Below are 144,179 nucleotides of genomic sequence, written 5' to 3' on the forward strand. Positions count from 1 at the left end.
TCTTTGAACTCGAAATAGACCATCTTTGAACTCGAAATAGACCATCTTTGAACGCGTAATCGAGCATTTTTGAACGCATAATCGACCATCTTTGAACGCGTAATCGACCATCTTTGAACGCGTAATAGACCATCTTTGAACGCGTAATCGACCATCTTTGAACGCGTAATCGACCATCTTTCAACGCGTAATAGACCATCTTTGAACGCGTAATCGACCATCTTTCAACGCGTAATCGACCATCTTTCAACGCGTAATAGACCATCTTTGAACTCGAAATAGACCATCTTTGAACGCGAAATAGACCATCTTTGAACGCGTAATCGAGCATTTTTGAACGCATAATCGACCATCTTTGAACTCGAAATAGACCATCTTTGAACTCGATATAGACCATCTTTGAACGCGTAATAGACCATCTTTGAACGCGTAATAGACCATCTTTGAACGCGTAGTCGAGCATTTTTGAACGCATAATCGACCATCTTTGAACGCGTAATAGACCATCTTTGAACTCGAAATAGACCATCTTTGAACGCGTAATAGACCATCTTTGAACGCGAAATAGACCATCTTTGAACGCGTAATCGACCATCTTTGAACGCGTAATCGAGCATTTTTGAACGCATAATCGACCATCTTTGAACTCGAAATAGACCATCTTTGAACTCGAAATAGACCATCTTTGAACGCGTAATAGACCATCTTTGAACGCGTAATCGAGCATTTTTGAACGCATAATCGACCATCTTTGAACGCGTAGTCGACCATCTTTCAACGCGTAATAGACCATCTTTGAACTCGAAATAGACCATCTTTGAACGCGTAATAGACCATCTTTGAACGCGTAATCGACCATCTTTGAACGCGTAATCGACCATCATTGAACGCGTAATCGACCATCTTTGAACGCGTAATCGACCATCTTTGAACGCGAAATAGACCATCTTTGAACACGAAATAGACCATCTTTGAACTCGATATAGACCATCTTTGAACGCGTAATCGAGCATTTTTGAACGCATAATCGACCATCTTTGAACGCGTAATCGACCATCTTTGAACGCGTAATCGACCATCTTTCAACGCGTAATAGACCATCATTGAACGCGTAATCGACCATCTTTGAACGCGTAATCGACCATCTTTGAACGCGAAATAGACCATCTTTGAACGCGTAATCGACCATCTTTGAACGCGTAATCGAGCATTTTTGAACGCATAATCGACCATCTTTGAACTCGAAATAGACCATCTTTGTACTCGAAATAGACCATCTTTGAACGCGTAATAGACCATCTTTGAACGCGTAATAGACCATCTTTGAACGCGTAGTCGAGCATTTTTGAACGCATAATCGACCATCTTTGAACGCGTAATCGACCATCTTTGAACGCGTAATCGACCATCTTTCAACGCGTAATAGACCATCTTTGAACTCGAAATAGACCATCTTTGAACGCGTAATAGACCATCTTTGAACACGTAATAGACCATCTTTGAACTCGAAATAGACCATCTTTGAACGCGTAATCGAGCATTTTTGAACGCGTAATCGACCATCTTTGAACGCGTAATCGACCATCTTTGAACGCGTAATAGACCATCTTTGAACGCGTAATCGACCATCTTTGAACGCGTAATCGACCATCTTTGAACGCGTAATCGACCATCTTTGAACGCGTAATCGACCATCTTTGAACGCGTAATCGACCATCTTTGAACGCGAAATAGACCATCTTTGAACTCGAAATAGACCTTTGAACTCGATATAGACCTTCTTTGAACTCGAAATAGACCTTCTTTGAACTCGAAATAGACCTTCTTTGAACTCGAAATAGACCTTCTTTGAACTCGAAATAGACCTTCTTTGAACTCGAAATAGACCTTCTTTGAACTCGAAATAGACCTTCTTTGAACTCGAAATAGACCATCTTTGAACTCGAAATAGACCTTCTTTGAACACGTAATAGACCATCTTTGAACTCGAAATCGACCATCTTTGAACGCGTAATCGAGCATTTTTGAACGCATAATCGACCATCTTTGAACGCGTAATCGACCATCTTTCAACGCGTAATAGACCATCTTTGAACGCGTAATCGACCATCTTTGAACGCGTAATCGACCATCTTTCAACGCGTAATAGACCATCTTTGAACGCGTAATCGACCATCTTTCAACGCGTAATCGACCATCTTTCAACGCGTAATAGACCATCTTTGAACTCGAAATAGACCATCTTTGAACTCGAAATAGACCATCTTTGAACGCGAAATAGACCATCTTTGAACGCGTAATCGAGCATTTTTGAACGCATAATCGACCATCTTTGAACTCGAAATAGACCATCTTTGAACTCGATATAGACCATCTTTGAACGCGTAATAGACCATCTTTGAACGCGTAATAGACCATCTTTGAACGCGTAGTCGAGCATTTTTGAACGCATAATCGACCATCTTTGAACGCGTAATAGACCATCTTTGAACTCGAAATAGACCATCTTTGAACGCGTAATAGACCATCTTTGAACGCGAAATAGACCATCTTTGAACGCGTAATCGAGCATTTTTGAACGCATAATCGACCATCTTTGAACTCGAAATAGACCATCTTTGAACTCGAAATAGACCATCTTTGAACGCGTAATAGACCATCTTTGAACGCGTAATCGAGCATTTTTGAACGCATAATCGACCATCTTTGAACGCGTAGTCGACCATCTTTCAACGCGTAGTCGACCATCTTTCAACGCGTAATAGACCATCTTTGAACTCGAAATAGACCATCTTTGAACCCGTAATAGACCATCTTTGAACGCGTAATCGAACATCTTTGAACGCGTAATCGACCATCATTGAACGCGTAATCGACCATCTTTGAACGCGTAATCGACCATCTTTGAACGCGAAATAGACCATCTTTGAACACGAAATAGACCATCTTTGAACTCGAAATAGACCTTCTTTGAACTCGAAATAGACCATCTTTGAACTCGAAATAGACCTTCTTTGAACACGTAATAGACCATCTTTGAACTCGAAATAGACCATCTTTGAACGCGTAATCGAGCATTTTTGAACGCATAATCGACCATCTTTGAACGCGTAATCGACCATCTTTGAACGCGTAATAGACCATCTTTGAACGCGTAATCGACCATCTTTGAACGCGTAATCGACCATCTTTCAACGCGTAATAGACCATCTTTGAACGCATAATCGACCATCTTTCAACGCGTAATCGACCATCTTTCAACGCGTAATAGACCATCTTTGAACTCGAAATAGACCATCTTTGAACGCGAAATAGACCATCTTTGAACGCGTAATCGAGCATTTTTGAACGCATAATCGACCATCTTTGAACTCGAAATAGACCATCTTTGAACTCGATATAGACCATCTTTCAACGCGTAATCGACCATCTTTCAACGCGTAATCGACCATCTTTCAACGCGTAATCGACCATCTTTGAACTCGAAATATACCATCTTTGAACAAGTAATAGACCATCTTTGAACGCGAAATAGACCATCTTTGAACGCGTAATCGAGCATTTTTGAACGCATAATCGACCATCTTTGAACTCGAAATAGACCATCTTTGAACTCGATATAGACCATCTTTGAACGCGTAATAGACCATCTTTGAACACGTAATAGACCATCTTTGAACTCGAAATAGACCATCTTTGAACGCGTAATGGACCATCTTTGAACGCGTAATAGACCATCTTTGAACTCGAAATAGACCATCTTTGAACGCGTAATCGAGCATTTTTGAACGCATAATCGACCATCTTTGAACTCGAAATAGACCATCTTTGAACTCGATATAGACCATCTTTGAACGCGTAATAGACCATCTTTGAACACGTAATAGACCATCTTTGAACTCGAAATAGACCATCTTTGAACGCGTAATGGACCATCTTTGAACGCGTAATAGACCATCTTTGAACTCGAAATAGACCATCTTTGAACGCGTAATAGACCATCTTTGAACGCGAAATAGACCATCTTTGAACGCGTAATCGACCATCTTTGAACGCGTAATCGAGCATTTTTGAACGCATAATCGACCATCTTTGAACGCGTAATCGACCATCTTTGAACGCGTAATCGACCATCTTTGAACGCGTAATCGACCATCTTTGAACGCGTAATCGACCATCTTTGAACGCGAAATAGACCATCTTTGAACTCGAAATAGACCTTTGAACTCGATATAGACCTTCTTTGAACTCGAAATAGACCTTCTTTGAACTCGAAATAGACCTTCTTTGAACTCGAAATAGACCTTCTCTGAACTCGAAATAGACCTTCTTTGAACTCGAAATAGACCTTCTTTGAACTCGAAATAGACCTTCTTTGAACTCGAAATAGACCATCTTTGAACTCGAAATAGACCTTCTTTGAACACGTAATAGACCATCTTTGAACTCGAAATCGACCATCTTTGAACGCGTAATCGAGCATTTTTGAACGCATAATCGACCATCTTTGAACGCGTAATCGACCATCTTTGAACGCGTAATAGACCATCTTTGAACGCGTAATCGACCATCTTTGAACGCGTAATCGACCATCTTTCAACGCGTAATAGACCATCTTTGAACGCGTAATCGACCATCTTTCAACGCGTAATCGACCATCTTTCAACGCGTAATAGACCATCTTTGAACTCGAAATAGACCATCTTTGAACTCGAAATAGACCATCTTTGAACGCGAAATAGACCATCTTTGAACGCGTAATCGAGCATTTTTGAACGCATAATCGACCATCTTTGAACTCGAAATAGACCATCTTTGAACTCGATATAGACCATCTTTGAACGCGTAATAGACCATCTTTGAACGCGTAATAGACCATCTTTGAACGCGTAGTCGAGCATTTTTGAACGCATAATCGACCATCTTTGAACGCGTAATAGACCATCTTTGAACTCGAAATAGACCATCTTTGAACGCGTAATAGACCATCTTTGAACGCGAAATAGACCATCTTTGAACGCGTAATCGAGCATTTTTGAACGCATAATCGACCATCTTTGAACTCGAAATAGACCATCTTTGAACTCGAAATAGACCATCTTTGAACGCGTAATAGACCATCTTTGAACGCGTAATCGAGCATTTTTGAACGCATAATCGACCATCTTTGAACGCGTAGTCGACCATCTTTCAACGCGTAGTCGACCATCTTTCAACGCGTAATAGACCATCTTTGAACTCGAAATAGACCATCTTTGAACCCGTAATAGACCATCTTTGAACGCGTAATCGAACATCTTTGAACGCGTAATCGACCATCATTGAACGCGTAATCGACCATCTTTGAACGCGTAATCGACCATCTTTGAACGCGAAATAGACCATCTTTGAACACGAAATAGACCATCTTTGAACTCGAAATAGACCTTCTTTGAACTCGAAATAGACCATCTTTGAACTCGAAATAGACCTTCTTTGAACACGTAATAGACCATCTTTGAACTCGAAATAGACCATCTTTGAACGCGTAATCGAGCATTTTTGAACGCATAATCGACCATCTTTGAACGCGTAATCGACCATCTTTGAACGCGTAATAGACCATCTTTGAACGCGTAATCGACCATCTTTGAACGCGTAATCGACCATCTTTCAACGCGTAATAGACCATCTTTGAACGCATAATCGACCATCTTTCAACGCGTAATCGACCATCTTTCAACGCGTAATAGACCATCTTTGAACTCGAAATAGACCATCTTTGAACGCGAAATAGACCATCTTTGAACGCGTAATCGAGCATTTTTGAACGCATAATCGACCATCTTTGAACTCGAAATAGACCATCTTTGAACTCGATATAGACCATCTTTCAACGCGTAATCGACCATCTTTCAACGCGTAATCGACCATCTTTCAACGCGTAATCGACCATCTTTGAACTCGAAATATACCATCTTTGAACAAGTAATAGACCATCTTTGAACGCGAAATAGACCATCTTTGAACGCGTAATCGAGCATTTTTGAACGCATAATCGACCATCTTTGAACTCGAAATAGACCATCTTTGAACTCGATATAGACCATCTTTGAACGCGTAATAGACCATCTTTGAACACGTAATAGACCATCTTTGAACTCGAAATAGACCATCTTTGAACGCGTAATGGACCATCTTTGAACGCGTAATAGACCATCTTTGAACTCGAAATAGACCATCTTTGAACGCGTAATCGAGCATTTTTGAACGCATAATCGACCATCTTTGAACTCGAAATAGACCATCTTTGAACTCGATATAGACCATCTTTGAACGCGTAATAGACCATCTTTGAACACGTAATAGACCATCTTTGAACTCGAAATAGACCATCTTTGAACGCGTAATGGACCATCTTTGAACGCGTAATAGACCATCTTTGAACTCGAAATAGACCATCTTTGAACGCGTAATAGACCATCTTTGAACGCGAAATAGACCATCTTTGAACGCGTAATCGACCATCTTTGAACGCGTAATCGAGCATTTTTGAACGCATAATCGACCATCTTTGAACTCGAAATAGACCATCTTTGAACTCGAAATAGACCATCTTTGAACGCGTAATAGACCATCTTTGAACGCGTAATCGAGCATTTTTGAACGCATAATCGACCATCTTTGAACGCGTAATCGACCATCTTTGAACGCGTAATCGACCATCTTTCAACGCGTAATAGACCATCATTGAACGCGTAATCGACCATCTTTGAACGCGTAATCGACCATCTTTGAACGCGAAATAGACCATCTTTGAACACGAAATAGACCATCTTTGAACTCGATATAGACCATCTTTCAACGCGTAATCGAGCATTTTTGAACGCATAATCGACCATCTTTGAACGCGTAATCGACCATCTTTGAACGCGTAATCGACCATCTTTCAACGCGTAATAGACCATCATTGAACGCGTAATCGACCATCTTTGAACGCGTAATCGACCATCTTTGAACGCGAAATAGACCATCTTTGAACGCGTAATAGACCATCTTTGAACGCGTAATCGAGCATTTTTGAACGCATAATCGACCATCTTTGAACGCGTAATCGACCATCTTTGAACGCGTAATCGACCATCTTTCAACGCGTAATAGACCATCATTGAACGCGTAATCGACCATCTTTGAACGCGTAATCGACCATCTTTGAACGCGAAATAGACCATCTTTGAACGCGTAATCGACCATCTTTGAACGCGTAATCGAGCATTTTTGAACGCATAATCGACCATCTTTGAACTCGAAATAGACCATCTTTGAACTCGAAATAGACCATCTTTGAACGCGTAATAGACCATCTTTCAACGCGCAATCGAGCATTTTTGAACGCATAATCGACCATCTTTGAACGCGTAATCGACCATCTTTGAACGCGTAATCGACCATCTTTCAACGCGTAATAGACCATCATTGAACGCGTAATCGACCATCTTTGAACGCGTAATCGACCATCTTTGAACGCGAAATAGACCATCTTTGAACGCGTAATCGACCATCTTTGAACGCGTAATCGAGCATTTTTGAACGCATAATCGACCATCTTTGAACTCGAAATAGACCATCTTTGAACTCGAAATAGACCATCTTTGAACGCGTAATAGACCATCTTTGAACGCGTAATAGACCATCTTTGAACGTGTAATCGAGCATTTTTGAACGCATAATCGACCATCTTTGAACGCGTAATCGACCATCTTTGAACGCGTAATCGACCATCTTTCAACGCGTAATAGACCATCATTGAACGCGTAATCGACCATCTTTGAACGCGTAATCGACCATCTTTGAACGCGAAATAGACCATCTTTGAACGCGTAATCGACCATCTTTGAACGCGTAATCGAGCATTTTTGAACGCATAATCGACCATCTTTGAACTCGAAATAGACCATCTTTGAACTCGAAATAGACCATCTTTGAACGCGTAATAGACCATCTTTGAACGCGTAATCGACCATCTTTGAACGCGTAATCGACCATCTTTGAACGCGTAATCGACCATCTTTCAACGCGTAATAGACCATCTTTGAACGCGTAATCGACCATCTTTCAACGCGTAATAGACCATCTTTCAACGCGTAATCGACCATCTTTCAACGCGTAATCGACCATCTTTCAACGCGTAATCGACCATCTTTGAACTCGAAATATACCATCTTTGAACAAGTAATAGACCATCTTTGAACGCGAAATAGACCATCTTTGAACGCGTAATCGAGCATTTTTGAACGCATAATCGACCATCTTTGAACTCGAAATAGACCATCTTTGAACTCGATATAGACCATCTTTGAACGCGTAATAGACCATCTTTGAACACGTAATAGACCATCTTTGAACTCGAAATAGACCATCTTTGAACGCGTAATGGACCATCTTTGAACGCGTAATAGACCATCTTTGAACTCGAAATAGACCATCTTTGAACGCGTAATAGACCATCTTTGAACGCGAAATAGACCATCTTTGAACGCGTAATCGACCATCTTTGAACGCGTAATCGAGCATTTTTGAACGCATAATCGACCATCTTTGAACTTGAAATAGACCATCTTTGAACTCGAAATAGACCATCTTTGAACGCGTAATAGACCATCTTTGAACGCGTAATCGAGCATTTTTGAACGCATAATCGACCATCTTTGAACGCGTAATCGACCATCTTTGAACGCGTAATCGACCATCTTTCAACGCGTAATAGACCATCATTGAACGCGTAATCGACCATCTTTGAACGCGTAATCGACCATCTTTGAACGCGAAATAGACCATCTTTGAACACGAAATAGACCATCTTTGAACTCGATATAGACCATCTTTCAACGCGTAATAGACCATCATTGAACGCGTAATCGACCATCTTTGAACGCGTAATCGACCATCTTTGAACGCGAAATAGACCATCTTTGAACGCGTAATCGACCATCTTTGAACGCGTAATCGAGCATTTTTGAACGCATAATCGACCATCTTTGAACTCGAAATAGACCATCTTTGAACTCGAAATAGACCATCTTTGAACGCGTAATAGACCATCTTTGAACGCGTAATCGAGCATTTTTGAACGCATAATCGACCATCTTTGAACGCGTAATCGACCATCTTTGAACGCGTAATCGACCATCTTTCAACGCGTAATAGACCATCATTGAACGCGTAATCGACCATCTTTGAACGCGTAATCGACCATCTTTGAACGCGAAATAGACCATCTTTGAACACGAAATAGACCATCTTTGAACTCGATATAGACCATCTTTCAACGCGTAATCGAGCATTTTTGAACGCATAATCGACCATCTTTGAACGCGTAATCGACCATCTTTGAACGCGTAATCGACCATCTTTCAACGCGTAATAGACCATCATTGAACGCGTAATCGACCATCTTTGAACGCGTAATCGACCATCTTTGAACGCGAAATAGACCATCTTTGAACGCGTAATCGACCATCTTTGAACGCGTAATCGAGCATTTTTGAACGCATAATCGACCATCTTTGAACTCGAAATAGACCATCTTTGAACTCGAAATAGACCATCTTTGAACGCGTAATAGACCATCTTTCAACGCGTAATCGAGCATTTTTGAACGCATAATCGACCATCTTTGAACGCGTAGTCGACCATCTTTGAACGCGTAATCGACCATCTTTCAACGCGTAATAGACCATCATTGAACGCGTAATCGACCATCTTTGAACGCGTAATCGACCATCTTTGAACGCGAAATAGACCATCTTTGAACGCGTAATCGACCATCTTTGAACGCGTAATCGAGCATTTTTGAACGCATAATCGACCATCTTTGAACTCGAAATAGACCATCTTTGAACTCGAAATAGACCATCTTTGAACGCGTAATAGACCATCTTTGAACGCGTAATAGACCATCTTTGAACGCGTAATCGAGCATTTTTGAACGCATAATCGACCATCTTTGAACGCGTAATCGACCATCTTTGAACGCGTAATCGACCATCTTTCAACGCGTAATAGACCATCTTTGAACGCGTAATCGACCATCTTTCAACGCGTAATAGACCATCTTTCAACGCGTAATCGACCATCTTTCAACGCGTAATCGACCATCTTTCAACGCGTAATCGACCATCTTTGAACTCGAAATAGACCATCTTTGAACAAGTAATAGACCATCTTTGAACGCGAAATAGACCATCTTTGAACGCGTAATCGAGCATTTATGAACGCATAATCGACCATCTTTGAACTCGAAATAGACCATCTTTGAACTCGATATAGACCATCTTTGAACGCGTAATAGACCATCTTTGAACACGTAATAGACCATCTTTGAACTCGAAATAGACCATCTTTGAACGCGTAATGGACCATCTTTGAACGCGTAATAGACCATCTTTGAACTCGAAATAGACCATCTTTGAACGCGTAATAGACCATCTTTGAACGCGAAATAGGCCATGTTTGAACGCGTAATCGACCATCTTTGAACGCGTAATCGAGCATTTTTGAACGCATAATCGACCATCTTTGAACTCGAAATAGACCATCTTTGAACTCGAAATAGACCATCTTTGAACGCGTAATAGACCATCTTTGAACGCATAATCGAGCATTTTTGAACGCATAATCGACCATCTTTGAACGCGTAATCGACCATCTTTGAACGCGTAATCGACCATCTTTCAACGCGTAATAGACCATCATTGAACGCGTAATCGACCATCTTTGAACGCGTAATCGACCATCTTTGAACGCGAAATAGACCATCTTTGAACACGAAATAGACCATCTTTGAACTCGATATAGACCATCTTTCAACGCGTAATCGACCATCTTTGAACGCGTAATCGACCATCTTTGAACGCGTAATCGACCATCTTTCAACGCGTAATAGACCATCATTGAACGCGTAATCGACCATCTTTGAACGCGTAATCGACCATCTTTGAACGCGAAATAGACCATCTTTGAACGCGTAATCGACCATCTTTGAACGCGTAATCGAGCATTTTTGAACGCATAATCGACCATCTTTGAACTCGAAATAGACCATCTTTGAACTCGAAATAGACCATCTTTGAACGCGTAATAGACCATCTTTGAACGCGTAATAGACCATCTTTGAACGCGTAATCGAGCATTTTTGAACGCATAATCGACCATCTTTGAACGCGTAATCGACCATCTTTGAACGCATAATCGGCCATCTTTGAACGCGTAATAGACCATCTTTGAACGCGTAATCGACCATCTTTGAACGCGTAATCGACCAACTTTCAACGCGTAATCGACAATCTTTGAACGCGTAATAGACCATCTTTGAACGCGTAATCGACCATCTTTGAACGCGTAATAGACCATCTTTGAACTCGAAATAGACCATCTTTGAACGCGTAATAGACCATCTTTGAACACGTAATAGACCATCTTTGAACACGTAATAGACCATCTTTGAACACGTAATAGACCATCTTTGAACTCGAAATAGACCATCTTTGAACACGTAATAGACCATCTTTGAACTCGAAATAGACCATCTTTGAACGCGTAATCGAGCATTTTTGAACGCATAATCGACCATCTTTGAACTCGAAATAGACCATCTTTGAACTCGAAATAGACCATCTTTGAACGCGTAATAGACCATCTTTGAACGCGTAATCGAGCATTTTTGAACGCATAATCGACCATCTTTGAACGCGTAATCGACCATCTTTGAACGCGTAATCGACCATCTTTCAACGCGTAATAGACCATCATTGAACGCGTAATCGACCATCTTTGAACGCGTAATCGACCATCTTTGAACGCGAAATAGACCATCTTTGAACACGAAATAGACCATCTTTGAACTCGATATAGACCATCTTTCAACGCGTAATCGAGCATTTTTGAACGCATAATCGACCATCTTTGAACGCGTAATCGACCATCTTTGAACGCGTAATCGACCATCTTTCAACGCGTAATAGACCATCATTGAACGCGTAATCGACCATCTTTGAACGCGTAATCGACCATCTTTGAACGCGAAATAGACCATCTTTGAACGCGTAATCGACCATCTTTGAACGCGTAATCGAGCATTTTTGAACGCATAATCGACCATCTTTGAACTCGAAATAGACCATCTTTGAACTCGAAATAGACCATCTTTGAACGCGTAATAGACCATCTTTCAACGCGTAATCGAGCATTTTTGAACGCATAATCGACCATCTTTGAACGCGTAGTCGACCATCTTTGAACGCGTAATCGACCATCTTTCAACGCGTAATAGACCATCATTGAACGCGTAATCGACCATCTTTGAACGCGTAATCGACCATCTTTGAACGCGAAATAGACCATCTTTGAACGCGTAATCGACCATCTTTGAACGCGTAATCGAGCATTTTTGAACGCATAATCGACCATCTTTGAACTCGAAATAGACCATCTTTGAACTCGAAATAGACCATCTTTGAACGCGTAATAGACCATCTTTGAACGCGTAATAGACCATCTTTGAACGCGTAATCGAGCATTTTTGAACGCATAATCGACCATCTTTGAACGCGTAATCGACCATCTTTGAACGCGTAATCGACCATCTTTCAACGCGTAATAGACCATCTTTGAACGCGTAATCGACCATCTTTCAACGCGTAATAGACCATCTTTCAACGCGTAATCGACCATCTTTCAACGCGTAATCGACCATCTTTCAACGCGTAATCGACCATCTTTGAACTCGAAATAGACCATCTTTGAACAAGTAATAGACCATCTTTGAACGCGAAATAGACCATCTTTGAACGCGTAATCGAGCATTTATGAACGCATAATCGACCATCTTTGAACTCGAAATAGACCATCTTTGAACTCGATATAGACCATCTTTGAACGCGTAATAGACCATCTTTGAACACGTAATAGACCATCTTTGAACTCGAAATAGACCATCTTTGAACGCGTAATGGACCATCTTTGAACGCGTAATAGACCATCTTTGAACTCGAAATAGACCATCTTTGAACGCGTAATAGACCATCTTTGAACGCGAAATAGACCATGTTTGAACGCGTAATCGACCATCTTTGAACGCGTAATCGAGCATTTTTGAACGCATAATCGACCATCTTTGAACTCGAAATAGACCATCTTTGAACTCGAAATAGACCATCTTTGAACGCGTAATAGACCATCTTTGAACGCATAATCGAGCATTTTTGAACGCATAATCGACCATCTTTGAACGCGTAATCGACCATCTTTGAACGCGTAATCGACCATCTTTCAACGCGTAATAGACCATCATTGAACGCGTAATCGACCATCTTTGAACGCGTAATCGACCATCTTTGAACGCGAAATAGACCATCTTTGAACACGAAATAGACCATCTTTGAACTCGATATAGACCATCTTTCAACGCGTAATCGAGCATTTTTGAACGCATAATCGACCATCTTTGAACGCGTAATCGACCATCTTTGAACGCGTAATCGACTATCTTTCAACGCGTAATAGACCATCATTGAACGCGTAATCGACCATCTTTGAACGCGTAATCGACCATCTTTGAACGCGAAATAGACCATCTTTGAACGCGTAATCGACCATCTTTGAACGCGTAATCGAGCATTTTTGAACGCATAATCGACCATCTTTGAACTCGAAATAGACCATCTTTGAACTCGAAATAGACCATCTTTGAACGCGTAATAGACCATCTTTGAACGCGTAATAGACCATCTTTGAACGCGTAATCGAGCATTTTTGAACGCATAATCGACCATCTTTGAACGCGTAATCGACCATCTTTGAACGCATAATCGGCCATCTTTGAACGCGTAATAGACCATCTTTGAACGCGTAATCGACCATCTTTGAACGCGTAATCGACCAACTTTGAACGCGTAATCGACAATCTTTGAACGCGTAATAGACCATCTTTGAACGCGTAATCGACCATCTTTGAACGCGTAATAGACCATCTTTGAACTCGAAATAGACCATCTTTGAACGCGTAATAGACCATCTTTGAACACGTAATAGACCATCTTTGAACACGTAATAGACCATCTTTGAACACGTAATAGACCATCTTTGAACTCGAAATAGACCATCTTTGAACACGTAATAGACCATCTTTGAACTCGAAATAGACCATCTTTGAACGCGTAATCGAGCATTTTTGAACGCATAATCGACCATCTTTGAACGCGTAATCGACCATCTTTGAACGCGTAATAGACCATCTTTGAACGCGTAATAGACCATCTTTGAACGCGTAATCGACCATCTTTGAACGCGTAATCGACCATCTTTCAACGCGTAATAGACCATCTTTGAACGCGTAATCGACCATCTTTCAACGCGTAATCAACCATCTTTCAACGCGTAATCAACCATCTTTCAACGCGTAATCGACCATCTTTGAACTCGAAATAGACCATCTTTGAACAAGTAATAGACCATCTTTGAACTCGAAATAGACCATCTTTGAACTCGATATAGACCATCTTTGAATGCGTAATAGACCATCTTTGAACACGTAATAGACCATCTTTGAACTCGAAATAGACCATCTTTGAACGCGTAATGGACCATCTTTGAACGCGTAATAGACCATCTTTGAACTCGAAATAGACCATCTTTGAACGCGTAATAGACCATCTTTGAACTCGAAATAGACCATCTTTGAACGCGTAATAGACCATCTTTGAACGCGAAATAGACCATCTTTGAACGCGTAATCGACCATCTTTGAACGCGTAATCGAGCATTTTTGAACGCATAATCGACCATCTTTGAACTCGAAATAGACCATCTTTGAACTCGAAATAGACCATCTTTGAACGCGTAATAGACCATCTTTGAACGCGTAATCGAGCATTTTTGAACGCATAATCGACCATCTTTGAACGCGTAATCGACCATCTTTGAACGCGTAATCGACCATCTTTCAACGCGTAATAGACCATCATTGAACGCGTTAGCGACCATCTTTGAACGCGTAATCGACCGTCTTTGAACGCGAAATAGACCATCTTTGAACGCGTAATCGACCATCTTTGAACGCGTAATCGAGCATTTTTGAACGCATAATCGACCATCTTTGAACTCGAAATAGACCATCTTTGAACTCGAAATAGACCATCTTTGAACGCGTAATAGACCATCTTTGAACGCGTAATAGACCATCTTTGAACGCGTAATCGAGCATTTTTGAACGCATAATCGACCATCTTTGAACGCGTAATCGACCATCTTTGAACGCGTAATCGACCATCTTTCAACGCGTAATAGACCATCTTTGAACGCGTAATAGACCATCTTTGAACACGTAATAGACCATCTTTGAACTCGAAATAGACCATCTTTGAACGCGTAATCGAGCATTTTTGAACCCGTAATCGACCATCTTTGAACGCGTAATCGACCATCTTTGAACGCGTAATAGACCATCTTTGAACGCGTAATCGACCATCTTTGAACGCGTAATCGACCATCTTTGAACGCGTAATCGACCATCTTTGAACGCGTAATCGACCATCTTTGAACGCGTAATCGACCATCATTGAACGCGTAATCGACCATCTTTGAACGCGAAATAGACCATCTTTGAACTCGAAATAGACCTTCTTTGAACTCGAAATAGACCTTCTTTGAACTCGAAATAGACCTTCTTTGAACTCGAAATAGACCTTCTTTGAACTCGAAATAGACCTTCTTTGAAATTGAAATAGACCTTCTTTGAACTCGAAATAGACCTTCTTTGAACTCGAAATAGACCTTCTTTGAACTCGAAATAGACCATCTTTGAACTCGAAATAGACCTTCTTTGAACTCGATATAGACCTTCTTTGAACTCGAAATAGACCTTCTTTGAACTCGAAATAGACCTTCTTTGAACTCGAAATAGACCTTCTTTGAACTCGAAATAGACCTTCTTTGAACTCGAAATAGACCTTCTTTGAACTCGAAATAGACCTTCTTTGAACTCGAATTAGACCTTCTTTGAACTCGAAATAGACCTTCTTTGAACTTGAAATAGACCTTCTTTGAACTCGAAATAGACCTTCTTTTTGAACTCGAAATAGACCTTCTTTGAACTCGAAATAGACCTTCTTTGAACTCGAAATAGACCTTCTTTGAAATCGAATTAGACCTTCTTTGAACGCGAAATAGACCTTCTTTGAACGCGAAATAGACCTTCTTTGAACGTGAAATAGACCTTCTTTGAACGCGAAATAGACCTTCTTTAAAAGCGAAATAGGCCATCTTTGAACGCGTAATAGACCATCTTTGAACGCGTTATAAACCATCTTTGAACGCTAAGACGATCTTTCGATCTCCTAAAGCTACATTCGCAATGGAGCGGAAATCTCTCAGTAAGCATAAAGACGAAACTGAATGCTGGTTTTCAATCTCTCGCGCGGGTTTTGGAAAACCAGTTTCCTCCTCAACACCAGTTTGAACTTTGCGCTAGACCTTTCCCAAAGGAGATGTTTTGATTTGTGATGTAGGGCAACGCCACTAGGGTTCCCTCGAAACTATATGATATGTAAAATGGCGATGACGGTGGCAAACAAATTGATGATCTTATTGTTATTAAAAAAGAAATTGTTGTTGATGAAGTTAATGCGAAGAAGAAACCAAATAATAATTAGAAAAAGAGCGCGTTGGTGGGTGCATCCGATATGGTTAAAAAGGAAGAAAGAAGGCGATTTTCACACTCTGGTAAGTTTTATAGTTAAGCCTTTGTATTTGGTTTTGATACATTTTATGGCCTTCATATTAAAATAACTATACTTATTTACAGATGAAGGCGATGAGACTTCACGATCATGCGTACTTTAAAAATTATTCACGTATGTCTCCCAAGCATTTTGATAAACTTCTCGGCTTACTGCATAGTTCATTAAAAAAGTACCCGGTGTCGAGAGAAGCAATATCTCCGGCCCATCGTTTGGCAGTCACGTTGCGGTAAGCATATTAAATAATTACTAATTCCATAAGATTACAAAAGGACAAAAGTTCTATTTAAAAATTATCTAGGTACCTGGCTACGGGAAACAGTTTTATATCCATTGCATACGCTTTCCGGATAGGACTTTCGACAACCCATTATATTGTTCGTGAAACATGCCAAGCCATGTGGGATATTTTAAGGCCTATCTACTTAGAAGTATGCTTACATAGTTGGATCTACATGGTGCGTTGATTCATGTAATGAAAATGTACTTATTCAGAGCCCTAGTGAAAAAACATGGAAGGATGCTGCCGCAAAGTATTATGCAACTTGGCAATACCCAAACTGCATTGGTGCTGTAGATGGCAAGCATGTACTAATTCAGCAGCCGAAAAACACTGGATCTATGTACTATAATTACAAGGCACGTTCAAATTTAAGGGTGTTATTTTTCATTTCTGCATTTAAATTAATGTTTTTATATATTTTAGGGCACAAATTCCATAAATCTGATGGCAGTTGTAGATGCGGACTACAGATTTATAGCCGTTGACATTGGTGCGTACGGTTCGAGTTCTGATGGTGGTGTTTTTAAAGCGTCAGCCATTGGGAGAGCTTTGGAAAATTCCCAATTGAAAATACCACTCCCTGCCATTCTGCCAGGGACTAGTATATTAGCGCCGCATGTCATGGTTGGTGATGATGCTTTCCAGTTGCGAACAGACTTTTTAAAACCGTACAATCGAGGGGACTTGGATGATGAAAAAAGGGTTTTTAATTATCGTCTCAGCCGAGCAAGGTGATAATTTTTATTTAATTAAATTTTAATATTGTAAATATTAATAACTATTATCTTGTTAAAACGTGAAGGCGATGCAGTGAAAATGCGTTTGGTATTCTAGGAGCTAGGTGGAGAATATAAGTTCAGCTAGCTAATTGGACCAAGTCATCTTGCGACTTATTGCCACTTATCTATATTTCGTAGACCAATAATCCTTTCGCCTGAAAATGTGGATTTGGTGACAAAAGCAACTGTAGTTTTACACAACTTTATCATGACAGAAGAAAAAGCGCTTGAAGGACCGCAAAAAGTGTATTGCCCCCCTGGTTATGCTGAAAATGAACAATGGAGAAACGAACCAGCTAACGCATGCACAAATGTTCCACCAACTCGTGCCAGAAATTTTTTAAGAGATGCAGGTGAAGTGCGAGCTAAATATGCAGAATATTTCTTTTCTGAAAATGGCCAAGTAGCTTGGCAATGGGATATTCCCGGAGTAAAAAGGCCAAATATATTAAAAAGGTTACCATAAATGTTAAAAACTAAAATGTGTTAAACAAATTGTGTTAAATAAATTGTTTCGAATACTGACATTTGCTTTATTTTATTAAAAAAGATTATTCAGAATCTGAATCAGAAAGAAAGGAGAATGCTGTTTGAATAAGTTTTAATTCAAATTTAGGCTGTTTTTTAGTTTTCACCCTTCGGAAAATATCCGCAATATACTTTCCGAATCTATCAGCTGCATCATCAGAAGAATGGTTGTTTGCAGATTCAGCCACTTTCATCATAACTCTGGAAACGATTGTTTAATCGCTTACTTCCTACTTATTTATACCATGATTAAACAAGGTTCATAAAGTTGCATACTTATCAATTTTGTCCATTTCTTCTAAAATGTCATCATTTGTTCCTACAGAGCGTTTAGTTGCTTTTCGTTTCCCTTGAGTATTGGTACTGTTCGCAGCTGATGATGGTCTGGACGATGATGCTGAACTTGTGCATCTTGATGTACTTTGAGTAGATAATTCAGAAGGTTCAGCAACTTCTTCCACGATCTCTTTGTCACCAACAGTTCCTTCAGACATACTTGAGAGAATCTGATAAGATAAAGTTAATTATACTCGAAAGTTAGATGTTTTAAACATCTTTAAAACTCACTTTGTATGCTTCTGCGTCATTACTGTTTTGATGAGACATTTCCTCTACCGTTTTACTCTCATTCATTTCATCTATATTACATGAAGTTCTGCATTATAGCAGTAAGAGAACTTAAGTTAACTACACAAATTGGCAAGCTAATGTATTATTAATACACATACTCTCTTTTGGATATAATATCTTTCAAAAAAAGCATCTGCTTAAAATAGGGCCATTTAATTTTGTCAAAATACTTTTCTGGATCATATCCTGATCCAGATTTTTTAACGTTCACAACATTGAAATTGGTACGAAATTGATCCCGCAAATACTTCCACTCTCTCTTGGCAAGAGCCTCTATTAATAATATAATTATAATGTTTATACTTCAGGGATAAACGGATAAATTAAAATAATCATCAAAACTTCAATACATACTTGACATTCCTGTTGTTAGCGAAATTATGTTCCATGCTGCGTCTACTGCTCCATTATCCTTATGTTCAGATAAACATTTGTCCCAGATAACTTTGTTCTCGAAAACCGCACTTATTAATTTTTCCCTCCTTTCACAAGTTATTTTTTTCTTTTCAGTAGAAACTTTCTTCAACAACTCCTTCGCGGTAGCCATGTTTAAAATAAACTTAAACACGGCTTCTTCGCGCGTTTTCGTTCCCCTTATCGCTCTTTTAATTGGTTCTTCAAATCACGTGGTACGCGGCTGAAGCTGAAAGATCAACTTGAGTTGATCTTGGCTGAAATGTGAAACCCACCCGCTTTCAGCGCCTGCTTTCAGAATCAGCCTGGAAAAACCAGTTTCAGCCGAAATGCGAAATGTTTAGCAGAAACTGGTTTTTTAAGCAAGCTTTAGGTTTCGGCTTTCAGCTTCAGCTTTCCGCTCCTTTGCGAATGTAGCTTAACAGACTATTTGAATGCAAAGCTGACTATATTTCAATCCCAAACAACTTTATTTTTAAGAAAAGCAGACCATCAATGAAGAACTAACCTATATTTCAACTCAACTGATTAAACACATTTTTGACACCGTTAGATATTTTTTCAGTGCCAATTTTAAAAATTATTTTTTGGAAATACTCCATTGTTTTTTGGAGTTGAGTCGGATACTGTAGTTGGAAAGCGTAAAATCCACTAATCAATGAAGTTACGGCGTCAGGTATCGTTTTCACATCGAATTGCACTCCTTCTATTTGAACATAGACGGGAGTAGTAAAATAGTCATGGTTGGAGAAGACCATTATGGGAGTGGACGATTTCGGAGTCTATAAATCAAGTTTAGTTAAAATTTAAACTGTTAAAAAGTTTATCGTGTTTTCCGCACAAATATTATCCTACCGTTGATGTTAAATAATAGTCCAGCGACTCCCCGAAAAGGCATGGAAATATCAACAGACTAGCATTCAAATTCAAACCTAAAACAAACAAGCAAGCTGTAGTTTCTAAATATAATTCGGTATAAATAATTACCATTCAACGATTCTTCGGAGCAAACTTCCCCCTTTTCCTTGAGTAATTTAAGAATGGGTTTAGCATTCTTTTTACTTCTGCCTAGCTCTAAAATACGCTTTGAAACTGGTTCTATGTAGTGAACTAAAACTTTTTCCGCCGATGGTCGGATGTTTTGCAACATGCTGAACTCTTTGATTAGCTGAAAAATATGAAACTAAATTGGTTCAATGTGCCTAAAAAAAGTCACTAGGGAAATTTTTGATTAAGAATTAAAATACTAGTATCAGACGTCCCTTAACTAGGAAGTAAACATTTGTAATAGCACGTATAAGTAAAAAATGTTATTTTGCTTTTACTCATCGAGTAGGGGATCGCTTTTTCCCCCTTCTAAGATGTATTTAATATCTCGAGTTTCTCTTTTCTATATATTGCATCACATGAGTGCAGCAGGACCTTACTGTACCTCAACCGTTGGGCCATCCCGAATATTACCTTAGCGAGCTAGAAAACATAATTTCCGAACTACATAAGCGGCTAACACACCCTCCAAACCACAACCACACCTAGCTAATATGTAAATTTTTTTACGTGACTTGTTTACATAAGAGAAGCCAAGACCGTAGGCCCGGACCAAACATTGGATACTTCCTTAATGTACTTTTGCTAGTATTAATCTAATCATGTCTTCTATCTTTTCGGGTACCTGGTTTGTTTTTGTCAAAACTGGAAATTTTGAAACAATTTCTTCCACACTAAGGTGATCAAATGCCATCTTTTGTCGATATGACGCCGTTCTTCGCATTTTTTCCTCTACAATGCTTTCATTGGGATGGGCTTTGTCTAGTTCTTTATTCATTACTTCCATATGAGCATCGATAGTGCCTTTATCTTTTGCCATACCAGCAACTAGCTGTATATTAATAAAGCGACAAGTAAAATTTCAAAACTTTCAGATGAATTGCCCAAACACAGTAAAATCACTACACACCCCAGGGCAAATCCTTTTTGACCTTTTAAGGGAAGGTTCTACATTCTTATCTTTCGCTTCAGGGTTCTCAGGGTCTTTTTCTTCTTCAGTAAGTTTCCTTTTCCTGCTATGGATCGCTTTCATATCCCTTACACACTGCAAATCGTCCCGTTTTCGTCTTTCATGGCGGAACTTGGTATGCAAGGCCTCAGCCCATGTATCCTACAATAAATGCATTCGTTTTTCTACACGTCTATCAAAACATGCGTTATCTCTAATCTTTGAGAATCACCGTTTCTAAAATACAAAAATGTGGTCAAATACTCCAGCCATACTTACATATTGAGTTCCATATGGATTATCAAGTTTATCCCTCAGAAAAGGGTATTTGAGAACGAGCGCGCGCGCTACTCGTTGCCGCTCCTCTTTCGATACATAACTATTAAAAATTAGTCAAGTTGTTACCTTGTGAGCTTAATTTATTATAAGTTAAGCTTAGCACTCTTTGAAGAAGAGGGAGTGATTTATTGGTATGAATTCCGTTTTTGATAAAACTGTTATTATAGGTGAAAAAGGGGCGTCCAAAAAACCCAACGGCATTTCACGCTTCGCAAGTAGCTTCTACTTAATTAAAATATTATTTTGAAATTACTTTAAAGGTAATATATAGCAATTCAAAAATTGGGGGAAAATTTTAGATTATAATGTTAATTAGATTCTCTATTTTCCAACTTGAACCACTTCTATTTTCCTTTATCAGAGGTTAAAAATGGCAATTTTCGAAAATTAGAGCCAAAAGCGAGTGAAAAAAAAAATTCCCCTATTTTCAAAGTTTCTTTGCTACCTAGAATGAGTACTAAATTTCACTTTCTTGCCTCTATGGCTCTGAACCTGGGGTTTCGATGAAGTAATTCAAACCTCGTAAAATTCTACTGGACGATTTTTATGATAAATATATAATGGCTTTAACTATATACTCACTACTTATTAAACTTGGTAATGTCTTCGTATAGTATTTTTATAATTTGGGGGCGATAAGTTTGTCCAAAAATTCTTGGATCTCTATCATCGATTAACTTCACCACATCAGGCGGAAGACGCGGCACAACGTAGGGGTCAGGTATTTTATTTGTAGCGAGAGTTTTACTGCATGATGGTGTCTCTAGTTGTTCTGTTGCCGGGATAGAGATTTCCCTTTATTTCAAAAGTATTTGTTTGTTAGCGTTTTGGTATTACTAATTAATCAATTTATAACAGCGTAGCTATCTTATACCGTATGTCGATTTCTACGTCATTTGACAAAGCCTCGTTCAATGGAATTATTTTTATTTTTGACTTGTCCTCAGGTAAACCTTCTTTGAACTCCCAATCGATCCAATCGTTCCAGTCCTTGGCAAAAACTTGAACCAATCTAACTTTTTTATTGAAATTCTTTTCCATTTCGACAAAAAACTCTGCCTCCCCAGCATCAGCAGAAATCCTTAAAATCTTCTTTTTCTCTTCACAAGTAACGTGATAGGTGTATGGTTCCTTATCCATCTTACCGACAATATTTTCTGCTCAAATTGTAAGAACTTTAAGCAAACCATTTTATGCTTAACAAAGACTCAAAATTTGGCAAGAGACAACTGAATTTATTAAAACTGTACAATGCCTAAATATGACCCTCGCGTTATTTCCGTACAATTACTTTACGTAATCTTTAGAAATACGCTCAACAGAAAGATCACCGCCAAAATTTAATAAAATATGGCTGTTTTGTACTTTAAAATAGGTCGTACTTCTACTTTACTACCCTTTAATATCACATATTCTGTGACTAAATATTATTACGTTTTCGGAGCCATGCTTATACATTTGCAAAGCGCAGCTATCGATTTCCTGACCCGGCTCTATAATCAGCCATTCATTATACTCCTGGGCAACATAACAGTTATAATGTTCTAAATAATTTGCGCAACCGACAATGCGGCCACAAACGTGCCATTTTTCTAATACTTCAATTAGGTAGTAAATTCTTATAAATAAGGGCAAATCATTTTCATTTACAGTAACAGGAAGAATGTAGTTAGTTTTGTACGTGACATTTTTTACACGAATAGCCGAAGCAATCTGAGTGACGTTTGGTTCTAGTATATCTATGCTCAAAAATGAACTTAGTTCTTGTCGAAGCATCAAAGGCAAACTGCTGAACTTAAGACTAAGTGGTTTAACAAAATCATCGTTTTCTAATCCAGCGTCTCCACTTCTCTCGTAACACTGGAGTAATTGATGCCTTTTGGCAAGTGTTACGCAAATATTTCGGAAGTTGCAAGTGTTTCCAGCATCTTTCTTGAAGTATTGATGTTTCCCTTCAAAGCGCATGCACCATAATCTAATCAATGGGCCATATTTCAAAATTAAACTTGCGTAATGCGTCATAAAATGCATTTTTGGTGTAAATATTCCATGAGGTATTTCTTTCATAATACAATGAAAGTCTTTTATCCGTTCAAACAAATATGGCATCCACTTAGGGTCAATTAGTGGGGACGTAATTATTTCACTTATTTCAATCAGAGTTAAGAGCAATTTCCAATGTTCGTCCTCATTAGGAATAACGGAGCCAAACATTAAGGGGAAGAAGTATAGTAGGCATTTCATTTGGGCAGCTGTTCCAACAAGACGTCTTGAACTTCTAAGAACATCTTGAGAGATAGTAACACATTTATCCTTAACCATAAGTTCTCCGTAAGGAAAGTTTTCAATAGCAGAATTAATGTTTTTCAGAGTCTCCATATTTTCATTAATTATGTGATTTATGACAAGTTTAAGTACTAATGGCACAACTCCTTCGTAAAAATCGTGCATTATATCCGCAGGAAGGGACTCCGTTACCTCGAAATGAGGGAGAACTGAAAAAGGACACGGTCCTTTGACCCCATAGATTTTCTGATTATCAGGGTTCTCTAGAATAGCTTCTAAGTGGTACTTTTGGACCTCAGGATATCTAATTAGCATTTCATTCTCATCAAATGTTTCAGATATTTGCGATTTTGTAATCATGCAAAATCTACAAATTCGACCACTAGAAAATGATCGCTGAAATCCACCTAACTCGTGACTTGAAAGATTATCAGCTGATATCGTAGCTAAAGCCCCTTTGTAAACGCAATTACGTACAACGATTCCATTTGTCTGAAGGACCTCAAGGTCATCCAGAAGAGGTTTCAGTACTCTTTGATAACCGTATCGCTTAACATCTGTATATCTTACAACAAGAGCCAAGTTTATATTGCTTAACTTACTCCTAAACGCTGGATTTATATTTCCTACTACGAAATATATTAATGTAACTTTATGTTTACCTCTCTTAGCCCCTAAAGGATTAATTAATTCAACCTCATCTGCGTATAAATGCAGACGTAATGCTAAGCTGTCCTGACTAAAAATTGGATGATTCTTACATATTAAACCATCATCATAATCTCTTAAGTATTTGCTGGATTCTTTGGTTTTCGTTATTTCAAGCCAAATGTCATCATGAGACAACATATTTTGTAAAATTTTCAAAATAGGGACGTAACTGTACTTTTTTTTCTTAATTTTGCCATTAACTCTTTCGACCCCAAGAATATAATCTATGGGCTCTACTAGATGCAAGTTGTCTCTACAGAATTTATGAAGATTGTACTCTGAATTTATGTGGTTAGTAATTGATTGAGACATAAACCTAGCTTCCGCCATCCGCTCAAGGTCTGATAGATTGTGAGGAAATTGACTATAGCAAGTATCGATGCAACTTTCAAGAATGTCTTTGAAACTGTTTGCAATGCTGTTTGCAACACTGATAGGTAAATTATGTTTCTCGCGAATTCCAAGTACAAAAAGCACCGCGTTTCTTTGAAGTTCACTGATACTTGTATCTTCACAAGTTTTGTCAGCTTCACTCGCATTGTCTATTTGTTCTACAACTTCCGATTCATTTTCTTGAAATATTTCATTTCCATCATGAACAACACTACCTTTCTTTAAGTGATGTCTATAAACATGAGTCCTAAGGGATTCGAACCTCAAAAACGACTTTTTGCAGTCGGGAAATGCACACCCAAACTTTCGATTAGGCTCGTGGGAATGTAGAGTTCTTATGTGTTTCATCCATGAAAGAGGTATGGGTCGTTTAACTCCACAAATGGAACAAGAATAAGGCATTTTCCAAAAATGATTGCCCACCACCTTACAAGTAAAAGTAAATAAGCCTGATTTTTAATACAATTTGCCATTTACTAACCATTATAGCTTCCTAACTTAATTTTTTAAAAGTAAAGTGCTTCGAAAAGTTGGAAATTGTTCCCTCTTTACCTACCAAAACCAAATGCAGATAATGGAAAGCATCCGATAATACTAAAACTTATTATTATTAGGCACATCGTTTGATGTACATCTACGATTGGCTAGTAGTTTGACTTGGTCTAAAGATTTTGATGTTTTATGTATTCGTTCGTCCTAGGAGGATATAGGGGTGAAGGAGTCTTCGACTGCCCGTTTTCCCATTGAAACGCGCTTACAGATTATCGTCCGTTCTGGGAGATTCTTAGCCGCGCACCTTGTTCCGCGCTCATCGTCATCGGGCGTCGTTTGTTTTAATTTTTGTTAAAGGCGCTGCATTTTTTAGTGCTTTAACGGAACATTTATCATTATTTTATTTTTTATTAATACTAAATTATGGTTCTTAGATAAAACTGAAGTAAAGGTAACGGTTTTTTTTTACTCTTTGCCAACACCAAAAACTCTACTAGATAAGCGTTTAAGGTGGATTAAAGCCTGTGGGAGGGTCGAATTAACTCCCGATAAAATTAAAAAATATCTCTACATGTGCAGTGAACACGTAATATAGGCGGCGTTGCCTCAAAGGCCTAAGCTAGCATGAAAAACCCGCTATTTTTTGAATTGGATTTGCGTGGTCACGTGATGCGCGTAACCAATGTAACTAGGTGCGCCTGCACGAATCTCCCATCGGAGAGGCCGAAACCTGAGCTCTACGAACGGGCAGTCGAAGACTCCTTCACACCTATATCCTCCTAGGTATAATCACTAAGACGTTCTGTTCTATTAGGGCGTGTGTGTAATCGGCTTAGTACCTTTAAAGGTGGAACGTCGAGGAGCTACTCACAAATCATTGGCGATTTTAAAGGGGATTGGGATGAAGTGTTAGTTAGTGATTCGGGTAATCGTCTTAGTACCTCTAAAGGTAGAACGTCGAGGGGCTACTCACTAATCATTGGCGATTTTAAAGGGGATTGGGATGAAGGGTTACTTAGAAATTCGGGTAATCGTCTTAGTAACTTTAAAGGTAGCACGTCGAGGGCTACTCACTATTCAATGGCAATTTTAAAAGGATTGGGATGAAGGGTTACTTAGGGGTTTTGGGTAACTTAGTGCCGTTAGCACTGCTAAAGGGGTTATTCACTCAATTTTTTGTACGCCTGTTAAGTACGGAACCCTTCTGGACCTAAGCCTATGTTAAAAGTTCATATGGGTAATTGCAGGTACAAGTCTATGTTGAAACCTAAATATTTCTGGACGTGTGATAATTATGAGTTCCGTGTGCGTAATAATGTTTGCACCATTAAAGGTAACGCATCGAGTAAATACAAAAAATGGAGAAAATAATAAGAAATGAATTTAACATTACACTTGATTGTAAAATAACAAGTGCAAATCGCATATTGTTCCGTTTTAAATGTTCTAATTTGTTCCTTTTTAAATGTTCTAATAAAGTAGATAACGATGTGGCTAGTATTATGGCCCTGCCCTTGGATCACCCTATTTCAATGATTTTATCGATGCTCCCTCATGTAAACATGTTTTTATATTCTCTAAATGCTAAAAAAATATAAAACTAAAATCAACTTACTTCTTTATCCCGATAAATTACACACCAAATATAATTTTATGGTTTTTCATTTATTTTAATTTCCTAGAAATACAAAATATTTGTTAGGTGATATGCGACGTCAAGAGGGGGATATGAGAAAATAACTAAGACAAATCATTTTATCATATCGGAGTAATAAATAACAAGACTGCACAAAATGAAATATTCTAAGAGAGCGGCATAGTATAAAAAATATATAAAATAATAATGCGGGTCTTTTTCTTAAAAATTAAAAATATATCTAATAAACTTACCAGTGATGGAAATAAACGTTGACCAAAGCCTGAGGAGTGCTTGGTGGTTTCTTCAGCAGAAAAATTGAAAATGGTGCTGCTGATGGTTTTGGACGGAGCCTCCGGGATATCTAGGCCCATGCATGTAGCGAAGCAAGAATATTTTTTTGACTAATTTAGTTCGCCGTGTTTTCCCGCTTGGGGCGCTTTCAGCACCGTAAAATAAACAAGTTCAGCCTCATGACCCCGTCGACTGCTACAATATTAGGGCAAGGTATAGACGTAGAGCGGTGAAGCCGAGGTCGCGGATAGTTAAAAAATGATTTTGAAAATTTCCGAAGACCTTTATTAAACAATCATTCCAAAGAAGTAAAGGATAAAAATGTTAAGGTTAAAAAAATGAAAGGTTTTGAAGGAGTAAAAAGTCCTCTAATGGTATGTGAAAACTTAGCAACTTCAAGAAGTTTTGCTTTACTAAAAAAACAACGATGTTAAAATCTCATAATTACTTTTTTGTCCATACAATCTAACCAATAGATTCAATTAAAAGTGAATAGCCCCTAAAAATTACGTTAATTTAAAGGTGAAACCTTTCTCTTTCATAAAAGTTTTATAATTGGCCCCTAAAATGTCATCGATAATTTATGGAAGACCCCGGTCGCAACGGCCATTAAAGCGCCACCTCGTACACACAAAGGGTAAAAATATTTCCTCTATGAAACTGGATATTTCCCCACGTAAAATTCGACATGCATGGGCCTAGATATCCCGGAGGCTCCGTTTTGGAGGACTCTCTTTGTAATGGCATTCGTATAACGCGAAAGAATTTATTCATACTATGACTCTGCCAGGGCAGGACCCGCGGGGAGATGCTATCTTGCCGTTGGGGGCCTAAAGAAGCGGTCACGTGTCACACCCGTTTTCTTCGGTCCAGGTTATTTTTAAAATAGTTTGACTATTTATTTAACCTCCCACACCGTCCACTGAAATTTTCCACCCGAATTTCCTGGAATTTGCTCAACCACCTTATAGACTATTTCGATGGTAAATAGGGTTTGACAACTGTTAGGGTCGCGACATACACACTCTTGTGCCCTTTCCTAAGTTATACCCAATAAGATCAGGTCGGATGTTGAAGCTAGGAGGATATAGGTGTGAAGGAGTCTTCGACTGCCCGTTCGTAGAGCTCAGGTTTCGGCCTCTCCGATGGGAGATTCGTGCAGGCGCACCTAGTTACATTGGTTACGCGCATCACGTGACCACGCAAATCCAATTCAAAAAATAGCGGGTTTTTCATGCTAGCTTAGGCCTTTGAGGCAACGCCGCCTATATTACGTGTTCACTGCACATGTAGAGATATTTTTTAATTTTATCGGGAGTTAATTCGACCCTCCCACAGGCTTTAATCCACCTTAAACGCTTATCTAGTAGAGTTTTTGGTGTTGGCAAAGAGTAAAAAAAAACCGTTACCTTTACTTCAGTTTTATCTAAGAACCATAATTTAGTATTAATAAAAAATAAAATAATGATAAATGTAAGCGCGTTTCAATGGGAAAACGGGCAGTCGAAGACTCCTTCACCCCTATATCCTCCTAGCATCAATTATTGAAGAGTGGAGGTCAAAGCTGTTTTCACGTTTTTGTCATGTTGTTAGAGTAAAAAAATATATCAACTCTTTAGATGAAATTTAAATGCTTTTAACGAATGTATTTCATTTTTTTTCTGAGACTCTAATCCAAATCCAATTTTCCTGATTGTAAATGGTTTTCCATTAACAATCAGGGAAATGGTTCCGACTCTTCCGAGTGAGCCAAAGAAACGAGGACAAAATTGCCTAACAATTTTCAAAGATGTTTCTATAATATTCCTTGGAAAATTACATAATATAGAAATATATATTATAGCTACACCAGTACACCTCAGGATCAATCAGAAATTTATACTTTTCGGCGTGAAAGTTTGACGTTCATGTTTCGCGATCGAGTGCCGCTAAGAGAATATGTTTTCTCTCTATCTGCTCATAATTCAAAAACAAATATAACAATAGTTTCATTCTCTTAGGTTGAACTTTTGATCTTAAGTTACGCAATAACGTTTTAAATGTAAAATGGCTTTAAACCTGCATAACAAGAAACAATTACAAGTTAACTAAGCTTTCAAAATTTAGATGTTGGGTTTTTACGTCAAGCACGTTAAAAGATATCTATTAATCCTTATTTTATCTATGAATTTGAATTTCTGGGGAATTAGCGAGTTGTATAATCTGTCCCTCATTGGTCAGGTGTGTCCAAATTCGGAATGTAATTACATGAGCTGTGCCACTTTGTTCAAAAACGTGCAGACTTTGCGAACCTAAAGATTTGGTCTTAAGTGTGCAAATATGACAAATATGTTCAAAATTGGTATATGATTCGTGATCAGAGCAACTTTGGGATAAAAAGTGCAGGGTTGGCTTGTTTTGTGATAAGAACAGAATTGGCCTTGAGTGTGTAAATATGGCAAGTAGTATAAACTGTGCCGTTTTGACCAAGTATGTGCAAATGTGGCATTTAACGGTAAAATCTGTGCTACTTTGATCGGAAACGTGCAAACTTGGCAGACATTATGATACGTACACAATTGGCCGATAGTGTTCAAATATGACAAATCATAATACCTGTGCAATTTTGAACAAGTATGTGCAAATGTGGCATTTAACGGTATAATCTGTGCTACTTTGATCGGAAACGTGCAAACTTGACAGACATTATGATACGTACATAATTGGCCGATAGTGTTCAAATATGACAAATCATAATATCTGTGCAATTTTGACCAAGTATGTGCAAATGTGGCATTTAACGGTATCATCTGTGCTACTTTGATCGGAAACGTGCAAACTTGGTAGACATTATGATACGTACACAATTGGCCGATAGTGTTCAAATATGACCAATCATACTATCTGTGCAATTTTGAACAAGTATGTGCAAATGTGGCATTTAACGGTATAATCTGTGCTACTTTGATCGGAAACGTGCAAACTTGGTAGACATTATGATACGTACACAATTGGCCGATAGTGTTCAAATATGACAAATCATAATATCTGTGCAATTTTGACCAAAGTTGTGCAAACTTGGAAGGTCATCATGTGATCTGTGCAGCTTTGGTCTGAAGCGTGCAATCTTGGCAAAGATTTTCACACTTTGAGCAACTTTGGTCAAAAGGGTGCAAATATGGCACGTTTTTTTTTAATTGTGCAGCTTTGGATGGTAATGTGCAAACTTGGTTGTCTCGAGGTCGATTTTTCCTAAGAGTGTACACTTTAATTAAAATTCAGCCTTGAAATTAGAAACAAGAAAGATCAACCAAGGCTCGGCTAAAATCGAGGAAGTAAACAACATATACAACAATGGATGGTTATTCTCCGCATCTCTGAGTGGGGCGCTGTTTGTAGGTCTTACCTCCCAGTGGTCTTACCGTTTTCCGTAGAGTACTAGCAATCTCTTACCATGGAGTGGTATTAAATGATTCTAATAGAGAATTGGGGTATTTTTAAAGGAACTTTCGTTTACACGAAAATAAATCTACCCCACGCAAAATAGTCCACGGAAAACAATATTCAAGCTCAGCCTCGTGTCTAAGCGGTCGTATTTAAAGGTTTACAAATTTCTTCGATAACATTCAAACTAAACTGAACTGAATCAATGCTAGCTGGAAATCTAATATCAGTGACGTTAACAGACTAACAGTACAGTGCACGTTGACTCGTGCTTGTGTTTGGTTCATTTTTGAATTTAATTGACGAATTCAGGCTTATTTGATAGGCCTACTTTTCTCAAAACTCTTAATTAGTTTTGCTTCAAGGGCTGCTTAGGGCTTACGCTTTTTACCTCTCCGAGTGACGTATGTCACGGAGAGGTTCTAATTTCGACGTGTCTGTGTGTGTGTGTGTCTGTCTGTTGTTATTGACTTACACCCCAGGGGACCGCGTTCGCAGTTTTCAAATCGGAGCAAACGTGTTCTCAATTTCCGGAAATTTCGAAAATTGTATTACACTTACAGGCTATTACTCCATTGCCTGTCTAACACCAACAGCCTCTGGTCTATGCCCATCCCACATGGACACCAGTCTGTACACACTGGCTTCTAATCACCACCGTCATCTGCTCTATGTCCATCCCACATGGACACCAGTCTGTACTTACTAGCTTCTAACACCACCATCTTCTGGTCTTTGTTTTTGTCCATCCCACATGGACACCAGTCTGTACACCTGGCTTCTAATCACCACCGTCATCTGCTCTATGTCCATCCCACATAGACACCAGTCTGTACTTACTGGCTTCTACTCCATCATCATTCTTATGGTTAAGACATACGCGGCGATCGGCCAGGGTTACGAGAAACGTCTGGCCTCCCAATGGTGGGGCTTCCACCAAAGGTTCACGCAATTGCGTTGTTCTTATCCATAGCTGCGATTCGAAACCCTTATATACTACCTATTGGAGTAAGGCAAAGCAACCGGCGTATGCTTCATTTCAAACACCAATATTAGTCAAATCTCTCAAGAATGTTTAATTGTTCTTTATCAAAACGATGTAACGCTCAATAAGGCGAACAACTAACGAAGAAAATAATTAATATTAATTATATTTATTTTAATATTTAAGATAATCTTGTTTCTCAACTCAAAATTAATACGGAAAGAGTTAAAAAGCAGTCTATGCTTTTGTCTGTGTGTGTCCGTCCATTGTTACACTAGTGCGTCGCGTTAGCAGTTAGCCTTGTGTTGATGTGTTAAGAAATCATACAGAACCTTAATATTCCCTTTTTTCAAAACAATGAACCCACTTTTGTTACTTCTAATAGAAGGGAGGTCATTGACCTCACGCTAGCCACGGAAAACCTCGCGTCTTCCGTGTCTAACTGGCATGTGTCTACTGAGCCGTCTCTGTCGGATCATAGACACATCTGCTTTACTGTCGCGACTACCTCTGTCCCGGCGGGGACGGAGGTACGCAATCCAAAACGGACCAATTGGACCGGCTATAAGGAAGACCTTATCCTACGCTACGGAGATGGTCACACCCCTAAACTCACTTCACCTTACGAACTTGATAGGGCTGCTGGTGACTTAGAGAGCTCTATCATTGAGTCGTTTCACCGGAACTGCCCACTCAAGACCGTTAACCGCTCAAGGCTTGTCCCTTGGTGGAATGCGGATCTCAGCCGGCTTCGGAAATACACGCGCAGGCTCTTCAACAAAGCCAAGCGCACGGGAGACTGGACTGGATACAGGCAGTCCCTTAATACCTACAACAGGGCCATTAGAGCTGCTAAGAAGGACTCTTGGCGGACCTTCTGTGAGCAAGTCTCCAATGTCCCTGCCACGGCTAGGGTCATGAAGATCCTAGCGCACGACAACACACATCGTCTTAACACTATTAAGTTGCAGGAGGGTGTGTACACTAAGTCTGGGGCTGAGACTCTCAAGCATATGCTGGAGGTCCACTTCCCTGACTCCACTCCAATCAATCCAACAAACCCTGACTCTCTATACCCTGTTCTGCACAGGGCGAAGAGAGAGGACTGGCTTGTAGCCAGGCAGGTTGTTACGATTCCCAAGCTTCGTTGGGCTGTCAACTGTTTTGAGCCCTACAAGTCTCCGGGACCCGATGGGGTCTTCCCTCGGCTTTTGCAGGAGGGCTTAGACCACATCGCCTCTCCGTTATGCAAAATCTATAGACTTTGCATTGCTCTCGGTCACATACCTTGTGATTGGAAGCGATCTAGGGTCATCTTTATTCCCAAGCCCGGGAAGGTTTCCTACCTCGAGGCGAAGGCATTTAGGTCCATATGCCTGACCTCCTTCTTCCTCAAAATCCTGGAGAAGCTGGTGGACAGGTACATTAGAGACGAGGTACTTTCGGTAACTCCTCTCTCTTCTTCACAATTTGCTTACCAAAAAGGTAAATCAACTGAGACGGCCCTTCACGGCCTCACGAATTGCCTGGACAGGGCATTCGAGTTTCAGGAAATTTCACTGGCCGTCTTCCTCGATATTGAGGGGGCCTTTGACAAGGTCTCTAGCTCGGTTATTACTGAAGCTGTCAAGATATTTGGCATCAGCGACACTCTTGGCCGCTGGATCAAGTCCATGCTCACCGACCGCGAGGTGTCGGCGTCCCTCCTTGGGGAATCTCTAGGGGTGACTACCAGCCGGGGCTGCCCTCAGGGTGGAGTGCTCTCCCCCCTGTTGTGGTGCCTGGTGGTGGACGAACTCTTGGAGAGACTCGGGGGTGCTGGGGGCTGTAGCTGCTTCGGGTATGCGGACGATGTAGCAATAGTCTTTACCGGGAAGTTCCCGGATACTGTCACCACACTTATGAGATCTGCTCTCTCTAGCGTGGAGCAATGGTGTCAGGCGGTTAACCTTTCCGTTAATCCTGATAAAACTGTCCTTGTTCCGTGTACGAGGAAGAATACTAAGGATCTGTTCAATGATATCTCCTTCTTTGGCCAGGTCCTGACAAAGTCCTCCGAGGTGAAATACCTGGGGGTGACCTTTGACTGCAGACTCACATGGAAGCCGCATCTTGATCGGTGTATCAAGAAGGCCAAGATGCTTTTCTGGAGGACCAGGAGCTCAGTCGGCCAGACTTGGGGCCTCAACCCCAAGGCTGTACACTGGCTCTATACTGGGATCATCAGACCCATACTATCTTACGGGGCACTTGTCTGGTGGACAAGGGTCCGGCTGAAGACGGTGCAGGCTGCCCTGCGCAAGCTTCAAAGGCTTGCCTGCATTGGTGTTACAGGGGCCATGAGATCGACCCCAACTGCTTCCCTGGAGGTGCTTCTTGACATGCTACCTCTTCATCTTTTCATTGAGGAGGAGGCTGTCATGGGGGCCTACAGGCTCCACATTAATGGCTGTTGGGTTCCAAGACTTTGGGATTACAGCCATACGAAGCTCTTTCGGGAGTACGCTGCACTTGAGCCGTCGTTAACGATGTGCTCTGACAAAACCGTTACCAGCTTTGATTTCACTAAGCCATTCAGCATCCACTTTCCCAGTCGGGCCGAGTGGACTAACCTGCTGCCTCTTGGCACTGGGGGTGAAACTATTTGGTTCACCGATGGTTCCAAGACTGATTCCGGCGCTGGCGCCGGCTATTACTGCCAAACTACAAGGGTCGGTTTTTCTGCTTGCCTGGGCACCTTTGCTAGTGTGTTCCAAGCGGAAATTGCCGCGATCTGTTATTGCGCAGACTACTGCATTAACAAAGGGTATAACGGACGGACTGTGAGGATCTATTCTGACAGTCAGGCCGCCCTGAATGCGCTGGACCAGTGTCAGATTACCTCTCAACTGGTGCGTAGCTGCCTTGATCTGCTAGCGCAACTGGCGTCCTGCAACAGGGTTCTGTTGTACTGGGTGCCAGGGCATAGCGGTTATTATGGCAATGAGCAAGCCGATAGATTTGCGAAAAGGGGCGCGGAGGCCAAGCTCTTGGGGCCGGAGCCGGCCGTCCCCATCCCCTACGGGCATGTCAAACGGAGCCTGCATGACAGGATGACTGTCATACAAAACCAGCTCTGGCATGACATGGATGGCCAGAGACAGACAAAACAGTTAGTCAATGGTCCCTGCAGGTCTCGTGCTAGAGACCTAATTTCGCTCAGCAGATGGGATATTAGGCTGGCCACCGGTCTTCTGACCGGACACTGTCGGCTAAATAGGCACCTCCATCTGATGGGTCTTGCTGACGACCCCCTCTGCAGGTCGTGCCAGGAGAAGGAAGAAACATCCGCTCACGTACTTTGCGAGTGCGACTTCTTCGCCTCGCTTAGACTAGAACATTTTGATTCACACACTGTGGAGCCCTCGCGGGTCTCCTCTTTTACGGTGGAGCGAATTCTTCGCTACGCTGCGGCTACGGGCCTATTCAAGGCCTGATTATGAGGTTGCACAATATGCCTTTGGCATCGGTGCTAGGGCGTGAGCCCCGCCTCATCAACAATAATATAATAATATTCCCTTTTTCCATAATATAAAGTGAATATGTGGAAGTATTTTTCGTAATTATGATGCATTTAGTACTTTTGTAGCTTCAAAGCTCTGTTTCATTTTGATATTCCAAAGATTTTTTTAATATTGTTATTTGAAATGGCTGTTTATATATTACTTAAGCTATACTACATCTGTATATAGAATAATCCTTGGTTTAGTGATTTCATGAAGAAAACTAAGACCTAGACTCCGGCGGGTATATTAAGTATCATACGCAATAGGCTTAGTGAACCAAAGAGTAAATAATTGAAGCCTGAGGTGAAGTAAACTTTTGGGCTTTGATTTTCATGTCTGAAATGAAGAGACATCAACGGTTCCGAGTGAGCCGAAAGTTAATTACACTATTAAATAATCAGGTTAAGATTTTATAATAGAAGAAAAGATCATGGTGGCAATTAGAATAGTAAAAGGGCTAATGGTAAACGGGTAGTAGCTACAGACATTTTATTCTCTGTATGGTGCGCATAGACTATTAGTGCGTCTAGCTACAATTTAACTCTGGTGTTATTTAACGTTAACATTCATGTTGGCAAAATAAGAATATTGTTGAGGTGAGACGAAACGGTAGTATTTACACTGCAAACCAGTTGTGAATGTTGCTATCAGAATATACGGTAAACAGCGTAGACTTCATTTCCTGATCTTTTCTCCATTGACTTATTTCCATGTGTCCAAGATTTATCCTTATTGGATGTAAAATGTCGTCTGCTTTACTGTATTATTCGCTATGCTTGGAATACTGCTTCAATATTTCGTAAATTTTTACTTCAAAAAAGAGAAATAATTCCATATCTAGGTAAATAAGTTTGTAGTAGTAGACCTCTTGACTCGGAGAGGTAGTATTTTGGTTTTCCCAACTTCTTTAAAAGCGTTCTAAGCTTAACTGTGCTGCTTTGAGGATTTATTAAGGTAAGATTTATTTTAATTTTTTTCTTTGTGCTGTATTCTTTTTTTCATTCCTTTGTTTGTGTTGTATCCTTTTTTCTTCTCTTTTTACTAACGGAAAACCTTGGGTATCCAGAACAGGCCTTTACGGCTCCTAGACTGGCTCATTATATGGAGTTTTTGTGCCTTCTAAAGAAACCACCTGTCACACTGAATAAAATAGACCTCTTGTGGCTCACTGAGAACACCTTCAGTGACTTGCAAATAGACCTATTGTGGCTCACTGAGAAAACCTTCCGTGACTTGCAAATAGACCTTTTGTGGCTCACTGAGAACACCTTCAGTGAATTGCAAATAGACCTTCTGTGGCTTCCAAATAGACCTCTGGCTTGCTAAAAGACCTGTGGCTTCCAAATAGACCTCTGGCTTGCTAAAAGACCTGTGGCTTTGCAAAAAATAACTATAGTGACTTGGAAAGCGACCTTTTTGTGGCAACGAAACACATCTTTGTGTGCTAAATTTAAGAACTCAAAATGGTTTCTCGAGAAAAAGCTAGAAAGGACAAGAAACGTTTGAAACAAGTAAGACAAAGAGCGTTGATAGCTAAAACTAAGACTTTAGCGAACAAAAACAAAACATATTGCAAAAGCTACTATATAAAAAACCCAGCTCTTTCAGAGTAAAAAATCGAGTGATGGACTTAATCGCAAGTCCTTATTGACAAGCTCAACAAAAATTCAAATGGTTTTGCAGGCCCCTAAAATAGGTGGCGCTTCTCGACAAATAAAAGTTGGCGCGAACCCGACTAAGAATTATGTTAAAAGAGTCTCCTTTAACAAAGGAATTTTTAAAACAAAAATTAAAAAAATGATTGCCGAAAGTTTCAAGCGGTTTTTGGTCACGCGACTTACGGAACGTTTAATGACGAAAAGAACATTCGCAAATTCACGTAAAAAGCAAAGTTCCAAATTTGCATCCCACAAACCTTTATGCCAATTGCTATCTGGAAAAACATCCTATTTAAAAAGACGAATATATTCGGCCTTCCATGCAAGGCGCTCGTTACTTATTGAAGATTTCAAAAGTTTCGCGAAGAAAGTACAAGAAATTGGATTGGTGGATAGTGACAATTTTATCAAAGTCATTGGAGGAAAAAGGCTTCACAGTAGTCTCGAAGAAGCTTTTTATCACCAGACAACATATTTTACTTTGGGGAATGATGGCAGAATTTTAAAAAACGCGTTTTGAAAAAATTTTGCAGTTCTACGAAAATGTTCTATTAATAAAAGTTATACGAGAAAGCTCTCGTATTGAAAAAAAAGTTAATTCTAGAAGAGCGGTCGCTCTCTTAGATAAGACTTGATACCGCCTCTAATGCTAAAGGAGGGTTCTTTGATTGGCCGTAACTTTTCTCGTATTGTGTTTGCCGCTTTGAAATTTTGCCAGTGAACTAAAATTTGGGCCTTAATTTAGTGGTTAAAATAACTAATAGTTAATTCTATAAAGAAAAAAGTTGTTAAGGGTGGTTTTAGAATCCATAAAATGAAACAGACAATCGGTGAAAATTACTATATTTTTCCATAGACATAACATGGGAATTTTATAGAAAGTGGGGGTCAACCCCGCAAGGATAGAAGGAAAACTATTCATTCGATACGTTTGGTCACCATCTTAAATGAAAGAGAACAGTTCATTGTAGCGCCTTTCTTTAGTTTCATTAAGATCAATTAAGTTAAAGTATTGTTTTTATCATTATTAACACATACTTTGACTTACGTTGCTTTAAGTATTGGAATTACGGCGTTTTACCACTGTTAGGGACACGCATTTTAGCCCTAATTTTTTATATTGTACTTACGGCGTTTTTGTCGTGATTCAAACCGTTAGAGGGATATTAAGCAAGAAAAACATGGCGTTTGAGCTCTTGTAGGTGCTTGGCCCGGGTGCTTGTGGGTGCTTGTAGGTACTTGTGGTTGCTTGTGGATACTTGTAGGTGCTTGTGGGTACTTGTAGGTGCTTGTGGGTACTTGTAGGTGCTTGTGGGTACTTGTAGGTGCTTGTGGGTACTTGTAGGTGCTTGTGGGTACTTGTAGGTGCTTGTGGATACTTGTAGGTGCTTCTGGGTACTTTTAGGTGCTTGTGGGTACTTGTAGGTGCTTGAGGGTGCTTGAGGGTGCTTGTGGATACTTGTAGGTGCTTGTGTGTACTTGTAGGTACTTGTGGGTGCTTGTGGGTACTTATGGGTACTTGCCCTGGGTACTTGTGGTGCTTGTAGGTACTTATGGGCACTTGTAGGTGCTTGTAGGTACTCGTGCGGGCTTGTAGATACTTATGGGTACTTGTAGGTACTTAAGGGTGCTTGAAGGTACTTGTGGGTGCTTGAAGGTACTTGTGGGTGCTTGTGGGTACTTGTGGGTGCTTGTAGGTACTTGTGAGTGCTTGTAAGTACTTATGGGTACTTGTGGGTGCTTGCCCCGGGTACTTGTAGGTACTTGTGGGTGCTTGTAAGTACTTGTGGGTGCTTGTAGGTACTTGTGGGTACTTGTCGGTACTTGTGGGTGCTTGTAGGTACTTGTGGGTGCTTGTAGGTACTTGTGGGTACTTGTAGGTACTTGTGGGTGCTTCTAGGTACTTGTGGGTACTTGTAGGTACTTGTGGGTGCTTCTAGGTACTTGTGTGTTCTTGTAGGTACTTGTGGGTACTTGAAGGTACCAGTGGGAGATTATGGGTACTTGTGGGTGCTTGTAGGTACTTGTGGGTGCATGTAGGTACTTGTGGGTGCATGTAGGTACTTGTGGGTGCTTGTAGGTACTTGTGGGTGCATGTGGGTATTTGTGGGTGCATGTAGGTACTTGTGGGTGCATTATTATTATTATTTGTTCTCCTATAGATTTGCAATTAATAAACTGGTCCCGAGGACCAGTAACCCCCACTTTTTGAATTAAAAAAATAGTCCAAGCAATTAATAAACTGGTTTTGGACCAGTGGACGTGTGCTATTTCAAAGTCTGGTGTGCTACCACGAAGCTATGGGGGGAAACTGTGACGTCAATATAAGCTGACGACGTCTCGCGCCTGTCAATATGGTCGCCTGAAAATAAGGTAAGAGATAAGAGCATGTGACGTCACTACAAAGTTCGTGGTAGCACACTATAGTCTTAATAATCATTTCGATTTAATAAACAGGTCTAATAGATCAGTGATCCTCTTTTTTTGAATAAAAAACTAGTTCGATCACGCGATCCACGACGCAAGCTGCACGCGCATCTTCTTTAGTAGTTTGTGCTGTTTTCAATGGGTATTTTATACGGTGTGATTTTATTTACGTCGTAGACTCGTAATTATTAACAAACTGAAGTCTTCCTAAAACGGTATCAGTAAGTCAGAAGTCTCCTCGTAAAATAGAAATTCAGAAACATGCCTTCACGACATGTGCGAAGGCACAGGGTTCTGAATTTAGATTCATTCCTTGCCCAGTGTCAAAATACTATTCGTGATGTAGTAAGACTTCTACAGTCAGACAGTGTCTCTTCAAATGTACTTGACTCTTGCGAAACAAGATTAACTCTTACTATCATGAACTTTGCAAGAACCCGTGAAGCCTTAGCTGATGAAATATTTTCATCTGTTTTGGATTCCTTGGTTGAATTAAGACGAGTTCTAGCTAATTTGGGAGCAACTAACCAAGAAGCTGAGCTCAATTTGGTGGTTCAAAGGGTCAGCTCTGGAGTAGGCGGACCACCGAGATATGATATTAAAAAAAACCAATTAATGTTTCTTCTTCAATATAAATTTTCGATTCCCAAAATTGCTACAATGCTACACGTATCTAAATCCACTATAAATCGAAGGATGGCGTAAGTTGATATTTATGAGATTTTACTTTTTAAAAGACCTTTCTTGAAAATTTGACGTCAAACCCAAAGAATTAAATTAGGCCTTGGTATAATAATAGAAAGCTTTATTTAATCCGAGATTAGACAATGAAAATAATTTTAAGACCTTTTTTTAAACGCGAGCAACTATATTTGAGTAAATGTATATACCTTTATATTTTTCAGTTATTTTGGTCTTTCAGTTCGAGGTTTTTATGTTTCGTTTGATGATAACGAATTAGATGAATTACTAAGACCAATCATCGAAGGAAACAGGCATTTGGGTGTTAAAATGATAATGTCTCAACTTGAATCACAAGGCTATTTTGTTCAGAGGGAGAGAGTTAGGTTGTCTTTACAACGGTAAATATAGATTCAAAGTTTAAAATTTGTTGCTTAACTCTTTTTATGCAAATCTTGATAAATAACGAATTATGTCAGACTCGATCCACTTGGACTAGCTCTTCGATGGAGTGATACAATTTAAAGACGTACCTATAGGGTAGCTGGACCAAACTCACTTTGGCATATTGATGGGAACCATCGACTAATAAGGTTAAATTTTAGATTTATTATATTGCTTTAGAATATATATATATATATATGAAGATTTTTCGTTAAAATACGGAGTAAAAATTCGAAAATTGAAAATCTGGTGTAGAAGATTTTTATGCATGACCAAGGGTTTTGATTAGGACTACTTTTTTAAATAGGTGGAAATTTGTAATTCATGGTGGGATTGATGGGTTTACCTTGGAGTAGAAACTAACAATAAAGCAAGAACAGTTCTTGAGCTTTTCGAAAAAGCTGTACAACGATTTGGTTTACCAAGTAGAGTTAGAGCAGATCAAGGCGGTGAAAACGTGCTTGTTGGAAACTTAATGGTTCAACAACGAGGTGAAAACAGAGGAAGCATAATTTACGGAAAGAGTGTCCACAACCAAAGAATTGAGAGGCTATGGGTCGATCTGTTCCATTCCTGTACAAATCACTATTATAACCTTTTCAAATTTTTGGAACAAGAAAATATTTTGGATGTCAACAATGAAAATCATCTTTACTGCTTACACGTGGCCTTCAAATCAAAAATTCAAACGAGTTTAAACGTGTTTCAAGAACAATGGAACAGACACGCAGTGAGGACGGAACATAATTATTCTCCTTATCAGTTATATATTTTGAGAATGTTAACTGGAAATAGTTACTCTTTACTTGAAGAACTGGACAATAATGCAGATATTGGTGACTATGGTGTTGATTGGAATGGCCCGCTAACAGAGCAAGATAGTGAGACAACAGTTGAGGTACCTGATGTTGAAAATCCCATACCGGAAAATCTTCTTAATGAATTTAATGAGCATATTTCAAGAAATGGAAATGTGGGGAATGATTATGGAATCAATAGTTTTCTAAGTGCTCTTGGTTTCATGAGAAATCATAATTTGTGAAATTTAAAAAAATTGATCATAATTTGTGAAATTTAAAAAAATTGATCATAATTTGTGAAATTTAAAAAAATTGATCATAATTTGTGAAATTTAAAAAAATTGATCATAATTTGTGAAATTTAAAAAAATTGATCATAATTTGTGAAATTTAAAAAAATTGATCATAATTTGTGAAATTTAAAAAAATTGATCATAATTTGTGAAATTTAAAAAAATTGAACAAATAAAATGCTATTAAAACTGCTTTCAACAGCGTGGTATGAATTCTTTCAAGGGATAGTGATGTAGGACAAAATTATTTTTAATCGACGAAGCTATTAAAATATGCATAAAAACACAATTACCCACTGAAACTCTAGCGTTAAATTACGATCAGACTGATTTGAACTCGCTAGGCTTTACTTCATTTTTAACAACAAAAAACGTTCCCGCGACCAATCAGCGGCCATTAATGGCAGCAAATTAAATCCCCTAAATCGATCATCCACGTAATTTGTCACGGCACAAAACTTCATTTCACAAATAACTTAATTCTAAATGGAGTTAGGCCTGGCGAGTTAAAATCTCATTTTGGTATTTATTCTTAAATTAACGCGAACGTTTTGGTGAGTAATCCTAATGGTTTTTATGCATACTTTAACCGCATATTCCTTAGAAATTATTTTTTTCCCTACTTCAGTATACCTTTAACGCGCATAAGCGCAATGACTTTTATTATTAAAATTACGTCTGAAATAGTTTTACAAGTTTAACAATAATAATTTGTTAGACCTTCAACCGCGTGGAGTACAATCTTAAAACAAGGTGAAATGGAAAGTATTTGATTCTACTCTTAAAAGTAATCCTAGTTTTCCTACTTCAATCTCAAGCCTGTTCCCAATGTTTTTCTTTTCTCGACGTACACCGTGATTTTTTAATTCAAATCGTGCAATCACTATGATGTCATTAGAAACTGTTGTAATAGGCCTAGGCTTGAAGTCTATTTTTAATCTATTGCTAGAAAACTAATCATTGGGTAATTGGAAAGAACAATCCAGACAATCAAAAATCTCATGGAGAAAGCCTTGAAATCTGGGACGGACCTCGATCACATTCTTCTGGAGTATAGAACCACGCCGAAAAATAACTTGCCATCCCCTGCGGAAATACTAATGGGTCGCCGCCTACGCACACAGCTGACCGCAAATGAAACACTATTGCGACCACATTACCCGATATGGGCAACAACCAACACACTGCAGAAGAGGCATCAAGACATGGCACGACAGGCTGGAGAACGTCCAAATAGACCATTGCCTCATCTACGACCAGGCGATTCTGTCAGGTATATGGCAGGTCCAAAACAATGGATACCAGCAAGGGTTCAACAGCGCAACCATAATGACGACTCCTACATAATACGTGCAGAAAATGGGCGCCTATATAGAAGGACAAGAACACATTTACGCCCTAATATTGGCGCGAAAACAGCCCATGAAAACCCAAGGCCAACAACAAGAACTCGACAACAACCTCTAGACGGAAAAGAAAATTCAGAACCATACATGATGATCAGACTACCGATCCGGAACCAAGTCGACCACGAAATCCCACCAGAACATGACGCAATGAGGGCAGAAGAAAGACCACAGAGAAACCAACTGTCAACACGAACCGGGGAACAAGGCCCACCATCATTCCCAAGTACCCGAGAGACCCAAAGCAACAAATATATTATTGCCAGACTGGAAGGATTCAGCCACCAAATCACTAGGAGCGGCAGGATATCAAAAAAGCCAGATCTCTTTTCTCCGTAAAAAACAAAAACAAAAAAAAAGTTGTTGTAATAGGCCTAGGCTTATTACAACAGAAACAAGGTCAAATATTGAAATTCAAAATTATTATTTTACTGGCCAAACAGAGATTACTTTTACAATCAAAATCAAATAAAAAAATGGCTTTTTTTCTCCCCTAACATTTTAAATTACAATCGAAATCAAATAAAAAATGGCTTTTATTCTCCCCTAACATTTTAAATTACAATCGAAATCAAATAAAAAATGGCTTTTATTCTCCCCTAACATTTTAAATTACAATCAAAATCAAATAAAAAATGGCTTTTTTTCTCCCCTAACATTTAAATGACTATCATTTTTAATAAAATTATTTTAAACTAAAGCTTAGTTTATAACATTTGAACAATTATGAACTGTTGGAACTTTAACAGCATAAATTGCATCTTTAAGAATATTAATTATGTTCGGATAAATGAAATTGAAGTTTTTAAGTTTTTTACCCTCTAACATTTAAATGCGTATCATTTTTAATAATATTATTTAAAACTAAAGCTTTGGTTATAACATTACTTGAACAATTATAAACTGTTGCATCTTTAAGAATATTGATTATGTTCAGATAAATGAAATTGAAGGTTTTAACTCCCCCCCCTAACATTTAAAGGCGTATCATTTTTAATCATATTATTTAAAACTAAAGCTTTGGTTATTATAACATTACTTGAACAATTATAAACTGTTGGAGCTTTAACAGCATAAATTGCATCTTTAAGAATATTAATTATGTTTGGATAAATGAAATTGAAGGTTATAACTTTTAAGACTTCCTTTACCACATAAAAATGAGACGTCGTTTCTAAATATAAGGAATTTGTTACTAAAAGTGTTTAGTACTTTCCTAAACACAATTCAAATACATACCATGCCAAAGACAAAATAAAATTTTTTTTCTCTTGGAGAACCGCATCAAATAAGTCGGCAAATTCTTGGAAAGTTGAAAAGTTCTCGGACACAATAATATTTTGAGTACATGTTTTGGCATGAGGAGCTCTTCCCAATCCTTCACCACGTTTAATAGTTCAGGCATTCTAGCTCTAAAAAGGGGTGAACCCGGAACAAATTAGAACGGTTACGAAAATTTCCATACTTATAGAATCGCATGCGCTCTTTAACGTGGTGAGGTCTCCGAATCTCGCAACCGTGGGGAAAATCCGCCATCTTGGAAAATGGCCGCCAAAATGACTAAAACTCTACTTAACTTTGTATGTAATTAACGGATTGAGTCTGAAAAAATATTATAGTGTAGCTTAGAACACTGCGCACGATTTATGTTCTATGCATTTTTAGCGGTTATCAAACCGGAAGCTGGCAACCTTGCATTAAAACAGGGTAAATCGAAAAGTTTCGTGAAATACAAAGTTTACGCGGAAAATATTTGAAGATTTTGTTAAATTTCGAGGTATAAACAGATGCGAGCGTTCTTCTACGAACTTTTGTCTATCATACCTTTAAAGAAGACAACATTGACCGCCATTTTGGAAAATGGCGGCCATAATTCTAAAAGCTACCTAGCATAACCGGACCAACTTTAAAATAATGTATATTATAGTGTAAAACGCCTTGTTATATGGGGAAGCCTTCATATGAGCAGTTCCTATATGAGCGGATTTCATAATAGCGGTCCTCATAACAACAGTTCTCTAAATAGCGGTTCCCGAAATGGCGGTTTACCCATTACAGCAATTACGGATACAGCGGTTCTCGTAAACGCAGCGTACCGTTACAGCAGTTCTCTAAAGAGCGAAAAAACTGATATGCGAAAAACTATAGTTGTTTATTATGGTGTAAGCTGGCCCAGCTGGGTTATATGAACTCAAAAAGAACTAGGTCAGATATTGATAATTTGGTTAGTTTAAAGTTGATTATTTCAACTAAATAGTATTAGGTCAGGTCAGGTTAGGTTAGTTTAGGTTAGGTTTGGTTAGGTTTGGTTTTGTTAGGTTTGGTTAGGTTAGATTTAGTTTAGGAATATTTTGGAATTGGTGTAACAATGTTACGCCTATTCCAAAAAATTACTGTTTACAATTATCTACTTCCGAAATAAAATAACCTTTCCCGAATGATTTTTCTATCCTAGTATGAGAATTGTAAACTGATACAGCCTAAAGAACAGTACAATATTTAAGTGTACTTCAAAAACACCATCCGTTAGTATGTCACATTCCTAATAAAATGATTTCGGAAAAAGTAGTATTTGAAACCATAGAATATAACTGTATTGTTAAGACATGCTCGAAACTCAAGACAAACACTGCTATTTCTCAAAATAGCAGCCGCTATTTTAAAACAGCGGCCGCTATTTCTAAAACAGCAGTTTTGAAAAACTCCGCTGTTTTTTTGGAACCGCGGTTGCTATTTCGAGAACTGCTCTACAGGGAACTGCTCATATGGGGTACACCCGTTTTCGGCACGCCTCGTGCAAACGAATGGATGTAAGGTGTTCAAGACGCTCATGGAGTCTATCTTTTCTCCTCAAACTTGCATTGATGACAGTTTGAAGACCCTTTGTAACTAACACGGTTTTTTATTTCCGAAATACGCACTACATATCAAACAAACGACTTCCATCTCGTATTAGGCGCAGTGACTTTTAAAAATCCACAACATTCAACTGAGTCTTATCCTCATTTTTTGAAAACTTTTATGACCTTTTTATGACATAGACCTTCGAGCTGGTCATTTTACACGAGGCGGAAAGTAAGCAAAACCGACCTTTGAACGATTCGTCATTATACGCTAAAATCCCCGCATACTACATGTATGAACGCTCTGCTTTAAACTAGTACGAGGGGCATGTCACTCTCGTGATTATGTTTGCATGCTCGCTTGATTAATCAGATTACAAAAGTTATCCCAGCCTTTCACTGTGTGAACAGCCCTCGGTTTAAAACTATTTACAACCAAACTAAATAAAATATATAATTTAAAATAGTATCAATCTATATAAGATTGTAATTATTTCTATAATTATAGACAAAATGGTGTACTTTAAGGTTAATCCATGACAATAACTAATATTGTATGTAACGTTTCTACATTTTAAAGCTTATCTGGTTATGCTAAGTAGCGTTTTATAATTTTGATCACCATTTTCCAAAATGGCGGTAATATTTTGTCTTCTTTAAAAGTATTATAGATAACAATTCGCCGCCTGCTATTAAATTAGCAAAATTTTAACCAAATCTCTAATTACTTTCCGCAGAAACTTTGTGTTTCCCGAAATATATCGATTTACCCTGCTTTAATGCATGGTTTCCTGCTTCCGGTTTCATTAACGCCAAAAATGCATAGAACATAAACCGTGCGCAGTGTTCTAAGCTACACTATAATATTTTTTCAGACTCAATCCGTTAATTACATACAAAGTTAAGTAGTCTTTTAGTAATTTTGGCGGCCATTTTCCAAGATGGCGGATTTTCCTCACGGTTGCGAGATTGGGAGACCTCACCACGTTAAAGAGCGCATCCGATTCTATAAGTATGGAAATTTTCGTAACCGTTCTAATTTGTTCCGGGTCAAACCTTATAATGCCTGTACTAATCGTGTTGGAACGTGCTTGATCAAAGACCTGACTTTTAAACCGATTTCTGCTTGGATTTTTTCGAAGTCCTCACACCTTGATGGAGTGTTTTTGAAAAAAATAGAATAGAGACAATACAAATTCGGACGGATTTTCATGAAGTTGTTCAAGGCCTTTAAGAAAAGCGTTGTGCATTGTATGGATACTACAAGTACCCACATCCATCAGCCCATGATTTCTGTCTACCTTCATTTTTTCATTAATTGCTCTCCAGTTTTGCTGACATTTGGACCATCACTTCCGATCATTAGCAAATGACTGATTGGTAACTGAGCATTCTTTATTGCCTGTCATATGTTCTTTGATAGTTGTTCTCCTTTGGCATGGCCCATAAAAATAGTTTCAAGATGACTGACCACGACTAGATTTTGGGACTTGGACCAATATTTGAGTGCAATTTGAAGTTCTTTCTTGCCTTCAGCATTAGTTGTTTCATCGAACTGAATTGCTAAATAAGCACCTTGTGCGTCATTTAACATCATTTCTCTAAAATACGGCGCTTCATCTACTAAGTAGCTTAATTTTGTTTCACCCATTGAGAAATGATTATGAACGGTTTCACCAAACAGGGCTCTGAAAGTTTCTTCGATTCCGTTGCATGATGCCGCAGACCAATTACAGCTGACATTTTTCAAAGCCCAGATAATTTTTGCCTTTCTAGCACGTTTAGAATCCCTTAATTTCAGTATCATATTAGTTGCTTTTCCATCACAATGGCTTGTTGTTGTAGTTAAACGTAGTTGACTATCAACAAGCTTAGCCTTAGAATTTTCCCTGTGTTTAATAGTGTCCGCGTGTTGTTGTAGACATTGGAATTCCTTAGCATAGCTGAATGATGCAATACATACAATACAGTAAACCCGTTTATCATCTTCTTTCTTACACCAAAGAGATACAACGTGTCCATTTCCATCAGTTTTTTAAAGCCAGTCATTAGAAAACTTGTACTTCCCCATAATAAATGCGAACTGTGCAGAAAAAATTTGAAGTATCACGAACAAAAAGCACAAGGAAACTGAAACCGCGGTCTTCCTGAAACGGGTACTATGCTGTGCTTCAGCCTTCAGCCATCGTCCCAAACTCCCAATTTTAGTTTTAGTCCGCTTTGTAACAGACTCCTTCCTAGTTTAGCGCCATCTGCCAACATTGACTAGGCGCGGAAATATAAATGTGTAAATTGGACTTTGAGTTGAAAATTATAAGCTGATGGCACATTAAACTAGGAATATGGTGATTTAGGGACCAAATCACAATTTTATGGTGGTTTAGGGACCTCAAAAAAAAGTAGGGGGTTTTAGGTATGGTGGGAGCCCTGCTACTATGGCATACCGCTCGAGAAGATCTCCTTCATTGTAAAGTAGGCCTACTTTCAATGCCATTTCTTCAAATCTCAGCGTTGCCAACCTTTTTTTCAGTCATACATTTAATTTATTTTTTTTCAAAAACTTAACAAACTCACTAATACCAGGCCTGCGCGGACTATTTTCTAGCAAGATATTAGAGAGCTTGAACTTGGCAGGCTAAACATCTTCTTCAAGAGAAAATATGATTTAAAACCATGGTAGTGTAATGTAAGGCATAGCTGCTTTTCCTTTGGAGACCATCGCCTTCCTTTAGATTTGCAGGCAACTGCTCTTTTTTGCATGGCAACGAAATTTGCTGCTTCCTTTCGCAGATATTTTCGCATTTACAATGTTAATGTTTCTTTGCTAGTCTTAGGTTTGGAAGCTTTCTTCGACAAGCTAAAGTTTCTTAAATATTGTTTTTGCAAAAGTTTTTTAGAATTTCTTTTGCGAGGAGAAATAATATTGATTGTTTGTGTTTTAATGCTTTTAGAAATTGGCTTGGCTTGAACTAATTTACAAGTGACTCTTGGCGTTTTCGTAGTGGTGGTAGAAACAATTTCAGGGGTCTGTGGAAATAAAGACCTCTTGTTCTTTCTATGGGGGTATTTAATTGCGTTCTTTTCTAAAATTTGATTTATCTCTTTAAACTCCTTTTGAGACTGTGAATTTTAAATTCCTGACTGGCATAACTGTTTGACGCCACAGGTTTTATACTTACAATTTAACCTAGATTAAATTTTGTAAGTTATACTTGTAACTTGATTGACGGCCCTGGAATATACCGGTATTAATAAAAACTGACCTTGTAGACAAAGACCGGAAAGTGTAAAAGATAAGTGTAGAAAATTAACTTCCTGAAGTGACAGATATTCAAATTTTCACTTTTGAAGACATGATTGTAAAACATCCAATTATTTAAAAAAATTCTTATCTTAATTTTTTCATCAAAGTTACTTACAAGAAATATGCGCATCATTTTAAAAATTCAGCTCTATAAAGAGACTAAAATGGACAGAAAATCGTTGAGATCTGATAATTAAAAATGTCTTCTAATGTAAAGTTTTCGAAGTATTAACAAATATGGATGAGAGGCCAACTACGACGAAACCTTGATGACTCGCGACTTTTGGCCATTTTCATGCTTTTCCTGTCATCCACTTTTGGTATTAAATATTAACGTGCTGTATAGCTCTCAAAAATACTTGGGTAAATATTGTTGAAGAATACTTTGGGAAAATGAAATTTTGGTGAAAAAAGTTAGATAAGAATTTTTTATAATAATAATCATATCTTCAAAAGAGAAAATTTCAATATATGTGACTTCAGGCATTCAATTTTCTACACTTATCTTTTATACTTTCCGGTTTTGTCAACAATGAAAGTTTTTATTAATATCTTCATATTAATTAAAATAGTTTAGAAATCATAAGTGAGAAAAAGTCTAAGGGCGTTGCGCGTCCATCGGTAATCTAGCTTGATTATAAACCGTAGATAATCTTACTTAATTTCTACTTGTCGGTAATCTAGCTTAATTTCGATTCATCGGCAATCCAGCTTAATTTCTACTTGTCGGTAATCTAGCTTAGTTACCAGTAGTCGGTAATCTAGGTTAGTTACCAGTAGTCGGTAATCTAGCTTAGTTACCAGTAGTATAGGGCTACATTTCGTACCACGGTAGAGGTATAAAGTAGGTGCGTGGGAACTGGGTCATGGGAACTGGGGCACGCCGCCGCCGCCGCGGTGAATCTTCGCGAGTTCCCCGCCAAGTTCCTTCCCCCCTCACCCCCGCGGGGTTCCCCGCGCGCGCCGCGAGTTCCTTCCCCCATTTTAACTCCGCGAGCGGCGCTAGTTTCGTACTATTCAATTCCAGGAAAAATTCTATTGTTAAATTCTTACTATTTACTGAGATTTTATACTGAGACTATCCCTGTAGTTTTTTATCCTGAGACTGTCCTTTTAAAGAATTAAGAGGTGTTTTCCCTCGGTAACATCAAACCTTAACCTTTCTGTTTTCATACCTTGCGTGTGACTAATCAGTAATAGGGATTATTTATTCAACAACACGAACTGGCTATAATACGTTTTATTCAATGCCTTCAAATATTTATCAGTTTAGTTTTTAAATCATTTACATCGTTTACAATGTAGTTGTAAAGAAATGGTTCATCAATAGGTAGGTACCAAAATCTTTGCGAAACTTTTCAATGACATTATCGTAGTTAATTACTTTTAAAGCTTTCACTAGGTTTTTTTCGACCCTTTCGTTCCAGTCAGTTTCTTCGGACTCGCACATAATATCGTGGGCTATTTTGTTTTGGCAAGAGGTATTGTCGCGGCATTGGGTCATCTCCAATAAGATTTCCGTTACGTTTTTCAAAATCGCTTCTCTCATAGTTTCGTAGTTTTTTCGTGTAGCTCTAAGTCTATGAGGGCTTTAATTTTCTTCAAATAATCCCAACTAGATTGGTTAAAGGAAATGCCCCCGCTTGTAGCGTACAAAATGTTGTATTTTTCTCGACATCCTCTCGTGTATTTTCTAATGTCAAATATATGACCTTTCCGGTTTACGAAGCATTCTATCTTTATATTGGTAGTAGTTCGATGTAGCCAGACGGAAAACCTCGGCGAATTTCCTTTGAAGAAAGCGTCGATTTCGTTGGAAAACTCCCAAATATTAGACCAAACGTGTTTCTTTAATGATATTTGTACACGAGTGTCGGTACGTCTAAAATATACCTTTGGGGTCGTGACATTACCAACCCAAACTTCTACTTTCTCCGAAATATTGTGAACTTGGTTCATTTTAAAGCGGTTAAGAAATGACGATTTCGACGTTGAGTTCCTACCTAATATAGTTTTTCCTCAAAGTTCAGGTGATCTCCAAAAAAAAGAGTAATACGAATGACGTCATATCTAATTCAACCAATCAATGCGCCTATATTATAACTGTTCGACGAATGACGTCTATTATAACAGTTCGACGAATGACGTCATATTTGCCTTAAGTTTTACTCTAATGATACAAACGTTTTTATTGTTACATTGGGACTATTTGTTACAAACTTCTATTGTTAAAGTTAGATTATTTTTTTATAAGCATTTTCTAATGGCATAGAATTAAGGCGATATTTACAAAGTCACGTCCTGTTCTTATGGAATATTTACAAGTCAGCTATATAAAATATAAATGGAAAGACCTTTGTTTGTATTAAGAAGTGCTAAGCTTATTGGCTGACTTAACCATCTGGGTAGAAGGTTTAAAAAACTAACCAATTACAAATTATGTACTAGAACGTTTATAGCACGTGATTTTACTGTTACAAGCACTTCTTGGAATCGGATGTTTCTTAGAAATCAGCTAAAGACGGTCATTTAGAGGTCTTACAAGTTATCTAAAATTTCAATAGAAAAATGGTCAAAATTTTTTAAAAAAGGCTTTTTGTTTTCAACTTGGTTTAAAGTTTTTGATGAAAATGATTTTAAGTACGAGTGCAAAATATAATTTGTGTGGATATAGTGGTTTCAAGCGTGTAATTTTCGAGTAAAAAACCACGTTTGTTTTTGTGATCATCAACTTAAATAAGGAATACATATATTCACATTGAAAGGTAACATTTTTTGCTATATTTAAATTAGTTTTGGGGTGCCTAGTGTTTGAAATGTGCACTTTAATAAATTTCAAGAAATATATTCTAAAAGTGAACTATCGTTATGAGTTATAAACGTGCCAGGGTGTTAGCCACTAAAATAAGATCTATATACATGACAAAAATGGGTAATGAACGAAAAATAAACGAACTCCTCCTCCTCTTCATTTAAATTAACAATGCGTATAGAGCTTCATCTATTTAGTTGTCTTAAACGGCAGAAAATCCAACCCTTTTCTTATGAAACAAAAGTCATACCATCCTGTTAACTGGAAATGGTAGTTGTAAAAGCCTTTCGCTAGGAATGCGAGATGTAAAACCCTTTTCTCTAGAAATGAAAACAATGTATCTGACTGAGAATTTAAGTTTATTATATTACAATTTACAATAAATAAAAAAAAATTAATGTAAAAAAGATACACGAGCCACTTTAGTATGAGTTACCTCTTCTTGGTCTCTAAATGTAAATGATCTACGATTGCTAATAGTATGCCAGCCGGTATTATGCGAACAAAATTCCTCACTATACATATTAAATAAAGGTTTTTTTATGCAATTACTACAGAAACTTTTCTGAACGTCCCAAATTACTTCTACCATCATGTCGTCTCGATGCACTACTGTATGAGTTTTTACCGCTAGATATTTCGTATTTGGTTCGTCCATATCGCTAAAAAAGACAAAACAGTCTCTGCAAACTCTACGTTGGCATTTCCTTTCACCTTTTCTCCATGTTTTTAAAAAATAGTCATATTCTATGTGGTGGTATCCATCCAATAAAAAGAAAGGGATGGTAACTCTATTCCTTTGCGTAGCTTGAAATTGAGCAAAAGTCAAGCGATTATCCACTTCGAATTCAATTTCTGATTCTGTGATGCAAAGCCAATTTGGTATTTCTTCGGGATATAGATCCTCTTCGCCCAGGTTCCCTCGTTCACCAATAGCTGCTTTCCAAAATACCCGTTCAGATACTCCCCAAAGTTGGCGTGGAATTGTTTTCTTAATATCATTAAAGGTTTGCTCCGTATTAGCTAAAACGAATTCCATTGTTACTACCATGGCTCTAATGGCCATGGATCTCAAAGACATGGGTGACCGAGATTCCATATTGATTTTAAATATATGAAGAGACGCTTTAAAGTTAATAACTGAATGTTGTATGTGTCCTTAAGTTTTAAATTTCCCCTTAAATACCTACTGTTAAATAGATAAAAATATTCGCCAAAAGTAACATTAGGTCGATTGAAAGGTTACTTACCGATAACTGGAATCGAACCAGGATCTTTCGAATTCCATATTTAGCAGCCAATACGCTACCAATCGACCTAATGTTACCTGTGATCTTTGAGTGTGAAACTATAGGTCTATTTTTCCAATAACTACTATCTATACAATGTATGACGGAGGTGATATTAGATTTTTTGGCAAAGGTAGTTTAAGTATAGTAAAGCATATATAAGGCTCATTAGACTTCAAAGTTAATTGTTGCGTTGAGTCATAATTCCAAGAAAAATCCTTCTATACCAGAACTTCGAATTAACTAAAACGCCATTGTTTCTAAGGCTTGAGTTCCAAGAAATTTTAATTTTATTTAAAGGTATGGTTGTTAAGTTTTATTTCTCTATTCGTTTAAGTATGTCGCGCAAATTTTTCCCTACTTTCACGTGCAAAAGCGGTAGGCATGATAAACTACATAAATTACACTCCCTTTAAGAAGTATGAACAATATAAATACCGCAGCCACCGCCACGCAAACTACAAAATATCCTCATTGCTTTCGCTTAATCTCTCTGCTAAAATTAATAATTTCTTCAAAATGGTAAGTAATATATATAAATATATATTTTTGGTACTTTTTCTTACTACTCCATAGTTTTATGTTATCTAGGCTCAAAGCGTTTGCAGTAATCCTTGGGAGACTCTTCAACTACAGTTTAGTCAATCCGAACAAATAGGAGTAAATCTATGCAAGTTTAATAATATATTTCTTTCGATATTATATTTTGTTCTCTGAGTATTTTATATACGATATCTTTCTCTCGATTTCAACAGGGATGCACTCAAGGAAGAGTTGGAGAAATTGGGATTTGGCACTGTACCCGTTAGTGGGGAATTGGAGTGCCCCTATTGCGAGGGCGAGTTAAAGGAGTCCCCCAATTGCGGAAAACTTAACCACTATTGCATTTCACCGGAATGTGAAAGATTTCGGAGGGTCGTCCTTGTCCAGAGGAAAACCATCCTGAGGATTCCAACCACCGCCGAGTCTCGGCACTTATTGGACGTCCGGAACCATTGCGCTGAATGCGGGCAGTATAAGCGCGTCATTAAAAGTATTTGTCCATGTTGGGAGTGGGTAGAGGACAACGAATGATGTATTTCAATTGTTTTGATTAAAAATGAACATTTTGCACCGTCCTTAATCTGTATGCATACATTTATTTTTTTTAACTATTTTAAATCTGATGTTTTCATTGTTTTTTACAAACATTCCATATCTACAGCTTAACACAGCACAGCCGCATTTATCACGATGTCAGAGATTAGGCGTATTTAAAAAACATTTACTCTGGACTTCTATTTCAAAGCGCAATAACCTAAATTTCTATAAGATGTTATGGTGCAAACCCTAAGGCTTGACAATGAATTCCTAGAAGAGACGCCTTACTCTTAACCGAGATACATTAAAAACCTGTAATCGGGGTTCCCCTCCTCAGTTAAAACCTTCGAAGAAAAGAGGGAATATTTAGATTCAATTTATGAGACTGAAGGTATCAAAATTGAAATGGATGAGGTAACTAAAAACCCTGCTATGAGAGCAATCTCAAAAATTTGTTTGAACTCACTATGGGGAAAATTTGGATTAAATACTAACAAACCAAAGTCTATCATAATAGACGATTATAAAGATCTATTTGGCATTTTAGTAGACGACACAAAAGAACTTATAGATTTAAGGCCCCTAAAAGAAGAGCTATGTTTGTTAACGTATAGTTTTAAGGACGAGTTTCAACCCACATATTATAAGGGGAACCCATATGTTGCCAGCTTTGCTTCATGTTATGGTAGATTAACTCTTTATGAAACACTTGCAAAGTTGAATGAGCGTGTACTTTATATGGATACTGATAGCGTAATCTTTGTTGCAAAAGAGGGGGACTACATACCCCCACCGGTATTAACTTGGGGTGTTGGGTAAACGAACTGGGAGAGGAATCAATTTTAGAATTTGTTTGCAATGCTCCAAAAAGTTACGCCCTGAAAACTACAGACAACAAAACTATCGTGAAAGTAAAGGGCTTAAGTCTTCAAAATCGAATAAATGAAAATATTGTAAATTTTGACTCCATATTTGAAAGTATTCATAATCAATCGAAAAGAATTAAAGTAGCCGTTCCTTTTAATGTACGTAGAGATAAATATACGGCAACAATAATAAATAAAAAAAATACATTTAAAAAGCGCGTAGTTAAGGGTTTTAATACATTTGCATATGGTTACTTAACAGAGACAACTCAGGATGAGTAGATCTAAAAAGAATGTACATTTTTCACCAAATGTAACTGTGTTTGAAATACCTATCGAAGATAGACGTAATTACGCCCTTTACGATGCGCTAAGGTTTAAAGATCGCATTCGAAAGGTGGAAAAAAGGTTACTCAAAATATATACAATTCGAACTGAGCAATAAAATATTCGAGTGTTGAATTTTTTGTGTCATTTTAATTACATTTATTAACCATGGCGTGTCGAATAAAATTTGTGGCGCCCTTTCAGATGTTATGCGCAGGCTCTAGCATTTGTGGTAAATCATCGTGGGTTTTTAATTTATTAAGATATAGAACATGCATGATTAGTCCAAAACCAGATCGGATAGTTTATTGCTATTCAATTTACCAAATTAAATTTGATGATCTGAAAAGGGAAATCTTTGAAATAGAATTTTTGGAAGGGTTATCTCCGAATAACGAAGCATTTTGGAATAGAAATCAAAATAACCTCCTGGTGTTGGATGATTTAGCTTCAGAATGTGGTAATAGTAAAGAAATACCTGATATGTTTATTAAGGGCAGTCACCACTATAATACCAGCATAATTTTAATTACACAGAGCTTATTTAGTAAAAATAAAGAGTTCAGATTGATTAGCCTAAATTGCGTTTATATTTTAATATTCAAATGTCCCAGGGATTCATCGCCAATACAATTTTTAAGTAGGCAAGTTTTTCCTAGAAAAAGTCAGTTTCTAGTGAAGGCATACGCCATTGCTACTGAAAAGCCGCACTCGTACATTTTGATTGACTGTCATCAAGCCACGGATGAATGTCTACGAGTTAGAACAAATGTCCTCCCTCCAGATGGAAATATGTACGTATTTATCGACGAATAAGAAAGAGTGACGGTGCATTTTTAATCTATTTAATACAATGATGCTGCCGGTCTCACTTCGTAAGAAATACCCTACCTAACTTTGCTTAAACGAAGCAATAAAATTCAAAGAAAACACATTCTAAAAAACAGTACCAAAGATCAATTAAAGACGCTTTGTAATATTTGTTTTAACATTACACACGGCGGGATACCTTTGACCTCCAAACTAAAAAATCATTTAAAACGTCACAGGAGAGTTATAAGGCCATTAAGTCATGGTCTTTGCCATTAAGTAAGAAGCGTCAGTTGATGATTAATCAATCAGGCGGAGCCTTTTGGCCAATGTTACTGGCTAGTATTATCCCTAGTGCTATCTCAGCTATAAAAAGTTTAACATGAAGAAAATGGTTTTGGTGCCTGCCAAAACCATTTTGGATCCGGTGGATAAAGAATTATCTGAGCTAGATCAAGAAATGCATAACATTCTTCGAAAGTCCGGGTCTACAGAAACTAAACTTAGAGAATACTTGGAAACCCTGCAAAAATATTTAAATATGAAGAAACTAGTACAACCCATTACCGTAAAAACTGTATCGGCACCTCCTACAACTTATCCAGCGCTACCTTCTGCCCCGGTGGTTTCTAGTTCTACCGCTACTTTACCCATTACTCCGAGCCTAACAGGAATACACGCAACTACCCCCATTATGCCTACCGCTTCTGCACAGGGTTCCACCATTTTTCAAGCACCACCTAGCGGGTCCACCTTGACATGGCAGCCATTTACGGCTACGGCTGTAAAGGCTAAGTCTCCAGCACCCAAAAGAAAAAAACTCTACGTAAAAACAGCGTGGCTCAATCATTAGATGAATTTAAAAAATTTCAAGAACTATATTCGCCTCTTCATTCTAAACGTAAAACCAGAAAAGATAAACTGTTGTACCCACTACACTATGGAAAGAAAAATTTAAATAAACGTTTTTTATTGATTGCAATATTTATTTTGATGTTTCAACAAATGATTACATAAAAACAATAGAACCAAAGCTTCATTATACATTAAATCATTTGGTTTATATAAATCTTGAATAATAACGTTTAGATTATAACCGTAACAGGCATTAACTAGATAAAAAGTACAATGTAAACCGCATGTTAAAGATAATGGATATTGAACAGGTACAGGGTTTATAAACCATTCTTTAGCGTAGACATAAAGATCATTAAGATTATAATAAGAGGGATCATTTCCATAAGAATCAAAAAAGTTCCCTACATTATTATTTACATATATAGCTAACCAATGAAGTCCTGGACTCGATGAAGGTTCGGTATTTAGACAAAAGCAATATTTAGCTTGCTTTGGCGGTAATGGTTTTTGATTGAAAGCAAATACACCGAGGAAAAAAGGTCTTGTTACAGGTTCACACTTTAAAATTTCGATTATTTCCACCGTATTCATTATCCCGATGGGTTATAAATCACGGTACGATCTTTAGAAATAATAATTTCAGATTCGAACTCGGCGTACACTATTACAGTTACGTTATGGACTAGCGGAGATTTGAACTTCATAGATATTCTTAGGCTTCCCTGTTTGTTTCTTGACAAATTTTCAGCGCCCGCTTGTTCTTCCGGTGTAAGATCGAACGCGTACAGAGCGTTACCCTCTTTAAATTCTTCGAAGGTAATACAGTTTCCTTTATTACTTTTGAACAAATCCAAGGCCTATAGTTTGAGAGGTACTCTCTGGAATACTCGTTAACGGCATAGTGGGGTGTAAACGGAGGATTGGGATATGTTTGATTTCCAATTGTTAGTGCCAAGTAGCTTAAATTACAATGATTGAATTCAAAGCTATTCAAATCTAGGGCTCCATTAAAGGCTGTTGTTCTAACTAAGCCGATAACTACGAGTGATGGTTGTCTTTCCATAAAGACATTTTCTCGTATAATGTCAGTGGAACCGCTACTGATGGAAAAGTATTTTAACACTGTTCTGTTAATTGGATAAATTACATTGTGCTTTTCGTGTACCATCGCCTGAGCTAACATAATCACATTATTTATTTTAATCTTTTTTATAAATAATGTAACATCGTCAATTTTAATTTTAAATTTAGGATTAAGTGCTGCTGTAGATATAATTGCAAATTCATTAACTGACTTTATGAAGCGAAACCGTACATCAATATTATTAATGAGAAATCGACTCATTCGACATACATCCAAATGTAAATCACCCAACATATCAATGCGCTTCGATAGGGCAGCCCGATCTCTTCGTTTCAGCATTCCATTCTTGTCGTTGTTTGACGCGGGTAAAAACATTTTACTAGCGTCCACAGGGTCATCTTTGTAATACATTTTTGAAGAAAGATAGGACTTTTTGGCACTTGTACCATAGTTTAAATTTGTTTCAAAAAATGCCAAATATGGGTAGGCATTCGTTGTGTATTAACTTGCGTATCTCCAAAAAATACGTCAACTTGACTAAATAAAGATGCGTGTAATAAATTTATAGGACCAACGTCCTTGTCTTGGGTAGTTAAAGAAGATCCATCCTCCTTAACTAGTTTGACTCGAACTTGCAATAAGGTTTTAGACAAATCCATAAAGACGTCATTAGATCCCGGGATAAAAAATTCAATTGGTCCATCATCAGAAAGCGAAGCCAAAGCTTTATACATAGCATAATCACTATTTTCTATGTTGTAATTTGTTGGTGGCTGCGCGAACAAATCGAGTTCAGACATCATTCCTTCAACCATTGTTATTTTTAATCGAGAAAATCGGTTTTCGTTCTTTTTCTCTTTTTTGATCGCTTTTTAGGCTTCAGCTTTCTGCGAAGTCCTTGGCCCGTTTGTTGTTGAGCCAAGTGTTGGCTAGCCTTTTGTAGTAAATTTGATCCTGCTTCGCTCAAATTTGATTTCAATGATTCTCTTAGGATTTTTTCTGCTACGAGGTCCCCTGCTATTCTCGACCCCGTTCTGAGAGCTTCCCTACCTAACACTTTACCTGCTGGTCGAAATATCGGTGTAATATATCTAATTAAACTTTTGAAGATGCTTCCGAGTCCGTTTCCTCTTTGAAATACAGGCCCCCGGAAGTGATTAAGACCATTTCCGGTTTGGCTTAAGTAGTAGTTCAGATATATGTTACTTCGTGACATGCTTGAGAATGAAATGAAGTTTTATGACGGACTTGTTTAATTTAAACATAGTATTTTCTCCGAAATCTGTCCTCATATCAATTTCGATCATTTCAAATGATGGACATCTTAAAGGGTAATAATCAATGTTTTGAAACCTATGTACAGCTAAGCTAGAAGATTTATCATTTATTATTAATATAACCCTCAGAAGAGGGGCATAAACGTCACCAACCACTTGTGGTAGAATTAAATTTGTATAAATATACAAACTAGCCGTACCCTTGTCTATATCGGCTACACTTTTTCCAGTTTCATCCATAAGGGGTCTATCCATTTGGTCCATATGAAACCCTAATAGTCTACCTAGACCAGACTGATTTTTGTTAAAACACAAATAATGGTTATTTTCACATTTTACGTTTACTTTTCCGTCGAAATTAAGCTTAATTACAGAATTACTACTGTGTTCTCGAGGAATTGCGTGGCGCATTGCTTCAATAACATTTTCAATGTGGTTATACTGGCCGCGTTGAATTTGCAGAGTAATTTCCCTTGGATTCGTTGGGCCTTTTCTTTTTCTTATATGTAAAAAATTATTGGAACTATTTAGTTCTAAAGGATCGTCTTTCTTTCTTTTAATCAGTTCTTCGGGAAAAGTGTATCTCTCTTTGATCCAATCCATGAAGGGTAAGCCCAAGATTTTACCCATTTCTTCCGGTATTTGAACTTCATATCCATTTTTAGCTCTCAGAGCGCAAAAAGCCTCATTGTCATCACTGTAGGTGATAAACATATAAACCGACCGTCGTATTTCGGGGGGTATGGTATTATTAATAGATTTAATTAAACTCTTATAAACATCGTATTCGTCTCCACGCAAGTTTCCCGCGACAAGTTGTATCTTATACTGGTCCCAGCTGTTTTCAGTATAGTCATGTACTCCAGCATTGAAATATAAATACTCGCCGGATACATTATCCCAGGCCTGGGGTAAAAATGCTTCGGCAAGCCCCACATGCCAATTACCAACTAAGTTTAAAGGAGCTGGTAACTGAACTTTAAAATGAGATTGCGTGTTATCCGGAAAGACATTCATAGAAGCCGAACTTACTAGTGTAACATAAAATGAATCGTTCGACATGGTTAACTAGATTAAAATGAACATTTATTTATTTGCCAATAGACATATATCAGTAGACCACATTTTGAAGTTCGCATTCGTAAAAGGCACCTCTTATTTCTTCGTCGTTGTAATCTTTAACTACGTAACAAACTGGATTTCTGTAAAGAACTTTTGATACGGTAAATATTTCCCTCGTCCAATAGCCTTTATAACCCTTTTCGAAAAGAGCTTTACTCTTTGACAGTCTGACAAAATCACCAATCTTTAACTTTGGGGTTTAGCAGGTTTTTGATGGCCATACAAACGCTGCCATACTAAATGTTCATTTTCGATATTAACATCTTTCGGAGCGAAACCAATACTTGAATGCGTACTAGAGTTATAGGCCTTCATGATTTTTGGCAAACTACCAATATAATTATATTTTTTGGTTCTTGTAAATAGTTTGAATATTTTATCCTTTAAAGTTCTGTTAAATCTTTCAATAACACCGCACTTTATCCTTCCAACACTAGTATAGAGTTGAATACCCTCTTTCTTCAAATATTCTTTAAACAATTTTGATAGAAATTCACTGCCTTGGTCAACATTAATACGCAAAGGCTTTCTCTCTTTGATAGCTTTCTGAAATGCGCTTAAAACTTCTCTACTAGTTTTATTCTTTAAAGGAAAACTCCAGGCATATTTTGAAAATACGTCTATTATAGTCAAAATGTATTGAAACCCTTTGTTATGCTTTTTGATACGTCGTAGATCAATTAGATCGCATTGAAATACTTCATCAGCTGTTGTAGCATAAGTTTGATTTCGAGGGAAGTTTATTCTCCTTGGTTTATGAATAGTGTATGTGGGTTGAGACTGAAGCCAAGTCTCAATTTTTTTCTTTGAAATACTTTTTACTCCTTGTTTCAATTTATTTGCGCTTCCGTAACTAAGAGGGTTTTCAGAATCGTAATATACTCGGCTTAATTTTGATTCCATTGTTATTGCTAAGCTTAAATTCTATTACCCTATTCCTTTATTTAGAATTGATTTCACTATAACAATACAATTGTATTCATACGCTATAAGTTATCACCATAAGTCTATGATACTCTCTATAAGTATGGGTCTATAGAATATATGCCAAAAGCATTAATCACTACGTAGATAGTAAGAATTTAACAATATAATTTTTCCTGGAATTGAATAGTACGAAACTAGCGCCGCGCGCGGAGTTAAAATGGGGGAAGGAACTCGCGGCACGCGCCGGGAACCCCGCGGGGGTGAGGGGGGAAGGAACTCGCGCGCGGGGAACTCGCGAAGATTCACCGCGGCGGCGGCGTGCTCCAGTTCCCACGCTCCAGTTCCCATGACCCAGTTCCCATGACCCAATTCCCACGCACCTACTTTATACCTCTACCGTGGTACGAAATGTAGCCCTATACTACTTACTTGGTCCGTTGGTCTAGGGGTATGATATTCGCTTTGGGTGCGAGTGGTCCCAGGTTCAAATTCCGGACGGACCCGAGTTTTGCAGACGTAATTTAGTGACTATTTATATGCAACTAGTTTAATTGTAGGCGTAGAGATGAGCATGTTTCAGTGTCATACTAGGTCCTTTGGTCTAGGAGTATGATACTCGATTCGGGTGTGAGTGGTCCGGGTTCAAATCCCGGACGGACCCGAATTTTGTAGAAGTAATTTAGTGACTATTTAAATGCAACTAGTTAAATTGTAGGCCTACGAGTTGAACATGTTTCAGTGTAATAAATGGTCCGTTAATCTAAGGGTATGATACTCGCTTTGGAAGTGAGTGGTCCCAGGTTCAAATTCCGGACGGACCCGAGTTTTGCAGAAGTAATTTAGTGACTATTTATATGCAACTAGTTAAATTGTAGGCCTACGAATTGAGCATCTTTCAGTGTCATACTTGGTCCGTTGGTCTAGGGGTATGATACTCGCTTTGGGTGCGAGTGATTCCGGTTTCAAATCCCGGACGGACCCGAGTTTTTGCAGAAGTAATTGATTATTTAAACACAAATAGTAACAATGTAGGCCTATGAGTTTAGCATGTTTCAGTGTCAAACTTGTCCCGTTGGTCTAGGGGTATGATACTCGCTTCGGGTGTGAGTGGCCCCGGGTTCAAATTCCGGACGGACCGTGTTTTTGCAGAAGTAACATAGTGACTATTTAAATGCAACTGTTGACGGTGTAGTCCTAAGAGTTCAGGTATGTTTCAGTGTCACACAAGTCCGTTGGTCTAGGTTTATGATACTCGCTTTGGGTGCGAGTGGTCCCGGGTTCAAATCCCGGACGGACCCGAGTTTTGCAGAAGTAATTTAGTGACTATTTATATGCAACTAGTTATAATGTAGGCGTAGAGTTGAGCATGTTTCAGTGTCATACTAGGTCCGTTGGTCTAGGGGTATGATATTCGCTTCGGGTGGGAGTGGTCCCGGGTTCAAATCCCGGACGGACCCGAATTTTGTAGAAGTAATTTAGTTACTATTTATATGCAACTAGTTAAATTGTAGGCGTAGGGTTGAGCATGTTTCAGTGTCGTACTAGGTCCGTTGGTCTAAGAGTATGATACTCTCTTCGGGTGTGAGTGGTCCCGGGTTCAAATCCCGGACGGACCCGTGTTTTTGCAGAAGTAAAATAGTGACTATTTAAATGCAACCATTGACGGTGTAGTCCTAAGAGTTTAGCATGTTTCAGTGTCATACAGGTCCGTTGGTCAAGGGGTATGATACTCGCTTTGGGTGCAAGTGGTCCCAGGTTCAAATTCCGGACGGACCCGAGTTTTGCAGAAGTAATTTAGTGACTATTTATATGCAACTAGTTAAAATGTAGGCGTAGAGTTGAGCATGTTTCAGTGTCATACTAGGTCCGTTGGTCTAGGGGTATGATATTCGCTTCGGGTGGGAGTGGTCCCGGGTTCAAATCCCGGACGGACCCGTGTTTTTGCAGAAGTAACATAGTGACTATTTAAATGCAACTGTTGACGGTGTAGTCCTAAGAGTTCAGGTATGTTTCAGTGCTATACAAGTCCGTTGTTCTAGGGGTTTGATACTCGCTTTGGTTGCGAGTGGTCCCGGGTTCAAATCCCGGACGGACCCGAGTTTTGTAGAAGTAATTTAGTGACTATTTATATGCAACTAGTTAAAATGTAGGCGTAGAGTTGAGCATGTTTCAGTGTCGTACTAGGTCCGTTGGTCTAGGAGTATGATACTCTCTTCGGGTGTGAGTGGTCCCGGGTTCAAATCCCGGACGGGCTCGAGTTTTTGCAGAAAAAATTGACTATTTAAACACAATTAGTAAAATTGTAGGCCTATGAGTTTAGCATGTTTCAGTGTCATACAGGTCCGTTGGTCTAGGGGTATGATACTCGCTTTGGGTGTGAGTGGTCCCGGGTTCAAATCCCGGACGGACCCGAGGTTTGCAGAAGTAATTTAGTGACTATTTATATGCAACTAGTTAAATTGTAGGCGTAGAGATGAGCATGTCTCAGTGTCATACTAGGTCCTTTGGTCTAGGAGTATGATACTCGCTTCGGGTGTGAGTGGTCCCGGGTTTAAATCCCAGACGGACCCGAGTTTTTGCAGAAGTAATTGACTATTTAAACACAAATAGTAAAATTGTAGGCCTATGAGTTTAGCATGTTTCAGTGTCAAACTTGTCCCGTTGGTCTAGGGGTATGATACTCGCTTCGGGTGTGAGTGGCCCCGGTTTCAAATCCCGGACGGACCCGTGTTTTTGCAGAAGTAACATAGTGACTATTTAAATGCAACTGTTGACGGTGTAGTCCTAAGAGTTAAGGTATGTTTCAGTGTCACACAAGTCCGTTGGTCTAGGGGTATGATACTCGCTTTGGGTGCGAGTGGTCCCGGGTTCAAATCCCGGACGGACCCGAGTTTTGCAGAAGTAATTTAGTGACTATTTATATGCATCTAGTTAAATTGTAGGCGTAGAGATGAGCATGTTTCAGTGTCATACTAGGTCCGTTGGTCTAGGGGTATGATATTCGCTTCGGGTGGGAGTGGTCCCGGGTTCAAATCCCGGACGGACCCGAGTTTTGTAGAAGTAATTTAGTCACTATTTATATGCAACTAGTTAAAATGTAGGCGTAGAGTTGAGCATGTTTCAGTGTCGTACTAGGTCCGTTGGTCTAGGAGTATGATACTCGCTTCGGGTGTGAGTGGTCCCGGGTTTACATCCCAGACGGCCCCGAGTTTTTGAAGAAGTAATTGACTATTTAAACACAAATAGTAAAATTGTAGGCCTATGAGTTGAGCATGTTTCAGTGTCAAACTTGGTCCGTTGGTCTAGGGGTATGGTACTCGCTTCGGGTGTGAGTGGTCCCGGGTTTAAATCCCAGACGGCCCTGAGTTTTTGTAGAAGTAAGAGACCTAAAAATAAAATAAACAAGCTGGCCATATATATACGCCCGTTAAGGAGCAGATTGAAAATGAAGCAAGCGCCATCTAGTAAATAACTTTGGAATTTTGTTGGGAAATATCTTTGGAATTTTGTTGGGAAATATCTTTGGAATTTTCTTCGGAAATATGTTAAGAATTTTCTTGGGAAATATCTTTGGAATTTTCTTGGGAATAACTTTGAAATTTTCTTGGGAAATATAGGGAAGATTATGTGGTAATTTGATTTAGCCCTCTAGAAACAAGGATAGTTCTCGCATGCAGAACCATATCCCAATGCAGGGAGTGCAGTTAATTATAACGTGGGCACTTCTCGCATGCAGTGCGAACCTGCTTATAAAGTCAGACATTTGATCGACTTAAAACTAACCGAAAACGGCAGAAAGTTTTAACCTTGTGCAAATGTATGGGGTACTAAGTGGGTTTTGGAGGCTTCAATGACCAAGCAGTAGATACATATGTTGTTGTTAAGTTTAATAATGTATTTTCACTGAAAGTTTTTTGAGTACCAGAAACGCGTTTAACCTAATTTTATCTACAATATTTTTAAAAAAAATATTTATTTGGGACTCTAATTACGCTCGAAATAAAGATAAAACATGTCACCAAAGATTTAATTAGGTTAGTTTTACTTTTTAAAAGCGAAAGTTTCGACTGCCAGCTTATACTCCCTGTAAATAACGATTTTAATTACGCGTATTTTACATTTAATTTAATTTATCCTTTGCATAAACACCTCACGGATTATTAAAGGCAAAGAACAAAAATAGGTAAATAAGGTAAACCATTTCAGCACTTGCTGAGCCTTAGCTACGGGACAAGCCTTCGTGAAAGGTTTTTAATTTTTTAGCCATCAAGTCAATGTCTATGCAGGAAAACTTTAGATAAACAATGTGGGTAAAAATATTTTGAGATAATTATATGTAAAGCATAATTGCAAATATATCTGGCCCTTTGAAATTCATCTCTACAATTCTTAACGTATTTCATTGGAAAATAAACCCCAGACCTTCTTTGGAAATTTATCTCAAGATTTCCTTAAGAATTTCGTTGGAAAATATTCCATAAACGTTCTTTGGAAATTTATCTCAATAATTCCCATCGAATTTCTTTGGGAAATTAACCCTAGACTTTCTTTGGAAATTTATCTCAAGAATTCCTTAAGAATTTCGTTGAAAAATATTCCATAGACGTTCTTTGGAAATTGATCTCAAGAATTCTTTAGGAAATTCCAAGGAAGTCTTTGGAAATCGTTTCATTAGAAAATGATCCCAAGGGCTCCGTAGGCTTCCAAAGAAATTCCTTTGGAAATCTTAAGAAGATTTTTTTAAGGGTTTGGAAATTTACCTCTAGAATTCCTAAAGAATTTCTTTGGAAAATATTCGTAATACCTTCTTTGGAAATTAATTTCTAGAATTCCTAAAGAATTTCTTTGGAAAATATTCGTTATACCTTCTTTGGAAATTAATTTCTAGAATTTCTAAAGAATTTCTTTTGAAAATATTCGTTATACCTTCTTTGGAAATTAATTTCTAGAATTCCTAAAGAGTTTCTTTGGAAAATAAACCTTATACATTCTTTAGAAATTTACCTCTAGGATTCCTGAAGAATTTCTTTGGAAAATATTCGTTGTCCTTCTTTGGAAATTAATCTCTAGAATTCCTAAAGAGTTTCTTTGGAAAATAAACCTTATACATTCTTTGGAAATTTACCTCTAGAATTCCTAAAGAATTTCTTCGGAAAATATTCGTTATACCTTCTTTGGAAATTAATCTCTAGAATTTCTAAAGAGTTTCCTTGGAAAATAAACCTTATACCTTCTTTGGAAATTTATCTCTAGAATTCCTAAAGAATTTCTTTGGAAAATAATCTCAAGACATTCTTTGGATATTTGTCTCAAGACTTCTTTAGGAAATTCCAAAGAAAGTCTTTGGGAATTGTTCCTTTAGAAAATGATCCCAAGGACTCCATAGGGTTCCAAAGAATGGCCTTTGGAATTCTTAAGATCATTTTTGTAAGGGTTTCACATTCGATAAATTTACAAGTGGGGACCTTCACAGTCATTTCAACAGACAAGTGGGGTCTTTTAAACACACGTTTTCAAATTTCATGTATATTATAATTTTATAGTTAAAATATTCATTATCAGAATGAAATTTAAGTAATCAGTCCTATTTCTAGCTTAACACTTAAGTTTTGAGCTATTTTCAGGTTTACAAGTAGGGACCTAAACCGTCTTCCAACCTTATATCTGGGGACATTTGTGTATAAATTATTAGATTTTGAATAAGTGTCGAAGCCTATATTGTTTCATCAGGTATTTGAATTTCATTTTTTCACACTCATTAAATTTACAAGTGGGGTCTTTTAAACACACATTTTCAAATTCCATGTATATTATAATTTTATAGTTAAAATATTCATTATCAGAATGAAATTTAAGTAATCAGTCCTATTTCTAGCTTAACACTTAAGTTTTGAGCTATTTTCAGGTTTACAAGTGGGGACCTAAACCGTCTTCCAACCTTATATCTGGGGACATTTGTGTATAAATTATTAGATTTTGAATTAGTGTCAAAGCCTATATGGTTCCATCAATTATTTCAATTTCATTCTTCACACTCGATAAATTTACAAGTGGGGACCTTCACAGTCATTTCAACAGACAAGTGGGGTCTTTTAAACACACATTATCAAATTCCATGTATATTATAATTTTATAGTTAAAATATTCATTATCAGAATGAAATTTAAGTAATCAGTCCAATTTCTAGCTTAACACTTAAGTTTTGAGCTATTTTCAGGTTTACAAGTGGGGACCTAAACCGTCTTCCAACCTTATATCTGGGGACATTTGTGTATAAATTATTAGATTTTGAATCAGTGTCGAAGCCAATATTGTTTCATCAGGTATTTCAATTTCATTTTTCACACTCGATAAATTTACAAGTGGGGACCTTCACAGTCATTTCAACAGACAAGTGGGGTCTTTTAAACACACATTATCAAATTCCATGTATATTATAATTTTATAGTTAAAATATTCATTATCAGAATGAAATTTAAGTAATCAGTCCTATTTCTAGCTTAACACTTAAGTTTTGAGCTATTTTCAGGTTTACAAGTGGGGACCTAAACCGTCTTCCAACCTTATATCTGGGGACATTTGTGTATAAATTATTAGATTTTGAATTAGTGTCAAAGCCTATATGGTTCCATCAATTATTTCAATTTCATTTTTCACACTCGATAAATTTACAAGTGGGGACCTTCACAGTCATTTCAACAGACAAGTGGGGTCTTTTAAACACACATTTTCAAATTTCATGTATACTAAAATTTTATAGTTAAAATATTGATTATCAGAATGAAATTTAAGTAATCAGTCCTATTTCTAGCTTAACACTTAAGTTTTGAGCTATTTTCAGGTTTACAAGTAGGGATCTAAACCGTCTTTCAACCTTATATCTGGGGACATTTGTGTATAAATTATTAGATTTTGAATCAGTGTCGAAGCCTATATTGTTTCATCAGGTATTTGAATTTCATTATTTCACACTCGTTAAATTTACAAGTGGGGTCTTTTAAACACACATTATCAAATTCCATGTATATTATAATTTTATAGTTAAAATATTCATTATCAGAATGAAATTTAAGTAATCAGTCCTATTTCTAGCTTAACACTTAAGTTTTGAGCTATTTTCAGGTTTACAAGTAGGGACCTAAACCGTCTTCCAACCTTATATCTGGGGACATTTGTGTATAAATTATTAGATTTTGAATAAGTGTCGAAGCCTATATTGTTTCATCAGGTATTTGAATTTCATTTTTTCACACTCATTAAATTTACAAGTGGGGTCTTTTAAACACACATTTTCAAATTCCATGTATATTATAATTTTATAGTTAAAATATTCATTATCAGAATGAAATTTAAGTAATCAGTCCTATTTCTAGCTTAACACTTAAGTTTTGAGCTATTTTCAGGTTTACAAGTGGGGACCTAAACCGTCTTCCAACCTTATATCTGGGGACATTTGTGTATAAATTATTAGATTTTGAATTAGTGTCAAAGCCTATATGGTTCCATCAATTATTTCAATTTCATTTTTCACACTCGATAAATTTACAAGTGGGGACCTTCACAGTCATTTCAACAGACAAGTGGGGTCTTTTAAACACACATTTTCAAATTTCATGTATACTAAAATTTTATAGTTAAAATATTAATTATCAGAATGAAATTTAAGTAATCAGTCCTATTTCTAGCTTAACACTTAAGTTTTGAGCTATTTTCAGGTTTACAAGTAGGGATCTAAACCGTCTTTCAACCTTATATCTGGGGACATTTGTGTATAAATTATTAGATTTTGAATCAGTGTCGAAGCCTATATTGTTTCATCAGGTATTTGAATTTCATTATTTCACACTCGTTAAATTTACAAGTGGGGTCTTTTAAACAAACATTATCAAATTCCATGTATATTATAATTTTATAGTTAAAATATTCATTATCAGAATGAAATTTAAGTAATCAGTCCTATTTCTAGCTTAACACTTAAGTTTTGAGCTATTTTCAGGTTTACAAGTAGGGACCTAAACCGTCTTCCAACCTTATATCTGGGGACATTTGTGTATAAATTATTAGATTTTGAATAAGTGTCGAAGCCTATATTGTTTCATCAGGTATTTGAATTTCATTTTTTCACACTCATTAAATTTACAAGTGGGGTCTTTTAAACACACATTTTCAAATTCCATGTATATTATAATTTTATAGTTAAAATATTCATTATCAGAATGAAATTTAAGTAATCAGTCCTATTTCTAGCTTAACACTTAAGTTTTGAGCTATTTTCAGGTTTACAAGTGGGGACATAAACCGTCTTCCAACCTTATATCTGGGGACATTTGTGTATAAATTATTAGATTTTGAATTAGTGTCAAAGCCTATATGGTTCCATCAATTATTTCAATTTTATTTTTCACACTCGATAAATTTACAAGTGGGGACCTTCACAGTCATTTCAACAGACAAGTGGGGTCTTTTAAACACACGTTTTCAAATTTCATGTATATTATAATTTTAGAGTTAAAATATTCATTATCAGAATGAAATTCAAGTAATCAGTCCTATTTCTAGCTTAACACTTAAGTTTTGAGCTATTTTCAGGTTTACAAGTGGGGACCTAAACCGTCTTCCAACCTTATATCTGGGGACATTTGTAAATAAATTATTAGATTTTGAATTAGTGTCAAAGCCTATATGGTTCCATCAATTATTTCAATTTCATTTTTCACACTCGATAAATTTACAAGTGGGGACCTTCACAGTCATTTCAACAGACAAGTGGGGTCTTTTAAACACACATTTTCAAATTTCATGTATACTAAAATTTTATAGTTAAAATATTGATTATCAGAATGAAATTTAAGTAATCAGTCCTATTTCTAGCTTAACACTTAAGTTTTGAGCTATTTTCAGGTTTACAAGTAGGGATCTAAACCGTCTTTCAACCTTATATCTGGGGACATTTGTGTATAAATTATTAGATTTTGAATCAGTGTCGAAGCCTATATTGTTTCATCAGGTATTTGAATTTCATTATTTCACACTCGTTAAATTTACAAGTGGGGTCTTTTAAACACACATTATCAAATTCCATGTATATTATAATTTTATAGTTAAAATATTCATTATCAGAATGAAATTTAAGTAATCAGTCCTATTTCTAGCTTAACACTTAAGTTTTGAGCTATTTTCAGGTTTACAAGTAGGAACCTAAACCGTCTTCCAACCTTATATCTGGGGACATTTGTGTATAAATTATTAGATTTTGAATAAGTGTCGAAGCCTATATTGTTTCATCAGGTATTTGAATTTCATTTTTTCACACTCATTAAATTTACAAGTGGGGTCTTTTAAACACACATTTTCAAATTCCATGTATATTATAATTTTATAGTTAAAATATTCATTATCAGAATGAAATTTAAGTAATCAGTCCTATTTCTAGCTTAACACTTAAGTTTTGAGCTATTTTCAGGTTTACAAGTGGGGACATAAACCGTCTTCCAACCTTATATCTGGGGACATTTGTGTATAAATTATTAGATTTTGAATTAGTGTCAAAGCCTATATGGTTCCATCAATTATTTCAATTTCATTTTTCACACTCGATAAATTTACAAGTGGGGACCTTCACATTCATTTCAACAAACAAGTGGGGCCTTTTAAACACACGTTTTCAAATTTCATGTATACTAAAATTTTATAGTTAAAATATTCATTATCAGAATGAAATTTAAGTAATCAGTCCTATTTCTAGCTTAACACTTAAGTTTTGAGCTATTTTCAGGTTTACAAATGGGGACCTAAACCGTCTTCCAACCTTATATCTGGGGACATTTGTGTATAAATTATTAGATTTTGAATTAGTGTCAAAGCCTATATGGTTCCATCAATTATTTCAATTTCATTTTTCACACTCGATAAATTTACAAGTGGGGACCTTCACAGTCATTTCAACAGACAAGTGGGGTCTTTTAAACACACATTATCAAATTACATGTATATTATAATTTTATAGTTAAAATATTCATTATCAGAATGAAATTTAAGTAATCAGTCCTATTTCTAGCTTAACACTTAAGTTTTGAGCTATTTTCAGGTTTACAAGTGGGGACCTAAACCGTCTTCCAACCTTATATCTGGGGACATTTGTGTATAAATTATTAGATTTTGAATCAGTGTCGAAGCCAATATTGTTTCATCAGGTATTTCAATTTCATTTTTCACACTCGATAAATTTACAAGTGGGGACCTTCACAGTCATTTCAACAGACAAGTGGGGTCTTTTAAACACACATTATCAAATTCCATGTATATTATAATTTTATAGTTAAAATATTCATTATCAGAATGAAATTTAAGTAATCAGTCCTATTTCTAGCTTAACACTTAAGTTTTGAGCTATTTTCAGGTTTACAAGTGGGGACCTAAACCGTCTTCCAACCTTATATCTGGGGACATTTGTGTATAAATTATTAGATTTTGAATTAGTGTCAAAGCCTATATGGTTCCATCAATTATTTCAATTTCATTTTTCACACTCGATAAATTTACAAGTGGGGACCTTCACAGTCATTTCAACAGACAAGTGGGGTCTTTTAAACACACATTTTCAAATTTCATGTATACTAAAATTTTATAGTTAAAATATTGATTATCAGAATGAAATTTAAGTAATCAGTCCTATTTCTAGCTTAACACTTAAGTTTTGAGCTATTTTCAGGTTTACAAGTAGGGATCTAAACCGTCTTTCAACCTTATATCTGGGGACATTTGTGTATAAATTATTAGATTTTGAATCAGTGTCGAAGCCTATATTGTTTCATCAGGTATTTGAATTTCATTATTTCACACTCGTTAAATTTACAAGTGGGGTCTTTTAAACACACATTATCAAATTCCATGTATATTATAATTTTATAGTTAAAATATTCATTATCAGAATGAAATTTAAGTAATCAGTCCTATTTCTAGCTTAACACTTAAGTTTTGAGCTATTTTCAGGTTTACAAGTAGGAACCTAAACCGTCTTCCAACCTTATATCTGGGGACATTTGTGTATAAATTATTAGATTTTGAATAAGTGTCGAAGCCTATATTGTTTCATCGGGTATTTGAATTTCATTTTTTCACACTCATTAAATTTACAAGTGGGGTCTTTTAAACACACATTTTCAAATTCCATGTATATTATAATTTTATAGTTAAAATATTCATTATCAGAATGAAATTTAAGTAATCAGTCCTATTTCTAGCTTAACACTTAAGTTTTGAGCTATTTTCAGGTTTACAAGTGGGGACATAAACCGTCTTCCAACCTTATATCTGGGGACATTTGTGTATAAATTATTAGATTTTGAATTAGTGTCAAAGCCTATATGGTTCCATCAATTATTTCAATTTTATTTTTCACACTCGATAAATTTACAAGTGGGGACCTTCACAGTCATTTCAACAGACAAGTGGGGTCTTTTAAACACACGTTTTCAAATTTCATGTATATTATAATTTTAGAGTTAAAATATTCATTATCAGAATGAAATTCAAGTAATCAGTCCTATTTCTAGCTTAACACTTAAGTTTTGAGCTATTTTCAGGTTTACAAGTGGGGAACTAAACCGTCTTCCAACCTTATATCTGGGGACATTTGTAAATAAATTATTAGATTTTGAATTAGTGTCAAAGCCTATATGGTTCCATCAATTATTTCAATTTCATTTTTCACACTCGATAAATTTACAAGTGGGGACCTTCACAGTCATTTCAACAGACAAGTGGGGTCTTTTAAACACACATTATCCAATTCCATGTATATTATAATTTTATAGTTAAAATATTCATTATCAGAATGAAATTTAAGTAATCAGTCCTATTTCTAGCTTAACACTTAAGTTTTGAGCTATTTTCAGGTTTACAAGTGGGGACCTAAACCGTCTTCCAACCTTATATCTGGGGACATTTGTGTATAAATTATTAGATTTTGAATCAGTGTCGAAGCCAATATTGTTTCATCAGGTATTTGAATTTCATTATTTCACAGTCGTTAAATTTACAAGTTTGGTCTTTTAAACACACATTATCACGTTCCATGTATATTATAATTTTATAGTTAAAATATTCATTATCAGAATGAAATTTAAGTAATCAGTCCTATTTCTAGCTTAACACTTAAGTTGTGAGCTATTTTCAGGTTTACAAGTGGGGACCTAAACCGTCTTCCAACCTTATATCTGGGGACATTTGTGTATAAATTATTAGATTTTGAATTAGTGTCAAAGCCTATATGGTTCCATCAATTATTTCAATTTCATTTTTCACACTCGATAAATTTACAAGTGGGGACCTTCACAGTCATTTCAACAGACAAGTGGGGCCTTTTAAACACACGTTTTCAAATTTCATGTATACTAAAATTTTATAGTTAAAATATTCATTATCAGAATGAAATTTAAGTAATCAGTCCTATTTCTAGCTTAACACTTAAGTTTTGAGCTATTTTCAGGTTTACAGGTGGGGACCTAAACCGTCTTCCAACCTTATATCTGGGGACATTTGTGTATAAATTATTAGATTTTGATTTAGTGTCAAAGCCTATATGGTTCCATCAATTATTTCAATTTCATTTTTCACACTCGATAAATTTACAAGTGGGGACCTTCACAGTCATTTCAACAGACAAGTGGGGTCTTTTAAACACACGTTTTCAAATTTCATGTATATTATAATTTTAGAGTTAAAATATTCATTATCAGAATGAAATTCAAGTAATCAGTCCTATTTCTAGCTTAACACTTAAGTTTTGAGCTATTTTCAGGTTTACAAGTGGGGACCTAAACCGTCTTCCAACCTTATATCTGGGGACATTTGTGTATAAATTATTAGATTTTGAATTAGTGTCAAAGCCTATATGGTTCCATCAATTATTTCAATTTCATTTTTCACACTCGATAAATTTACAAGTGGGGACCTTCACAGTCATTTCAACAGACAAGTGGGGCCTTTTAAACACACGTTTTCAAATTTCATGTATACTAAAATTTTATAGTTAAAATATTCATTATCAGAATGAAATTTAAGTAATCAGTCCTATTTCTAGCTTAACACTTAAGTTTTGAGCTATTTTCAGGTTTACAAGTGGGGACCTAAACCGTCTTCCAACCTTATATCTGGGGACATTTGTGTATAAATTATTAGATTTTGAATTAGTGTCAAAGCCTATATGGTTCCATCAATTATTTCAATTTCATTTTTCACACTCGATAAATTTACAAGTGGGGACCTTCACAGTCATTTCAACAGACAAGTGGGGTCTTTTAAACACACATTTTCAAATTTCATGTATACTAAAATTTTATAGTTAAAATATTGATTATCAGAATGAAATTTAAGTAATCAGTCCTATTTCTAGCTTAACACTTAAGTTTTGAGCTATTTTCAGGTTTACAAGTGGGGACCTAAACCGTCTTCCAACCTTATATCTGGGGACATTTGTGTATAAATTATTAGATTTTGAATCAGTGTCGAAGCCAATATTGTTTCATCAGGTATTTCAATTTCATTTTTCACACTCGATAAATTTACAAGTGGGGACCTTCACAGTCATTTCAACAGACAAGTGGGGTCTTTTAAACACACATTATCAAATTCCATGTATATTATAATTTTATAGTTAAAATATTCATTATCAGAATGAAATTTAAGTAATCAGTCCTATTTCTAGCTTAACACTTAAGTTTTGAGCTATTTTCAGGTTTACAAGTGGGGACCTAAACCGTCTTCCAACCTTATATCTGGGGAAATTTGTGTATAAATTATTAGATTTTGAATTAGTGTCAAAGCCTATATGGTTCCATCAATTATTTCAATTTCATTTTTCACACTCGATAAATTTACAAGTGGGGACCTTCACAGTCATTTCAACAGACAAGTGGGGTCTTTTAAACACACATTTTCAAATTTCATGTATACTAAAATTTTATAGTTAAAATATTGATTATCAGAATGAAATTTAAGTAATCAGTCCTATTTCTAGCTTAACACTTAAGTTTTGAGCTATTTTCAGGTTTACAAGTAGGGATCTAAACCGTCTTTCAACCTTATATCTGGGGACATTTGTGTATAAATTATTAGATTTTGAATCAGTGTCGAAGCCTATATTGTTTCATCAGGTATTTGAATTTCATTATTTCACACTCGTTAAATTTACAAGTGGGGTCTTTTAAACACACATTATCAAATTCCATGTATATTATAATTTTATAGTTAAAATATTCATTATCAGAATGAAATTTAAGTAATCAGTCCTATTTCTAGCTTAACACTTAAGTTTTGAGCTATTTTCAGGTTTACAAGTAGGAACCTAAACCGTCTTCCAACCTTATATCTGGGGACATTTGTGTATAAATTATTAGATTTTGAATAAGTGTCGAAGCCTATATTGTTTCATCGGGTATTTGAATTTCATTTTTTCACACTCATTAAATTTACAAGTGGGGTCTTTTAAACACACATTTTCAAATTCCATGTATATTATAATTTTATAGTTAAAATATTCATTATCAGAATGAAATTTAAGTAATCAGTCCTATTTCTAGCTTAACACTTAAGTTTTGAGCTATTTTCAGGTTTACAAGTGGGGACATAAACCGTCTTCCAACCTTATATCTGGGGACATTTGTGTATAAATTATTAGATTTTGAATTAGTGTCAAAGCCTATATGGTTCCATCAATTATTTCAATTTTATTTTTCACACTCGATAAATTTACAAGTGGGGACCTTCACAGTCATTTCAACAGACAAGTGGGGTCTTTTAAACACACGTTTTCAAATTTCATGTATATTATAATTTTAGAGTTAAAATATTCATTATCAGAATGAAATTCAAGTAATCAGTCCTATTTCTAGCTTAACACTTAAGTTTTGAGCTATTTTCAGGTTTACAAGTGGGGAACTAAACCGTCTTCCAACCTTATATCTGGGGACATTTGTAAATAAATTATTAGATTTTGAATTAGTGTCAAAGCCTATATGGTTCCATCAATTATTTCAATTTCATTTTTCACACTCGATAAATTTACAAGTGGGGACCTTCACAGTCATTTCAACAGACAAGTGGGGTCTTTTAAACACACATTATCCAATTCCATGTATATTATAATTTTATAGTTAAAATATTCATTATCAGAATGAAATTTAAGTAATCAGTCCTATTTCTAGCTTAACACTTAAGTTTTGAGCTATTTTCAGGTTTACAAGTGGGGACCTAAACCGTCTTCCAACCTTATATCTGGGGACATTTGTGTATAAATTATTAGATTTTGAATCAGTGTCGAAGCCAATATTGTTTCATCAGGTATTTGAATTTCATTATTTCACAGTCGTTAAATTTACAAGTTTGGTCTTTTAAACACACATTATCACGTTCCATGTATATTATAATTTTATAGTTAAAATATTCATTATCAGAATGAAATTTAAGTAATCAGTCCTATTTCTAGCTTAACACTTAAGTTGTGAGCTATTTTCAGGTTTACAAGTGGGGACCTAAACCGTCTTCCAACCTTATATCTGGGGACATTTGTGTATAAATTATTAGATTTTGAATTAGTGTCAAAGCCTATATGGTTCCATCAATTATTTCAATTTCATTTTTCACACTCGATAAATTTACAAGTGGGGACCTTCACAGTCATTTCAACAGACAAGTGGGGCCTTTTAAACACACGTTTTCAAATTTCATGTATACTAAAATTTTATAGTTAAAATATTCATTATCAGAATGAAATTTAAGTAATCAGTCCTATTTCTAGCTTAACACTTAAGTTTTGAGCTATTTTCAGGTTTACAGGTGGGGACCTAAACCGTCTTCCAACCTTATATCTGGGGACATTTGTGTATAAATTATTAGATTTTGATTTAGTGTCAAAGCCTATATGGTTCCATCAATTATTTCAATTTCATTTTTCACACTCGATAAATTTACAAGTGGGGACCTTCACAGTCATTTCAACAGACAAGTGGGGTCTTTTAAACACACGTTTTCAAATTTCATGTATATTATAATTTTAGAGTTAAAATATTCATTATCAGAATGAAATTCAAGTAATCAGTCCTATTTCTAGCTTAACACTTAAGTTTTGAGCTATTTTCAGGTTTACAAGTGGGGACCTAAACCGTCTTCCAACCTTATATCTGGGGACATTTGTGTATAAATTATTAGATTTTGAATTAGTGTCAAAGCCTATATGGTTCCATCAATTATTTCAATTTCATTTTTCACACTCGATAAATTTACAAGTGGGGACCTTCACAGTCATTTCAACAGACAAGTGGGGCCTTTTAAACACACGTTTTCAAATTTCATGTATACTAAAATTTTATAGTTAAAATATTCATTATCAGAATGAAATTTAAGTAATCAGTCCTATTTCTAGCTTAACACTTAAGTTTTGAGCTATTTTCAGGTTTACAAGTGGGGACCTAAACCGTCTTCCAACCTTATATCTGGGGACATTTGTGTATAAATTATTAGATTTTGAATTAGTGTCAAAGCCTATATGGTTCCATCAATTATTTCAATTTCATTTTTCACACTCGATAAATTTACAAGTGGGGACCTTCACAGTCATTTCAACAGACAAGTGGGGTCTTTTAAACACACATTTTCAAATTTCATGTATACTAAAATTTTATAGTTAAAATATTGATTATCAGAATGAAATTTAAGTAATCAGTCCTATTTCTAGCTTAACACTTAAGTTTTGAGCTATTTTCAGGTTTACAAGTGGGGACCTAAACCGTCTTCCAACCTTATATCTGGGGACATTTGTGTATAAATTATTAGATTTTGAATCAGTGTCGAAGCCAATATTGTTTCATCAGGTATTTCAATTTCATTTTTCACACTCGATAAATTTACAAGTGGGGACCTTCACAGTCATTTCAACAGACAAGTGGGGTCTTTTAAACACACATTATCAAATTCCATGTATATTATAATTTTATAGTTAAAATATTCATTATCAGAATGAAATTTAAGTAATCAGTCCTATTTCTAGCTTAACACTTAAGTTTTGAGCTATTTTCAGGTTTACAAGTGGGGACCTAAACCGTCTTCCAACCTTATATCTGGGGAAATTTGTGTATAAATTATTAGATTTTGAATTAGTGTCAAAGCCTATATGGTTCCATCAATTATTTCAATTTCATTTTTCACACTCGATAAATTTACAAGTGGGGACCTTCACAGTCATTTCAACAGACAAGTGGGGTCTTTTAAACACACATTTTCAAATTTCATGTATACTAAAATTTTATAGTTAAAATATTGATTATCAGAATGAAATTTAAGTAATCAGTCCTATTTCTAGCTTAACACTTAAGTTTTGAGCTATTTTCAGGTTTACAAGTAGGGATCTAAACCGTCTTTCAACCTTATATCTGGGGACATTTGTGTATAAATTATTAGATTTTGAATCAGTGTCGAAGCCTATATTGTTTCATCAGGTATTTGAATTTCATTATTTCACACTCGTTAAATTTACAAGTGGGGTCTTTTAAACACACATTATCAAATTCCATGTATATTATAATTTTATAGTTAAAATATTCATTATCAGAATGAAATTTAAGTAATCAGTCCTATTTCTAGCTTAACACTTAAGTTTTGAGCTATTTTCAGGTTTACAAGTAGGAACCTAAACCGTCTTCCAACCTTATATCTGGGGACATTTGTGTATAAATTATTAGATTTTGAATAAGTGTCGAAGCCTATATTGTTTCATCGGGTATTTGAATTTCATTTTTTCACACTCATTAAATTTACAAGTGGGGTCTTTTAAACACACATTTTCAAATTCCATGTATATTATAATTTTATAGTTAAAATATTCATTATCAGAATGAACTTTAAGTAATCAGTCCTATTTCTAGCTTAACACTTAAGTTTTGAGCTATTTTCAGGTTTACAAGTGGGGACATAAACCGTCTTCCAACCTTATATCTGGGGACATTTGTGTATAAATTATTAGATTTTGAATTAGTGTCAAAGCCTATATGGTTCCATCAATTATTTCAATTTTATTTTTCACACTCGATAAATTTACAAGTGGGGACCTTCACAGTCATTTCAACAGACAAGTGGGGTCTTTTAAACACACGTTTTCAAATTTCATGTATATTATAATTTTAGAGTTAAAATATTCATTATCAGAATGAAATTCAAGTAATCAGTCCTATTTCTAGCTTAACACTTAAGTTTTGAGCTATTTTCAGGTTTACAAGTGGGGAACTAAACCGTCTTCCAACCTTATATCTGGGGACATTTGTAAATAAATTATTAGATTTTGAATTAGTGTCAAAGCCTATATGGTTCCATCAATTATTTCAATTTCATTTTTCACACTCGATAAATTTACAAGTGGGGACCTTCACAGTCATTTCAACAGACAAGTGGGGTCTTTTAAACACACATTATCCAATTCCATGTATATTATAATTTTATAGTTAAAATATTCATTATCAGAATGAAATTTAAGTAATCAGTCCTATTTCTAGCTTAACACTTAAGTTTTGAGCTATTTTCAGGTTTACAAGTGGGGACCTAAACCGTCTTCCAACCTTATATCTGGGGACATTTGTGTATAAATTATTAGATTTTGAATCAGTGTCGAAGCCAATATTGTTTCATCAGGTATTTGAATTTCATTATTTCACAGTCGTTAAATTTACAAGTTTGGTCTTTTAAACACACATTATCACGTTCCATGTATATTATAATTTTATAGTTAAAATATTCATTATCAGAATGAAATTTAAGTAATCAGTCCTATTTCTAGCTTAACACTTAAGTTGTGAGCTATTTTCAGGTTTACAAGTGGGGACCTAAACCGTCTTCCAACCTTATATCTGGGGACATTTGTGTATAAATTATTAGATTTTGAATTAGTGTCAAAGCCTATATGGTTCCATCAATTATTTCAATTTCATTTTTCACACTCGATAAATTTACAAGTGGGGACCTTCACAGTCATTTCAACAGACAAGTGGGGCCTTTTAAACACACGTTTTCAAATTTCATGTATACTAAAATTTTATAGTTAAAATATTCATTATCAGAATGAAATTTAAGTAATCAGTCCTATTTCTAGCTTAACACTTAAGTTTTGAGCTATTTTCAGGTTTACAGGTGGGGACCTAAACCGTCTTCCAACCTTATATCTGGGGACATTTGTGTATAAATTATTAGATTTTGATTTAGTGTCAAAGCCTATATGGTTCCATCAATTTTTTCAATTTCATTTTTCACACTCGATAAATTTACAAGTGGGGACCTTCACAGTCATTTCAACAGACAAGTGGGGTCTTTTAAACACACGTTTTCAAATTTCATGTATATTATAATTTTAGAGTTAAAATATTCATTATCAGAATGAAATTCAAGTAATCAGTCCTATTTCTAGCTTAACACTTAAGTTTTGAGCTATTTTCAGGTTTACAAGTGGGGACCTAAACCGTCTTCCAACCTTATATCTGGGGACATTTGTGTATAAATTATTAGATTTTGAATTAGTGTCAAAGCCTATATGGTTCCATCAATTATTTCAATTTCATTTTTCACACTCGATAAATTTACAAGTGGGGACCTTCACAGTCATTTCAACAGACAAGTGGGGCCTTTTAAACACACGTTTTCAAATTTCATGTATACTAAAATTTTATAGTTAAAATATTCATTATCAGAATGAAATTTAAGTAATCAGTCCTATTTCTAGCTTAACACTTAAGTTTTGAGCTATTTTCAGGTTTACAAGTGGGGACCTAAACCGTCTTCCAACCTTATATCTGGGGACATTTGTGTATAAATTATTAGATTTTGAATTAGTGTCAAAGCCTATATGGTTCCATCAATTATTTCAATTTCATTTTTCACACTCGATAAATTTACAAGTGGGGACCTTCACAGTCATTTCAACAGACAAGTGGGGTCTTTTAAACACACATTTTCAAATTTCATGTATACTAAAATTTTATAGTTAAAATATTGATTATCAGAATGAAATTTAAGTAATCAGTCCTATTTCTAGCTTAACACTTAATTTTTGAGCTATTTTCAGGTTTACAAGTGGGGACCTAAACCGTCTTCCAACCTTATATCTGGGGACATTTGTGTATAAATTATTAGATTTTGAATCAGTGTCGAAGCCAATATTGTTTCATCAGGTATTTCAATTTCATTTTTCACACTCGATAAATTTACAAGTGGGGACCTTCACAGTCATTTCAACAGACAAGTGGGGTCTTTTAAACACACATTATCAAATTCCATGTATATTATAATTTTATAGTTAAAATATTCATTATCAGAATGAAATTTAAGTAATCAGTCCTATTTCTAGCTTAACACTTAAGTTTTGAGCTATTTTCAGGTTTACAAGTAGGAACCTAAACCGTCTTCCAACCTTATATCTGGGGACATTTGTGTATAAATTATTAGATTTTGAATAAGTGTCGAAGCCTATATTGTTTCATCGGGTATTTGAATTTCATTTTTTCACACTCATTAAATTTACAAGTGGGGTCTTTTAAACACACATTTTCAAATTCCATGTATATTATAATTTTATAGTTAAAATATTCATTATCAGAATGAAATTTAAGTAATCAGTCCTATTTCTAGCTTAACACTTAAGTTTTGAGCTATTTTCAGGTTTACAAGTGGGGACATAAACCGTCTTCCAACCTTATATCTGGGGACATTTGTGTATAAATTATTAGATTTTGAATTAGTGTCAAAGCCTATATGGTTCCATCAATTATTTCAATTTTATTTTTCACACTCGATAAATTTACAAGTGGGGACCTTCACAGTCATTTCAACAGACAAGTGGGGTCTTTTAAACACACGTTTTCAAATTTCATGTATATTATAATTTTAGAGTTAAAATATTCATTATCAGAATGAAATTCAAGTAATCAGTCCTATTTCTAGCTTAACACTTAAGTTTTGAGCTATTTTCAGGTTTACAAGTGGGGAACTAAACCGTCTTCCAACCTTATATCTGGGGACATTTGTAAATAAATTATTAGATTTTGAATTAGTGTCAAAGCCTATATGGTTCCATCAATTATTTCAATTTCATTTTTCACACTCGATAAATTTACAAGTGGGGACCTTCACAGTCATTTCAACAGACAAGTGGGGTCTTTTAAACACACATTATCCAATTCCATGTATATTATAATTTTATAGTTAAAATATTCATTATCAGAATGAAATTTAAGTAATCAGTCCTATTTCTAGCTTAACACTTAAGTTTTGAGCTATTTTCAGGTTTACAAGTGGGGACCTAAACCGTCTTCCAACCTTATATCTGGGGACATTTGTGTATAAATTATTAGATTTTGAATCAGTGTCGAAGCCAATATTGTTTCATCAGGTATTTGAATTTCATTATTTCACAGTCGTTAAATTTACAAGTTTGGTCTTTTAAACACACATTATCACGTTCCATGTATATTATAATTTTATAGTTAAAATATTCATTATCAGAATGAAATTTAAGTAATCAGTCCTATTTCTAGCTTAACACTTAAGTTGTGAGCTATTTTCAGGTTTACAAGTGGGGACCTAAACCGTCTTCCAACCTTATATCTGGGGACATTTGTGTATAAATTATTAGATTTTGAATTAGTGTCAAAGCCTATATGGTTCCATCAATTATTTCAATTTCATTTTTCACACTCGATAAATTTACAAGTGGGGACCTTCACAGTCATTTCAACAGACAAGTGGGGCCTTTTAAACACACGTTTTCAAATTTCATGTATACTAAAATTTTATAGTTAAAATATTCATTATCAGAATGAAATTTAAGTAATCAGTCCTATTTCTAGCTTAACACTTAAGTTTTGAGCTATTTTCAGGTTTACAGGTGGGGACCTAAACCGTCTTCCAACCTTATATCTGGGGACATTTGTGTATAAATTATTAGATTTTGATTTAGTGTCAAAGCCTATATGGTTCCATCAATTATTTCAATTTCATTTTTCACACTCGATAAATTTACAAGTGGGGACCTTCACAGTCATTTCAACAGACAAGTGGGGTCTTTTAAACACACGTTTTCAAATTTCATGTATATTATAATTTTAGAGTTAAAATATTCATTATCAGAATGAAATTCAAGTAATCAGTCCTATTTCTAGCTTAACACTTAAGTTTTGAGCTATTTTCAGGTTTACAAGTGGGGACCTAAACCGTCTTCCAACCTTATATCTGGGGACATTTGTGTATAAATTATTAGATTTTGAATTAGTGTCAAAGCCTATATGGTTCCATCAATTATTTCAATTTCATTTTTCACACTCGATAAATTTACAAGTGGGGACCTTCACAGTCATTTCAACAGACAAGTGGGGCCTTTTAAACACACGTTTTCAAATTTCATGTATACTAAAATTTTATAGTTAAAATATTCATTATCAGAATGAAATTTAAGTAATCAGTCCTATTTCTAGCTTAACACTTAAGTTTTGAGCTATTTTCAGGTTTACAAGTGGGGACCTAAACCGTCTTCCAACCTTATATCTGGGGACATTTGTGTATAAATTATTAGATTTTGAATTAGTGTCAAAGCCTATATGGTTCCATCAATTATTTCAATTTCATTTTTCACACTCGATAAATTTACAAGTGGGGACCTTCACAGTCATTTCAACAGACAAGTGGGGTCTTTTAAACACACATTTTCAAATTTCATGTATACTAAAATTTTATAGTTAAAATATTGATTATCAGAATGAAATTTAAGTAATCAGTCCTATTTCTAGCTTAACACTTAAGTTTTGAGCTATTTTCAGGTTTACAAGTGGGGACCTAAACCGTCTTCCAACCTTATATCTGGGGACATTTGTGTATAAATTATTAGATTTTGAATCAGTGTCGAAGCCAATATTGTTTCATCAGGTATTTCAATTTCATTTTTCACACTCGATAAATTTACAAGTGGGGACCTTCACAGTCATTTCAACAGACAAGTGGGGTCTTTTAAACACACATTATCAAATTCCATGTATATTATAATTTTATAGTTAAAATATTCATTATCAGAATGAAATTTAAGTAATCAGTCCTATTTCTAGCTTAACACTTAAGTTTTGAGCTATTTTCAGGTTTACAAGTGGGGACCTAAACCGTCTTCCAACCTTATATCTGGGGAAATTTGTGTATAAATTATTAGATTTTGAATTAGTGTCAAAGCCTATATGGTTCCATCAATTATTTCAATTTCATTTTTCACACTCGATAAATTTACAAGTGGGGACCTTCACAGTCATTTCAACAGACAAGTGGGGTCTTTTAAACACACATTTTCAAATTTCATGTATACTAAAATTTTATAGTTAAAATATTGATTATCAGAATGAAATTTAAGTAATCAGTCCTATTTCTAGCTTAACACTTAAGTTTTGAGCTATTTTCAGGTTTACAAGTAGGGATCTAAACCGTCTTTCAACCTTATATCTGGGGACATTTGTGTATAAATTATTAGATTTTGAATCAGTGTCGAAGCCTATATTGTTTCATCAGGTATTTGAATTTCATTATTTCACACTCGTTAAATTTACAAGTGGGGTCTTTTAAACACACATTATCAAATTCCATGTATATTATAATTTTATAGTTAAAATATTCATTATCAGAATGAAATTTAAGTAATCAGTCCTATTTCTAGCTTAACACTTAAGTTTTGAGCTATTTTCAGGTTTACAAGTAGGAACCTAAACCGTCTTCCAACCTTATATCTGGGGACATTTGTGTATAAATTATTAGATTTTGAATAAGTGTCGAAGCCTATATTGTTTCATCGGGTATTTGAATTTCATTTTTTCACACTCATTAAATTTACAAGTGGGGTCTTTTAAACACACATTTTCAAATTCCATGTATATTATAATTTTATAGTTAAAATATTCATTATCAGAATGAAATTTAAGTAATCAGTCCTATTTCTAGCTTAACACTTAAGTTTTGAGCTATTTTCAGGTTTACAAGTGGGGACATAAACCGTCTTCCAACCTTATATCTGGGGACATTTGTGTATAAATTATTAGATTTTGAATTAGTGTCAAAGCCTATATGGTTCCATCAATTATTTCAATTTTATTTTTCACACTCGATAAATTTACAAGTGGGGACCTTCACAGTCATTTCAACAGACAAGTGGGGTCTTTTAAACACACGTTTTCAAATTTCATGTATATTATAATTTTAGAGTTAAAATATTCATTATCAGAATGAAATTCAAGTAATCAGTCCTATTTCTAGCTTAACACTTAAGTTTTGAGCTATTTTCAGGTTTACAAGTGGGGAACTAAACCGTCTTCCAACCTTATATCTGGGGACATTTGTAAATAAATTATTAGATTTTGAATTAGTGTCAAAGCCTATATGGTTCCATCAATTATTTCAATTTCATTTTTCACACTCGATAAATTTACAAGTGGGGACCTTCACAGTCATTTCAACAGACAAGTGGGGTCTTTTAAACACACATTATCCAATTCCATGTATATTATAATTTTATAGTTAAAATATTCATTATCAGAATGAAATTTAAGTAATCAGTCCTATTTCTAGCTTAACACTTAAGTTTTGAGCTATTTTCAGGTTTACAAGTGGGGACCTAAACCGTCTTCCAACCTTATATCTGGGGACATTTGTGTATAAATTATTAGATTTTGAATCAGTGTCGAAGCCAATATTGTTTCATCAGGTATTTGAATTTCATTATTTCACAGTCGTTAAATTTACAAGTTTGGTCTTTTAAACACACATTATCACGTTCCATGTATATTATAATTTTATAGTTAAAATATTCATTATCAGAATGAAATTTAAGTAATCAGTCCTATTTCTAGCTTAACACTTAAGTTGTGAGCTATTTTCAGGTTTACAAGTGGGGACCTAAACCGTCTTCCAACCTTATATCTGGGGACATTTGTGTATAAATTATTAGATTTTGAATTAGTGTCAAAGCCTATATGGTTCCATCAATTATTTCAATTTCATTTTTCACACTCGATAAATTTACAAGTGGGGACCTTCACAGTCATTTCAACAGACAAGTGGGGCCTTTTAAACACACGTTTTCAAATTTCATGTATACTAAAATTTTATAGTTAAAATATTCATTATCAGAATGAAATTTAAGTAATCAGTCCTATTTCTAGCTTAACACTTAAGTTTTGAGCTATTTTCAGGTTTACAGGTGGGGACCTAAACCGTCTTCCAACCTTATATCTGGGGACATTTGTGTATAAATTATTAGATTTTGATTTAGTGTCAAAGCCTATATGGTTCCATCAATTATTTCAATTTCATTTTTCACACTCGATAAATTTACAAGTGGGGACCTTCACAGTCATTTCAACAGACAAGTGGGGTCTTTTAAACACACGTTTTCAAATTTCATGTATATTATAATTTTAGAGTTAAAATATTCATTATCAGAATGAAATTCAAGTAATCAGTCCTATTTCTAGCTTAACACTTAAGTTTTGAGCTATTTTCAGGTTTACAAGTGGGGACCTAAACCGTCTTCCAACCTTATATCTGGGGACATTTGTGTATAAATTATTAGATTTTGAATTAGTGTCAAAGCCTATATGGTTCCATCAATTATTTCAATTTCATTTTTCACACTCGATAAATTTACAAGTGGGGACCTTCACAGTCATTTCAACAGACAAGTGGGGCCTTTTAAACACACGTTTTCAAATTTCATGTATACTAAAATTTTATAGTTAAAATATTCATTATCAGAATGAAATTTAAGTAATCAGTCCTATTTCTAGCTTAACACTTAAGTTTTGAGCTATTTTCAGGTTTACAAGTGGGGACCTAAACCGTCTTCCAACCTTATATCTGGGGACATTTGTGTATAAATTATTAGATTTTGAATTAGTGTCAAAGCCTATATGGTTCCATCAATTATTTCAATTTCATTTTTCACACTCGATAAATTTACAAGTGGGGACCTTCACAGTCATTTCAACAGACAAGTGGGGTCTTTTAAACACACATTTTCAAATTTCATGTATACTAAAATTTTATAGTTAAAATATTGATTATCAGAATGAAATTTAAGTAATCAGTCCTATTTCTAGCTTAACACTTAAGTTTTGAGCTATTTTCAGGTTTACAAGTGGGGACCTAAACCGTCTTCCAACCTTATATCTGGGGACATTTGTGTATAAATTATTAGATTTTGAATCAGTGTCGAAGCCAATATTGTTTCATCAGGTATTTCAATTTCATTTTTCACACTCGATAAATTTACAAGTGGGGACCTTCACAGTCATTTCAACAGACAAGTGGGGTCTTTTAAACACACATTATCAAATTCCATGTATATTATAATTTTATAGTTAAAATATTCATTATCAGAATGAAATTTAAGTAATCAGTCCTATTTCTAGCTTAACACTTAAGTTTTGAGCTATTTTCAGGTTTACAAGTGGGGACCTAAACCGTCTTCCAACCTTATATCTGGGGAAATTTGTGTATAAATTATTAGATTTTGAATTAGTGTCAAAGCCTATATGGTTCCATCAATTATTTCAATTTCATTTTTCACACTCGATAAATTTACAAGTGGGGACCTTCACAGTCATTTCAACAGACAAGTGGGGTCTTTTAAACACACATTTTCAAATTTCATGTATACTAAAATTTTATAGTTAAAATATTGATTATCAGAATGAAATTTAAGTAATCAGTCCTATTTCTAGCTTAACACTTAAGTTTTGAGCTATTTTCAGGTTTACAAGTAGGGATCTAAACCGTCTTTCAACCTTATATCTGGGGACATTTGTGTATAAATTATTAGATTTTGAATCAGTGTCGAAGCCTATATTGTTTCATCAGGTATTTGAATTTCATTATTTCACACTCGTTAAATTTACAAGTGGGGTCTTTTAAACACACATTATCAAATTCCATGTATATTATAATTTTATAGTTAAAATATTCATTATCAGAATGAAATTTAAGTAATCAGTCCTATTTCTAGCTTAACACTTAAGTTTTGAGCTATTTTCAGGTTTACAAGTAGGAACCTAAACCGTCTTCCAACCTTATATCTGGGGACATTTGTGTATAAATTATTAGATTTTGAATAAGTGTCGAAGCCTATATTGTTTCATCGGGTATTTGAATTTCATTTTTTCACACTCATTAAATTTACAAGTGGGGTCTTTTAAACACACATTTTCAAATTCCATGTATATTATAATTTTATAGTTAAAATATTCATTATCAGAATGAAATTTAAGTAATCAGTCCTATTTCTAGCTTAACACTTAAGTTTTGAGCTATTTTCAGGTTTACAAGTGGGGACATAAACCGTCTTCCAACCTTATATCTGGGGACATTTGTGTATAAATTATTAGATTTTGAATTAGTGTCAAAGCCTATATGGTTCCATCAATTATTTCAATTTTATTTTTCACACTCGATAAATTTACAAGTGGGGACCTTCACAGTCATTTCAACAGACAAGTGGGGTCTTTTAAACACACGTTTTCAAATTTCATGTATATTATAATTTTAGAGTTAAAATATTCATTATCAGAATGAAATTCAAGTAATCAGTCCTATTTCTAGCTTAACACTTAAGTTTTGAGCTATTTTCAGGTTTACAAGTGGGGAACTAAACCGTCTTCCAACCTTATATCTGGGGACATTTGTAAATAAATTATTAGATTTTGAATTAGTGTCAAAGCCTATATGGTTCCATCAATTATTTCAATTTCATTTTTCACACTCGATAAATTTACAAGTGGGGACCTTCACAGTCATTTCAACAGACAAGTGGGGTCTTTTAAACACACATTATCCAATTCCATGTATATTATAATTTTATAGTTAAAATATTCATTATCAGAATGAAATTTAAGTAATCAGTCCTATTTCTAGCTTAACACTTAAGTTTTGAGCTATTTTCAGGTTTACAAGTGGGGACCTAAACCGTCTTCCAACCTTATATCTGGGGACATTTGTGTATAAATTATTAGATTTTGAATCAGTGTCGAAGCCAATATTGTTTCATCAGGTATTTGAATTTCATTATTTCACAGTCGTTAAATTTACAAGTTTGGTCTTTTAAACACACATTATCACGTTCCATGTATATTATAATTTTATAGTTAAAATATTCATTATCAGAATGAAATTTAAGTAATCAGTCCTATTTCTAGCTTAACACTTAAGTTGTGAGCTATTTTCAGGTTTACAAGTGGGGACCTAAACCGTCTTCCAACCTTATATCTGGGGACATTTGTGTATAAATTATTAGATTTTGAATTAGTGTCAAAGCCTATATGGTTCCATCAATTATTTCAATTTCATTTTTCACACTCGATAAATTTACAAGTGGGGACCTTCACAGTCATTTCAACAGACAAGTGGGGCCTTTTAAACACACGTTTTCAAATTTCATGTATACTAAAATTTTATAGTTAAAATATTCATTATCAGAATGAAATTTAAGTAATCAGTCCTATTTCTAGCTTAACACTTAAGTTTTGAGCTATTTTCAGGTTTACAGGTGGGGACCTAAACCGTCTTCCAACCTTATATCTGGGGACATTTGTGTATAAATTATTAGATTTTGATTTAGTGTCAAAGCCTATATGGTTCCATCAATTATTTCAATTTCATTTTTCACACTCGATAAATTTACAAGTGGGGACCTTCACAGTCATTTCAACAGACAAGTGGGGTCTTTTAAACACACGTTTTCAAATTTCATGTATATTATAATTTTAGAGTTAAAATATTCATTATCAGAATGAAATTCAAGTAATCAGTCCTATTTCTAGCTTAACACTTAAGTTTTGAGCTATTTTCAGGTTTACAAGTGGGGACCTAAACCGTCTTCCAACCTTATATCTGGGGACATTTGTGTATAAATTATTAGATTTTGAATTAGTGTCAAAGCCTATATGGTTCCATCAATTATTTCAATTTCATTTTTCACACTCGATAAATTTACAAGTGGGGACCTTCACAGTCATTTCAACAGACAAGTGGGGCCTTTTAAACACACGTTTTCAAATTTCATGTATACTAAAATTTTATAGTTAAAATATTCATTATCAGAATGAAATTTAAGTAATCAGTCCTATTTCTAGCTTAACACTTAAGTTTTGAGCTATTTTCAGGTTTACAAGTGGGGACCTAAACCGTCTTCCAACCTTATATCTGGGGACATTTGTGTATAAATTATTAGATTTTGAATTAGTGTCAAAGCCTATATGGTTCCATCAATTATTTCAATTTCATTTTTCACACTCGATAAATTTACAAGTGGGGACCTTCACAGTCATTTCAACAGACAAGTGGGGTCTTTTAAACACACATTTTCAAATTTCATGTATACTAAAATTTTATAGTTAAAATATTGATTATCAGAATGAAATTTAAGTAATCAGTCCTATTTCTAGCTTAACACTTAAGTTTTGAGCTATTTTCAGGTTTACAAGTGGGGACCTAAACCGTCTTCCAACCTTATATCTGGGGACATTTGTGTATAAATTATTAGATTTTGAATCAGTGTCGAAGCCAATATTGTTTCATCAGGTATTTGAATTTCATTATTTCACAGTCGTTAAATTTACAAGTTTGGTCTTTTAAACACACATTATCACGTTCCATGTATATTATAATTTTATAGTTAAAATATTCATTATCAGAATGAAATTTAAGTAATCAGTCCTATTTCTAGCTTAACACTTAAGTTGTGAGCTATTTTCAGGTTTACAAGTGGGGACCTAAACCGTCTTCCAACCTTATATCTGGGGACATTTGTGTATAAATTATTAGATTTTGAATTAGTGTCAAAGCCTATATGGTTCCATCAATTATTTCAATTTCATTTTTCACACTCGATAAATTTACAAGTGGGGACCTTCACAGTCATTTCAACAGACAAGTGGGGCCTTTTAAACACACGTTTTCAAATTTCATGTATACTAAAATTTTATAGTTAAAATATTCATTATCAGAATGAAATTTAAGTAATCAGTCCTATTTCTAGCTTAACACTTAAGTTTTGAGCTATTTTCAGGTTTACAGGTGGGGACCTAAACCGTCTTCCAACCTTATATCTGGGGACATTTGTGTATAAATTATTAGATTTTGATTTAGTGTCAAAGCCTATATGGTTCCATCAATTATTTCAATTTCATTTTTCACACTCGATAAATTTACAAGTGGGGACCTTCACAGTCATTTCAACAGACAAGTGGGGTCTTTTAAACACACGTTTTCAAATTTCATGTATATTATAATTTTAGAGTTAAAATATTCATTATCAGAATGAAATTCAAGTAATCAGTCCTATTTCTAGCTTAACACTTAAGTTTTGAGCTATTTTCAGGTTTACAAGTGGGGACCTAAACCGTCTTCCAACCTTATATCTGGGGACATTTGTGTATAAATTATTAGATTTTGAATTAGTGTCAAAGCCTATATGGTTCCATCAATTATTTCAATTTCATTTTTCACACTCGATAAATTTACAAGTGGGGACCTTCACAGTCATTTCAACAGACAAGTGGGGCCTTTTAAACACACGTTTTCAAATTTCATGTATACTAAAATTTTATAGTTAAAATATTCATTATCAGAATGAAATTTAAGTAATCAGTCCTATTTCTAGCTTAACACTTAAGTTTTGAGCTATTTTCAGGTTTACAAGTGGGGACCTAAACCGTCTTCCAACCTTATATCTGGGGACATTTGTGTATAAATTATTAGATTTTGAATTAGTGTCAAAGCCTATATGGTTCCATCAATTATTTCAATTTCATTTTTCACACTCGATAAATTTACAAGTGGGGACCTTCACAGTCATTTCAACAGACAAGTGGGGTCTTTTAAACACACATTTTCAAATTTCATGTATACTAAAATTTTATAGTTAAAATATTGATTATCAGAATGAAATTTAAGTAATCAGTCCTATTTCTAGCTTAACACTTAAGTTTTGAGCTATTTTCAGGTTTACAAGTGGGGACCTAAACCGTCTTCCAACCTTATATCTGGGGACATTTGTGTATAAATTATTAGATTTTGAATCAGTGTCGAAGCCAATATTGTTTCATCAGGTATTTGAATTTCATTATTTCACAGTCGTTAAATTTACAAGTTTGGTCTTTTAAACACACATTATCACGTTCCATGTATATTATAATTTTATAGTTAAAATATTCATTATCAGAATGAAATTTAAGTAATCAGTCCTATTTCTAGCTTAACACTTAAGTTGTGAGCTATTTTCAGGTTTACAAGTGGGGACCTAAACCGTCTTCCAACCTTATATCTGGGGACATTTGTGTATAAATTATTAGATTTTGAATTAGTGTCAAAGCCTATATGGTTCCATCAATTATTTCAATTTCATTTTTCACACTCGATAAATTTACAAGTGGGGACCTTCACAGTCATTTCAACAGACAAGTGGGGCCTTTAAAACACACGTTTTCAAATTTCATGTATACTAAAATTTTATAGTTAAAATATTCATTATCAGAATGAAATTTAAGTAATCAGTCCTATTTCTAGCTTAACACTTAAGTTTTGAGCTATTTTCAGGTTTACAGGTGGGGACCTAAACCGTCTTCCAACCTTATATCTGGGGACATTTGTGTATAAATTATTAGATTTTGATTTAGTGTCAAAGCCTATATGGTTCCATCAATTATTTCAATTTCATTTTTCACACTCGATAAATTTACAAGTGGGGACCTTCACAGTCATTTCAACAGACAAGTGGGGTCTTTTAAACACACGTTTTCAAATTTCATGTATATTATAATTTTAGAGTTAAAATATTCATTATCAGAATGAAATTCAAGTAATCAGTCCTATTTCTAGCTTAACACTTAAGTTTTGAGCTATTTTCAGGTTTACAAGTGGGGACCTAAACCGTCTTCCAACCTTATATCTGGGGACATTTGTGTATAAATTATTAGATTTTGAATTAGTGTCAAAGCCTATATGGTTCCATCAATTATTTCAATTTCATTTTTCACACTCGATAAATTTACAAGTGGGGACCTTCACAGTCATTTCAACAGACAAGTGGGGCCTTTTAAACACACGTTTTCAAATTTCATGTATACTAAAATTTTATAGTTAAAATATTCATTATCAGAATGAAATTTAAGTAATCAGTCCTATTTCTAGCTTAACACTTAAGTTTTGAGCTATTTTCAGGTTTACAAGTGGGGACCTAAACCGTCTTCCAACCTTATATCTGGGGACATTTGTGTATAAATTATTAGATTTTGAATTAGTGTCAAAGCCTATATGGTTCCATCAATTATTTCAATTTCATTTTTCACACTCGATAAATTTACAAGTGGGGACCTTCACAGTCATTTCAACAGACAAGTGGGGTCTTTTAAACACACATTTTCAAATTTCATGTATACTAAAATTTTATAGTTAAAATATTGATTATCAGAATGAAATTTAAGTAATCAGTCCTATTTCTAGCTTAACACTTAAGTTTTGAGCTATTTTCAGGTTTACAAGTAGGGATCTAAACCGTCTTTCAACCTTATATCTGGGGACATTTGTGTATAAATTATTAGATTTTGAATCAGTGTCGAAGCCTATATTGTTTCATCAGGTATTTGAATTTCATTATTTCACACTCGTTAAATTTACAAGTGGGGTCTTTTAAACACACATTATCAAATTCCATGTATATTATAATTTTATAGTTAAAATATTCATTATCAGAATGAAATTTAAGTAATCAGTCCTATTTCTAGCTTAACACTTAAGTTTTGAGCTATTTTCAGGTTTACAAGTAGGAACCTAAACCGTCTTCCAACCTTATATCTGGGGACATTTGTGTATAAATTATTAGATTTTGAATAAGTGTCGAAGCCTATATTGTTTCATCAGGTATTTGAATTTCATTTTTTCACACTCATTAAATTTACAAGTGGGGTCTTTTAAACACACATTTTCAAATTCCATGTATATTATAATTTTATAGTTAAAATATTCATCATCAGAATGAAATTTAAGTAATCAGTCCTATTTCTAGCTTAACACTTAAGTTTTGAGCTATTTTCAGGTTTACAAGTGGGGACATAAACCGTCTTCCAACCTTATATCTGGGGACATTTGTGTATAAATTATTAGATTTTGAATTAGTGTCAAAGCCTATATGGTTCCATCAATTATTTCAATTTTATTTTTCACACTCGATAAATTTACAAGTGGGGACCTTCACAGTCATTTCAACAGACAAGTGGGGTCTTTTAAACACACGTTTTCAAATTTCATGTATATTATAATTTTAGAGTTAAAATATTCATTATCAGAATGAAATTCAAGTAATCAGTCCTATTTCTAGCTTAACACTTAAGTTTTGAGCTATTTTCAGGTTTACAAGTGGGGACCTAAACCGTCTTCCAACCTTATATCTGGGGACATTTGTGTATAAATTATTAGATTTTGAATTAGTGTCAAAGCCTATATGGTTCCATCAATTATTTCAATTTCATTTTTCACACTCGATAAATTTACAAGTGGGGACCTTCACAGTCATTTCAACAGACAAGTGGGGCCTTTTAAACACACGTTTTCAAATTTCATGTATACTAAAATTTTATAGTTAAAATATTCATTATCAGAATGAAATTTAAGTAATCAGTCCTATTTCTAGCTTAACACTTAAGTTTTGAGCTATTTTCAGGTTTACAAGTGGGGACCTAAACCGTCTTCCAACCTTATATCTGGGGACATTTGTGTATAAATTATTAGATTTTGAATTAGTGTCAAAGCCTATATGGTTCCATCAATTATTTCAATTTCATTTTTCACACTCGATAAATTTACAAGTGGGGACCTTCACAGTCATTTCAACAGACAAGTGGGGTCTTTTAAACACACATTTTCAAATTTCATGTATACTAAAATTTTATAGTTAAAATATTGATTATCAGAATGAAATTTAAGTAATCAGTCCTATTTCTAGCTTAACACTTAAGTTTTGAGCTATTTTCAGGTTTACAAGTAGGGATCTAAACCGTCTTTCAACCTTATATCTGGGGACATTTGTGTATAAATTATTAGATTTTGAATCAGTGTCGAAGCCTATATTGTTTCATCAGGTATTTGAATTTCATTATTTCACACTAGTTAAATTTACAAGTGGGGTCTTTTAAACACACATTATCAAATTCCATGTATATTATAATTTTATAGTTAAAATATTCATTATCAGAATGAAATTTAAGTAATCAGTCCTATTTCTAGCTTAACACTTAAGTTTTGAGCTATTTTCAGGTTTACAAGTAGGGATCTAAACCGTCTTTCAACCTTATATCTGGGGACATTTGTGTATAAATTATTAGATTTTGAATAAGTGTCGAAGCCTATATTGTTTCATCAGGTATTTGAATTTCATTTTTTCACACTCATTAAATTTACAAGTGGGGTCTTTTAAACACACATTTTCAAATTCCATGTATATTATAATTTTATAGTTAAAATATTCATTATCAGAATGAAATTTAAGTAATCAGTCCTATTTCTAGCTTAACACTTAAGTTTTGAGCTATTTTCAGGTTTACAAGTGGGGACATAAACCGTCTTCCAACCTTATATCTGGGGACATTTGTGTATAAATTATTAGATTTTGAATTAGTGTCAAAGCCTATATGGTTCCATCAATTATTTCAATTTTATTTTTCACACTCGATAAATTTACAAGTGGGGACCTTCACAGTCATTTCAACAGACAAGTGGGGTCTTTTAAACACACGTTTTCAAATTTCATGTATATTATAATTTTAGAGTTAAAATATTCATTATCAGAATGAAATTCAAGTAATCAGTCCTATTTCTAGCTTAACACTTAAGTTTTGAGCTATTTTCAGGTTTACAAGTGGGGACCTAAACCGTCTTCCAACCTTATATCTGGGGACATTTGTAAATAAATTATTAGATTTTGAATTAGTGTCAAAGCCTATTTGGTTCCATCAATTATTTCAATTTCATTTTTCACACTCGATAAATTTACAAGTGGGGACCTTCACATTCATTTCAACAAACAAGTGGGGCCTTTTAAACACACGATTTCAAATTTCATGTATACTAAAATTTTATAGTTAAAATATTCATTATCAGAATGAAATTTAAGTAATCAGTCCTATTTCTAGCTTAACACTTAAGTTTTGAGCTATTTTCAGGTTTACAAGTGGGGACCTAAACCGTCTTCCAACCTTATATCTGGGGACATTTGTGTATAAATTATTAGATTTTGAATTAGTGTCAAAGCCTATATGGTTCCATCAATTATTTCAATTTCATTTTTCACACTCGATAAATTTACAAGTGGGGACCTTCACAGTCATTTCAACAGACAAGTGGGGTCTTTTAAACACACATTATCAAATTCCATGTATATTATAATTTTACAGTTAAAATATTCATTATCAGAATGAAATTTAAGTAATCAGTCCTATTTCTAGCTTAACACTTAAGTTTTGAGCTATTTTCAGGTTTACAAGTGGGGACCTAAACCGTCTTCCAACCTTATATCTGGGGACATTTGTGTATAAATTATTAGATTTTGAATCAGTGTCGAAGCCAATATTGTTTCATCAGGTATTTGAATTTCATTATTTCACAGTCGTTAAATTTACAAGTGGGGTCTTTTAAACACACATTATCAAATTCCATGTATATTATAATTTTATAGTTAAAATATTCATTATCAGAATGAAATTTAAGTAATCAGTCCTATTTCTAGCTTAACACTTAAGTTGTGAGCTATTTTCAGGTTTACAAGTGGGGACCTAAACCGTCTTCCAACCTTATATCTGGGGACATTTGTGTATAAATTATTAGATTTTGAATTAGTGTCAAAGCCTATATGGTTCCATCAATTATTTCAATTTCATTTTTCACACTCGATAAATTTACAAGTGGGGACCTTCACAGTCATTTCAACAGACAAGTGGGGCCTTTTAAACACACGTTTTCAAATTTCATGTATACTAAAATTTTATAGTTAAAATATTCATTATCAGAATGAAATTTAAGTAATCAGTCCCATTTCTAGCTTAACACTTAAGTTTTGAGCTATTTTCAGGTTTACAAGTGGGGACCTAAACCGTCTTCCAACCTTATATCTGGGGACATTTGTGTATAAATTATTAGATTTTGATTTAGTGTCAAAGCCTATATGGTTCCATCAATTATTTCAATTTCATTTTTCACACTCGATAAATTTACAAGTGGGGACCTTCACAGTCATTTCAACAGACAAGTGGGGTCTTTTAAACACGTTTTCAAATTTCATGTATATTATAATTTTAGAGTTAAAATATTCATTATCAGAATGAAATTCAAGTAATCAGTCCTATTTCTAGCTTAACACTTAAGTTTTGAGCTATTTTCAGGTTTACAAGTGGGGACCTAAACCGTCTTCCAACCTTATATCTGGGGACATTTGTGTATAAATTATTAGATTTTGAATCAGTGTCGAAGCCAATATTGTTTCATCAGGTATTTGAATTTCATTATTTCACACTCGTTAAATTTACAAGTGGGGTCTTTTAAACACACATTATCAAATTCCATGTATATTATAATTTTATAGTTAAAATATTCATTATCAGAATGAAATTTAAGTAATCAGTCCTATTTCTAGCTTAACACTTAAGTTGTGAGCTATTTTCAGGTTTACAAGTGGGAACCTAAACCGTCTTCCAACCTTATATCTGGGGACATTTGTGTATAAATTATTAGATTTTGAATTAGTGTCAAAGCCTATATGGTTCCTTCAATTATTTCAATTTCATTTTTCACACTCGATAAATTTACAAGTGGGGACCTTCACAGTCATTTCAACAGACAAGTGGGGCCTTTTAAACACACGTTTTCAAATTTCATGTATACTAAAATTTTATAGTTAAAATATTCATTATCAGAATGAAATTTAAGTAATCAGTCCCATTTCTAGCTTAACACTTAAGTTTTGAGCTATTTTCAGGTTTACAAGTGGGGACCTAAACCGTCTTCCAACCTTATATCTGGGGACATTTGTGTATAAATTATTAGATTTTGATTTAGTGTCAAAGCCTATATGGTTCCATCAATTATTTCAATTTCATTTTTCACACTCGATAAATTTACAAGTGGGGACCTTCACAGTCATTTCAACAGACAAGTGGGGTCTTTTAAACACGTTTTCAAATTTCATGTATATTATAATTTTAGAGTTAAAATATTCATTATCAGAATGAAATTCAAGTAATCAGTCCTATTTCTAGCTTAACACTTAAGTTTTGAGCTATTTTCAGGTTTACAAGTGGGGACCTAAACCGTCTTCCAACCTTATATCTGGGGACATTTGTGTATAAATTATTAGATTTTGAATTAGTGTCAAAGCCTATATGGTTCCTTCAATTATTTCAATTTCATTTTTCACACTCGATAAATTTACAAGTGGGGACCTTCACAGTCATTTCAACAGACAAGTGGGGCCTTTTAAACACACGTTTTCAAATTTCATGTATACTAAAATTTTATAGTTAAAATATTCATTATCAGAATGAAATTTAAGTAATCAGTCCTATTTCTAGCTTAACACTTAAGTTTTGAGCTATTTTCAGGTTTACAAGTGGGGACCTAAACCGTCTTCCAACCTTATATCTGGGGACATTTGTGTATAAATTATTAGATTTTGATTTAGTGTCAAAGCCTATATGGTTCCATCAATTATTTCAATTTCATTTTTCACACTCGATAAATTTACAAGTGGGGACCTTCACAGTCATTTCAACAGACAAGTGGGGTCTTTTAAACACGTTTTCAAATTTCATGTATATTATAATTTTAGAGTTAAAATATTCATTATCAGAATGAAATTCAAGTAATCAGTCCTATTTCTAGCTTAACACTTAAGTTTTGAGCTATTTTCAGGTTTACAAGTGGGGACCTAAACCGTCTTCCAACCTTATATCTGGGGACATTTGTGTATAAATTATTAGATTTTGAATTAGTGTCAAAGCCTATATGGTTCCATCAATTATTTCAATTTCATTTTTCACACTCGATAAATTTACAAGTGGGGACCTTCACAGTCATTTCAACAGACAAGTGGGGACCTTCACAGTCATTTCAACAGACAAGTGGGGCCTTTTAAACACACGTTTTCAAATTTCATGTATACTAAAATTTTATAGTTAAAATATTCATTATCAGAATGAAATTTAAGTAATCAGTCCTATTTCTAGCTTAACACTTAAGTTTTGAGCTATTTTCAGGTTTACAAGTGGGGACCTAAACCGTCTTCCAACCTTATATCTGGGGACATTTCTGTATAAATTATTAGATTTTGATTTAGTGTCAAAGCCTATATGGTTCCATCAATTATTTCAATTTCATTTTTCACACTCGATAAATTTACAAGTGGGGACCTTCACAGTCATTTCAACAGACAAGTGGGGTCTTTTAAACACACGTTTTCAAATTTCATGTATATTATAATTTTAGAGTTTAAATATTCATTATCAGAATGAAATTCAAGTAATCAGTCCTATTTCTAGCTTAACACTTAAGTTTTGAGCTATTTTCAGGTTTACAAGTGGGAACCTAAACCGTCTTCCAACCTTATATCTGGGGACATTTCTGTATAAATTATTAGATTTTGAATTATTGTCAAAGCCTATATGGTTCCATCAATTATTTCAATTTCATTTTTCACACTCGATAAATTTACAAGTGGGGACCTTCACAGTCATTTCAACAGACAAGTGGGGTCTTTTAAACACACATTATCAAATTCCATGTATATTATAGTTTTATACTTAAAATATTCATTATCAGAATGAAATTTAAGTAATCAGTCCTATTTCTAGCTTAACACTTAAGTTTTGAGCTATTTTCAGGTTTACAAGTGGGGACCTAAACCGTCTTCCAACCTTATATCTGGGGACATTTGTGTATAAATTATTAGATTTTGAATCAGTGTCGAAGCCAATATTGTTTCATCAGGTATTTGAATTTCATTATTTCACACTCGTTAAATTTACAAGTGGGGTCTTTTAAACACACATTATCAAATTCCATGTATATTATAATTTTATAGTTAAAATATTCATTATCAGAATGAAATTTAAGTAATCAGTCCTATTTCTAGCTTAACACTTAAGTTGTGAGCTATTTTCAGGTTTACAAGTGGGGACCTAAACCGTCTTCCAACCTTATATCTGGGGACATTTGTGTATAAATTATTAGATTTTGAATTAGTGTCAAAGCCTATATGGTTCCATCAATTATTTCAATTTCATTTTTCACGCTCGATAAATTTACAAGTGGGGACCTTCACAGTCATTTCAACAGACAAGTGGGGCCTTTTAAACACACATTTTCAAATTTCATGTATACTAAAATTTTATAGTTAAAATATTGATTATCAGAATGAAATTTAAGTAATCAGTCCTATTTCTAGCTTAACACTTAAGTTTTGAGCTATTTTCAGGTTTACAAGTGAGGACCTAAACCGTCTTCCTACCTTATATCTGGGGACATTTGTGTATAAATTATTAGATTTTGAATTAGTGTCAAAGCCTATATGGTTCCATCAATTATTTCAATTTCATTTTTCACACTCGATAAATTTACAAGTGGGGACCTTCACAGTCATTTCAACAGACAAGTGGGGCCTTTTAAACACACGTTTTCAAATTTCATGTATACTAAAATTTTATAGTTAAAATATTCATTATCAGAATGAAATTTAAGTAATCAGTCCTATTTCTAGCTTAACACTTAAGTTGTGAGCTATTTTCAGGTTTACAAGTGGGGACCTAAACCGTCTTCCAACCTTATATCTGGGGACATTTGTGTATAAATTATTAGATTTTGAATTAGTGTCAAAGCCTATATGGTTCCATCAATTATTTCAATTTCATTTTTCACACTCGATAAATTTACAAGTGGGGACCTTCACAGTCATTTCAACAGACAAGTGGGGCCTTTTAAACACACATTTTCAAATTTCATGTATACTAAAATTTTATAGTTAAAATATTGATTATCAGAATGAAATTTAAGTAATCAGTCCTATTTCTAGCTTAACACTTAAGTTTTGAGCTATTTTCAGGTTTACAAGTGAGGACCTAAACCGTCTTCCTACCTTATATCTGGGGACATTTGTGTATAAATTATTAGATTTTGAATTAGTGTCAAAGCCTATATGGTTCCATCAATTATTTCAATTTCATTTTTCACACTCGATAAATTTACAAGTGGGGACCTTCACAGTCATTTCAACAGACAAGTGGGGCCTTTTAAACACACGTTTTCAAATTTCATGTATACTAAAATTTTATAGTTAAAATATTCATTATCAGAATGAAATTTAAGTAATCAGTCCTATTTCTAGCTTAACACTTAAGTTGTGAGCTATTTTCAGGTTTACAAGTGGGGACCTAAACCGTCTTCCAACCTTATATCTGGGGACATTTGTGTATAAATTATTAGATTTTGAATTAGTGTCAAAGCCTATATGGTTCCATCAATTATTTCAATTTCATTTTTCACACTCGATAAATTTACAAGTGGGGATCTTCACAGTCATTTCAACAGACAAGTGGGGCCTTTTAAACACACATTTTCAAATTTCATGTATACTAAAATTTTATAGTTAAAATATTGATTATCAGAATGAAATTTAAGTAATCAGTCCTATTTCTAGCTTAACACTTAAGTTTTGAGCTATTTTCAGGTTTACAAGTGAGGACCTAAACCGTCTTCCTACCTTATATCTGGGGACATTTGTGTATAAATTATTAGATTTTGAATTAGTGTCAAAGCCTATATGGTTCCATCAATTATTTCAATTTCATTTTTCACACTCGATAAATTTACAAGTGGGGACCTTCACAGTCATTTCAACAGACAAGTGGGGTCTTTTAAACACACGTTTTCAAATTTCATGTATATTATAATTTTAGAGTTAAAATATTCATTATCAGAATGAAATTCAAGTAATCAGTCCTATTTCTAGCTTAACACTTAAGTTTTGAGCTATTTTCAGGTTTACAAGTGGGGACCTAAACCGTCTTCCAACCTTATATCTGGGGACATTTGTGTATAAATTATTAGATTTTGAATTAGTGTCAAAGCCTATATGGTTCCATCAATTATTTCAATTTCATTTTTCACACTCGATAAATTTACAAGTGGGGACCTTCACAGTCATTTCAACAGACAAGTGGGGCCTTTTAAACACACGTTTTCAAATTTCATGTATACTAAAATTTTATAGTTAAAATATTCATTATCAGAATGAAATTTAAGTAATCAGTCCTATTTCTAGCTTAACACTTAAGTTTTGAGCTATTTTCAGGTTTACAAGTGGGGACCTAAACCGTCTTCCTACCTTATATCTGGGGACATTTGTGTATAAATTATTAGATTTTGAATTAGTGTCAAAGCCTATATGGTTCCATCAATTATTTCAATTTCATTTTTCACACTCGATAAATTTACAAGTGGGGACCTTCACAGTCATTTCAACAGACAAGTGGGGCCTTTTAAACACACATTTTCAAATTTCATGTATACTAAAATTTTATAGTTAAAATATTGATTATCAGAATGAAATTTAAGTAATCAGTCCTATTTCTAGCTTAACACTTAAGTTTTGAGCTATTTTCAGGTTTACAAGTGAGGACCTAAACCGTCTTCCTACCTTATATCTGGGGACATTTGTGTATAAATTATTAGATTTTGAATTAGTGTCAAAGCCTATATGGTTCCATCAATTATTTCAATTTCATTTTTCACACTCGATAAATTTACAAGTGGGGACCTTCACAGTCATTTCAAAAGACAAGTGGGGTCTTTTAAACACACATTATCAAATTCCATGTATATTATAATTTTATAGTTAAAATATTCATTATCAGAATGAAATTTAAGTAATCAGTCCTATTTCTAGCTTAACACTTAAGTTGTGAGCTATTTTCAGGTTTACAAGTGGGGACCTAAACCGTCTTCCAACCTTATATCTGGGGACATTTGTGTATAAATTATTAGATTTTGAATTAGTGTCAAAGCCTATATGGTTCCATCAATTATTTCAATTTCATTTTTCACACTCGATAAATTTACAAGTGGGGACCTTCACAGTCATTTCAACAGACAAGTGGGGCCTTTTAAACACACATTTTCAAATTTCATGTATACTAAAATTTTATAGTTAAAATATTGATTATCAGAATGAAATTTAAGTAATCAGTCCTATTTCTAGCTTAACACTTAAGTTTTGAGCTATTTTCAGGTTTACAAGTGAGGACCTAAACCGTCTTCCTACCTTATATCTGGGGACATTTGTGTATAAATTATTAGATTTTGAATTAGTGTCAAAGCCTATATGGTTCCATCAATTATTTCAATTTCATTTTTCACACTCGATAAATTTACAAGTGGGGACCTTCACAGTCATTTCAACAGACAAGTGGGGTCTTTTAAACACACATTATCAAATTCCATGTATATTATAATTTTATAGTGAAAATATTCATTATCAGAATGAAATTTAAGTAATCAGTCCTATTTCTAGCTTAACACTTAAGTTGTGAGCTATTTTCAGGTTTACAAGTGGGGACCTAAACCGTCTTCCAACCTTATATCTGGGGACATTTGTGTATAAATTATTAGATTTTGAATTAGTGTCAAAGCCTATATGGTTCCATCAATTATTTCAATTTCATTTTTCACACTCGATAAATTTACAAGTGGGGACCTTCACAGTCATTTCAACAGACAAGTGGGGCCTTTTAAACACACGTTTTCAAATTTCATGTATACTAAAATTTTATAGTTAAAATATTCATTATCAGAATGAAATTTAAGTAATCAGTCCTATTTCTAGCTTAACACTTAAGTTTTGAGCTATTTTCAGGTTTACAAGTGGGGACCTAAACCGTCTTCCTACCTTATATCTGGGGACATTTGTGTATAAATTATTAGATTTTGAATTAGTGTCAAAGCCTATATGGTTCCATCAATTATTTCAATTTCATTTTTCACACTCGATAAATTTACAAGTGGGGACCTTCACAGTCATTTCAACAGACAAGTGGGGCCTTTTAAACACACATTTTCAAATTTCATGTATACTAAAATTTTATAGTTAAAATATTGATTATCAGAATGAAATTTAAGTAATCAGTCCTATTTCTAGCTTAACACTTAAGTTTTGAGCTATTTTCAGGTTTACAAGTGAGGACCTAAACCGTCTTCCTACCTTATATCTGGGGACATTTGTGTATAAATTATTAGATTTTGAATTAGTGTCAAAGCCTATATGGTTCCATCAATTATTTCAATTTCATTTTTCACACTCGATAAATTTACAAGTGGGGACCTTCACAGTCATTTCAACAGACAAGTGGGGTCTTTTAAACACACATTATCAAATTCCATGTATATTATAATTTTATAGTTAAAATATTCATTATCAGAATGAAATTTAAGTAATCAGTCCTATTTCTAGCTTAACACTTAAGTTGTGAGCTATTTTCAGGTTTACAAGTGGGGACCTAAACCGTCTTCCAACCTTATATCTGGGGACATTTGTGTATAAATTATTAGATTTTGAATTAGTGTCAAAGCCTATATGGTTCCATCAATTATTTCAATTTCATTTTTCACACTCGATAAATTTACAAGTGGGGACCTTCACAGTCATTTCAACAGACAAGTGGGGCCTTTTAAACACACATTTTCAAATTTCATGTATACTAAAATTTTATAGTTAAAATATTGATTATCAGAATGAAATTTAAGTAATCAGTCCTATTTCTAGCTTAACACTTAAGTTTTGAGCTATTTTCAGGTTTACAAGTGAGGACCTAAACCGTCTTCCTACCTTATATCTGGGGACATTTGTGTATAAATTATTAGATTTTGAATTAGTGTCAAAGCCTATATGGTTCCATCAATTATTTCAATTTCATTTTTCACACTCGATAAATTTACAAGTGGGGACCTTCACAGTCATTTCAACAGACAAGTGGGGTCTTTTAAACACACATTATCAAATTCCATGTATATTATAATTTTATAGTGAAAATATTCATTATCAGAATGAAATTTAAGTAATCAGTCCTATTTCTAGCTTAACACTTAAGTTGTGAGCTATTTTCAGGTTTACAAGTGGGGACCTAAACCGTCTTCCAACCTTATATCTGGGGACATTTGTGTATAAATTATTAGATTTTGAATTAGTGTCAAAGCCTATATGGTTCCATCAATTATTTCAATTTCATTTTTCACACTCGATAAATTTACAAGTGGGGACCTTCACAGTCATTTCAACAGACAAGTGGGGCCTTTTAAACACACATTTTCAAATTTCATGTATACTAAAATTTTATAGTTAAAATATTGATTATCAGAATGAAATTTAAGTAATCAGTCCTATTTCTAGCTTAACACTTAAGTTTTGAGCTATTTTCAGGTTTACAAGTGAGGACCTAAACCGTCTTCCTACCTTATATCTGGGGACATTTGTGTATAAATTATTAGATTTTGAATTAGTGTCAAAGCCTATATGGTTCCATCAATTATTTCAATTTCATTTTTCACACTCGATAAATTTACAAGTGGGGACCTTCACAGTCATTTCAACAGACAAGTGGGGTCTTTTAAACACACGTTTTCAAATTTCATGTATATTATAATTTTAGAGTTAAAATATTCATTATCAGAATGAAATTCAAGTAATCAGTCCTATTTCTAGCTTAACACTTAAGTTTTGAGCTATTTTCAGGTTTACAAGTGGGGACCTAAACCGTCTTCCAACCTTATATCTGGGGACATTTGTGTATAAATTATTAGATTTTGAATTAGTGTCAAAGCCTATATGGTTCCATCAATTATTTCAATTTCATTTTTCACACTCGATAAATTTACAAGTGGGGACCTTCACAGTCATTTCAACAGACAAGTGGGGCCTTTTAAACACACGTTTTCAAATTTCATGTATACTAAAATTTTATAGTTAAAATATTCATTATCAGAATGAAATTTAAGTTATCAGTCCTATTTCTAGCTTAACACTTAAGTTTTGAGCTATTTTCAGGTTTACAAGTGGGGACCTAAACCGTCTTCCTACCTTATATCTGGGGACATTTGTGTATAAATTATTAGATTTTGAATTAGTGTCAAAGCCTATATGGTTCCATCAATTATTTCAATTTCATTTTTCACACTCGATAAATTTACAAGTGGGGACCTTCACAGTCATTTCAACAGACAAGTGGGGCCTTTTAAACACACGTTTTCAAATTTCATGTATACTAAAATTTTATAGTTAAAATATTCATTATCAGAATGAAATTTAAGTAATCAGTCCTATTTCTAGCTTAACACTTAAGTTTTGAGCTATTTTCAGGTTTACAAGTGGGGACCTAAACCGTCTTCCTACCTTATATCTGGGGACATTTGTGTATAAATTATTAGATTTTGAATTAGTGTCAAAGCCTATATGGTTCCATCAATTATTTCAATTTCATTTTTCACACTCGATAAATTTACAAGTGGGGACCTTCACAGTCATTTCAACAGACAAGTGGGGCCTTTTAAACACACGTTTTCAAATTTCATGTATACTAAAATTTTATAGTTAAAATATTGATTATCAGAATGAAATTTAAGTAATCAGTCCTATTTCTAGCTTAACACTTAAGTTTTGAGCTATTTTCAGGTTTACAAGTGGGGACCTAAACCGTCTTCCTACCTTATATCTGGGGACATTTGTGTATAAATTATTAGATTTTGAATTATTGTCAAAGCCTATATGGTTCCATCAATTATTTCAATTTCATTTTTCACACTCGATAAATTTACAAGTGGGGACCTTCACAGTCATTTCAACAGACAAGTGGGGCCTTTTAAACACACGTTTTCAAATTTCATGTATACTAAAATTTTATAGTTAAAATATTCATTATCAGAATGAAATTTAAGTAATCAGTCCTATTTCTAGCTTAACACTTAAGTTTTGAGCTATTTTCAGGTTTACAAGTGGGGACCTAAACCGTCTTCCTACCTTATATCTGGGGACATTTGTGTATAAATTATTAGATTTTGAATAAGTGTCGAAGCCTATATTGTTTCATCAGGTATTTGAATTTCATTTTTTCACACTCGTTAAATTTACAAGTGTGGTCTTTTAAACACACATTTTCAAATTCCATGTATATTATAATTTTATAGTTAAAATATTCATTATCAGAATGAAATTTAAGTAATCAGTCCTATTTCTAGCTTAACACTTAAGTTTTGAGCTATTTTCAGGTTTACAAGTGGGGACCTAAACCGTCTTCCTACCTTATATCTGGGGACATTTGTGTATAAATTATTAGATTTTGAATTAGTGTCAAAGCCTATATGGTTCCATCAATTATTTCAATTTCATTTTTCACACTCGATAAATTTACAAGTGGGGACCTTCACAGTCACTTCAACAGACAAGTGGGGTCTTTTAAACACACGTTTTCAAATTTCATGTATATTATAATTTTAGAGTTAAAATATTCATTATCAGAATGAAATTTAAGTAATCAGTCCTATTTCTAGCTTAACACTTAAGTTTTGAGCTATTTTCAGGTTTACAAGTGGGGACCTAAACCGTCTTCCTACCTTATATCTGGGGACATTTGTGTATAAATTATTAGATTTTGAATTAGTGTCAAAGCCTATATGGTTCCATCAATTATTTCAATTTCATTTTTCACACTCGATAAATTTACAAGTGGGGACCTTCACAGTCATTTCAACAGACAAGTGGGGTCTTTTAAACACACGTTTTCAAATTTCATGTATATTATAATTTTAGAGTTAAAATATTCATTATCAGAATGAAATTCAAGTAATCAGTCCTATTTCTAGCTTAACACTTAAGTTTTGAGCTATTTTCAGGTTTACAAGTGGGGACCTAAACCGTCTTCCAACCTTATATCTGGGGACATTTGTGTATAAATTATTAGATTTTGAATTAGTGTCAAAGCCTATATGGTTCCATCAATTATTTCAATTTCATTTTTCACACTCGATAAATTTACAAGTGGGGACCTTCACAGTCATTTCAACAGACAAGTGGGGCCTTTTAAACACACGTTTTCAAATTTCATGTATACTAAAATTTTATAGTTAAAATATTCATTATCAGAATGAAATTTAAGTAATCAGTCCTATTTCTAGCTTAACACTTAAGTTTTGAGCTATTTTCAGGTTTACAAGTGGGGACCTAAACCGTCTTCCTACCTTATATCTGGGGACATTTGTGTATAAATTATTAGATTTTGAATTAGTGTCAAAGCCTATATGGTTCCATCAATTATTTCAATTTCATTTTTCACACTCGATAAATTTACAAGTGGGGACCTTCACAGTCATTTCAACAGACAAGTGGGGCCTTTTAAACACACATTTTCAAATTTCATGTATACTAAAATTTTATAGTTAAAATATTGATTATCAGAATGAAATTTAAGTAATCAGTCCTATTTCTAGCTTAACACTTAAGTTTTGAGCTATTTTCAGGTTTACAAGTGAGGACCTAAACCGTCTTCCTACCTTATATCTGGGGACATTTGTGTATAAATTATTAGATTTTGAATTAGTGTCAAAGCCTATATGGTTCCATCAATTATTTCAATTTCATTTTTCACACTCGATAAATTTACAAGTGGGGACCTTCACAGTCATTTCAACAGACAAGTGGGGTCTTTTAAACACACATTATCAAATTCCATGTATATTATAATTTTATAGTTAAAATATTCATTATCAGAATGAAATTTAAGTAATCAGTCCTATTTCTAGCTTAACACTTAAGTTGTGAGCTATTTTCAGGTTTACAAGTGGGGACCTAAACCGTCTTCCAACCTTATATCTGGGGACATTTGTGTATAAATTATTAGATTTTGAATTAGTGTCAAAGCCTATATGGTTCCATCAATTATTTCAATTTCATTTTTCACACTCGATAAATTTACAAGTGGGGACCTTCACAGTCATTTCAACAGACAAGTGGGGTCTTTTAAACACACATTATCAAATTCCATGTATATTATAATTTTATAGTTAAAATATTCATTATCAGAATGAAATTTAAGTAATCAGTCCTATTTCTAGCTTAACACTTAAGTTGTGAGCTATTTTCAGGTTTACAAGTGGGGACCTAAACCGTCTTCCAACCTTATATCTGGGGACATTTGTGTATAAATTATTAGATTTTGAATTAGTGTCAAAGCCTATATGGTTCCATCAATTATTTCAATTTCATTTTTCACACTCGATAAATTTACAAGTGGGGACCTTCACAGTCATTTCAACAGACAAGTGGGGCCTTTTAAACACACATTTTCAAATTTCATGTATACTAAAATTTTATAGTTAAAATATTGATTATCAGAATGAAATTTAAGTAATCAGTCCTATTTCTAGCTTAACACTTAAGTTTTGAGCTATTTTCAGGTTTACAAGTGAGGACCTAAACCGTCTTCCTACCTTATATCTGGGGACATTTGTGTATAAATTATTAGATTTTGAATTAGTGTCAAAGCCTATATGGTTCCATCAATTATTTCAATTTCATTTTTCACACTCGATAAATTTACAAGTGGGGACCTTCACAGTCATTTCAACAGACAAGTGGGGCCTTTTAAACACACGTTTTCAAATTTCATGTATACTAAAATTTTATAGTTAAAATATTCATTATCAGAATGAAATTTAAGTAATCAGTCCTATTTCTAGCTTAACACTTAAGTTTTGAGCTATTTTCAGGTTTACAAGTGGGGACCTAAACCGTCTTCCAACCTTATATCTGGGGACATTTGTGTATAAATTATTAGATTTTGAATTAGTGTCAAAGCCTATATGGTTCCATCAATTATTTCAATTTCATTTTTCACACTCGATAAATTTACAAGTGGGGACCTTCACAGTCATTTCAACAGACAAGTGGGGTCTTTTAAACACACATTATCAAATTCCATGTATATTATAATTTTATAGTTAAAATATTCATTATCAGAATGAAATTTAAGTAATCAGTCCTATTTCTAGCTTAACACTTAAGTTGTGAGCTATTTTCAGGTTTACAAGTGGGGACCTAAACCGTCTTCCAACCTTATATCTGGGGACATTTGTGTATAAATTATTAGATTTTGAATTAGTGTCAAAGCCTATATGGTTCCATCAATTATTTCAATTTCATTTTTCACACTCGATAAATTTACAAGTGGGGACCTTCACAGTCATTTCAACAGACAAGTGGGGCCTTTTAAACACACATTTTCAAATTTCATGTATACTAAAATTTTATAGTTAAAATATTGATTATCAGAATGAAATTTAAGTAATCAGTCCTATTTCTAGCTTAACACTTAAGTTTTGAGCTATTTTCAGGTTTACAAGTGAGGACCTAAACCGTCTTCCTACCTTATATCTGGGGACATTTGTGTATAAATTATTAGATTTTGAATTAGTGTCAAAGCCTATATGGTTCCATCAATTATTTCAATTTCATTTTTCACACTCGATAAATTTACAAGTGGGGACCTTCACAGTCATTTCAACAGACAAGTGGGGCCTTTTAAACACACGTTTTCAAATTTCATGTATACTAAAATTTTATAGTTAAAATATTCATTATCAGAATGAAATTTAAGTAATCAGTCCTATTTCTAGCTTAACACTTAAGTTTTGAGCTATTTTCAGGTTTACAAGTGGGGACCTAAACCGTCTTCCTACCTTATATCTGGGGACATTTGTGTATAAATTATTAGATTTTGAATTAGTGTCAAAGCCTATATGGTTCCATCAATTATTTCAATTTCATTTTTCACACTCGATAAATTTACAAGTGGGGACCTTCACAGTCATTTCAACAGACAAGTGGGGCCTTTTAAACACACATTTTCAAATTTCATGTATACTAAAATTTTATAGTTAAAATATTGATTATCAGAATGAAATTTAAGTAATCAGTCCTATTTCTAGCTTAACACTTAAGTTTTGAGCTATTTTCAGGTTTACAAGTGAGGACCTAAACCGTCTTCCTACCTTATATCTGGGGACATTTGTGTATAAATTATTAGATTTTGAATTAGTGTCAAAGCCTATATGGTTCCATCAATTATTTCAATTTCATTTTTCACACTCGATAAATTTACAAGTGGGGACCTTCACAGTCATTTCAACAGACAAGTGGGGTCTTTTAAACACACATTATCAAATTCCATGTATATTATAATTTTATAGTTAAAATATTCATTATCAGAATGAAATTTAAGTAATCAGTCCTATTTCTAGCTTAACACTTAAGTTGTGAGCTATTTTCAGGTTTACAAGTGGGGACCTAAACCGTCTTCCAACCTTATATCTGGGGACATTTGTGTATAAATTATTAGATTTTGAATTAGTGTCAAAGCCTATATGGTTCCATCAATTATTTCAATTTCATTTTTCACACTCGATAAATTTACAAGTGGGGACCTTCACAGTCATTTCAACAGACAAGTGGGGCCTTTTAAACACACATTTTCAAATTTCATGTATACTAAAATTTTATAGTTAAAATATTGATTATCAGAATGAAATTTAAGTAATCAGTCCTATTTCTAGCTTAACACTTAAGTTTTGAGCTATTTTCAGGTTTACAAGTGAGGACCTAAACCGTCTTCCTACCTTATATCTGGGGACATTTGTGTATAAATTATTAGATTTTGAATTAGTGTCAAAGCCTATATGGTTCCATCAATTATTTCAATTTCATTTTTCACACTCGATAAATTTACAAGTGGGGACCTTCACAGTCATTTCAACAGACAAGTGGGGTCTTTTAAACACACATTATCAAATTCCATGTATATTATAATTTTATAGTGAAAATATTCATTATCAGAATGAAATTTAAGTAATCAGTCCTATTTCTAGCTTAACACTTAAGTTGTGAGCTATTTTCAGGTTTACAAGTGGGGACCTAAACCGTCTTCCAACCTTATATCTGGGGACATTTGTGTATAAATTATTAGATTTTGAATTAGTGTCAAAGCCTATATGGTTCCATCAATTATTTCAATTTCATTTTTCACACTCGATAAATTTACAAGTGGGGACCTTCACAGTCATTTCAACAGACAAGTGGGGCCTTTTAAACACACATTTTCAAATTTCATGTATACTAAAATTTTATAGTTAAAATATTGATTATCAGAATGAAATTTAAGTAATCAGTCCTATTTCTAGCTTAACACTTAAGTTTTGAGCTATTTTCAGGTTTACAAGTGAGGACCTAAACCGTCTTCCTACCTTATATCTGGGGACATTTGTGTATAAATTATTAGATTTTGAATTAGTGTCAAAGCCTATATGGTTCCATCAATTATTTCAATTTCATTTTTCACACTCGATAAATTTACAAGTGGGGACCTTCACAGTCATTTCAACAGACAAGTGGGGTCTTTTAAACACACGTTTTCAAATTTCATGTATATTATAATTTTAGAGTTAAAATATTCATTATCAGAATGAAATTCAAGTAATCAGTCCTATTTCTAGCTTAACACTTAAGTTTTGAGCTATTTTCAGGTTTACAAGTGGGGACCTAAACCGTCTTCCAACCTTATATCTGGGGACATTTGTGTATAAATTATTAGATTTTGAATTAGTGTCAAAGCCTATATGGTTCCATCAATTATTTCAATTTCATTTTTCACACTCGATAAATTTACAAGTGGGGACCTTCACAGTCATTTCAACAGACAAGTGGGGCCTTTTAAACACACGTTTTCAAATTTCATGTATACTAAAATTTTATAGTTAAAATATTCATTATCAGAATGAAATTTAAGTTATCAGTCCTATTTCTAGCTTAACACTTAAGTTTTGAGCTATTTTCAGGTTTACAAGTGGGGACCTAAACCGTCTTCCTACCTTATATCTGGGGACATTTGTGTATAAATTATTAGATTTTGAATTAGTGTCAAAGCCTATATGGTTCCATCAATTATTTCAATTTCATTTTTCACACTCGATAAATTTACAAGTGGGGACCTTCACAGTCATTTCAACAGACAAGTGGGGCCTTTTAAACACACGTTTTCAAATTTCATGTATACTAAAATTTTATAGTTAAAATATTCATTATCAGAATGAAATTTAAGTAATCAGTCCTATTTCTAGCTTAACACTTAAGTTTTGAGCTATTTTCAGGTTTACAAGTGGGGACCTAAACCGTCTTCCTACCTTATATCTGGGGACATTTGTGTATAAATTATTAGATTTTGAATTAGTGTCAAAGCCTATATGGTTCCATCAATTATTTCAATTTCATTTTTCACACTCGATAAATTTACAAGTGGGGACCTTCACAGTCATTTCAACAGACAAGTGGGGCCTTTTAAACACACGTTTTCAAATTTCATGTATACTAAAATTTTATAGTTAAAATATTGATTATCAGAATGAAATTTAAGTAATCAGTCCTATTTCTAGCTTAACACTTAAGTTTTGAGCTATTTTCAGGTTTACAAGTGGGGACCTAAACCGTCTTCCTACCTTATATCTGGGGACATTTGTGTATAAATTATTAGATTTTGAATTATTGTCAAAGCCTATATGGTTCCATCAATTATTTCAATTTCATTTTTCACACTCGATAAATTTACAAGTGGGGACCTTCACAGTCATTTCAACAGACAAGTGGGGCCTTTTAAACACACGTTTTCAAATTTCATGTATACTAAAATTTTATAGTTAAAATATTCATTATCAGAATGAAATTTAAGTAATCAGTCCTATTTCTAGCTTAACACTTAAGTTTTGAGCTATTTTCAGGTTTACAAGTGGGGACCTAAACCGTCTTCCTACCTTATATCTGGGGACATTTGTGTATAAATTATTAGATTTTGAATAAGTGTCGAAGCCTATATTGTTTCATCAGGTATTTGAATTTCATTTTTTCACACTCGTTAAATTTACAAGTGTGGTCTTTTAAACACACATTTTCAAATTCCGTGTATATTATAATTTTATAGTTAAAATATTCATTATCAGAATGAAATTTAAGTAATCAGTCCTATTTCTAGCTTAACACTTAAGTTTTGAGCTATTTTCAGGTTTACAAGTGGGGACCTAAACCGTCTTCCTACCTTATATCTGGGGACATTTGTGTATAAATTATTAGATTTTGAATTAGTGTCAAAGCCTATATGGTTCCATCAATTATTTCAATTTCATTTTTCACACTCGATAAATTTACAAGTGGGGACCTTCACAGTCACTTCAACAGACAAGTGGGGTCTTTTAAACACACGTTTTCAAATTTCATGTATATTATAATTTTAGAGTTAAAATATTCATTATCAGAATGAAATTTAAGTAATCAGTCCTATTTCTAGCTTAACACTTAAGTTTTGAGCTATTTTCAGGTTTACAAGTGGGGACCTAAACCGTCTTCCTACCTTATATCTGGGGACATTTGTGTATAAATTATTAGATTTTGAATTAGTGTCAAAGCCTATATGGTTCCATCAATTATTTCAATTTCATTTTTCACACTCGATAAATTTACAAGTGGGGACCTTCACAGTCATTTCAACAGACAAGTGGGGTCTTTTAAACACACGTTTTCAAATTTCATGTATATTATAATTTTAGAGTTAAAATATTCATTATCAGAATGAAATTCAAGTAATCAGTCCTATTTCTAGCTTAACACTTAAGTTTTGAGCTATTTTCAGGTTTACAAGTGGGGACCTAAACCGTCTTCCAACCTTATATCTGGGGACATTTGTGTATAAATTATTAGATTTTGAATTAGTGTCAAAGCCTATATGGTTCCATCAATTATTTCAATTTCATTTTTCACACTCCATAAATTTACAAGTGGGGACCTTCACAGTCATTTCAACAGACAAGTGAGGTCTTTTAAACACACGTTTTCAAATTTCTTGTATATTATAATTTTAGAGTTAAAATATTCATTATCAGAATGAAATTTAGTAATCAGTCCTATTTCTAGCTTAACACTTAAGTTTTGAGCTATTTTCAGGTTTACAAGTGGGGACCTAAACCGTCTTCCAACCTTATATCTGGGGACATTTGTGTATAAATTATTAGATTTTGAATTAGTGTCAAAGCCTATATGGTTCCATCAATTATTTCAATTTCATTTTTCACACTCGATAAATTTACAAGTGGGGACCTTCACAGTCATTTCAACAGACAAGTGGGGCCTTTTAAACACACGTTTTCAAATTTCATGTATATTATAATTTTAGAGTTAAAATATTCATTATCAGAATGAAATTCAAGTAATCAGTCCTATTTCTAGCTTAACACTTAAGTTTTGAGCTATTTTCAGGTTTACAAGTGGGGACCTAAACCGTCTTCCAACCTTATATCTGGGGACATTTGTGTATAAATTATTAGATTTTGAATTAGTGTCAAAGCCTATATGGTTCCATCAATAATTTCAATTTCATTTTTCACACTCGATAAATTTACAAGTGGGGACCTTCACAGTCATTTCAACAGACAAGTGGGGCCTTTTAAACACACGTTTTCAAATTTCATGTATACTAAAATTTTATAGTTAAAATATTGATTATCAGAATGAAATTTAAGTAATCAGTCCTATTTCTAGCTTAACACTTAATTTTTGAGCTATTTTCAGGTTTACAAGTGGGGACCTAAACCGTCTTCCTACCTTATATCTGGGGACATTTGTGTATAAATTATTAGATTTTGAATTAGTGTCAAAGCCTATAGGTTCCATCAATTATTTCAATTTCATTTTTCACACTCGATAAATTTACAAGTGGGGACCTTCACAGTCATTTCAACAGACAAGTGGGGTCTTTTAAACACACGTTTTCAAATTTCATGTATATTATAATTTTAGAGTTAAAATATTCATTATCAGAATGAAATTCAAGTAATCAGTCCTATTTCTAGCTTAACACTTAAGTTTTGAGCTACTTTCAGGTTTACAAGTGGGGACCTAAACCGTCTTCCAACCTTAAATCTGGGGAAATTTGTGTATAAATTATTAGATTTTGAATTAGTGTCAAAGCCTATATGGTTCCATCAATTATTTCAATTTCATTTTTCACACTCGATAAATTTACAAGTGGGGACCTTCACAGTCATTTCAACAGACAAGTGGGGCCTTTTAAACACACGTTTTCAAATTTCATGTATACTAAAATTTTATAGTTAAAATATTGATTATCAGAATGAAATTTAAGTAATCAGTCCTATTTCTAGCTTAACACTTAAGTTTTGAGCTTTTTTCAGGTTTACAACCAAATTCCAAAGTTATTTCCCAACAAAATTCCAAAGTTATTTCCCAAGAGAATTCCAAAGTTATTTCCCAAGAGAATTCCAAAGTTATTTCCCAAGAGAATTCCAAAGATATTTCCAAAGCATTTTCCAAAGAAAAAGAAGCCAATATTCCCCAATTTCCCAAAGAACCTCTTAAGGATTTCTACAGAAATTTCCCAAGGAATTTTCTAAAGAGTTCTAAAGAAGATTTTTGTAAGGGAAAATGAAATTGAAATAATTGATGGAACCATATAGGGTTTGACACTAATTCAAAATCTAATAATTTATACACAAATGTCCCCAGATATAAGGTTGGAAGACGGTTTAGGTCCCCACTTGTAAACCTGAAAATAGCTCTAAACTTAAGTGTTAAGCTAGAAATAGGACTGATTACTTAAATTTCTTTCTGGTAATGAATATTTTAACTATAAAATTATAATATACATGGAATTTGAAAATGTGTGTTTAAAAGACCCCACTTGTAAATTTAACGAGTGTGAAATTATGAAATTCAAATACCTGATGAAACAATATTGGCTTCGACACTGATTCAAAATCTAATAATTTATACACAAATGTCCCCAGATATAAGGTTGGAAGACGGTTTAGGTCCCCACTTGTAAACCTGAAAATAGCTCACAACTTAAGTGTTAAGCTAGAAATAGGACTGATTACTTAAATTTCATTCTGATAATGAATATTTTAACTGTAAAATTGTAATATACATGGAATTTGATAATGTGTGTTTAAAAGACCCCACTTGTCTGTTGAAATGACTGTGAAGGTCCCCACTTGTAAATTTATCGAGTGTGAAGAATGAAATTGAAATAATTGATGGAACCATATAGGCTTTGACACTAATTCAAAATCTAATAATTTATACACAAATGTCCCCAGATATAAGGTTGGAAGACGGTTTAGGTCCCCACTTGTAAACCTGAAAATAGCTCAAAACTTAAGTGTTAAGCTAGAAAAATGACTGATTACTTAAATTTCATTCTGATAATGAATATTTTAACTATAAAATTTTAGTATACATGAAATTTGAAAACGTGTGTTTAAAAGGCCCCACTTGTCTGTTGAAATGACTGTGAAGGTCCCCACTTGTAAATTTATCGAGTGTGAAAAATGAAATTGAAATAATTGAAAGAACCATATAGGCTTTGACACTAATTCAAAATCTAATAATTTATTTACAAATGTCCCCAGATATAAGGTTGGAAGACGGTTTAGGTCCCCACTTGTAAACCTGAAAATAGCTCAAAACTTAAGTGTTAAGCTTGAAATAGGACTGATTACTTGAATTTCATTCTGATAATGAATATTTTAACTCTAAAATTATAATATACATGAAATTTGAAAACGTGTGTTTAAAAGACCCCACTTGTCTGTTGAAATGACTGTGAAGGTCCCCACTTGTAAATTTATCGAGTGTGAAAAATGAAATTGAAATAATTGATGGAACCATTTAGGCTTTGACACTAATTCAAAATCTAATAATTTATACACAAATGTCCCCAGATATAAGGTTGGAAGACGGTTTATGTCCCCACTTGTAAACCTGAAAATAGCTCAAAACTTAAGTGTTAAGCTAGAAATAGGACTGATTACTTAAATTTCATTCTGATAATGAATATTTTAACTATAAAATTATAATATACATGGAATTTGAAAATGTGTGTTTAAAAGACCCCACTTGTAAATTTAATGAGTGTGAAAAAATGAAATTCAAATACCTGATGAAACAATATAGGCTTCGACACTTATTCAAAATCTAATAATTTATACACAAATGTCCCCAGATATAAGGTTGGAAGACGGTTTAGGTCCCTACTTGTAAACCTGAAAATAGCTCAAAACTTAAGTGTTAAGCTAGAAATAGGACTGATTACTTAAATTTCATTCTGATAATGAATATTTTAACTATAAAATTATAATATACATGGAATTTGATAATGTGTGTTTAAAAGACCCCACTTGTAAATTTAACGAGTGTAAAATAATGAAATTCAAATACCTGATGAAACAATATAGGCTTCGACACTGATTCAAAATCTAATAATTTATACACAAATGTCCCCAGATATAAGGTTGAAAGACGGTTTAGATCCCTACTTGTAAACCTGAAAATAGCTCAAAACTTAAGTGTTAAGCTAGAAATAGGACTGATTACTTAAATTTCATTCTGATAATCAATATTTTAACTATAAAATTTTAGTATACATGAAATTTGAAAATGTGTGTTTAAAAGACCCCACTTGTCTGTTGAAATGACTGTGAAGGTCCCCACTTGTAAATTTATCGAGTGTGAAAAATGAAATTGAAATAATTGATGGAACCATATAGGCTTTGACACTAATTCAAAATCTAATAATTTATACACAAATGTCCCCAGATATAAGGTTGGAAGACGGTTTAGGTCCCCACTTGTAAACCTGAAAATAGCTCAAAACTTAAGTGTTAAGCTAGAAATAGGACTGATTACTTAAATTTCATTCTGATAATGAATATTTTAACTATAAAATTATAATATACATGAAATTTGAAAACGTGTGTTTAAAAGACCCCACTTGTCTGTTGAAATGACTGTGAAGGTCCCCACTTGTAAATTTATCGAGTGTGAAAAATGAAATTGAAATAATTGAAAGAACCATATAGGCTTTGACACTAATTCAAAATATAATAATTTATTTACAAATGTCCCCAGATATAAGGTTGGAAGACGGTTTAGGTCCCCACTTGTAAACCTGAAAATAGCTCAAAACTTAAGTGTTAAGCTTGAAATAGGACTGATTACTTGAATTTCATTCTGATAATGAATATTTTAACTCTAAAATTATAATATACATGAAATTTGAAAACGTGTGTTTAAAAGACCCCACTTGTCTGTTGAAATGACTGTGAAGGTCCCCACTTGTAAATTTATCGAGTGTGAAAAATGAAATTGAAATAATTGATGGAACCATTTAGGCTTTGACACTAATTCAAAATCTAATAATTTATACACAAATGTCCCCAGATATAAGGTTGGAAGACGGTTTATGTCCCCACTTGTAAACCTGAAAATAGCTCAAAACTTAAGTGTTAAGCTAGAAATAGGACTGATTACTTAAATTTCATTCTGATAATGAATATTTTAACTATAAAATTATAATATACATGGAATTTGAAAATGTGTGTTTAAAAGACCCCACTTGTAAATTTAATGAGTGTGAAAAAATGAAATTCAAATACCTGATGAAACAATATAGGCTTCGACACTTATTCAAAATCTAATAATTTATACACAAATGTCCCCAGATATAAGGTTGGAAGACGGTTTAGGTCCCTACTTGTAAACCTGAAAATAGCTCAAAACTTAAGTGTTAAGCTAGAAATAGGACTGATTACTTAAATTTCATTCTGATAATCAATATTTTAACTATAAAATTTTAGTATACATGAAATTTGAAAATGTGTGTTTAAAAGACCCCACTTGTCTGTTGAAATGACTGTGAAGGTCCCCACTTGTAAATTTATCGAGTGTGAAAAATGAAATTGAAATAATTGATGGAACCATATAGGCTTTGACACTAATTCAAAATCTAATAATTTATACACAAATGTCCCCAGATATAAGGTTGGAAGACGGTTTAGGTCCCCACTTGTAAACCTGAAAATAGCTCAAAACTTAAGTGTTAAGCTAGAAATAGGACTGATTACTTAAATTTCATTCTGATAATGAATATTTTAACTATAAAATTATAATATACATGAAATTTGAAAACGTGTGTTTAAAAGACCCCACTTGTCTGTTGAAATGACTGTGAAGGTCCCCACTTGTAAATTTATCGAGTGTGAAAAATGAAATTGAAATAATTGATGGAACCATATAGGGTTTGACACTAATTCAAAATCTAATAATTTATACACAAATGTCCCCAGATATAAGGTTGGAAGACGGTTTAGGTCCCCACTTGTAAACCTGAAAATAGCTCAAAACTTAAGTGTTAAGCTAGAAATAGGACTGATTACTTAAATTTCATTCTGATAATGAATATTTTAACTATAAAATTATAGTATACATGAAATTTGAAAACGTGTGTTTAAAGGTCCCCACTTGTAAATTTATCGAGTGTGAAAAATGAAATTGAAAAAATTGATGGAACCATATAGGCTTTGACACTAATTCAAAATCTAATAATTTATACACAAATGTCCCCAGATATAAGGTTGAAAGACGGTTTAGGTCCCTACTTGTAAACCTGAAAATAGCTCAAAACTTAAGTGTTAAGCTAGAAATAGGACTGATTACTTAAATTTCATTCTGATAATGAATATTTTAACTATAAAATTATAATATACATGAAATTTGAAAACGTGTGTTTAAAAGACCCCACTTGTCTGTTGAAATGACTGTGAAGGTCCCCACTTGTAAATTTATCGAATGTGAAAAATGAAATTGAAATAATTGATGGAACCATATAGGCTTTGACACTAATTCAAAATCTAATAATTTATATACAAATGTCCCCAGATATAAGGTTGGAAGACGGTTTAGGTCCTCACTTGTAAACCTGAAAATAGCTCAAAACTTAAGTGTTAAGCTAGAAATAGGACTGATTACTTAAATTTCATTCTGATAATGAATATTTTAACTATAAAATTATAATATACATGAAATTTGAAAACGTGTGTTTAAAGGTCCCCACTTGTAAATTTATCGAGTGTGAAAAATGAAATTGAAAAAATTGATGGAACCATATAGGCTTTGACACTAATTCAAAATCTAATAATTTATACACAAATGTCCCCAGATATAAGGTTGAAAGACGGTTTAGGTCCCTACTTGTAAACCTGAAAATAGCTCAAAACTTAAGTGTTAAGCTAGAAATAGGACTGATTACTTAAATTTCATTCTGATAATGAATATTTTAACTATAAAATTATAATATACATGAAATTTGAAAACGTGTGTTTAAAAGACCCCACTTGTCTGTTGAAATGACTGTGAAGGTCCCCACTTGTAAATTTATCGAGTGTGAAAAATGAAATTGAAATAATTGATGGAACCATATAGGGTTTGACACTAATTCAAAATCTAATAATTTATACACAAATGTCCCCAGATATAAGGTTGGAAGACGGTTTAGGTCCCCACTTGTAAACCTGAAAATAGCTCAAAACTTAAGTGTTAAGCTAGAAATAGGACTGATTACTTAAGTTTCATTCTGATAATGAATATTTTAACTATAAAATTATAATATACATGAAATTTGAAAACGTATGTTTAAAAGACCCCACTTGTCTGTTGAAATGACTGTGAAGGTCCCCACTTGTAATTTTATCGAATGTGAAAAATGAAATTGAAATAATTGATGGAACCATATAGGCTTTGACACTAATTCAAAATCTAATAATTTATACACAAATGTCCACAGATATAAGGTTGGAAGACGGTTTAGGTCCCCACTTGTAAACCTGAAAATAGCTCAAAACTTAAGTGTTAAGCTAGAAATAGGACTGATTACTTAAATTTCATTCTGATAATGAATATTTTAACTATAAAATTATAATATACATGAAATTTGAAAACGTGTGTTTAAAAGACCCCACTTGTCTGTTGAAATGACTGTGAAGGTCCCCACTTGTAAATTTATCGAGTGTGAAAAATGAAATTGAAATAATTGATGGAACCATATAGGGTTTGACACTTATTCAAAATCTAATAATTTATACACAAATGTCCCCAGATATAAGGTTGGAAGACGGTTTAGGTCCCCACTTGTAAACCTGAAAATAGCTCAAAACTTAAGTGTTAAGCTAGAAATAGGACTGATTACTTAAATTTCATTCTGATAATGAATATTTTAACTATAAAATTATAATATACATGAAATTTGAAACCGTGTGTTTAAAGGTCCCCACTTGTAAATTTATCGAGTGTGAAAAATGAAATTGAAATAATTGATGGAACCATATAGGCTTTGACACTAATTCAAAATCTAATAATTTATACACAAATGTCCCCAGATATAAGGTTGGAAGACGGTTTAGGTCCCCACTTGTAAACCTGAAAATAGCTCAAAACTTAAGTGTTAAGCTAGAAATAGGACTGATTACTTAAATTTCATTCTGATAATGAATATTTTAACTATAAAATTATAATATACATGGAATTTGAAAATGTGTGTTTAAAAGACCCCACTTGTAAATTTAATGAGTGTGAAAAAATGAAATTCAAATACCTGATGAAACAATATAGGCTTCGACACTTATTCAAAATCTAATAATTTATACACAAAGGTCCCCAGATATAAGGTTGGAAGACGGTTTAGGTCCCTACTTGTAAACCTGAAAATAGCTCAAAACTTAAGTGTTAAGCTAGAAATAGGACTGATTACTTAAATTTCATTCTGATAATGAATATTTTAACTATAAAATTATAATATACATGAAATTTGAAAACGTGTGTTTAAAAGACCCCACTTGTCTGTTGAAATGACTGTGAAGGGGACGTCCCCACTTGTAAATTTATCGAGTGTGAAAAATGAAATTGAAATAATTGATGGAACCATATAGGGTTTGACACTAATTCAAAATCTAATAATTTATACACAAATGTCCCCAGATATAAGGTTGGAAGACGGTTTAGGTCCCCACTTGTAAACCTGAAAATAGCTCAAAACTTAAGTGTTAAGCTAGAAATAGGACTGATTACTTAAATTTCATTCTGATAATGAATATTTTAACTATAAAATTATAATATACATGGAATTTGAAAATGTGTGTTTAAAAGACCCCACTTGTAAATTTAACGAGTGTGAAAAAATGAATGTCAAATACCTGATGAAACAATATAGGCTTCGACACTTATTCAAAATCTAATAATTTATACACAAATGTCCCCAGATATAAGGTTGGAAGACGGTTTAGGTCCCTACTTGTAAACCTGAGTAGTAGGGACTATACAAATACGCATGGATCCAAGATGGCCGCCACCCCAAGATGGCCACCAGACCATCATCTACCAAACTCAAACCAAACTTTTCAGACAAGTCTGGACTAGCCCGAGCTCCTGCCTGTTAGTTCAACCCCCCCCCCATGACATCATCTTCTTAACTTAGACCAAAACTAAAACTATAGTCAAGCTTGACGTCATCCCTGGCTTGCTTACATTGGGTGTTACCCTTTAACCACTCCAGCTTTTCTCTCTGTAAGTCTAAAGTTAATAAAAACACAGATTTTAAGACATCAAATATTTACTTTTTATATGATGTACAGATATGGGTAATAAATAAATACAAAATATATAGTACAAAATAATGAACAACCAGCAAGGATAAACAAACATGTTTTAACGAAGTCATTTTTCACATTGACCCCGTATCGTTATTTGACTCGGAAGTGCAATCGGCGGAGGGCCGTTTGGGTTTATTTTCTAATTGTTTTCTGCTTGTTGACTATTAACCCGTAAACAAAAAAGAAAATGAGGCACAGCATATTGAGTCTGTTACGATAGTAAATGATATTTAAAATAGGTAGTACGTGATATATATGTAACATACTAGCGAGGTAAGCGACAGTTTTAATTGGTTCCTACTGGTTTAGTAGGCGGAGCGTAAGTAAAGAGATAATTTCATTGGATAGGTTAATTAAGGTAAGGCTAGAAAATAAGCCTATAATTATAAGTCTGTAAAGGATAACAAATATACGAATAAAGATTTTTAATAACATATGATATATACAATAAAACACAGAATAACAAATATTTATAAAAAAAAACCCACCACCATTAAAAAAGACTAAACACCGGTCGAGCCAAACCCCCCACTGCCGCGTGATGTAGGGGTCAAACTCTAGAAACAACATAAAAATGTGTTACATGTTGAAACCTAAATCAAAAAACTTTAAAATATTTACCGCCGCTTCCACAGGTCTTAGCAATATAACCGGGTAAACTATCAATTGGGCGACTCTATCGCCACGCCGAACAGTGTAGGGGGTCCCCTCGACATTGGCAATGACCACTTTTAGGGGTCCCCGATAGTCGGCGTCTATTATTGTTAAGAAATATTATACTTTTGGGGCATTATAAAATAACTAATAAACATACCTATCGTCCCCTCGGCAACAAACAGCCCTTGGGCCGTCAAGCTGCTACGGCCGACAATGCGACCGTAGCTATCCGCTGGCAGCATAACGCCTAACCCAGTCGACAAGATTTTGATACCGTGCGGTTCGAGCACAGTATCAACTGGACAATATAAGTCCAGTCCGGCCGACTGGGGAGTGGCACGACGAGGAGTAAGCGCTGCCGGATGGATTTTAATAAACGACAGGGCGGGCAATCGAGTAGTGCTGGAGAAAGACATCTTTGTAAAAGAGTGCTTAAGGTACAGAAGTTAAACAACTGATAACTTTCACGTTGAAACACGGGGCTTATATAGTAAATTATGGAGGTTAAATCTAATAGTGTCTAGCTTTCAAGATTCTTAAAAAACTATTTTTCGATAAATAGCAAAAAGGTAATTAGGTATATATTCATAAATTTAGAAATCTCTCCGAGGACCAAGTTTTTTCTATATGCAAAACTTGTCTAGCCACGATTTAAATAATTCAAATATGATCGTGTTATATAAAAAAATTTATGGGCGAAGGTTAAAAAGGAGTTACCTTGGTAGAAGCCCGAGGGGGCAGGTTTTTTATTGGTATGCAAAGTTTGTTTGGGCCTGTCTGGGCATAATTTGAATAATATAATTTGAATAATCTGCATGAGATCGCCTTATAGAAAAAATTTTTGATGAAGGTTAAAAGTAATTATTTTGGGAGGAAACGAAATTATTTTTTAACATGATTTAAATCTAAATAAACGTATATTAATATTAAACTATAGAGGTATTTTTTATATGTGTATTTATTCTAATATCCTTCATAATCTCTATTATCAACTCATCAATAAAAAATACAGTTAAGGTTAAATTAAAAAATCGCTTGTCGGTACATAATTATATTTTTTAAACACTTAATAAAAGTAAAATAAGGTTGTCTTATAAAAAACCATGCCTGGGCCTGTATTCTAAAAAAAATGGCCCTGAGATTTTCGTATAAAAGCTGGAGCATCGGCAGTAGATTTTCACAATCGAACTACCAGCAATGAGTCACTATCAAGAATCGCAATCGCTCTCTCAATCACTTCTTGAGTCTCCGCCGTCTTCTCCCGGGGATCGACCAGGCCCTAGTCGCGGTCGCCGCGCATTAACCCAATTTGTAAGACCATCGCCGATGGAAGTTCTTATCGACTCCGACGACGATAGCTTTGTACAGGAGGTACTCCAAAAAAATATTGTCGGATCCAGCGGGATCGAAGGCTCTTTTCGCCTTCGAAAAGACGGTCAATACTACGAGACCAAAGTCCCCCCACGCCAGGGGGATTTCTACGTGGATCTTGCAATCTACAAATTCGCGGACATCAAAAACTCCCAGCCCGATAAGGTCTGGGAGTGTGACCACAAGAGGCTAAAGACAGTCCTCAAAAAAAACAATAGTGAAGGCGTTAAATTGATTAACGCCTTCAACAAGCTGGTGGAGGCCGTCAAACAGGACGAGGAAGCTAAACAGCAGCCCCCCAGTAAAGTACGTATCTATTTAACAATAAATCTGCAAACCAAGTTTTTTCTAATTGTTTTATTTCTGATAGAAATTTAAAAAATGAGTTCGAGCAGCAGCAGCGGCAGCGACTCGGAGGGTAGTGAGGGAGAAGAACACGCACAGGTAAACCGGTACTACACAATTGAGCGGCAGATTGACAAAACGAGTCGCAAGTGGCATTGTAAACAAATCGATTTGCGTATAGCTTTTAAAAATTTGGATGACATTTTTCGAAAAATTCTCGACGAAGTTATACGCAAATTAGTAACCGAGAACCCCGGGTATAATCGAGTTCGATTTGTTTTAAGCTCCCCCGGATTGACGACCCCTGTAAATATTAAATTTATAAAAATTGACAAATTCACCAGTAAGCGAATTATGCGCACCATCTATAGAGTGACGCAATCTAGTCGGGACTTTGTCTTTAATGGTGAAGATTTTCAGTTTGACATAATTTTTTTAAACCTCGATGCAAATATAGGAGTTTATTATAAGTCCATTAAAAATAGAACTTTGGTTAATTTGGATTATTTTGTTAAACAAAATAACCAATTTATTTTTATGGAAAACAATGATAACCTCTGTTTTGCTCGGAGTTTAGTTCTGGGTAAAGAGTTGGCCGATCGCAATTTTTATCGACAAAATAAGCAAGGTCCGCCTTTTAACCGGAACAATTTTGACAAACTGAGACGCAATAGTGACCTTCAAGGTAACATTGCGAAAATCTTGCACCGAAAAGCCGGCGTCACCGAAGGTTTCGTTACTCTAGAAGATATTCAAAAATTTCAAAATTATTTAGCTCCCCATTATCGGATCGTAATAATTGATGCTGCGAATAATTTTACCATATTTTTCAAAGGACCCCAAGCTCCTAAATTTATCTATCTCTTAAAAATTGGTGACCATATCCACCCTGCGAAAACTTGGCACGGCATGATGGGGGGTGTTATCTCTTGCGATTTATGCTTAAAATCTTTTTACAAATACGAATTGTTAAAAGAGCATAAATGCCCCGAGGATACAAAACCCTATATATGTTTTCGATGCCAAGGAGAAGCTTTTCATTTAACTAACGAGGATGTTTTAAAACGTTGCGACGAATGCCACCGCTATTTCTTCCCCGGCCCCTGCTACGAAACTCATTTACTTAATGGCACCTGCGCGAGTCAAAAACGATGTTTAGAATGTGGGCGACTGATGGGTGACGATCACGACTGCAATCCCGAATGCTCTCAATGTAAAATAGTTCATCCGCCAGGTGAGCATTTTGTTATGCCTTTGGAAACCAAAATGAAAGCCTCGCGGTTTATTTATTACGACATTGAGACTATTCTGAGAAATAATATCCATGTCCCCATTTTACTAGTTTGCGACGTGCAGACTGAAGCTGGCTTTGAAACTAAAATTTTTTACGGCGCCAATTGCGTCGAGCAATTTTTAAATTATTTATTTAGCGTAGAGCAGGTAGTTTTGACTGGACAGAAGCGTAAAACGTACCAACCGCGCTTTACTAACACTCAAGTCGTAGCTCATTACGCGAAAGCTTTTGATAACTTCTTAATTCTTAACGCTTTAGTTCATAGACACGTCACCCCTGCCGTTATTTTTGACGGCAGTAAAATTTTAATGATTCATCTTGAGGGACCTCAAATTAGATTCCTTGATAGCTTTAATTACATTAGTCAACCTTTGCGTAATTTCACCAGCATGTTTAGCCTCGGCGATGTGGCGAAAGGATTCTTTCCATTTGATTTTCATACCGAAGAAAATCTCAATTACATTGGCGTCATCCCTGAAGCTTCGTACTTTAACGTAGCTCAAATGAAGGCCAATGATTATCGAGATTTTCAAACTTGGTACGCGTCAATGGAAGGGTCTATTTACAACATCAAAGAGGAGCTTATTAAATATTGCATTCAAGACGTTCGAGTTTTAAGACAAGGCGTCGAAGCTTTTAGAAACATTTACGTAGACCTAACCAAATTAGACCCTTTCTGCTTAAAAAATATCACTTTGGCGGGTGCTCTAACCACTATTTATCTTAACAATTACTATAAACCTTACAGCATGGGTATTGTTCCTTCTAACGGCTATAACGCAAAATTTAATCACAGTCAGATTAGCTTAAAATATCTTGCTTGGGTGGAGAAAACTGAAAATATAAAATTGCGCACTGCTTTAAGCTACAGGGGCGAGTATCGCGTCGGTCGCTATTTAGTGGATGGTTATAGCGAAACTCCTCCCAAAATCTACGATTTCCACGGTTGCTACTTTCACGGATGTCCATGCCAAAAACCTAATGCCTACAATACCCAACTTAAAGCCAGCAACAGATTTCTGTACGAGCGGACTCTAGATAGAGAGCTGTTTATTAAAGAGAAGATGGTCGGGTATGAATATACCTCCATCTTTGAGTGTCAATTTGCTAAGCTTTTAAAAGAAAACGCCGAAGCAAAGGCTTTCTGCAAAAGTTTAACTTTTCGACCTCAAATATCAGCCCGTAGCGCTCTCTATGGGGGACGAACGGAAAATTTTGTTCTTAACTGCCACGTGCAAGGTGAGGAGAAAATTTTCTACAAGGATATTATTTCTTTGTATCCGAAAGTTTGTCGCGATTGTCCGTACCCTAGCGGCCACCCCATAATCTATAACAGAGATTTTGACAAATCACCAGGGTGGTATTTTGGCGTTATGAGTTGTCGTCTGCTGGCCCCTCAAGATCTCCACATCCCCTTAATTCCCTTTCGCAGCGGTGGTAAATTAACCTACGCCCTCTGTCGCACGTGTCTAGAATTGCGAGCGGAAATCTGCGATCACACTGTCAACGAACGGGCTTTCGAATCAGTCTGGCCAACGGTAGAAGTCTATGCCGCTATGGAGCATGGGTATAAACTACTCGATATATTCGAAGTGTACCATTATCCAAAAACGGAATATTTCTACGCGCAGTACATGACTGATTTTATCGCCCTAAAAGTGAAGAATTCCGGATTTCCCGCTCACGCGCAAACGCCTCTGCAAAAAGAGGCGTATATCGCCGATATAAACAAGAATGAAAAGCTCTCGCTGACGGTGGCGGATATTCAATCAAATCCTTCCCTGCGTAATATCGCTAAAATTAATTTAAATTCTCTTTGGGGTCGCATGGCGTTGAATACGGGTAAGATTCGCAGCATTTTTATCAACAATTATTACGAATTGATACGATACGCGAGCAATTACACTCTGGAATTAGTCGACTTACGGCCAGTTACGGAGTCGATCGCTCTCTTATCGTACAAAGCCAAAAGCGATTACGTTTCGGACTACAAACTGGGGTCGGCCATTGTGGGTAGCTTCGTCTCGTGCTACGGGCGACTCGAATTGAACAAGATGCTGCTTCAATTAGACCGCGCAGCCTTGTATTGTGACACCGACTCCATAATCTACCGCCATCTACCTTGAAAGTTTGACATTCCAACTGGCAATCATATTGGTTGCTGGGCGGACGAACTCGGCGGTGATTATATAACTTCCTTTTGTAGTACCGGTGCCAAAAGTTACTCGTTTCACACTAGCAAAGGAAAAGAAGTCAAGAAAATTAAAGGGTTGACGTTAAATCGAGAAAATCTTGAAAAACTTGACTTTGAAACCTTTGAAAGTGTAGCGATGAATCCGGAAAAGGAAGTTACAGTCAATGTCCCTTTTAATTTTAAACGGGATAAATACAAGCTGCAGCTAGAAGCCGTTAAAATCACCAAAAGATTTCGCCAAACCTCGAATAAGAGATTGTTGAACGCCGATTTGACAACCAGTCGACCCTACGGTTTCAAAGAGGCAACACCCGCTTCAACATCTCTTTCGCATGAATTACGAGGCTAGGCGAAGACATACTTTTGAGGGCTTGTGGGAATCTTGCGTTCCTATCGAAGCCCTGGCCAAAGACGGTTTCTATCTTGCAGATGTAGAAACACAGACGACGCGCTGCGCCTTTTGCGGCATCGCCTTGTACCAGTGGCGTTGCACGGACCATCCATCGAGGGAACATCGGAAGCACAGTCCATCGTGTCCGATGGTTTCCAAAAAACCGTGCAACAACAAACCACTGCGTCAGGGGTTTCCCGAATTCCCGACCAGCGAGGGCGAGGATGTTTGCGAGCCTCTAATCCAAACATGCCCAGCCACCAACAAAGAGCGGTCGGGAAACGAAAAAGTGCGCGTGCGCATAAATCCGTCGTGTTTTCTTCTGTAGTGCGTGTGTACCAACTACCCTCCGAGTCTCGCGTGAACTTTGACCTCATCAACGACCAACGCTTTCGCCAAAGGATAACGGAATTTGAAAAAAAATTTTTAAAAACAATTAATTAATAGGGATTTTTTTTGGGTAAAAGGTTTTGTGTATATTGTTTTTTTTTAATGCTGTTTAAATATGTAAGGGTTTTTTTGGGGTTTTTGGGTTTATAGTGTTTTAATTTTTTGATTATTAATGTTTTTTAAATATCTATGTTTTTATTATAAATAACCTGTGAACAATAATAAAATGTTTATTATTTAAAATGAATTCGACCGAGTCAGTCTCGCATTCTTAAAAGTTCCAAACACCCGCCCAGTTTCTAATCGTGGGGCCAACGCAAGCGGGGAAGAGTTTTCTTTTAAGTAACTTATTGCAAAATCATCAGCTTATGTTTGACCCACCGCATAAAAAGGTTATTTATTGCTACGCCGCCTGGCAGCCAAACTACGAAAAATTGAAACAATTGATTCCGGGAATTCAATTTATTCAAGGCTTGCCAACGGCGGATCCGGACTTTTGGGAAATGAATCGCGACTCCTACTTGATTTTAGACGATTTAGCTAGTCAATTATTTAAACAAACTCATATTGCCGATTTAGTGTGCGTGACATCGCATCATTTAGGGTATACGGTTATTATTATTACTCAACAACTGTTTCCCAAGGGTAGCCAATCGCGGATAATTTCTCAAAACTCTTCCTATTTTATAATAATGAAAAATCCTCGAGATGTCGCCTCTATTAGATATTTAGCGCAACAAATAAGTCCAGATAACCCGAAGCGTATTACGGACGCGTACAGACTAGCCACTAAAGAACCCTATAGCTATTTGTTAATTGATTTAAAACAAGAAACTCCGGAAAATTTACGATTAAGGTCGCGTGTTTTACCTCACGAATCACCTATGTATGTCTATGTCGATTAAATTTAATTGTCATTTGAATAATGGCCCCACGCGTTAAACGTCGATCAGCAAAACGCTCCCGACTCGTCGTAGCGCGTCCCTCAGCAAAGTTTGCCAAATTTGTCCCTTATTTACAGAGCTTGCGTCAAACTAGCTGTAAACAACGGCGAACCCTCTTAAACAATAGTAGCGCGCCTCAATTAAAGAGCATTCAGACAATTTGTATGAATTTAAAGGGCGGGGGTATTTTTTTGAGTAAAGACCGCAAGAAAAAGCTAGCAAAGTACAAGAAAATTATTAGACAACTCGGATCAAGTACCTTGTCGCAGAAAAGCAAAAAAAGCTGTTGTTGCAGCAATCAGGTGGTTTTCTTACGACGTTGCTTGCAGCAATTTTGCCTTCAATTGTCCAAGCCATAGCTGCTAAACTATGAAACAAATGGTGCTTGTGCCCGCTAGCGCAGTAACTTCAACAGCTGCCCAAGAACACTCGGCTTTGGACCGAGAGATTGAGGATATTTTAAAATCGCCATTGAATGCCTACGATAAATTATATAAATATTTAGACGCTTTTAAGAAATATTTAAGTATCGAGAAACAAATTCCTTTACCTAAATTTGAGGTCGTAACACAGGCAATGTCCAATGTCCCCACGCCGCCATTACCGGTCACCCCTAAAATGCCCCCGCGAAAAAAACAATTGTCATGGCCGAGCTATGCCACGTCATCACCGACAACAAGCGCGTCGGGCAGTTCTTTTACTACGCCTAAACGAACCGAGCCTCGGCAAAAGGTTTTTAAAAGCGAAACGGCTGTTGGGACACCAACACAAGAAGATTTTTACCAGCAATATGGGCCGACCTATGTTGGAGATATGGTGAAACGGCAAGCCGAAGTTCTTGCAAATCATTTGCAAAACACATTTTTTACGCCAAAAAGAGAGCTAGAAGAAGGAGCTGTCGGTTATGCAAATCGTGACGACGATTTTCAAGAAGAAATTGTCGATGAACAAGAGAATTTAGCGGAGGAAAACGGGGACAATTTAACGGACTTGGAAAACCTGTTTGAGACGGCCTCCGCTAAACAGAAGAACAAGAAAAAAAAAGAAAAAACCTCGGAAAAAGAAAGACGAGCTTCAAAATCTCGGTCCAGTAGTTCCATCTAACGAACGAAGACCTCGACATCATAAATGGCGCGATATTGATTAATAAAATGTAATATTAAGACAAATAAAAAATTGTTTTATTGCGAAAAATATCTGTGTACATGTTTTTTTAAATGTAAAGATAAATATAATAAGGCGACATAGTCGTTAAGTTTAAGATTCTGGTCATAGATGGCGTCTAATATCGTCTTTCTAGCCACGCCCTGACAGCGGAGTGCTAGGTACAGACTACAATGCAAACCGCACAGTTGAAAAAATTTATGTTGAATTTGTTGTTTATTGTAAACAACTCGTTTCCCGTATCGTTTTAAATTAACTTTATAGTATCGCGGCGACTTTCCTTAAGTGCAAAACATTTCTACCGTGTCATTGTTAGAAAAGCACGCTATCCAATGTTCTCCAGCCTCTCCAGCAGCTTCGTTATTGAATATAAAGCAAAATTTGGGCCTTTTAGGATGTGCTGGGAGTCTGTTTACTGGGAAGCACCCTAAATAGTAGGGTCGCGTTCTTTTGTCGCAAGTTAAAAGAGCGTTTATTTGCGAAGTGTTCATAATTTATTCTTGACAAGGCCTGTCTCAGGTAACGAGACTTTTTGTAGTTCGGCGCTGTAGAAAACACCCAAAATTTGCTTCCCCTTTAAATCCGCTACGCGATAGACGGGTGGTGACCTGGGTATGACGTCAACAACGCGAAATATTTCGTCAGTAAACGTGCCTCCCGAGCTGGTTTTTCTAAATACTCTACTAGCTATAGAGAGACGCACGTGATCGCCAACTTTAAGCCTCGGTGCGTATCGATTAATTCCGTTTGATTTCCCGTACAGTTTATTCCAAATGATTGATTCGTTATCTTTATTAACATGAGCCGGTGCAATTCCAGTAGTTGAATGAACCCGTTCATTATAGGCTTGAGTAATTAAAGGTAAATATTTAACGTAATTTTTATTCCCCGTGGCTGTAATAACCCGGGCAATTTGTTCCTTAATTGTTCTAATAAAGCGTTCCGCTAGACTAGCCTTATGCTGACTCCGGGCAAAATGTATTTGCACATTGTTTCGTTTCAAGAAGGAAGCAAAGTTGCGCGAACTAAATTCACCCCCGTAGTCGGTGTATATTTTTAAAGGGATTCTCTCTCGAAATATTTTTTTAAAAGCTTCGATAACCTCGCCAGATGTTTTGTTTCTAAGAGGTACTGTCCATCCGTAGCGGCTTAAGACGTCAATGACGCACAAAACATAGCGAACATTTTTATTAAAACGTTTTAATTTTGGTAGATCCAACAAATCAGCTTCAAAAACGTCATCGATAGTCGAGGCGTACACCTGGTTGGTTTTGAATCGGAAACGTCGAAATCGGTGTTTCGTGTAGGCGGGTTGTTTCTCGAGAAAGGCGATTAATTTGGCTTTTGGCACGTGCGGTAAGGCCTTTTGTAACCTCGCTAGCGACCCATAGGCGGCCGGATTAGCCACGTCGTAATAAATTTTTCTAATTTTAGCGTCCATGTCTTAACAAGTATAAATAACGACTAAATAGTTTCCCAATAAACAACTTTATTTAATACACGCAGAGGTATTTTATAAAAACAATATCAGTTAAACAAATACGATATATCAGTACATTTATCTTAATAGCCATAAATCAAGGCATTTTTTAAATCGGCAAAACTGTTGACAAAATAAGCGTAAATATCTTCTTGATCCTCGATCCATCCATGGTCGGTCTCAAATTGATGCAAAATTTTCTCACGATCCAGTTGAGGCAACGCTTCGTGCAAATTACGCTCGACTCGATCGCTGAAATTTGTGTCAAATTCCGAGCAGCTTTGAGAGTGGCATATTTGTTTTCGACACTCGACGTTGGCGCAAGTGGAAGTGACGTCAAACAAAGTGGTAGTGAGCTCGTTTAAAATTAATTCGCGCATACGACAGACAGCTATCCCTTTAGCCTTGAGAGCCTCGTCAATCAACGGTTTTAAATCGATCAATGTCTGCCATCCTGTTTTGTTCAGGCTGAATCCTTCGCTGGTGCTAAAGTTGAGGAAATAACGACTGCCACTGCCTCGTTCATAGTATCGAAGATCGATTAGACGTTCATCTTTCGAGTTGACGAAGCATTCCAGCTTGATGCGCTCTTTGACGGGCAACCAAATATGATAGCGAGGTATTTTTCCGTCAAAAAAGGACGTGAGTTCATTTTGAAACCGAAACAAAGCGTACCAGGCGTTAGGTTTTAATATAGTTTTTGTACGCGTATCCGATCTTTGAATTAATATTTTAGGTTCAATCGATTCAATGACGCAAATGTCGAGCTTTGGTGTGACGGTGTGTACTTGGTGCATCTTGGCTCGCGACTGATATTGTATTTATAAAGTTTTAGTCTTTTATACATTGGGGTGATTATAAATAATTTCTCTGTTTTTAGATATTATTAATTGGTTGTTCGGAAATTCGGCCATGACAATGCACGTGACGTTTTCGGTTAGCGGCGAGCTAAATCTTAACGATAAGCGCAAGTTACCAGTCTGGGGCATGGAATTTAGACCTAACGAAGCGAGATGTTCTCTACTCAAATCAAAAACAACGACAAAAAAGCCTTTTTTATATAAATCGTAAGAAATAATATTTCCTCGGTAAGACCTAATATCTCGAGCCCCTCGAGTAAAGAATTGTAACATCTAACGTATTGATCGTCGGCAAAATTAGGCGTAAAGGGGATATCGGGATAATTTTGTGAATTTTAAGAGAATTGCATGAAATCGAGTTTGAAGTGTTGGAGATCCAGGGGGTTGGAAGTTGCTTCCCCTACAAATTTTTTATTAGTAACGAAAGCCACGACAGTTCGCGAGGGTAATTGCCCCGTAAACAAGCTGTCCCTAATAAAATCTTGCGTTCCGGTGGTTATTAAGAAATTTTTCATAACAATAGTTTACTTCGTAACGAGCGTTTATTCCCGAATTTAACATCTGAGCGTGAGCTAGCTGCAGCTCTGGATTAACTTCAATTTCGCGGGTAAACAAGGTGCATTCCGTTAAATCAATCTTATACTTTTTGCCCGTTTCATTGTGAATAATAGCAAAATCCGTGGAGCTTCGATGAAGTCTAATTCGCACCTCGATATTATCTAGTAAGAATTTGGGCGTTTTGAACATATCCAAAAATAATTCGCCAATTACATCGCACGTCTTTGATTGTGCCACGCGTTTAGCGCGACGACCAATACCATTATCTTCCTTGTTGATACTGGCGTCCGCTAAAGCCGTCGCCGGATCGATAATGGTATCCAAATAATATAACATAGAAGTTAACCAGGAATTGGCCGCCGTTTGTCCATAATTTAAAAGTATTTTAAAATAGGCCATATATGGTTACATATTATTAGGTTGCTGGACAGCGACGCCATTAAGAAATAATTCTACTTGACAAAATAGCGAGGCAATTATTAAATTTGTTACCGAGACTTTCTTTTCCGCATCTGGAACGGCCGTGCCGTCCTCATGTAAAACGCGAAATTTTAATCTCAAAAGAGTTTTAGTCAAATCGTGATAATTGTTAGAGGGAGGAATGATAAATTCTATATATTTAGCATTAGTTAGGGGAGCAATTGGATAATGAGCAGTCGTTTTAGTCCCAACAATATTATTATTCACCACTGGCTTTTCAAATACTTCAAAGTCGGAAAGAACACTTTCGTAGGTCGACATGTTTAGTCTAGAAAATCGCGTTTAGTGCGTCGCTTAACACGTTTGCTCCGGCTTGTTTTAGCAGTCCTCTTTCGTTTTCGGCCCGTCCCGCTTTGAGTGTTGACGAACCGATCCACGCCTTTATGTAGTTGGGAATTTATAGATTGTTTGACATTTCGTTTAATCGATTCTCGAGGTGATATTCCGGGGTTTTGTGCATCGCTAATTACTCTACTCGTTAACCCAACAGCTTCGGACGCTAAAGTACTAATGGCCGGCCTAATAAAGGGTGTAATTTTGCGCAATAAAGAATTAAAGATACCGCCAACACTAAAACGACCCCCCGATTGGAAAACGTTTGCGTGTAAAGCCGGAAGGGACGATCCTCTTTGGAAATACAGAGTGTATCTATTAGGTACCATCGCTCAAGTTCTATTGACGTCGACGCCTAAAAAACAGTTTAATATATACTTTGCCCAAATTAAACGGGATACTCCGAAGTCTCGTTATTAAGATACCGATCTAATTGATTGGCACTAAAGCCTAACAGCCTCCCGAGCCCTCTTCCGGGTGTTGTTTTGGGAAAAAAAATTGAGACCGTATCGTTTAATTTTGAAACCGTCACGGTTCCGTCTACATTCTGCGTAAATTTTAGACTTTTCCTAGGCGCCGGGGACATGGCTTCGCTCATAGCACTTAAAACATCGCTAATATGATAATAAACCCCGGGAGGAATCTCGCACGCGTAATTGTCAACTCGTTTGCCTTGAGGGTTATCCTGTTGATATCCGGGTAGGGACGGCTGGTCAGCCATATTTGGATCTTCTGGAAATCTATCAACATCGTATTCGCTAGTCCAAAAATTATTAGCCTCTGTCAGTGTCATTGATCTCAATCGGGGGTTCACCAACGCTACACCCGCGTGGCTATGTTGCAAAACTTCTCCCTCTTCGGGAATGTTAAATAACTTGGCCATCGGTCCAGCTACCGATACGCGAACACCTCGCTCTATTTCGAGACGCGTGTAGTATCTATTTTCTGGCGCCGTTTTGAGAATAAAGATTTTAAAATGACGGCGAGTCATAAATTGCTAAACTTCCAATAATTTGTTAATCACTTTTAAATGTAGCGAAAAGGGGATTACCGCACCGGTCAGGGTAAGATCACAGGTATATTCACGCGCCGGTATTTTGATTTTCGTTGTCTTCGTCTTTGTAAAAAGATACATTAATGAAAAGTGGACGCTATATGATACGCCTGTATTGTTAGTAGTTTTAAAATGCGTAAAATTACGCTCTAGAGGCCTATTGGATAGAAACGTCCCCCCAACGTATTCATTTTCTAAATTTAATATATCCTGCAAATCCGGCGAAAATTTCATTTCAATTTTTGCCGGACAATGAACTCTAAAATAATGCTCCGCTCCTTGTTTAATAACGCTAAATTCAGCATTGTGCAATCTTAAAGGATCGTGGTTGTTCGAGCTTATTTTGAGCTCTTCGGCGATTTCATAATAAATTTTAAAATCATCCTCCAAAGATTGTTTCGCTTTAAACTCGCCTGACACCGAGAACAATAAATAAATCCATGGCTCCTCCCCGGCGGTATAATGCTTAATGGTTCTATTGACTCGATATTCTAGATAGGCATTGTTTTCATTTATGGTATATTCTTGTATCGTGAGGCTTAAGGGACCGCATCGCTGCTTTCCGGTATAATATTTATCGGGGTCGAGGTTGAGCAATTTAGCTAATTGGGGAGAAAATTTAATTTCCGCCCATGCTGGTGTGCTAAAATTATACACGATAGCATAGCCCCAATTATCTACTACGTGATATGTGAATTGAATTTTATTTATTACTAATTTTTCTAAAGTGTTGGCTACGGCTCGATAAAGCCCTTCGGCGTTTTTCTCTGGCGTTTTACTGGCTCTAAAAGTTTGAGGTAAGAACAATATTTTATAGTTATCATAATCTTGAGGGTTAATTGGTTTTGGCTCTTCGGGAATAATTGGTTCAGGCTTTTTTTTCGGCGGATCAACCGGCTGCGGAAACAAGGGTTTTTCATCAACCGGTGGTGGGGAGGGGGTCGGTAATATGGGTAGCTCAAAAGTAGAGGATGTTGTAGAGTCTGGAGATTTTGAGAGGTCAGGCTTGGATGGGTCGGGTTTCGATAGGTCGGGGTTCGGTAAGTCGGGTTTCGGTAAGTCGGGTTTCGGTAAGTCAGTTTTAGATGGGTCTGTAAATATATATATTTCCTCAACCTCCGTTGGCGAGGGGGTCGGCGTCAGTGGTTCAAAGGTAGAGGGTTTCGGAACCTCGGGCTTCGGTAACTCCGGCTTTGGTGGCTCGGGAGCAGGAATCTCAGGGGGTTCTGGAGTAGTTAGCTTAGTTGGGGTAGTGGAGGGGGGCTCAGCTGCTGATGTTGCAGTGGGGGTGGGCTTAGCCTCTGTTGTTGTTGTTGTTGTAGTGGAGGCGGGCTTAGCTGTTGTTGTTGTTGTTGTAGTGGAGGTGGGTTTAGATGTTGTAGTTGGGATGGGCTTATCTGTTGTTGTTGTTGTTGTTGTTGTTGTTGTAGTGGGTTTAGCTGTTGTAGTGGGGCTCGGCTTAGCTGGTGTTGTTGTTGTTGTTGGCTTAGCTGTCGTAGTGGGGATTGGTTTAGTCGAAGTTGGCGGTATCGGTTTATTCGAACTTGGAGGTAACGGTTTACTCGAAGTTGGAGGTAGCGGTTTATTTGAACTTGGAGGTATTGGTTTAGTAGAAGTTGGAGGTAACTGTTTACCTGAAGCTGGCGTTTTAGAGGGGTCAGACCCTGAATATGTTGGATAATAAGGCTTTGGAGAGGTTTGTTTCGGAAGCGTTATTTTGGGTGGTGGTGGTGGGGGAGGGGTTATTTTGGATGGCTGTGGTTGTACAAATACTACGGGTTCAGTCGTAGCAATAGGTATCGGAAGAAAAGGCGTAGTTCGCGGTAAAATAGGTATAGATGGCGGTACAGGTTTATATTCTGGTTGAGGTTTTTTTCTTATTGGCGGAACCTCATGGCTTGTTTTACGTTTAATACCTGCCTTAGGAATGTACTTGTAATCAAATTTTTTTTTAAAACTATCTCCAACATTATCAATTTCGATTTCCACGTAATTGTTAGTGTAATTTAAACTTATATTTTTAGCATGCTTTGATACAGGATATTTGGATATATAGGGAACATCTTCGTAATTATTCTCCTTAAATTCAAATAGCGTGGCCAAGGGGGAATCAGCTGGTATTTTGAACCGTATGTTTTCCTCTCCTAAAACTTGCAGGTAAACGGGAAAGTTTGTATCTAACTGTTTTCCTAGGGCCCCGTCTTTATATTTATTCACTAATTTAAAAGATTTGGTTCACCGATGGCTCCAAGACTGATTCCGGCGCTGGCGCCGGCTATTACTGTCAAACCACAAGGGTCGGCTTTTCTGCTTGCCTGGGCACCTTCGCTAGTGTGTTCCAGGCTGAAATTGCCGCGATCTGTTATTGCGCAGATTACTGTATTAACAAAGGGTATACCGGACGGACTGTGAGAATTTATTCTGACAGTCAGGCTGCCCTGAACGCTCTGAACCAGTGTCAGATTACTTCTCAACTGGTGCGTAGCTGCCTCGACCTGCTAGCGCGACTGGCATCCTGCAACAGGGTTCTGCTGTACTGGGTGCCAGGGCATAGCGGATATTATGGCAATGAGCAAGCCGATAGATTTGCGAAAAGGGGTGCGGAGGCCAAGCTCTTGGGGCCGGAGCCGGCCGTCCCCATCCCCTACAGGCACGTCAAACGGTGTCTGCATGACAGGTTGACTGTCATGCAAAATCAGCTCTGGCACAGCATGGAGGGCCAGAGACAGACAAAGTTGTTTGTCGATGGTCCCTGCAGGTCTCGTGCTAGGGACCTAATTTCGCTCGGCAGATGGGATATTAGGCTGGCCACCGGTCTTTTGACCGGGCATTGCCGGCTTAATAGGCACCTCCATCTGATGGGTTTTGCCGACGACCCTCTCTGTAGGTCGTGTCAGGAGATGGAAGAAACATCCGCCCATGTACTTTGCGAGTGCGACTACTTCGCCTCGCTTAGATTAGAATATTTTGATTCACACACCCTGGAACCCTCGAGGGTCTCCTCTCTCACGGTGGAGCGAATTCTTCGCTACGCTGCAGCCACAGGCCTATTCAAGGCCTGATTACGAGGATGCACAATATGCCTTTGGCATCGGTGCTAGGGCGCGTACCCTCCTCATCAACAATAATAATAATTTAAAAGATAATTTGCCTTTTAAATACGGATGACTGTTTACATCATCATTTAACAGCTCGACAAAATTTTGGGGCAGTTCGTACTCTTTGGTCTTGGTATAACGATTGACAGGTATCTCTATTTTTTGATATTCAACAGGCTCTCTAACAGCTGCATAGTTGTCACGGTTTGGGTCACTTACGACCTGAATTTCAAACTTGTTAAACTCTTCGCTTATATTCACCCAATGATTTGGAAATATGATTTCTGCCAACCCAACTTCATAATCACTAGTCAAGTTCAAAGGTTGATGCAAATAATTTTTAAAACTTGATTGGGTATTGTTTGGGTATATATCTAGACACGTATTAGACGCTAAAGTTAAAAAAAAGTCGTCATTCATGACTAACGCCTGTTTATCAACTAACCCCAACTTCTTAAACAAACCTTATTTTATACATAAAAAGATCGTCCATAGCTCGGTAGACTGGCCGGGATTTGAACTCGCCACCTTTTTGGGTATCACATTAGTAAACCCTGCCTTTACCCACTGAGCTATGGACGATCTTAAAAACCACTCAGTTTATTTTCATCAAAACAACGAAGGTTTTAAGCTTTTTTAAGTCGTCATCCTTGAAACATCTACGTGAATAGTTAATTAACCCGACCCGCTTCCAATAAAATATTTTCATCAAAACAACGAAGGTTTTAAGCTTTTTTAAGTCGTCATCCTTGAAACATCTACGTGAATAGTTAATTAACCCGACCCGCTTCCAATAAAATATTTTCATCAAAACAACGAAGGTTTTAAGCTTTTTTAAGTCGTCATCCTTGAAACATCTACGTGAATAGTTAATTAATCCGACCCGCTTCCAATAAAATATTTTCATCAAAACAACGAAGGTTTTAAGCTTTTTTAAGTCGTCATCCTTGAAACATCTACGTGAATAGTTAATTAACCCGACCCGTTTCCAATAAAAAAGGACCACCCCCTGACTAGTTCAAGCCTGTTTCCGCTGGTTTGAGGCGGTTATTATATAAGACGTCCCGCTTTAATAGTACGTTAAAGAGTGGGGGTCGGTAAAAAAATAAATTTCTCGAAAGCATTGCCTAGAGAACTCTTCTAATATTTAATTTGGGCCTTGATATTTCAGTATATAAGAGCCGTGTTTCAAAGAGAGAGTTATCAGTTGTTTAACTAGACGCTTATCCATAAACTCAGTACCAGTACGAAGATGTCTTTACCCGCCGTACGAAGATGTCTTTACCCGCCGTACGCCGATCGTGGACTCACACAGCTTTTGTTGTGAGAGAAGAGACCAAATTCGATTTTTCCATCTGTCTCTTTTCGGGCATAGTCTGGGAAGAGACCAAATTCGATTCATGTGCCTCGATTTCCGCAACTTTTTTGTAATCTTTACTGGTAACATGTGGCTGCACAAAAAGTTGCGGAAATTTGTGTGAAGTCGCATTTTTTTGCGTCCCACCACTCAACGTCGGCCATACTTTGGGATCAGATGCAAGACATCTACGTCAAAAATCCGGAGAATTTGGTCCCGGATGATGTTGAGGAGGTTCATGAATCGAATTTCATTGCGATAGTCATTTGCGTACATACAACGGACTATCGCAATGAAGGAGAAGTTCCGAGCCAACAACCAGACCTGGACGAGAAGACGAAGTCCCACAGTGGCTCGAATGCAACTTCCTTTGGGAGGTAAAGGGTCAACGAAGAATTTTATGGGACATGGCTCGTACAACCCGACAAGCCCTGCTACCGCATAAGGTTCTGTGTACCCTGCACAAGTTGGAGCACGTTCTCTTCAATGAGGCCTTGACTTCGATGTCCTTCTCAAACTTAACAGCTGTTCGCTCGATCAACGTGGATACGATTCGGAGCCGAAATGCCCAAGATCTTCTTGAATCAATGGAGGCATGTACTTCAAAATGTGTTTTTTCTAACGTTTCGCAACTACCCTGTTTCTCGGTTATTAAAATTCATCCGTCAACGTTTATCCCGCGCCTTGCCACTCCAGGCCACCAGAGTGCCTGAAAAAAGCTGGTGGCCGACGCCCCGCTAGAGTGAATGCCACGTTGATGTCGTGAAATTGTTAATAAAACGCGGCGCTAATTACGATTTAAAGAGGGGCTTTCAGTTAAGATTTCGACTACAATATCAAGTTTTGAAAATCAGAATGTCACTATGAACAAGATGCTTTTTACACTAGAGATAAGAACAATTACCTTTAAAATTAAATTATTGACTTTCTTAATGACAAACAATGGCAATATCTTTGTTTATATTTATATTCTTGTTATTCTCTATTTTATTGTATATATTATTTGGCATTTGTTATTAAAAAATCTTTATTTGTATATTTGTCTTTGTTTCTCAGACATGGGCTTATGGCGGGAAATTCAAACAGGGATATGGCAAAATAACACAAGTCTGGGTTGATCCATTAAAAGGATCATAAAGGAGGCAAAGCATGCTGGAAGGCAGGGTATGTCAGGTAAGATAAAATAGGCTAATCTTGGTTTGGAAGTTTGGTATGAGTTTGGTAGATGATGGTCTGGTGGCCATCTTGGGGTGGCGGCCATCTTGGATCCATGCGTATTTGTATAGTCCCTACTACTAACCTGAAAATAGCTCAAAACTTAAGTGTTAAGCTAGAAATAGGACTGATTACTTAAATTTCATTCTAATAATGAATATTTTAACTATAAAATTATAATATACATGGAATTTGATAATGTGTGTTTAAAAGACCCCACTTGTAAATTTAACGAGTGTGAAATAATGAAATTCAAATACCTGATGAAACAATATAGGCTTCGACACTGATTCAAAATTTAATAATTTATACAGAAATGTCTCCAGATATAAGGTTGGAAGACGGTTTAGGTCCCCACTTGTAAACCTGAAAATAGCTCAAAACTTAAGTGTTAAGCTAGAAATAGGACTGATTACTTAAATTTCATTCTGATAATGAATATTTTAACTA

The 144,179-nt window shown here is 35.5% G+C and overlaps 5 protein-coding genes and 5 non-coding genes across 10 annotated transcripts; 7 read left to right on the forward strand and 3 right to left on the reverse strand.

The window, feature by feature from the left end:
* Positions 1-18,361: 18,361 nt before the first annotated feature.
* LOC149666968 (uncharacterized) lies at positions 18,362-18,979 on the reverse strand. The gene is made up of 3 exons (XM_089841738.1): positions 18,933-18,979; positions 18,642-18,871; positions 18,362-18,566 (listed from the first exon to the last, which is right to left on the reverse strand). Exons 1-3 carry the CDS (start codon positions 18,969-18,971, stop codon positions 18,389-18,391), a joined length of 447 nt encoding a protein of 148 aa, XP_089697864.1. The 5' UTR covers positions 18,972-18,979; the 3' UTR covers positions 18,362-18,388.
* A 945-nt stretch (positions 18,980-19,924) lies between these two features.
* LOC149666969 (uncharacterized) lies at positions 19,925-28,046 on the reverse strand. Its single transcript, XM_089841653.1, has 10 exons — positions 27,517-28,046; positions 27,242-27,304; positions 22,619-22,901; positions 22,327-22,539; positions 21,685-21,784; positions 21,367-21,567; positions 21,082-21,288; positions 20,397-20,577; positions 20,265-20,341; positions 19,925-20,191 (listed from the first exon to the last, which is right to left on the reverse strand). The coding sequence occupies exons 3-10, from the start codon at positions 22,882-22,884 to the stop codon at positions 19,925-19,927; spliced, it is 1,512 nt and encodes a 503-aa protein (XP_089697779.1). The 5' UTR covers positions 22,885-22,901; positions 27,242-27,304; positions 27,517-28,046.
* Positions 23,137-25,536, reverse strand: LOC149666970 (uncharacterized). Its single transcript, XM_089841654.1, has one exon. The coding sequence runs from the start codon at positions 25,534-25,536 to the stop codon at positions 23,137-23,139; it is 2,400 nt and encodes a 799-aa protein (XP_089697780.1).
* An 11,668-nt stretch (positions 28,047-39,714) lies between the features above and the next one.
* On the forward strand, positions 39,715-41,051 carry LOC149666971 (uncharacterized). Its single transcript, XM_089841739.1, has 4 exons — positions 39,715-40,295; positions 40,500-40,676; positions 40,755-40,868; positions 41,027-41,051. The coding sequence occupies exons 1-3, from the start codon at positions 39,856-39,858 to the stop codon at positions 40,798-40,800; spliced, it is 663 nt and encodes a 220-aa protein (XP_089697865.1). The 5' UTR covers positions 39,715-39,855; the 3' UTR covers positions 40,801-40,868; positions 41,027-41,051.
* On the forward strand, positions 40,988-41,761 carry LOC149666972 (uncharacterized). The gene is made up of 2 exons (XM_089841655.1): positions 40,988-40,997; positions 41,076-41,761. The coding sequence occupies exons 1-2, from the start codon at positions 40,988-40,990 to the stop codon at positions 41,759-41,761; spliced, it is 696 nt and encodes a 231-aa protein (XP_089697781.1).
* A 21,441-nt stretch (positions 41,762-63,202) lies between these two features.
* Positions 63,203-63,274, forward strand: TRNAP-CGG (transfer RNA proline (anticodon CGG)). Its single transcript has one exon. It is a non-coding gene; the product is annotated as a tRNA-Pro (tRNA).
* Positions 63,275-63,680: 406 nt separating this feature from the next.
* On the forward strand, positions 63,681-63,752 carry TRNAP-CGG (transfer RNA proline (anticodon CGG)). The gene has a single exon. It is a non-coding gene; the product is annotated as a tRNA-Pro (tRNA).
* A 404-nt stretch (positions 63,753-64,156) lies between these two features.
* TRNAP-UGG (transfer RNA proline (anticodon UGG)) lies at positions 64,157-64,228 on the forward strand. Its single transcript has one exon. It is a non-coding gene; the product is annotated as a tRNA-Pro (tRNA).
* A 405-nt stretch (positions 64,229-64,633) lies between these two features.
* TRNAP-UGG (transfer RNA proline (anticodon UGG)) lies at positions 64,634-64,705 on the forward strand. Its single transcript has one exon. It is a non-coding gene; the product is annotated as a tRNA-Pro (tRNA).
* An 87-nt stretch (positions 64,706-64,792) lies between these two features.
* TRNAP-CGG (transfer RNA proline (anticodon CGG)) lies at positions 64,793-64,864 on the forward strand. Its single transcript has one exon. It is a non-coding gene; the product is annotated as a tRNA-Pro (tRNA).
* The last annotated feature ends 79,315 nt before the right edge of the window (positions 64,865-144,179 follow it).

Source organism: Phalangium opilio, unplaced genomic scaffold, assembly GCF_054372755.1.
Source record: "Phalangium opilio isolate 3A_F unplaced genomic scaffold, DU_Popi_V2 ptg000060l_1, whole genome shotgun sequence".
In the NCBI taxonomy this organism is placed as follows: Eukaryota; Metazoa; Arthropoda; class Arachnida; order Opiliones; family Phalangiidae; genus Phalangium; species Phalangium opilio.

Coding starts and splice junctions, on each gene's coding strand:
- LOC149666970 (XM_089841654.1), bottom strand. CDS start 25,536: ATGCCTTATTCTTGTTCCATTTGTGGAGTTAAACGACCCATACCTCTT.
- LOC149666969 (XM_089841653.1), bottom strand. CDS start 22,884: ATGGATAAGGAACCATACACCTATCACGTTACTTGTGAAGAGAAAAAG. Junction 22,540..22,618: donor GACGTAGAAATCGACATACG/GTATAAGATAGC, acceptor TTTGAAATAAAG/GGAAATCTCTATCCCGGCAA. Junction 21,568..21,684: donor ATCCATATGGAACTCAATAT/GTAAGTATGGCT, acceptor CATTTATTGTAG/GATACATGGGCTGAGGCCTT.
- LOC149666971 (XM_089841739.1), top strand. CDS start 39,856: ATGCCTTCACGACATGTGCGAAGGCACAGGGTTCTGAATTTAGATTCA. Junction 40,296..40,499: donor ACTATAAATCGAAGGATGGC/GTAAGTTGATAT, acceptor TATATTTTTCAG/TTATTTTGGTCTTTCAGTTC. Junction 40,677..40,754: donor GTTAGGTTGTCTTTACAACG/GTAAATATAGAT, acceptor GAATTATGTCAG/ACTCGATCCACTTGGACTAG.
- LOC149666968 (XM_089841738.1), bottom strand. CDS start 18,971: ATGTCTCATCAAAACAGTAATGACGCAGAAGCATACAAA. Junction 18,872..18,932: donor ATGACGCAGAAGCATACAAA/GTGAGTTTTAAA, acceptor TTATCTTATCAG/ATTCTCTCAAGTATGTCTGA. Junction 18,567..18,641: donor GAAATGGACAAAATTGATAA/GTATGCAACTTT, acceptor AATCGTTTCCAG/AGTTATGATGAAAGTGGCTG.